The sequence below is a fragment of the Alligator mississippiensis genome, chromosome 1 (assembly GCF_030867095.1).
Source record: "Alligator mississippiensis isolate rAllMis1 chromosome 1, rAllMis1, whole genome shotgun sequence".
Lineage (NCBI taxonomy): Eukaryota > Metazoa > Chordata > Crocodylia > Alligatoridae > Alligator > Alligator mississippiensis.
The window spans coordinates 476,288,557-476,432,115 of NC_081824.1; the positions used below are offsets into that span (position 1 = coordinate 476,288,557).

Genomic DNA, 143,559 nt, shown 5'->3' on the forward strand with positions numbered 1-143,559 from the left:
TCTTTGGCTGAAAATGCAGAAGTGCAATGTTTATTTCTTTAGTCCTTAGATTTAGAAGGAATCCCAGGAAAGCTTGCAGTGGCTCACAATAATAGAAACCCCCCCCACTAAACATACAGAATAACCTTATGCACAAAGAGAACTAGGAAACATTCATCTTGGTGTAGTAACATCTTGTTTAGCAGGAGCCTGTAAACGGTATAAATGTCATTCTTCAGAATCTCTCTCAAATAGCTTTAACCACTGAGTAGCTGTGCATGTTTATGGTCAGACACTTAAGTTTCACGTTCCCCTAAAATGGAAACTGTCTTTCATGAAGTAGAATTGAAAATTGTTTTTCCCTGAAATGGAAACCAAAAGCACTCTGCTAAAAAAAAGAAAAGAAAAAGGCGGACAGTTGCCAAATAGTCGTCTGGCAAAATACTTCAAGTCTTTTCTAGAACTCACTGTCAATATTCACATATGGTAGGTACCTCAAAGAGCCACAGTAAACTGGGGAAACAGCTGAACACGACACTTGGAGAATTATTGGTAATTATGCTGTAGAAAAGCGTGATATTACTGTTGGTCTTGTTAGGTTTGCTATTAGGAAGAAAATGCTCTCCAATTCTCTTGCAACAATCATGAAAACTAAAACTGAGTTATCGGCTACATCAACTGTGCTATAATCCTCTCTCACCACCAGCGACCTGCACCAGGATCCTGTCTTCCTTATCAAAGCTAAATGAAACCATGCAGAAATGGCATGGGTTTCACTTTAGCAGATTCAAACACCAAACTAGGGAAACTGGGACAGTTTCCTGATCTGACCCTGTTAATAAAAAGACCCAGTTTTTCTCTAGTGAGTTGAACTGTTTCAGTTGAGGTGCCCAACTTGCGACCTCTTCAAGAAGCCATGAACCTGTTGGGCTCTTAGCAACTAACTGCCCAGCTGCCTGGTCACTGCTGAAAACCTCTGCGGAGAGCAGGAGCCGGCTACTTGGCTAACAGAAGAGTTCAGAAAACTCGACTGATTGCATGGGATTTGCTCCACGTGAACATCAACCTACATGTCCTTTCTGTTAGAGCAGGTCAAATGGCACCTTTAAATCAACTCTGCTCCATTCAAAATGAGACGATTTCCACACCTGCAGAGGATTAGATGCACAGGATGGGCTCAGTGAGCTCTTGTCTTCCCCTAACTTGGCAGCTCTCAGCATTAAAAAGGTATTGTGACTTCCTGAGGCTGCAGTGCAAGACATACAACTTGGAAGAACCCTCCACTTCCCTTAATTCTTGGCTTCGCCTGTGTCCAGGTAGTGAACCAAGTCCTCTCAGTTTCTGATTTCCACTTCTTTCCTCTCAGTGTAGACTGAGCCTCCCTTAGCATCAATAATATCTCCTGTCTCTGCTGGGCTTACCTCAAAGTAGTTGCCTTGACACAACCAGGTGTACTACTATGAACACTTGAAAAAGGAAGTGGTCTCATATCAGGCTCTGTTGGCTCCTAATGCCTGCTATGAATTGCTTGTCTTTCTAGCCTAGCGCAGGGGCTGGCAACCTTTTTCAAGCTATGGGCCAGAAGAACCGATTCCAGCCCAGCATTGGCCAGTTGGTGTCAGTGGCATGGGGGCTTTCCCGGCACCTCTACCCCGCTACGCAGCTGGGCGCTGCACCTGCACCACTGCCGCTTTTCCTAGCTCCCCACTCCCTGGCTGCAGTGCCAGGGGAGCTGCACCAGCGCTGGCAGCTGGCAGCTGCTTGTGATGCTGCTGCTGCCGCTTCCCTCTATGAATCCAGCCTGTGGGCTCTCCACCGCTGACCCCTGGCCTAGTGCATTCCTCTGAAGATAGTTTGGAGTGGATAGTGTCACAGGATGACCGGTCCCAGGGGCTGGAAAGAGACCTTGTTAGGTTATTGGTGGGGACGGGAGATGTTTGTTGTGTTGGGCAGAGGAAGAGGCAGACTTCTGGGCTGGTGGTCAACATCTACGTTGGGAAAGCCCCCGTTAATGGTGAGTCAGAAGCACACAGAGATAAGGAAGGCTGCCTTTTTCAGAACAACAGGAGAATCCTATTTTTAGTGGACTTGGATGCCTAAGTGACTCTGTGGAAGTCCCAGAAAATCAGTAACGCTTTTTAGGAAACAGTTAGAATCAGGTTTGGACGGGTCCTTAGAGGTTCAGGAAACAACCTTTCCCAATTTCCAGCTTTTGGCCTGGCCCCAACAGCACTCCTTTAAAGTGACAGCCTCAGATCCAGACATCAAGGGAGGCACAGGGATTTCTGATGATTCACGACTGTGCTCGGTAGCGCCAGGAGAAAAGTAAGAAGCAAACTGTGACGGGCTAGCTGGCAGTGACTCAGCCCAGGGGGTTTGCCAGGGTAAAAGATGATTGCAGGACTTGGGATTCCCTTTCCTCACCAATCTGGTGATGATTTTGCCCAGAGGTTTTGAAGGGGCAGAAGATGATTGGAGGACTTGAGATTCCCTTTCCTCACCAATCAGGCCCCAGAGACTCACCCGCCACGTCCCCTGATTGGCCCCTTGAGTCCCCTGGAGGAGGATAAAAGGGGCAGCACAGCTGACTCAGGAGAGACCAGCGAGGGACCACGAGGAAAGAGTTCAAGGAGCTGGGCCAGCGGGGTGGGAGCAGTGGAAAGGGTCCATCGTGTTTTCTCCCCCTCCAGGTACCTAGGCCCGATATTTCTTGTCATTTGACTTTTTGTATTTCGTGCCTTTTATATTTCCCCAACCAGCATTGTTTGTTTTGCTGTTGGTGTTTTATAATTTGTTAACCCTGTCTTTCGTCAACTGGATGAGTATGTCTAAGATTGTAAGTGTCTAACCTTTGTTGAATCCTGCCCCCTCGGGGCATGTAGTGTCCCCTATACCCCTGGTTTATCCTGGTTATGGTCCCAGTACTGTTCTCTCATTAAAAGACATATGGTTAAGTCCCCATTGGTGGTCTGACTCTGCTCTATAGGGGGAGGAGAGTCCCTACACCCCCACAGCGCTTGTGCACCTGCTCTGATCCCCTCAATTGGAGAGGGGGTACCTCTTGGAGTACCGCCTGGGTTACAATTTCATGGTTTTTCTCTGAAAACTGGGGATAATAAAGAGATTAACTTCGCAAAGTAGTTTTCAATGTGAAGGTGACAAGCTTTTATTTATTAATTTGCCAGGGAACAGGGCAGCCCTGGCAGGTGAAACATCTGCCCTCTATAAATAGGACATACAAGCTTTAATGAGCAGGACTCCATTCTCTACATGCAGCCAGACCCTAAGGGCATCCTGGGCAGACTTCTAAACAACTCTTCATTATTAGTCTTGATATATATTCTCACTGTTCATTCATTCATTTGTTCAGTTTATATGTCACCCCTCAGGCCCAGATTATAGCAGGGGCAGGCAATTATTTTGGGTGGAGGACCGCTTACTGAGTTCTGGCAAGCCATCAAGGGCAGCATGACAGGCAGCCAGGGACAGATAAATATTAATTTTCTAAATTTGGGGGGGGCCCTGCGGGCTGCATAGAATGGCCTGGCAGGCCACAACTGGCCCGTGGGCTGCATTTTGCCCACCCCTGGATTATAGCTTTGAGGACAGCCACAAAAGGGCAGACTGTTTTTAACACTACGGATTCCTATTGGAAATCTCTAGGTTTATTGTGTGAATCATGTTTGCACACCCAACAGTGCTAACATTGCATTGCTCCCTGTGGCACCCTTGAAAGAATCACTGATTTCAGATCTTACAGACCCAAACCAACACCATGGGTTGTACCTCAAAAGTTATTGGGAGCCAGTGTCCTGGGTATCAGCCAGCTGTGACCAAAGCAGAACTGTACCCTACACCTTTGCTCCCAGGAGGGGGAGTGGAGGGTGGACCAGGAATGGCTGCAGCTTCATCCTGATATGCCCTGCAGGTCCTCCTCGGACACAGTAGAGGTGCTGTGGCACCCACTGAGAACCACTGATATAGTCATTGCACTAAATCATTAAGGAGTGATTGCAGGAAGCTTTTTGATTTGATGGGACAATTTCTCTTCGTTGATCGTGTTGGCCCCCAGAGGTGTTCCAGGAGTAACTACTCCCCCTGGGTTGTAAAGAGTTAAGCAGAGGGGTGGGGCCACTCCAAACCCAGGAAAGCCAGACCTAGATAGCTACAAGGCTACTTGGAGGGCTAGCAGGAAGGGAAAAGGGAAAGAGGAGCTGCAAGTTAGAGGCCATTTTGCCTGGAGCCCTCTGAAAGGATTTGGAGGGCGGCGTTGCTCCCTGATACGCTCCATGCACCCTTGAAAGAGGCCTGGGGAGACTGTGACCGACTACTGCTAAAGAGCGAGTGACATTTAAAAGGCGGCAGAAGGTAGTGAGGGAGGTCAGGGTGACTGCGAAAGTCCTTGCAACAAACCAAGAAAATAATCTTAGTAACAACATTCTGGATAGACGTGATGGGTGCAAAGCTTCCAGAGATGAAGCCAGAAAACAGGAGACTGCTGCAGTGACAACATGAACTCATGAGTGCTTGGACCAGTTTTGGCTGTACAGACAGGGACAGAAGACCAGATACTATTCACATGAAAGAAAAAATAGTATCAACAGTGGGTCCCAGGAGAGGGTCAAGTCAAAGATGACACAGGCCAGAGGCTGGAGTGACAAGGAAAGTGTAAGTGGTGTCTGTAGTGAAAAAGAAGAGTCTGGGAGGGGAGATTGGGAGCTCAGTTTTGGCCAGCATAAGTTCAAGCTGACATCAGAAAGGAACATCAGAAGCCCTTCTTTACTTACACATATGAATACAGAGAAGGGGAGACCCACCCCATCTCTGTCCCTGGCTGACCCAGGGTTGCAGGAGCCTCAGATGGGCTTCTATCCTGCTCCAGCTAGGGCTGTGGGGAGTGGGAGCGGAGCTCAAGTGGGGACAGCAGTAGCAGTGGTAGCATGTGGGCTCCCCTGCCTTGCTGGTCCCACCAGAAGTTCCCCACCAGTTGGGGAGCAGGCATAGGGAGGGGAAACCCACCCATTGCCATTGGTGTCTACAGTGCAGCCTGGCTCCCTTTGCAGCTGTTCCCTGCAGCCCCAGCTGGAGCAGGCAGAAGCAGCAATGGCACATGGGTCTCCCATTCCTGTGCCCCAAAGCATAAGTGAGAGTGGCATGGGAGGGGGCTGGAGGTCCTGCTGAGCACACAGGGGAAGAGAGGGGACACTGAGGGTCGGGGATGGGGAGAGTCTTACCTGATCTGGGAACTTTAAAAAATCCCCGGATGCTGCTTATGGTGTGGGGGGAAGGCCAGGAGCAGGGGGTGCAGCCACCCCCGACGTGCCAGTTTTTACTTTGGACCCCCCCCGCCCCGCTTTAAAAAACTCCTGGACCCACCTATGATGGAAGCCAATAAAGGGCAGAATTTTAAGACGTGTAAGATGTAACCGCCAGCATCAACACATACCAAGGGATCAAGGGGTCTAAGACTGCAGTATAGGCCTTGAGATGGGCCAAGAAGAGGTCATGGGAGTTGCTACTTTAGTAACAGACAACAGCTGCAGTGCAGTGCAAAGAACAGCAGCAGGATGGGCAGTCATGGGAGTGAGTCCAGAGAGTTGTTGCAGACAACACCTTCAGCTTTGCCATGAAGTTTTCCAACCTTACACTATCTTTCATACAGCAAATGAAGCTGTGAATTAGCTCGGGATGCAACACATAGTAACAGGTTTTCAGAAATTGCCTCATAGGTAGGGACAGAACTGATACCCAGTATGATGCATCTTTCCAAGCCAGAAAAGCGACGCATGCTGTCAAGAACAATGCCATTTCTCATCATGTCTTCTGCTGTTGTGAAAGATGCCTCCAGCCTGAAATGCCTCATTTTGTTTCTCATTAAGGATGGCAGAATTTCTAATAGCTTTCCTTCTCTCTCACTGTACAGCATCAAATAGCAATGTCTTTCCCTGAGAACCATTTTTTAAATATTGGAGACACTTACCAACCCCGTAATGTGCTATTTGCCTCTGACTCAAATGATACTTTATGCTGTAAGAACCTGGCAAGCAGTGGCCACATTCTGCTTCATCTAACAACTCTCTCAATTGTTGACAAGGGATATTTAGCTGTGAATCTTCTTCATCTGTTTTGCCATGATATTGTATATCTGTGTTGCATTCCGGACCCCTTTAACGAATAACATTGCGAAGAACCAGGGGAGATGGGATTAAACATCTTCCTCCCACTTAAGAACTAATCATCATCAAAGATGTGGCAGGCGAGACCCCTGGGGAGCTGACCCAAGGCTGCTCTCAGTAGCCTGGCCGTGCAACCCAGGAGGCGGTGGCGAGGTTTGAAGGAGACCCAGACGTGTGACGCTCGGGCAGAGAGGCACGGGAAGCTACAATGGGCAATCATAGCAACACAGGACTGTGTAATAACAAGTTGTGGTTATACCAACTCCATTATATCCTGGCTCTGGTTCTTACCAGCCAAGACTTCTACAGAGCACTCTGCAAAAACCCATAACTAAAAGGGGGAAACTGGGTCATCATCCCTGGGCACTGACTGGGGGGCAGGGGTACAAAAATAGGAGCTTCTAGCCCTGCTGCTGCCAGGGCACAAAACTGCCCAGTTATGTCTCTACAGAAACCAAGGCTGAACAAGTATATAACCAAATCTAAGCATAGGAGTAGGTCCATTAGGATGAGCAAAAGTTTAACAGTATGCATAGATCTGTGCCAGGGTTGGAAATGGCATAAATATGTTTATATTATTCATGGTGAAAGGGGCTGCATGTTAAACTAAACTGGAGAACATATAAACCTGACAGTGAGTGGTCATAGTAATACAGGGCCATGTAACAGCAAGCCATAGATGCATCAACCCCATCACATGATGGCTATAGTCAGGGATTCCTTACTAGAGTCAGGCGTTCCTGGGAAAACTAAGGCTGAACCTTCTGCTTTAGCCCCTAGGCTCTAAGAGGCTACTAGTTTGAAGTTTGTCTGTCCTCCACAGGGGCAAGTCTCCCAAATGGGGCAAAGGGGATAGTTGATTTACAGCAGAATAATTGACACAACCCTGGAAGAGTGGGAGGGTGAATCTGGCCCCAAATATTTCAAGACACATGGTCAAGAAGAGCTTTCTAAAGTGTCTATACTGGCCTAAAACATGAAAACTACCCTCCCAGCTGTGACATCTTCTCAAGTGTTGATTCTGCTCTCCTGGAGATAGCAGGAGTACAAACTAGAAATGTGGATGGGGACCAGAGGTTTTTAACACCATCTCATCTCCCCCTCATTAGTATGGAACTACATTGCTGCTGAACTATGAGCCTGCCAGCTCATACTGGAAAGAAGGTGTCAGAGAAGTAAAGGCTTCCTACAAGTTTGGGTAAGATTTCTGGCTATCGAGTTCTCCCCAGTCTTAATCCCTTTCATGTGTATTACTGTATTTTTCCTGAATCCAGGATGACCTTGAATTGAAGATGATGCCCCAATCATTAGGTTCTATACATGGAAAGCTGTGTGACAAGCAAGCTGTGTGGGGAGATTAAACAGTTTGCCCCTTCTTGTGCCTGCCCCCTTGCCACTTCTCCCCCTGCCTGTCCCCCTCTCCTCTCCCTACCAAGCTTTGCCCACCCATCTCCCTCCTCATCAGCCTTTGCTCTCCTCCTGCCTCTGCCCCGCAGTTCCCTCTTCCCCCCAGCCTTTGTTTCCCACCCCTCTCCTTACCCTTGCTTCGAGCTGGCAGAGTCCATGCCTATTCTAGCCTGGGATATTGAGCACAGCCACAGTCTAGCCCTGAAAGCAGCTGTATGGGCTGCATGCCAGTACTACGTGGCTGGGCTGTAGCCATGTTCAGTGCCCCAGGTGGAAGTATGGAAGGAGCCTGCCAGTAAGGAGCAAGGGTAAGGGGAGGGGGACGTGTGTGGAAGCAGAAATTAAATGCAGGATGGAAATGTGGGCGAAGAGACTGCAGGGGGCAGGTAGCAGGGTACAGAGACAGATGTGGTGGGGCAGGAAGCAGCTGCAGGTGCACCTATAGCCCTGACCCTGAGAAGGAGCTGGAGCTGGTGCTGGAGCTGCAGCAGTCACTTGGCCCCCCACAACCCTCATACTTGGTTCCAAGACAAGGGGCTTTTTTCATGCTAAATGGAGAATAAAAACTCAGAATTGAGGAGATAAAGTATCTAAAGAAGTTTGGAGGGACATCTGTAATGCTTACATCACCAATTCTCTCAGGGGCTGATTCTCACAAATGTAGAGAATTTCCTCCATTTCTCACAGAAACACATTCCTTAACTTCTCAATGATCTTCAGGGTCACAATTGTTTTCCCTTTTCCTGGCAGGTGATACATAAACAGCTTCCTGGTTTTGCGGGGGTCCATGGTCACTAACTCATATTGTTTAAGAGTCAGAAGGTTGAAAAACTCACAGGAAAGGTGGTCACTTAAAAAGGACCTAAAACTCAGCAAGCCAATCACAAGTGCATCCAGTAATTTTTTGATGACTTTGTGGGATATGAGATAACTATTGCGATACATTATTTGCAACATAACGTATCCACTATCACTAGTGTCAAGCGCATCAGGGCAGTTGGCACGATTCTCTCGGAGGCGCTGCTGGGGGGCACGTCTCTTAGCAGGGTTTTTCAAACACTTAAGATTGAACCTCTGCTTTGGTTACTTCTTTTGTTGACATCAGTCTGTGGCCGTACGGATGGATGTAATGGAACGGATCAAACAAGAATCTATCCAGCAGCCTTTGGGGCTAGTCTTCTCCTCGTCTTCTTCACGTATCCCACCTGAGAGAGTTGACGATAGGGATTCAGCAGAGTCTGAGGATTATACAAATCTGACTGGACCATGACAGGAGTTGGAGTCCTGCACTGCCCTGCTCGTGCAGCATCCTCACCCCTCTGTACTTCTCTGCTAGGATACCACTGTGTCGTGGAAACACGCAGCGTACTTTTGGGTTAGGTCAGCAGGAGCTTTTATTCAAAAGAAACTACAGCTGTAGGGGGGACCCCAAAGTGACATGGATTTCCCAAGCACTTGGAAGGGGTTCCCCCCCAAGAGCAAAATCAGGAGGCTTATATACTTTTTAACAGTCGCTTACAACTCACGTGATCATATAGTGAAATTAGCATGAAAAGCGGCTATGATATTACTTCATTGCTTCTTTGCTGTAATCAGGATGGGAACTTATGGGGGAGGCGAGGTTAGTTCACAAACCTCCTTCTTGCACCTGGAAATCAGAGTTGTACATCCTTTTTGCTATCTTCAAGGCGGCGGTGAGTGAAGCAGTTGCAGAGGAGTTACAAATAAAAACACTTTCCCTTATCTGTTCTACTGTACAGAACCAGCAATTCTCCACAAAGCGGTTATGTCATCTTATAACTCAAATGATCAAAGTTTAAGGCATTTATTTTTTTCTGATTCTAGTCCCCACTTTGAGACTATTTAGTCTCACTTTAGCCTTAAACTTCCATTCTCATGAGCCCCTCTATTTCATCATGCAGCCTTTCATGTTTTCTTTCAATCTGCTCACACTTTTGTAACACCACGATTCTAGACTCTGCCGTGGGTTTTCTTGCCTTGCTAAAGCTTCTCCTGCTGGCTTTCACGCAGCAGAGGATCAGTTGCACTAGGACATAAAACATTGTCAGAACCATCAAGACAAACAATATTCCATACAGGATTTTCTGGCCAAGGGCCCCGAAATCTGGGAGCCAGGAGGTTAGCCAAGACCACATTACTTCTAGACCCCAGTCAGTATTTTTTGAGGCCACTTGATGTAGGACCCTTAACTGATTTCGGATTTTGCAAATGTCGGTTTCTATTCGCATGTCCTGATTGACATAGACACAACAGGTGGAGTTTACTAAGGCACATTCTCCTCCCTGGGATACCAATAGGTAATCTAGGGCAATGCGGTGTTGTATAGTTACTTGTGAGATCTGGGAGATCTCTTGTTGCAGAGCCTGAATTGCATCTGCAGTGGCATTTCCCATAGCTTCCATTGTGGCTGAAATGTTAATTATGGCTAGTTCCAATTCTCCTACTCCAAGCCACGGTATGAAGGCTCTCACAAATTGATGGCACCCTGTGTTTCCGGTAGCTAAGGGGTTAACCGCCCTTTTCATGTGATGGTTGAAATTTTTTACTTGTTCCAGATACATTGCACTATGCATTTCGAAACCAGGGATAACATGTTCACGAGCGCATGCCCCCACTCAATTCCAGGGCAAGATTTTATGAGCCCTGTTTCCTCAGAGCCAGTAAAGGCCCGGGGCAGAAAGGGTACTCAAATCTGGACAGGTGTTGTGCCATATCCAGCACTTTTGATTGATATGCATTGTATAGGACAGACCACGTTCAGCTGCTATCCTGCTGGACTGAGATATATTACAAGAAGTAAAATTGGAGTGAATGTCAAATTCTGATCTGTTTGCAATGAGAGTAACATGAGGTTCCTTAGAAAAGTTGTAGACCATGAATCCTGTACAATTGAGAGAGGGTACTTTACCCAACAGGATTCCACTGGTGCTACTAGGGCTATAATCTAGAGTAGTTAGGCAATGAGGGTAGTGTCCTACAGGTGTGGCTTTATTATAAGCTCCGGTGTTGTTGGGTCTGTAACAGAAAGGCACCTCTACTCTTGGGGAGATTATCCAGTTAGCAGGGGCGGCCCTCCGTTCCTTAGGAGCGGACCGATGGGCTGCTAACGAGTAGTGTCTAACGAAGCCACTGTTAATTTTTCCCCATTGCTGGAGGTATATTGGTACTCCGATCATTGGGATTCCTTGGTGTAGGTGCACTGGGCTGTGAGAGCATATCCAGCAGTCACTTTTATTTCCAGCTTGAGCCACCATAAGGGAGATACTAAGATACCCAGGTGTGATGTATCAGGATACCAGTGCCATTTTTAGAGACAGGAGGGACAAAGAATTTCAACAACAAACATAACCAGCGCCAGTAAGAAAAAGAAGACTACCAGCCAAACCCAGGATGGCAGCCAAAGTCTTTCTTCGTCCTCTGGGCTCAAGTTACCTAAAGGACTGAGAACGTCGGCTCTTGGTCTTGATCGAGGTGGTGATCTTCTGAGTGGGAGCATTCACTTTCTTCGAGGCTGGAGATGATATCTTTGTTCTTCAACTGATGAATCCGGCTGGGCTGAGGTGTTGGGTTCAGGGGAGAGGTTACTAGCACTTGCACCCTGATGCTCCTCACTTGCCTGAGTGAGGTCCTGAGGGTCTTTGTCCTTGGCCTCAGGGAAAGGTCCCAACCTGGGTTGGCATTTAGCTGCTTCGGGGTCCAATGGAGGTGATACCTTCTTGCAGTGTGAGGCGTGAGTCCACATTTGGTGACCTTGGCAACGAACAGCAGAATTAGTGGTCAGAAGTACCTGGAAAGGTCCCTTCCATCTGGGTTGAAGTGCGTTTTTCCATTGATAGACCTTTACGTAGACCCAATCTCCTGCTTTGAGGTTGTGACAGGGAACATCCGGTGGTTGAGGTAAGGCTTCTTGGACCTGGGCTGCAGCCTGATGTTGAACCGGTTGTTGCTGATGTGGGAGTCCCAGGAGAGCAGGGTTCGAACAAAGGTCAAGGATATCCTCTGCTGGCTCCCGCGGTGGGGGTGCCCTGGGCAATGCTGGATACATCAGAGCGGTGGCCGGCGTGTAATTTGAGGGAGCAGCCAATTTCTCCCGAACAGCTTTTAACTGCTGTTTTAATTTTTCTTGAGTCTTTTAGACTTCTAGTTTGCGATTCTGTCGCCTTTTGGACATTTCATCATACCAATAGAAGTACGTGTCCCACTGGTTTTGTGGTGTTTTGGATCCATGGGACTCTAAAGCCCCTCTTAAGTGCACTATTTTATCCTGATCAAATGTTCCTTCCTGTGGAAAATGCTTCACGGGATCATCCCTAGTATCCCAGTTCCACTTATCCAGGTACTTGCGAGCCTCGGGAGAATAGTGTGTGTACATGAAGTACTCCGGAGTCCCCTTAGGGGGGACAGGAACTTGTTTAGACTGACTTGTTCCCATTTTCAGTCACACAGGGAGACGTAGGAGAGGCTTATTTAGGATGTCCGGGCTGCTCAGTGCCTTGCCCCGCAGTTTTTCACCGCCCAGACAAAAGGCTTCTGACCCGACACCGGCTCATTAAATGGAAATGGGGAGGGAAACACAAGAGGGATCCTTTCACTCCTGCTCTCGGCAGAAGCTACTGGGACAAGGGCTTTGGAAAAGACAAAATCACTCAGACGCCCTGTCCACTGGGTCACGAGGTTCCAGCTGGGCCCTTGCTTTCGATGCCACCTTTGTAGGCAGAATCGGGGCGGCTAGACCCAGCCGTAGTCCCAGACCTGGTCAGTGGCTCATTTTTCTACATACACAGACACACAGTCATTCAATAGCCAGATAGAAAAAGACCAAATCACTGGGAAGCCCTGTCCACTGGGTCACGAGGTTCCAGTTGGGCCGCCTTGCTTTCCAAACTGCCCTGTCAGGCAGAATTGGGGCGGCTGAACCCAACCGTAGTCTCAGATCTGGTCAGTGGCTCATATTTCTAAATACACACACACGCGCATTCATTCAGTCAGCCAGACCTCCTCCCCCACACCGCCTGAGTTAATTAACTGCAAGCCCGATGTGCTGTTGGATGAAGGTGCTTCAAACACTTTCTCCCTGAATAAAACGTACGTTACCAGACACAAAATTGGATCCTTTACCAGACAGAAAAGTTTAGCCGGCAGTAAGGTTCAGACTGACCTGGGTCTTGTCATTACCCCTGGTGACACGTTGGCATGACGATCTTGTCTTTTCTTCTCTCTTAGGTGTCTGGTGAGACTTGAGACCCCAAGCATTCTGCTTCTGCCTTTTATGTTCAGCTTCACAGCTCAACAGGTAATGGAAGTGAAATGGCTCATCCTGGCCAGCCAAGTAAGGCAGCGATGCTGCAGAAGCAAGATGGGTGTGAACTGCTTCCCTGGGCATGCTGGCCTTGGGGAAAACCACCAGATCCCTCCTGGCTGGGAGGAGAGCATCTAACAAGTTGGCAGTGTCCCAGTAGAAGCTCCCGGGGGTGCCTCCATCTGCAAGCCCACTTTTCACCCGTTGCAGCCAAGCCCTTGGCCACTGGGCGAGGCTCCACTGTTCGCCGTGACACTGGATGCTTGAATGTAGCTGGGCCACCTGAGTGGCAGTGCCGAGGTGAGTCGGGCGGGGGCCTGTGACAAGGTTACATAAGAGTGAGGAGGCAATCTCAACATAAGGACTACCAAGCCCCTCTGTTGGAGTGCGCGGGCCCAAGGCAAGGACACAAGAGAAGAGACTGCAGAAAACTACAAGGAGTGAGAAGCCACTTACATGCTCAGACAGGCAGAGGCAGAAAGGCTGTCATCCCGTGGACCCATCCCGGCAGATAGGGCAGGGGAGGACGCAGGGAGAGGACGACAGGGGTGGGCAGGGAGGGGAGGAGTGCAGGGCTTCTCCTCCTCAGGGTGAAGCAGCACGGGAGCAGCCAGGCGAGCTGGAACCTGCGGGAGAAGGGCAGAGTCAGGGCACGCTCAGTGTGGGGTCCTTCTGCTCACCCCCGGGAACAACCACGGGGTAAAGGAGCGTCTCCCAAGCAGGGAGCAGGACGTGGCTCTCACACATGGCTCAGTGGGGCTTTCTGTCCCAGTGGGCCTGGCCTGGGCCAGAAGCTCTGATTCCCGGGATGAACCCCTGCCAACAGGGTCCTGAGGCCCAGAGGTGGGCAATGAGGGGCCAACCCAGGAGATAGCTGGTCCATGCAGGGCACTAGGGCCCTGGCAGAGAGGTGGGATGGGTCATCCTGAGCGGCCTGGAGGCGGGGGGCCCCCGATCATCATGTGGGCTGGTGGAGGGGCAGCCCCTCAGGCCTGGGTCTGGTTGGGGTGCAGGGGAGAAACTCACCTCCTTGCTGCCCCCGACCTTCTCCTCCTCCCCTCTGCCACATTGTCAGCCCTGCAGGTGGGAGGCAGAGACCCTGGTCACCTCCCATTCACCCCAAGCCCCCAGGCTCCGGCCACTGCCACCACCCCATGCCCAGGCCTCCCCCCAGGAGCTGCTCTTCCCTTTGCTGAGCACTGTGGGGACAATGCACATGTGTGGGCTCAGGGAGACTGACGGCGCCATCCCACAAAACAACCCTTCCCCAAGGAGAGACTCTGTGCAGAAGCAGGGCCGGGCCCTGGGCTTCAGCCCTGAGCCCTGCCAGGAACAGCCTGGTGCCCCCCAGCCCCACACCTACCGGGACAGGAGGACTGCTGCGTCCTGCTCCTGTTGGGCCAGGCAGGCCCTTAGTGCCTTCAGCTCCAGCTGCAGGAAACGGGACCGTGTGGGTTAGAGAGGCCTCACGCCACTGCCCGTCTGTCTGCGCACAGAGCCACCTCTTGCCCCATCTGTCCCTCTGGCCCTGCATTTGCCATTCATCCCACAGCCCAGCCCCAGGCACCTCCGTGCAGCCATCAGCCAGCGCACTTGGTCTCCTCACAGCCCCCAGCCCCACTGGGACCCGTTCACCTGCTGCTGGCTGTAACTGCCGCAGGGTATGTCCTCCTGGAGAAAGAAAGAGCATCTGGGGTGATGGGCTCCATTGGGCAGCAAGGTCCCATCTCCCCGTGATACAGGGTTGGTGGCCCCTCGAGCCCCGGGGCCGGGCAGGGCTCCTAGAGCTGGGCCCAGGGATCCCAGGAGTTGGTTGTTACCCCCTGTCCCAGGTGAGTCCCCACCTCCCAGCTCCAGGTCCCCCCAGACACTTGTATTCGGGAAAGACTGTCCCTGCGATTGGGGGATGAGTCCATAACCCTACCTTAGTCTTGGAGGGCCCCTGGAGTTGGTGGGAGACAGAGACTGTCCCCCAGGGTCCCATGTGCTGCATGGGGCTGGAAGGGGCACGGGGCACCTGGGGAGAGACCCCCACCCTCAAAGCTTCCCATCCCACTCCCTGGGCAGGGGAAAGACTCATGGCCGTGGGGGGGTGCGGCCACGTCTGGCCCCTCACCTCGCTTGCCACCCGCATGGCTCCCGGCCCTGCGGGGAGACAAGGGGCCGCCCGTCAGCTGGGCCCACGCCGCTGCAGCACGCAGGGCGACCAGCCCCTCCAGGGCACAACGCGTGGGGGCACCTCCTTGGAGTCCTGCGTGCCACATGGGCAGGGCCTTCCTCCACGGGGGTCGGGTGGGAGTCCGTCCGGGGAGCAGGACCTTGTCCCCTCCCCATGCAACCACGCAAGTCCCTCCACCGCTTACGCCAGTCCCAAACTCACCGGGTGCAGGGTCCCTCCTCTCCTGCACTTGTCCAACGGAGGGGACAGATGGGGACCCCTTAATGGGGGGCAGTTTTCTTTTGGCCCACCCGTCTGTGCCCAGGCAGGCATCTGGTGCTGAGAGGACATGAGGGCTGAGCGTCAGGCTGGGTGGCACTGAGCACCACTTTTAGGATGGGGATCCCAGAGCCCGTATGAGCGCCACCTTGCAAGGGAGCAGAGGGCAGCAAGGCCATTGCCAGGAGGAAGGCTCCCAGGGCTGGGGCATGGGCAGGGGCTGCAGGGCCAGGACCTGGCCCAGCGTGAGGAGCCCATGGGGGCCAGTCCTGTTCCCCTTCCCCAGGGAACTTGCTGGTGAAGAGCAGGGGGTGACAGCTGGGGGGGAGGGGGTGGCACAGGGCGGGGGCTGTCCAGATTGCACCTTGGACAGCGTGGGCTTAGCCTGCTAGCCAAACCCTGCCGGGAGGGGAAGCCACACAGCCCTGTGGACTCTCGTGCTGCCCAGCCCTTCTTGCTCCCATGGCAGGGCACGTGCCCAGGTCTCACCCAGGTTGCTGGAGCGCAGGCGCACGGCGTGCAGCTTCTCCCGCCGGAGCATCTGCAAAGAAACAGCCCTGAGCTGAAGGAGGGAAAGAGGAGCCGGACTGCTGAGACCAGGGATGAGGCATGGGGCCGAGTGCTGGGCTCTTGCCCAACCTCAGCCCCCGCTCACAGCTTGTCACATCTCCCAAAAGTTCCCTTTTGAGAAACTACCTAAAGAACTAACAAACTACCCAACAAACTGCTAAAGTAAGGAACTAACTAACCAACAGAGATAAGGCACGAGGACGAGGAAGGGCAAATGGCGCGGGCGAAGGGTGGGAGAGCACTGGGAGGAGCCGGTACCTGAGAGTGAGGCTGGGCATTGTGATGTCACTGGGCACAACAGTTCTTTTGCCATGGCAACCAGGGGTCTCCCTCCAACCCGGGCAAGGTGCTGAGTGCGGGGGCTGCGGGCGCCTTTGGTCTGGCCTGGCCTGGCCTGGCCTGGGGGTGCTCCCGCCCAGATGACTTGAGCCCCTTAACTCTTTGGGCGCATTGTCTGTCCTTGTCCGTGTGGCCCAAGCAGTGACCGCCCTGGCTGGAGGGTCACAGCAGTGAGCGCCCTGGTGCAGGGGGTCCCGGTAAAACAGTAGCCCCCTCTGATCACTGCCTGGTGGGGTGGGGCTGGGAACACAGAGCCCAGCTCGGCCTCAGCCCCATCTGCAAAGCCAGAGTTACAATGGCCTCCGAACCCTCCACCCCTGCTTCTGTCGGAGAGAAATAGCTCCCATTCCTCTTGCCCCTGCTCAGATACAGCTCAGCTCCCCAGCACAGTGCGGTCACTAGTAGTGGACTTTCCTGATGGTCCTCTTGCCCCACACTCACCCCCGCCACCAGCAAGGGGACGTGGTGAACTCGTGCAGCTCAGGGGGACACTCCCTGGGCTGTTACTCCACATGGGGAAGGGGGAGCAGGGATGGGCATGCTGATAGTTGTGGCACAACCGAATCGCCAGCAGGACACTTGTGGGCTCCTCACAGGAGCCCCAGTGCCAGGGATGGGCCCAAGGATAGTGCTTGCTCTATGGCATGGGTCCCAGGGATGAGGCACTCACTCAGACCTCCATGCCTGTGGGGTCTGTCCACGAGTCACCATTCGGCTGAGACGGGGTGGGTGGCAAACAGATTGATCTTTATTAGGAACAGGATTCAGCAACTCACAAGCTCACAGCTTGCAGGGAGAACTACAACTACCCACCAGCACAAACTGCACCTGCAGGGCATCACGGGGAGAGACTGGGTCATCCCACTGCTGGCCCCTTCAAGGGACCTCCCATGTACCACATCCCCGTCCTTTACTCGGGCAGCTCCCTCTTAGCGACTTGGATGTTCATCAGGCGCTACTTCAACTGGTGTGGAAGAAATCAAACCTCGCGTTGTGGTTGTATTAGACTTGGCAGAGCCATCTAGGTTTATTTAAAACTATACCAGTGATCACAGGGAGAGTTCTCAAAGGAACTCTGACCTCTACAAATTTACAAGCGTATTTATACTTTAGACAGCGAGGAAACATGCAGGGTTCAGACAAAGCAACCTGGGGAGAAACAGAAAGATGGTGATCATTCGTTTGTCACACGTAAGCAGTTTACTTATTTAGAAAAAAACACTATGTTTTGGGAACAGTTCTCAGCTTCTGGTTCGGCGGAAAGGAGGAGGTTAACATCTGCACACAGACAAAACAGGGCATGAAGGTTTCTCCTTATCTTAGAACATGTTAAAACACATAGCATCAACATCGGCACCTTTTTTCTTCTCTTTCTCTCTCTTCTTAGTCAAGTAAGAGGCCTGGTGAAACTTATTTCCACTTTCCCCGCTTTTGGGCCTTTTTGGCCCAACATATTAGATATTTATAGCCAAGAGCTTTTTAACTTCTAATTTTTCTTTCTTTTTACCTTTTCATTATTTTAACATACGTATCACAGAAGTCGTCCAATTAAGGGAGAAAGCAATCATGGGCACCCCTGTCATTGTACTAGGAGGCAAGTGGGGACATGCCCAATATTTAGAAACATTTAAATCCTTTCCATATTGATATGACAGTTGAAGACAAGCATTTTGGTGAGCATGCCAGTGTGGGAGTGATCTTTTTGACCTGTTTTGAAGTCTAGTCTGATTTACAAAGTTTCTTTTAGCTGCTGAGTCTTTAAGTTCATATAAGAGGATCCAAAAGGAAAGACTGAGACGTACCCAAGTCACGACTAACCAACCCCACCTCGGGAACCAGGAACTAGGCAGAGGCCTTTTTCCTTTCCCGAAGGGCATAGTGGTGTCGTTGGGGTACATTTTCTTCGTTCTGTAGTGGTAAATCCTCTTCGCTTTGTAGTGGCAAATCCTCTTCGCCAGTAGGCGCTTGGCTCACTACTGGTCTTGAGCTCTCTTGTTGGCAGGCGCTAGGCTCACTACCGGTCTGTGGAGGCTGATTACAAGGTTGATATGGAGGAGACTCTAAGTCTAGCAGGGCTGATGTTTTCTTAGTGTGTGAAGCATGGATCCACGGTTGGAGTCCTTGACACTTTATTGCAGTGTTGGCTGTCAGGAGTCCCTGGAATGGGCCTTTCCAGCGGGGTCCCACCGATGACTTCCGTTGATGGACTTTTACATGAACCCAGTCAGCAGGCAGGATGGACTGGCACGGCTCATCTGGTTCCTTGGGGAGAGTTACTTGTACCTGTGAATGAAAAGCCTTAACACACTTCCTTAGTGCCGCACAGTAGTCTAGAATAGTATCATCAAGTAAATGTATATTGCAAAAGTGGGAGGCAACAGGTGGTGAGGCAGGGAGCCTCATGGGTCTTCCCATCAGGATTTCATGTGGGGTAAGTCTGGTGTTTCGACTGACAGTAGATCTCATTCTCATAAGGGCTATGGGACGTGCATCTGGCCATTTCAAGTGAGTCTCAGCACAAATTTTGGCCAGTTAATTTTTTTAAATGCCATTTTGGCGTTCCACTTGGCCCGAGGCCTGTGGATGGTACGGGCAATGAAAGTTCTGCTGGATTTGCAGGACTTGGCAGACTTCTTTCATTATCTGCCCAGTAAAATGAGTTCCTCTATCGGAGTTTATGGAGAAAGGAATACCAAACCTTGGAATAAAGTCTCTGAGCAACTTTTTGCTCACAGTGATGGTTTCAGCTTTTGCACATGGGTAGGCTTCTACCCATCCAGAGAACATAAATACAATAACAAGACCATATTCATAAGAACAACATTGCTGCATTTGAATAAAATCTATTTGTAAATTTACAAACGGCCCCCAAAGTGGGGGATGTGCTGCCTTTTTAGGTTTTCCCACATTATGGGCTTGACAAATAGGGCAGGTATAACAGTATTGTTGAGCCACAGATGAACAAGTTGGAGCAAACCAATCAAGCTTAACAGCTTCTATCATCCCCCCTTTGCTCACGTGTGCTATGCCGTGGTGCATGCGAGCAAGATAGGGAAGAAGGACCGTTGGGGCAACCAGGCGGCCGTCCGGGGAGCGCCACAAATGGTCAGGGTGTAACAAACACCCAGCCAGTCTCCACATATATTTTTCTGGTTCTGGAGCCTGATCTTGGAGGAGGGCAACGTCATGAAGACTTGCCAATGGAGACTGGTTAAATGAGATAGACAAAAACACAGGTGTAGCCTGAGGAGTGGAAATAGCCACAGCTTTGGCAGCAGAGTCTGCCAGAGCATTTTTACATGTAACATTATCATAAGGTTTGTGGTGAGCTTGGCATTTAATAATAGCAACAGCAGAAGGTAACTGTAAAGCATTGAACAAGGCCTTTACATATGGCCCGTTACTAATTTTGGCACTTCTTGACACGAGGAAGCCTCGTTGCTTCCAAAGTTGACGATAATCCTGTACAATACCAAAGGCATAGCCAGAATCAGTGTAAATATTAACAGAGGTACCAGAGGCTAGGGTGCAAGCCCTGGTAAGCGCCACAAGCTCAACAACTTGAGCTGAATACACATTGGGCAAGTGATGGCTTTCTATAACATCATATTGGGAACATACTGCATATCCTGCAACAAGAGAACCTTTTGAGTTTCTTTGACATGACCCATCAACATAAAATACTAGATTTGGGTTTTGCAAGGGGGTGTCCTTTAGATCAGTGCGGGGCATTGTTAGGTGGGCAGTAACAACAATACAATCGTGGGGTTCACCATCTAAAGGAGTAGGCAACAGGGAGGCAGGGTTTAAAACAGGGCATCTAGTTAAAGTAATATTTCCAGCAGAAAGAAGCAAACTGTCATACTTAGTCAATCTAGCATTTGAAAGGTGTTGAGTTTTACTTTTTAGTAAAAGGGCTGCTACAGCATGTGGGACAGCAACAGTAAGGGGAGAACCTAATACAGGGGTACAGGACAGTTCAACAGTAATAGCAGCTGCAGCTACAGCACGAAGACATGGAGGAAGTCCGGCTGCAACTGGGTCAAGAGCAGAGCTATAATAAGCAATGAGACGGTGCTTGTCTCCATGTGCACAGCAAGTGCAAATCCGTCTTTTTCATGATAAAAAAGAATAAATGGTTTAGTATAATCAGGAAGGCCTAGGGCAGGAGCTTGCGACAGAGCTTGTTTAATAGAGGCAAAAGCGGCTTCGGCTTTTGAAGTCCAGGGCAAAGGCTCAGAGGTATTAACAAGAGTCAGGTTTTGCAGTGGCTTGACTATAGAGGCATAGCACAAATATCATGACCCAAATAGTGGACATGAGGGAGACAAAGTTATAGCTTTTCTTTAGATGCCTTATGGCCTTTTAGGGCAAGAAGGTGAGAAGAGTTAAAGAATCAGCTTTAGGGGGTTTAGGTTGTAGCCGCGTTGGTCTAAGGATATAGGCAGACAAGGTTCTGCGGTAAACTGCGGCGGGTGAATAACTACCCCTCCAGTACGATCAGGCCGGGGACGAAAGGGACACTGACCCAAATGAAGATGGTATAGCAAAATGAAGTTTTACTTACAACTTGCACAGGAAGACAGAAAACTCTTTAACAACTGTTTGGGATGTTACAGTCGGAAAGCGATTGCAATAACGACAACAACAACAACAATAGCTGCCACACGAGAGCTCACTCTGTTCGGGTATCGAGTATACATTCGACCTAGGGGACGTGGGATCCTGGAAAGGGTGATCAGGCCTCTCCAACTGTCGTGTGGACCCCCCCAAGCTCTGGAGTTGTGTCCCTTTTATAAACTAGTGAGCCAACTAGAATGTGCTGCTGATTTTCAGTCAGGAGCCTGTGACTGCCGGCCTTGCAGTCACACGCTTCATGTAGCCTCTGGTTGGCTGAGGCCATCTGATCACGCGCCTGTCAGCACTGCGATCATGAGGTTTTCACACTCCAAGCATAACTTGCTCTCATGCTTTACATTGGTGTGGCATGTGGACTGGCGTTTGGTCACCTTTTTATTCAGACATGCCCCCTTGACCAAATGCCAGATTAAACACCCTCGAGTTCTAGTTCTTCTTCATTTACATTAGGCAGTTGGGTATACACGAAGGTCGAAAGCGTCATTACTCGACGTTTAACTGCATTCAAAATACAACAACCAATACAAACACACAGCAAAATGCCTAATAAGGGTATTAGCAGGGTTAACAGCGGAGCGATTATATGCATGGCTAGTGAAGAGAAGTCCCAACCAAATCCTGAAAAAAGGTCTGCAAGCCAGCCTTTGCTGATACTAGCTATGGCATTAGCGCCTTTAGCCGCTTTTCGAATTAACTCGAGTTGGGACATTAAAGGAACTGTAATATTCGGGATAGATATGCAGCAATATTCGGTGGATAAGTTTAGATACTTGCATACTCCTCCATTATGCACTAACATGGCGTCTAAAGCAAGCCTATTTTGTAGGGTCATTAGTGATGTTTCTTGTAACTGCCTATTCATTAAGGTCAAGGCTTCGTTAGTGGCATTGAACCCTACTTCTACCTCTTTAGCTAGGCGGACAACGGCTTCACGGGCTTTCATTATTCCCACCCACCATACGAACAGGCCTTCTACTTGCCATTCGATTCGTTTCGCCACCCGCTCACCATAAGTCATTTTCGACCAGATGGTTGTAGTGCGCCTCTGTCTAGAATCAGAATGCCGAACCCATGGGGTGTACGGGTTGGAGGTATTGGCGGCGAGAGGTGGGCACAGTTCCACGCTCGCTATAAAACAAGCGCCGTCGAAATCAACGGGTAAAGCCGTATATAATAACCCGTCATCACACGCCCACATAAGACCGCGGGGTATGTTAGTTGGCAAATTATGTCTTCTACACCACAATGCTTGTACCCTGGGTGCGCAGTAAGGATGGGACAAATTACGGTTTTCAAAATAGCGTACTTCCGCTTGTCTAAGGGGGAAAAATGCACTTAACAGTGGGTGATTACCATGAAATTCTGTCAGATTTACTCCTTTGTTAAGATCCCATCCCCCTTTCCGCATCGGGGTACTATTGAGAAACAAGAACCACGAAGGTGAGTATTGCCGTGCTGACCATGGCAAGGTTTGGACCCGATCGTCGTCTGTGCCCCACTTTCGCGCCCCCCATGGAATGTGATGACAGTCAATTGGTTCTACTTTATGACTCCCTAGTCCCCAACTCCTACAGTTTAAGCTTGTGATATTTTTCTTTGTTACAGGACCTGTTGGCCAGTAGTACGCCGCCATTTTTTCCCCTCTTGTGATTGTGTGGTCGGGAAAAGACACTACCTGACAACCTGGGCAAGATATGAGGCCATTGGTTCTACAGATAAAGGTCCCACACAATGGCCCTTGTACCTCGCAGAACCATCAGGTGATGTCAAGGGGAGCGACATATGTAGTTAACACATTCCCGTTGATTGCACTTGGTTTTGGTATACAAGTCGTCACACCCTCGGGATGGGGTCCAGTCGCGTTGGCCCAGATTTCTATTAGCTGCAACACGGAGTTTCGCTGCAGAGGATCATCGGGGTCACTTGTCTCTGTAGCCGCTTTGGTCGTGAAAACGAGTAGACTGATGATGAAGAGGTCGCCTCGTGACATGTTGTCACCACCGGAGAAAGCTAAAAAACCCCAAAACTCATGATCTGTCAGTGATGCATTATAAATTGTATTATACACGGGAAGGGTGTGCCCTGTCGGCTTAGCCAATTATGATGGGCTAAGACGATGCGTGTGGGTGTGACTGCTTCGAGGGAAACAAAATAAGTATTAGGGTAATCTCCGGCCCTAATTATAACACCCTGTGCTGGGGACGGATGTTTAGAGGTGGCTGTAGGGACGGTTAGCCACACTGCTTCGTGAGGAGAATAACATGGCTTCCAAGGTGGGCGTGGTGCTGGGGTGCGTTCTTCCCATAGCGTCTTTGTAGCATTCATTGAGATCAGTACCTCGGTGTTATGTTTGGTCCAATTTTTATATGACCCATTTCCTTTTAATCTTAACTGCTCCTTATACAGTCCTATATGACGTTCCACAACGCCACTGGACTGTGGATGATAGGGCAAGTGGTGATGCCACTGAATGTTATGTTCTGCCGCAAGTCGCTCTATAGCTTTTGAGTTAAAAGGTGGTCCTCCATCAGTGTGTATAACATGGGGCACTTGCCAATGAGCAAAAGCGAGCTGCAAGCATCCCTGAACTGTGGAAGCGGTAGTTTTCCTTGCTGGGAGGACCAGAAGTTGGTGAGTTTCCAAGTCCACGATCGCTAGTCCTTTGTTCGGTGGTCTTGATCCCGGGAGCGGTCCAAGCAGATCCACTTGCCACACCTTTCCCGGTGTGAAGTGTGCGGGGTCAAAGACACCCTGCGTGTGTTTGTAATGTGTTGGTTTCTCCTTAGCGCAAGCTGGGCATGCTTGGGTTATCTCCTTCCATCGCTGCAAACTTGGTCCTTTATCACTGTGTTGCTTCCAGCAAGTCCGTGCCCTTTCGGCACCTGGGTGCCCCCAGAAATCATGGAGCCATTTCAGCAATGGCTGATCATCTGCCACATTTGTCAGGTTTAATTGCAATATGCCTATTTCACTTGGTGGTCCTTGATGGGCTAATAGGCAGTCGATGATGGCATGTACGGGATCCGTATCGGGTCGGTGAGAGCGTGTATGTTTAACTAAGGGTGGTGTGGAGAACCGTTGCAAAGTATCTTTAATGTCTTCCCAGATGGGTTGATGCTCCATTGCTTGTGCTGCTCCGGTGACGATTCGATATATGCACTCTGAGTCCATGGCGATGGCAGGAACCGGAAGCGTTCCATCGTGATGGTCTCGAGCGTGTGTGAGTGCTAGATGGAATCCCCGTAATTCAGCTGCTTGTACCGACTCATCTGAGGAGGATGAGCGGAGATCGGCGTTCTTACAGGGGTCACAGTAAAAGCCATACACGCTGCCATTGCGGGATGTACCGTCAGAGGCTATCCAGGCTAGTGATGTAGTCCCATATAGCCGAGGTATACTGAGTTTTTCATCCTCATCGTCGGGGGGCAGTTCCCCGTCGATGACTTGCCACGCTGACCAATAGTATTGAAACCGCAGAACGGTCGTGCTCCAAATCTTTTGTGTTCCTTGATACTCAGGGTGACTCTGGCCAGGGTTGAGTAAGGCCAGCATAGAACCTCCTGGTGCAACAAGGGTACCTGGAGACATCGACAGATGTTCTGCCAATTGGGTCGCAAGCATAACTTTTGCTAGACAACCATACCGATGTCGGTTGGCCTGTAGTGTGCGGTGACCGGTGAATGCAGGCTGCTCCGTCACCGGGTCCTTGGCTGTGAACCAGATGTGTTCGCTGGTAAAGCCCGCATGAATTATTAACGGGGTGCTAGCAGGTGGTGCGATCAAGCGTGTGTTCTTAACTTCGTTGAGAACCGCTTCTAAGGCCCGTTGATCTCGGTCATTCCAAGGTTCCCTTCGCTGGGTTTTTTTCCGAATTTGTTGTTGCAATCATTGTACGACTTTTAAGTGTGGTGGCGTTATGTAATGACGGAACCAATTTAGTTGGCCTAAAAGGCCCTGGAAGTCCGGTTGAGTTATGGGTCGGGACTCAAGTTTAGGTGTGGAGTTGTGTGCCGTCCCCCATTGGTACTGACCTGCGAATCGTGTCCCTAAAAAGATGATATCTGAGGACGGTTCCTTCATAGATTTGGTCGTATTTATTGTCCATCCCTCATTGCTTAAGTGGTCTTTTAACTTCTCGGCGGTGTTGTGGACCGTCGCACAGTGATCTCCCATGATGGCAATGTTGTCAACGTAGGACCAGATTTTTACGTCCTCGGCCCATGGATGGAAATGTGTGAAGTGCTTAAGGGTGTTGTTCATCGCCACTGTCACTAATGCCGCTGCGTTACGGTAACCTTGAGGGCAAACTTCCCATTTATACATTTCGCCGCTTATACACATATTAAGGACCCCTTGTGGATCATTTATGGGGATTGAATAAAACATATCTTTTAAATCTAAAGTGATGGCCCACCATTCTCCGCCTCTTTGTGTCTCGATTATACCATTTAAGACTTCAGTTATTGTTTGGGCCGCGGGCATTTGGAGTGGTTTACACCGGCGGTTCACATGCCGGTAGTCTACCACCAACCGGGCTTCGGTTAGTTTCCCCAGCTTGGGAATACCCCATCCCGCCGAAAGATAGGTAGATGATCTTATCGGGTTGATGCAACCTCGTTGGTTTAAGTCGTGTAGTAGGGCCTGGACTTGATTCTTAAGTGTAGAGCGCGTTGGAATCGGTTGATAGCGCCATGGGGCCGGGTTTGTTAAAGTGGGCTGATGTTTATCCTCTTGGGTGACGGACAGCGGCAGTACGAGGAGAATCTGGTTTTTGAGATGTAAAGCTTTTATCTCCGGGATTCCTAGAATATTGATGCCCCCTTGGACCCCGTGTAAAACTCTAGTACCAATCTTGAACTTTACTAAGGTTGTAGTAGCCGTAGCGTTTAAACCCTGTACAAAGATAGTTCTTGATGTTTTAATATGTGGGACTTCGGGCTTTATTACATTTACTTGGGCTCTCGTGTCGAGTAAAAAGCGTGTCGGTGTTGCATCGGAGCCTCCGGGTGTGCTAACGTTGAGGGTGACATATGGGCGTTCATCATTGAAGGGTCGGCCGTCGGTTCCTGGTTTGGCTGCCGCTACTCGTTTTTTCCCTTATCGTACTCTTGTGGTCTTGGCCTAAGGCCTAGACGAAGTGCTAGTATTTTCTGCCCTTCATCCCCTAATCTGCGGAGTTGGTCCTTTTCTAGACCACTTTTGCTTAACAAAAACCTGAACCTAGTGTGTTCTTCGGGGGTACGATTTGGTGGTGGTCCATGCGGTGGGTAGTTAGTTCGAGGTTTATTAGGTGGGGATCCCCAGGGTTCTGCCGCCCATGCTTCCGATGGTGGGGCAGATGTGGTTTCTGTCTTGTGTGCCGTAGTGAGTTTTCCTAAACTGCTTAGGACGTTCCCTATTGGGCCTCCCACCAATGGATGTAGCAGCAAGCGAAACATGGGTGTGTTATTACCCCCGTAAATTTCCACGCAGGCCTCTACTGCTGACGTGGACATGGGGACAGCGCCAGGGTCGTGACACCAACGATGAGGCCAATAATTATTCGCCTGATAAGGAGTTAAATTCAACGGGTACCTCCCGGGGTCCCAATTTAAATAGCTTGCTCCCGCTATGGCATACAAAAGTTGTGTGGCTGTGGGGTTACCCGGTGGACCCGCATGCCAGGCATGGGCTTGGGCCATCAATGCTGGGATCGTGGCAGCACACAAAGGAATTGGCCAGGCTCGGTTGCGCAGTATCTTGGTTGTATCACTGCACGCTCCGCCACTCCACGCGGGTTGGCGCATGAGTGCCATGCATTCCTCGAGGTCTACCAGATCCGCCCCGTGTTCTAGTATCAGGCGCCCTTGCCATATTACCGGTGTTTCACCCGGATTTATCCGGGTTTCTTTCATTAGTTCCTGAAGCTCCCCCCTAGTGCGGGTGCGAAAGGTGGTGAGTGTGCTGGTTGCTGTGCCATCAGTGACAGTTTTGATCAGCGCTACAGGGTTTACCTGTAGAGCAGGTGCGCTTGCCTCCGCAGGGAGGGCAGGGTATAGGCGCAGGGTGCTGTACGGGGGTGGTCCCTCAGGCGGGGTTGTTGGAGTCTCCTCTGCCACTCCCGTTTCTGTGATTTCACTCGCCCCTCCCGCTTCAGTGCGCAGGCCCTCCCCTAGGGGGTTTTCACTCACTGCACCTGCGTTGGGATTTCGCGCCTCGGACGCTTTAGCCACTCCTTCTTTTTCTTCAGCGGCGCCATCTTGGAGTGGCGTTTTGGATTGTGTGGCGCTCTGATCTGCAGCCGTCCTAGCCAGTGTCTCCACCATGCTGGCTTGGTTCGCCGCGTGTTGCAACAGGGTGGTCACCGTGCGAAATAAAACATTAATTATCTTGCCCTTATTCCACTTCTTTGCTCCCCATTTCGTAGCCTCCCGCCCGTTGGTTTCAAGGCTCTCCCGGAGTCCTGTCAGGATCTCATTTTCAGTGCCTCCGGGGCTGAGGTTAGGGCACCTGAATTTGTCAGGAGATGTGTTGCAGCCGCCACCCTCTTTTAGATATTTAATACATTTGGCATACTCTTTTGCAGGGGTACGATTGCTTGTGTCGGTGGATTTGACCCGATTGAGTTGTACCTCTGCGGCCGTATCGGGTGGTCGGTATAGGACCGCGGGGCTAGCGAGGAGACACCCCAGGGCTGCGTGAGTGAGGCCGGTAACGACCCGCTCTTTGAGTGGCCCCCCGGTGTTTTCAGTCGGGCGGATCGAAACATGGCCGCCGATCCTCCCATCTTGCTGGGCCTGATGGTACGCCACATGGGCCCATAAGTCATCGGAATTTGTGGTTGGGGGCCTGTGGTGATTTCGCCACGGGCAATGCCGGACTGATTGGTCAGTGCACTCCTCATTCTCCCTTTTCCCCGGAGATCCTGTCCGTGACGCCATGTGGTAAACTGCGGCGGGTGAATAACCACCCCTCCAGTACGATCAGGCCGGGGACGAAAGGGACACTGACCCAAATGAAGATGGTATAGCAAAATGAAGTTTTACTTACAACTTGCGCAGGGAGACAGAAAACTCTTTAACAACTGTTTGCGATGTTACAGTCGGAAAGCGATTGCAATAACGACAACAACAACAACAACTGCCACACGAGAGCTCACTCTGTTCGGGTATCGAGTATACATTCGACCTAGGGGACGTGGGATCCTGGAAAGGGTGATCAGGCCTCTCCGACTGTCGTGTGGACCCCCCCAAGCTCTGGAGTTGTGTCCCTTTTATAAACTAGTGAGCCAATTAGAATGTGCTGCTGATTTTCAGTCAGGAGCCTGTGACTGCCGGCCTTGCAGTCACACGCTTCATGTAGCCTCTGGTTGGCTGAGGCCATCTGATCACGCGCCTGTCAGCACTGTTGTTGCACAAACTGCCAGTTTCGTGCCCCTGGAGGCTTGTCCAATTTACCTCAAGGAGAGAGTCACACACTCAGGCTGGGTCCAACTCGAGTTTATTGTTTGTGCAAACAGGTTGACAGTGGAGCTCAATGCTCAAAGCAAAGTCGACCCCGAGCCGTGCCCGAGGTTTCATTTTTATAGCTAACCTGAACAAAAGATTCCAACGTGATTGGTTACATTTTTCTGCAAAGTTTAGTACACGTGTAGTCCTAAAACGCAACTGCAGCAACAGGCCTGCCGCCTGCGTTCTGAACTGTGGGCCCCTTAGTAACCCCGTGTCTTGGTGTAACTCTAGGGCAATGAGCGAGTACGATGTTTACAAAATGTATGTGCAAAACAAGCATTAATCTGTGTTCTAACAAGAAGCTTTGAACCTTATCTCAAAGCGAGCGTTGCCTGGACTGTTTCTTATTATGACACTGCTTATCTACTGCAGGAGGAAAGAAGAAACATCTCACAGTTCAGCTGTGAGGCCCTGTATAGGGAAAAGAAAAGGGATCATGAGACATTTTTACTACACTACCCTTTGGTATTCCAATCCGTGCTTTCGGTTTAGCATCATTGCTTCCTCCAGCTGCATCTCAGCATCCGACGAAGCAAGCTGCTGCTTACGAAAGCTGATGCATCCCTGGTTTAGTGAATCTAGGAAGGGCAGATCCGCACTGCAAATCTCCCCTGAATCCAGGCTAGCGCGGCCAGTTCCTCTCCCTGCCCGGATCCTTAAAGAAGCAGGCTGAAGGTGTCACAACCCATTGTTCATATGCCTATAGTACAGTGGAAAATCCCATAGTTTGATAGAGAGGGCACAGTCTGTCAATCATTTTGTAAGTAGGTCATGTAAGTAGGTCACGAGTGGAAAACTCCAGAGCCCAGTGACTATATATTAATGACCTAGAAAAAGTGCCCGCCAATCTTATGTAAATTCGTACCCCACTATTGGACTGTTCTAAATCATTCCTACCTGGCGGACAGCAATTGGCTTGCTAGCCGTAGAAGAGGTTGAAGCAGTTTCCGCCCAAGTTGGAGAACTCCACACACACCTCGTGGAGAGATCTGAGCACGCTGTGGAGCCTAGCAAACTCCGCGTGTGTCTTAGAGAAGAACTTAGTGGCCTGGTCAACCACTAAGGACTCCCCGTCACCGACCCAAGGGGGCCTAGCACACACCCACCCGAGACGTAAGACGACTGCCGGCCTGAACACCCCGAACACTTCTGCAGACCGACCAAAGAAACTTTGTAATTTCTGCCCGACTCAAGTTTAGTTTACAACTGTAATTGAAGCAAGCTTCTGACCTGCGCTGTACGAGCAGTGTAAGTAAACAATCTTTTTGCTTAACCAAAACGTGTCAGTACCTGATTCCTCTCCAAGCGTCACAAGTACCCGCCCACCGACTAGGGCTCCTAAGGCCCCGAACCCCGCGCTGTGGCTCTCGGCGGCGACAAAAGGCAGGCCCTTAGGCCTGCAGGCCAGAGTGAAACCTGATGCCACGGCATATCAGAGTACGGTGGATGCTCATACTCTGGTTACCTGACGAAGCTGCGCCTTAGAAATGGGTGCTGTTGATTACTTAATATGTGCATTGTGTTTTTAAAAGACATTCAGAAACGTATCGTGTTTTCCAGCAGGGCTGTCCAGTTGTTCAGAAGCACCTCTTACACCTCATCTCCGTAGACCTCATACTTTTATTTATACCATAGACTTTTTGTAGCTTTTTTGTTTTTTTCCCTATTTCTGAATTGGGCCTTGACTTTTGGGGAGACCAGATTTTTCTGTCTCGATTTGTGCTCAGCAGATAAGAGGGTGGTCAGCGCTTCTCTATAGGATACAGGAAGGTGCGACTTTTTTGAACGTATAACAAGGTGTTCCCTTTGACGTCACGCAGTATTAATACCAGCCCCGCAATGCTATACTGGCAACTATAGGCAAGTCAGTCTCACCTCCATCCTTGGCAAAGTCTTTGAAAAAATTATCAAGGCTCACATTTGTGAGAGCCCAGCAGGAAAAATTCTGCTGAGGGGAAACCAGCACGGGTTCGTGGCAGGCAGATCGTGCCTGACTAATCTAGTCTCTTTTTATGACCAGGTTACGAAACGCCTGGACTCAGGAGGAGGGGTTGACATCGTTTACTTAGACTTCAGGAAGGCCTTCGATACGGTATCCCACCCCATACTGGTGAACAAGTTAAGAGGCTGTGACTTGGATGACTGCACGGTCCGGTGGGTGGCGAGTTGGCTAGAGGGTCGCACCCAGAGAGTCATGGTGGATGGGTCGGTTTCGACCTGGAAGGGTGTGGGCAGTGGGGTCCCGCAGGGCTCGGTCCTAGGACCGATACTCTTTAACCTCTTCATCGGCGACTTGGATGAGGGAGTGAAGTGTACTCTGTCCAAGTTTGTGGATGACACAAAGCTATGGGGAGAAGTAGACACGCCGGAGGGCAGGGAACAGCTGCAAGCAGACCTGGACAGGTTGGACAAGTGGGCAGAAAACAACAGGATGCAGTTCAACAAGGAGAAATGCAAAGTGCTGCACCTATGGAGGAAAAATGTCCAGCACACCTACTGCCTAGGGAATGACCTGCTGGGTGGCACGGAAGCAGAAAGGGATCTCGGAGTCCTAGTGGACTCCAGGATGATCGTGAGCCGGCAGTGTGATGAAGCCATCAGAAAAGCTAACGGCACTTTATCGTGCATCAGCAGATGCATGACGAACAGACCCAAGGAGGTGATACTTCCCCTCTATTGGGCGCTGGTCAGACCGCAGTTGGAGTACTGCGTGCAGTTTTGGGCGCCGCACTTCAAGAGGGATGTGGATAACCTGGAGAGCGTCCAGAGAAGGGCCACTCGTATGGTTAAGGGCTTGCAGACCAAGCCCTACGAGGAGAGACTAGAGAACCTGGACCTTTTCAGCCTCCGCAAGAGAAGGTTGAGAGGCGACCTTGCGGCTGCCTATAAGGTCATCACGGGGGCACAGAAGGGAATTGGTGAGGTTTTATTCACCAAGGCGCCTCCGGGGGTTACAAGAAACAATGTCCACAAGCTAGCAGAGAGCAGATTTAGACTGGACATTAGGAAGAACTTCACAGTTCGAGTGGCCAAGGTCTGGAACGGGCTCCCAAGGGAGGTGGTGCTCTCCCCTACCCTGGGGGTCTTCAAGAAGAGGTTGGATAGGCATCTAGCTGGGGTCATCTAGACCCAGCACTCTTTCCTGCCTGTGCAGGGGGTCGGACTTGATGATCTATTGAGGTCCCTTGCGACCCTAACTTCTATGAATCTGTGAATTGTTGTTATTTTTGTTGCTGTGGTTGTGACGTTTGCTGGCAGGTCCTGAACTGACGAGTTCCGCGAACCTTCAAGGCCCCCAAAAGCCAGTTTCTGAACTGGTGTTATCGCTGACAGCGCTGGGCATTTCACGGGCCCCGCTTACCGTGCTGGCAGTGCCGCGGTATTTGCAGCGTACAGGGAGACTGACAGCCTCCCGTCCCGTTGAAGACTTCTGACTGTCAGTTCCAGCTGTGTATTTAACGCGCACTGCGTTGACACCGCCTTCCAGTAAGCGCAGGGTCCCTGCGTGGGGTCGGTCCCCTGCTCGTGTCGCGCGTGCTCCTGGAGGAAGTAGGGCCGGGCAGAGGAGAGGGCGGGCGGCCAGAGGCACATCCCCTCGCCAGGGGAGGGTTCAAGTCAGGGTGTCGTCATCACGTTGGGGCGTTGCACTGCCTTCACGCAGATCCTGCGTGTCTCTGTCTCGGTCTCGGTCTCGTCTTCTCTCCTCACGCAGCCAGCCAGGAGGCGAGAGGCAGGGAAGCGCTGAGGGGGCAGGAATCTTTGGGATACACGAGCGAGGGAGACGCCAGTGCCGAGGGCGGTGTTGCGAGAGGGATTTCTCCCCAGGTTGCTGGGCCCAGAGGCTGCTCGTGACAGCCGAGAGGAAAGGGGCCTTTTCCAAAGGGGAGCAGCAGCTCCGTTGGGACGGCGGGGTGCGAGCACGCTGAGAACGCCTCAAATGAGGCAAAGCAGAGGCTCTGCGCCCCAAGCTGGAAAGGAGCTGCCACCTTCAAGTCGTTCTCGGCTCGTGCCTGCACAGCCGTTAAGCGTGTTTGCTCAGCGTTCACTCTGTGCGATTAAGTGCATTTTCACGCAACAGGGATGGCCACTGACACACAATTAAGCGTGTGCACAGAAACAGTGAAGCGCAATCACGTGCAAGCCTGTTCTAGTTGTTAGCTGTGAGCTAGCTGAGAACAACTAAGACGAAGCAAAGGAGAGGCGCCGCAGCCGAAACCGGAAAGGAAGGTTTTGCTCTGTTTCAGTCGTCCGCAGCTCCTTCACAGGCAACAATTAAGGGTGTTCCTGTTAAACTACCGGTGGGTGGGTTCGCGCTCAGTGATTAACAGGTGTTCAATCACAACTGCAGACACTCACACTCTCACAGGCAACAATTAAGGGTGTTCGCGTTCAAATACTGGTGGGTGGGCTTACACTCAGTGATTAACGGGTGTTCAAGCACAACTGAAGCACAATCACAGTCTCACAGGCAACAATTAAGGGTGTTCCCGTTCAAATACCAGTGGGTGGGCTCACACTCAGCGATTAATGGGTGTTCAAGCACAACTGAAGCACAATCACACTCTTCCAGGAAACAATTAAGGGTGTTTCTGTTCAAATACAACCGGGTGGGTTCACACTCAGTGATTAACGGGTGTTCAAGCGCAACTGAAGCACAATCACAGTCTCACAGGCAACAATTAAGGGTGTTCCAGTTCAAATACCGGTGGGTGGGCTCACACTCAGTGATTAACGGGTGTTCAAGCACAACTGAAGCACAATCACAGTCTCACAGGCAACAATTAAGGGTGTTCCAGTTCAAATACCAGTGGGTGGGCTTACACTCAGTGATCAACGGGTGTTCAAGCACATCTGAAACACAATCACAGTCTCACAGGCAACAATTAAGGGTGTTCCTGTTCAAATACCGGTGCGTAGACTCACCCTCAGTGATCAACGGGTGTTCAAGCACAACTGAAACACAATCACACTCTCACAGGCAACAATTAAGGGTGTTCCTGTTCAAATACAACCCGGTGGGCTCACACTCAGTGATTAACAGTGTTCAAGCACAACTGAAGTACATTCCCGCTCTGCCACTAAGCACGGTGGCACCGACCAGTGAAGCGCATTGCCCCTCGGGGATTAGAGCCTGTTCCCCCTCAGGGATCAGCAGCTGCCCTTTTGATCCCCGCCCCTTTGACAAGGGCTCCCAGTGTACCCGTCTCTGCTCAGAGGCTTGCTGCTGCTGCTGCTGTTGCTGTGCTGCTCCTGGCGGGGAGAGCAGGGCTGTAGGAACGCCCCGCGAGATGCTGTCGTCATTGCGCTCGCTCAGGCTTTGAGCAAATCATCTCTCCTCTCATGGCCAGTGAGGAGGGGCGAGAGGCAGGGCAGTGTTGAGAGCGCATGAATGGGGGGGCCATTGGGCTACGTGGGGGTTTGGGGGGTGGTGCTTTGGACCTGTTGGGCACGAGATATTGCGGAAGGACTTTTCCGTGTGGGTTTCTGGTGCCAGAAGCTGCAGGTGACGACTGTGAGCGGAGGGGCCTCCGTGGCAGCTTGCGGTGTGTTTGGGGGGGCTGCCCATGGAGGCCCCAAGGTTTCCGAGGGGCTCACGGTATCGCTTCTCGGCCTTTTGGCTAAGATCAAGTGTAGGAACACATCACGGGCCACCACCAGTACACGGACCCCACCAGAAGAACAGCCACCGGACCGGACACAGAGGGGCCGCCTGAACCGCCCCCCTCTGCAACAGACAGACCTTGGTTCAAGAGGACTCATCAACAACGGACGACGACCCAGCGCCACCCGAAGAGGACCCCCGCGATAGACTATATCTAGACTGAGACACTTCATCTTCGGACCACTTTTTCCACCACTGCGGAGCATTGTCTCGGGTATGTGTGTTTCTATCCTCTTTCTCTCTCAGCGTCGCAAACCTCCCCCTCCCTCCCCTTCCCCACTCCCCTCTCCCCTTACCCTCGGGCTTAGTTGGCTAACTTTGTATCGCATGTAACCTAGTTGCGTTCCCAACCTCACCCCCATCCTTCTATTGTTAGTCCCTCGCCCGGGCGTTCTGTATTTCCCTATCGGCTTTGTCATCTTTTTTTTTTTTTTGGATTTACCATCCTTACCATCTACTAATAAAAGTCAATCTGGTCTCTTGGTGACGCTCCTGCTGCGGCGGCGGCAGAAGCGAAGCAGCGGCAGTTGGGCCGAGCCTCCCAGCCCCAGGAGGAAAATGGAGATCGAGTAGCAACAGCAGTGGTGCTGCGAAGCAGATGAGAGCAGAGCAGCAGGCGACGGTGGAGCAGATCGAGAGAGGAGCCATGGAGCCTCAAACGGAGATGGTGTGGGAGAATGGCGAGCTGATCGAAAGGGAGCAGAGCATGTGGACGACGGTGGTGGCGGGACGGAAGCAGAAGCAGGACGAGAGCAGCTGGAAGGAGCGAGAGCTGGCGGCAGATGAGAAAGGGAATCACCGGGAGCAGGCGACGATAGGTGGAGGAGAGACATCGGAGGAGAAGAGGAGAGCGGCTGAGTCAGAGGATGAGCAGCAGGAGCCATGGTGGAGCAAGGAAGACCCCCAAAGGCAAGTGAAACTACGAGCAAAAGTTTTTCTACTGAAGGAGGGCTTTGAAGGAGCAACTCGGCTCACGAGGACTGAGTTTATGGAAAAAGTGTTGTTTAGAGACATTGGCTTAAACCCGCGGGATCTGAGTGTTGTGATCGCGCATGAAAATTATAAAGTGTGGGGGTTAACTTTTTGGAACAGGAAAGCTTATGAGAAGTTTTGGGAAAGGCAAGGGAAGCTAACGAAAGAAGGTAAATTAAAAGGGCTACGGTTCGAAACAGGAGAGAGAGAGAGAGAGCGAGTCCTCTTTTTGAGAATGTTTAATGATAAGTTGGAAAAAGAGGACGTGGAGAGATGGGTGGAGAGACAAGTACAGAGTGTGATGTGGGTGGAGAGAGTACTGGATAAGTATAAGATCTGGACAGGGTCCTGGAGAGCGAGAGTGAGACTAATGGAGGACCCCCATTTCGGAGGGGTAAAGCATATCGCTCCCAACTTTTACATAGGGCCCCACAGGGGCTATGTGAGTTATTTTGGGCAGCCACGGCTGTGTAGTAGATGTGGGAAAGGGGGGCACATTGCAGCGTTTTGCTCACTAACCAGGTGCTTTAAATGTGGGGAGATGGGACACAGGGCAAGTGAGTGCAAAAAACAAATAAAATGTATCACATGTGGGGAAGAGGGGCACACATATAGGGCGTGTCCCTACTCCTATGCGAATAGGGCGAAAAACCAGGAGGAAAGAAGGGAGGAGGAAAAAGAAGCACAAGAGAGCGAGATGGAGGCAGACAACGAGTCAGCAATGTCTGCTAGTGAGGTCTCGGAGAGCCGGGAAGAATCGGTGTGTGAGGAAACAGAGGCAGGGGAAGGTTTGGAATTGGAGACAGGGTTAGAAATGTTGAAGGAGCTGGACAGATCGACAACTTCCACGATGGAAATCGTGGTGGAAAGAGAGCCTGAGGGCGGGAGAGAAGAGGGAAAACGGGCAGGGTCACAACCAGCCACAAAGGGTGATGTGGCATGCTCAGACGGGAGCCAGGATATCCCGCTGGGGCAGGCAGCGTGTGGGACAGAGAAAAAGCTAAAGAGAGAAAAGAAAGGGGAGAAGGGAGGAAAAGGGAGGAAGAGATGGGAAGAAGAAGAAAGGGGTGGGAGACAAAGGAGCGGGGACGAAACACCCAAGAGAACCCGCAATGGAGGAATGAAGCCCGGAAGGGAGGGGGAAGGGAGCGAGGGAGCGGAGGGTTATTTGAGCCCAGCCGCGATCGCTAACCTGGCTCACATGACCGGCATGAGGGAGACGGGGTCACTGGGTGACAAGGCAGGACGGGACGGGAAAGGGGAAGTAAGGGAAAGGTCACCACGGGTAAGGAAATGAGGAAAACACTAAGGATAATATCGTGGAATGTGAGGAGTCTATTGAGGAAGCAGCGATGGGAGGACATTAAGAAGATTTTAGAAACAACAGACGCAGAAGTGCTGTGTGTGCAGGAGTGTGGGATAGGGTGGGGAAGAGAGTGGAGCTGGTTGAGAAAGCGGTGGCGGTGGGGACCTTCTTGGTGGGCGGGAGCTGGAGGGAACAAAAACCTGGGGGTGGGAATTTTGATTAGGGAAGGACGGATGCCGCTACAAGTTAAAAGCGTGCAAGTGCTGGTGGAGGGACGGGTACAGAAGATGGTGCTGGAATGGGAAGGGCAGATAGTCACAATCTGGAACGTGTATGCACCGGCGGTGAAAGCAGAGAGGATGGTTTTGTTTAAAAAACTGGGGGTGTGTTGTGGGGGAGGAGGGCACCGAATCATAGTGGGCAATTTTAACTGTATCATAGAAAAAGGGGATAGGGTAGGGGAAGAACGTGAGGGAGAACTGGATGGAACAGGGAAATTGCTAGGGAAATGGGCACGGGAAGAAGGGCTAAAAGATATTTGGAAGGGTGAAACTGCTTGGACAAGGATAGAGCCAGGGGGGAGGAAAAGATCGAGGATAGATTTTGTGTTTGTGTCAGAAGGATTGAGAGTGCAAAAGAAGGAGGTAAGGGAAGCGGGAATTTCAGACCACAACATATTAAGAGTGGAGATAGGACAAGGGGAGGGCGGAGCACAGGGGAAGGGAGTATGGAAGTTGAATCTGAAGGACCTAGAAGAGGGGAAGGTATGTAGGGAGTTTGTGGCAGAATACAAGGGATGGAGAACGTTGAAAAGATATTTTGAAACCAGGTGGGAGTGGTGGCTAATGGTGAAGGAAAGGATCAAAGAGTGGTTTAAAAAGCAAGGGGGGAAACGGGCAAAGCAGCGACAGCACAGTTTGTTACGGAAGCAGCAAAGAGTACAAGGATTAGTAAAGGAAGCAGAAGCAGGAAAAGAAGTAAAAGAGGAACTGGGGACGGCCCGAAAGGAGGTGGAAGAGTGGTTTGAACAAAGAGGAAGGGAGAGAATATTTCTGGCACGAGCACCATGGGTAGAGGAAGGAGAGGAGTGGAGTGGATATTTTGCAAAGAGGGTTCGGAACGGGAAGAAAGAAATGAGGGAGATAATGACGCAAGGGGGGCAGGTAGTAAAGGAGCAGAAGGAGATTTTAAAAGAGGTAACAAGGTTCTATAGGGACCTGTACAGTAAAGGGGAGGCGGAAGAAGAAGAAAGGAGGGTAGAAGAGGAAGAAATGCAGCAATTAAAGGAAGAGGAAAGGGACGATTTGGGAAGAGAGGTGACAGTAGAAGAAATAGAAGGGTGTCTGAAAGGAATGAAGACGAATAAAGTCCCAGGGGTGGATGGGATACCGGGGGAATTTTACAGAAAATTTTGGGGGTGGTTGGGAACAGACGTCAAGGAGGTATTTAAAGAGATGATGGAAAGGGGAAAGGTAGGGCAAGGGTTTGCAGAAGGGGTGATAGTATTATTATATAAGAAGGGGGAGAAAAAGAGTTTGAAAAATTGGAGGCCAATCACGTTATTAAACGTGGACTACAAACTGTACACGAGAATGCTGGCGGAAAGAATGAAGGGGGTATTGGCACAGGTGATAGGGGAAGAACAGATGTGCGCGGTGGAAGGGAGAAAGATAACACAAACACACTGGGTGGTGAGGGACATAATAGAGTATGTGAGGGATAGGAACTGGAATATGGTGGTGGGAAACCTGGATTTGGAGAAAGCGTACGATAGGGTGAGGCACGAGTATCTGTTCACGGTGCTGGAAAAGATGGGGTTCCCGGGAAACTACATAGGATGGGTGAGGGAAGTGTATCGGGGGGCTTTCAGCAGGGTGCTGTTAAAAGGACACTTGGGAGAGGAGATTAAAATAGAGGTAGGGGTAAGGCAGGGGTGCCCTTTGTCACCAGGGCTTTTCGTGTGTGGGATAGAGGCGGTAGGAAGGAAGATAAGACGGGACGACCAAATTCAAGGGATAAAGATACCAGGAGGAGGAGAAGTGAAAGCGCTGCTATATATGGATGACGTAACATTCCTGGCGAGGGACAGGAGGTCAGTGAGGAGGGCGCTGGAACATATGGAAGAGTACGGAAGGGTAGCCGGAGCAAGATTAAATAAAGGGAAAAGTAAGATATGGGGCATAGGGAACTGGGAGGGTCTGGAGGAATATGGGTTGCAGGTGGTAGAGGGAGGGCTAAAAATATTAGGGATAAGCTTTGAGAAAGATGGAAAAGGGGAAACAGCGTGGGGAGAAGTGTGGGGGCAGGTTAGAAAGGTGTTGGGGATATGGGGAGGGAGAGGGTTGTCAAAGACAGGGAAGGTAAAATTAATCAAGTCAGTGATCTTACCGATCCTGCTATTTGTAGGGTGGGTATACCCCCCATCGTGGAGGCAAGCGAGGAGGATACAGAGGGAATTGTGTGTGTTTTTCTGGGGAAGTAAGGGAGAAAAGGTAGCACGTAGGGAGATTTATAAAGCGGGGGAGCTAGGGGGATGGGGTTTTCCAGAGGTGGAAACGTTCGTATATGGGCACGGGGTGGCAGCATTAGTCAGGGAAGCACGGAAAAGGGAAGAAATAGCGGGGAAATGGGCAAAGTACTGGGGAGGCAGAGTTTTGAGGGCATGGGGGGTATTTGGTGAAAGGTGGACAGGGATATGGGCAGGGAAACCATCACAGCATGTGGATAGGCTGGCGGCATTCGTCAGGGCAAAAGGTTTGGCCAAATTGGGGCTGGAAGGACTACAGAAAGCTAGGATGATTTTCAACACAATTAGGGAGAAAGATGTGTTGACAGACGTGGGGGATTTGGCATGGGAGCAGGTGAGAGAGGTGTGGAAGGGAATAGAAGACGCAAGGTGGAAAGGGACTCATAGAGACATAGCGTGGTGCATAGTGAGGCGGGTGTTATCAGTCAGGGAAGTACTACACCGATGGGGGCTGGTGAGATCGGCGGAGTGCCCACGGGAGTGCTGTACACAGGAAGAAACGGTGCATCACGTCTTTTGGGAGTGCACGTTCGCGAGAAGGGTGTGGGGAAGAGTAGGGAAATTTCTAAGGGCAATAGGGTGGGCACAGGGGGTGTCATATGAAAGCGCAGTGTACGGACTGGTAAAACAAGGAGAGAGGCAATGGGAAGTACGGGTGGTCTTGATGGGGATGAGGGTGGCATTATGGAAAACGAGATGTTTGTTAGTAGGGAAAGGGGTATACTTCACACAAAGGGAATGCACACAGCTAGGGTACTACGAGATTAAAGACTACATAAAGGGACAAGGAGAAAAGGGCAAGATGAGTAGGGCATGGCAAGGCGTTCGGTGGCAGGAATTATTTCAGCCGGCCGGGATAGGTTAAGGACAGGGAAAAGAAAAGAAGAAGAGAGAAAGAAGGGAAAGGAAAGCGTCGGGAAATAGGGCAAGGAAAAGCGTCAGGAATTAGGGAAAAGAGGGGAAAGGTGGAAATGAAACATTGGGAAAACAGTGGTAATGAGATAAAACTAAGGTGAATTGTGTGTGACAAATAAAGAACGATGGAAACAAGTTAAATGCAAATAAAATGGAGGAAAATACAAGACTATGTGAAAAGACTGTGTACAATGTGGAAATGTATTGTAAATGTTTGAAGTGTCCCAAGAACCTGTATGAGAAAAGAGCAAAAATGTATTGTCATGGAGTGAATTAATGGTTATGTATAAAAAGGATTCAGTGATACAACGGTGGAGAAATTGTGATTGGAAAGGGGACGGGTGTCCCCTACGATTGTGTTATGTATGATATTGTTTTTCTGTGAAATATTGTCAAAAGGAGATGGCGTAGAGAGACGATTAAACATTTTGATATTAAAAAAAAATCAAAAAAAAAAAATCTGTTCTTATCAGTTTAATCGCTGAAAAAAGACGGAGAAACACTTACTTTCGCCCCGCGCCCGGCCTGGTATTGCACTATTTCCAGGACCGGCGCCAACCCAGTCCGGCAGACTGCCGGAACTGTAGAGACAAAAAGTGAGTTGACTAGCAGCTTGCTTTCCTTTCTCCTGCTGCAGCGAGGGTTCTCGTCAGTCATGACGGGCTAGAGAAGGCGGTGCCGCCAGTACGTCCGAAAGGGTATCCGGTTGCGCAAGCGACCGTGCTTCCCAGGTTAGTAGCCAAAGGGTGTTCTGGCTCGCCGGACCCCGATAAAGCGAAAACCCCAGCTCGGGCTAGTAGCCGAAGACCTTGGGTCCCCCTCGGTCGGTAGGCGAACGCCAGGGTTCGGAGGACGGAACGTGGAGCAACACCCCCAGGTCTCAAGGACGCCCTGATCCACTGACGAGAACGCTCGAGGCACGGAGACCCCAGCTAGGGCGGAACGGCGACTGCGGATCCCGGAGGACCCTCCCAGGAGGGTAGACCAGCAAACCCGAGCCGGCGAAGAACCCCGACGCACCCCCCCCCCCCACGATGTCGGGACCCCGACAGGCGGCGGCGGACCCCCGACCATCGATCGAACCCCGGAGGCAGAGAGACCCTCAAAGCCCGGAACCCCGGCTGACGAGAGCCGCCTCCCGGCGGAGGACCCCGGAGCCCGAGGACGCCCCCCGGACAACGACGGAACATCCCGAGCGACAGCGGAGCCCTCCGGACCCCCACGGCGCCTCGGTGACGACGGCGGGCCCTGAACGGCGACGACCCCCGGACCCCGGGGGCCCCGAGGATGCCCCCCCGAGGGTCTCCCCACGCTGGTGGAGGAGCCCCGAACCCCCCCGACACCGGACCCCCCCACGGACGACCCAGGGGAAGGAGCAGACGTGACGGCGCTCACGTTCCTCCCCTTCCCTCTTCCGGACAAGCTGTTCTGCCCGACCTGCCACCCGCCGAGACAGTACAGGTCGCACGGCGACATGAACAAGCACCTACGGCGCTTCCACCAGCTGCGCCTAGCTTTTTACTGCTCCCTCTGCGGCACCGAATACGAGGCCTTGAAGCTCCTCAAGAATCACCAGAAGGTATGCCAAGGCCACGGAGCAGAGAGGAGACCCGGCACGCTGGTGAGGTCCGCCGCCCCGGCCCGGCGCACCCAGGCCGCGGCGCGGAGACCCGCTAGACCGGCCACTCCACCGACAACCCCACCGGACCAGACCTCCGAGGACCACCCTACGGAGAGACCTGCCCCAACGACGCCACCGTGCAGGCCTCTGCCCAGGGACCCCCGACCGAACGCGACACCCCGACCGGACAGCCCTCCACCAGGACCCCCGGGGCCACCCGAGGCCCCCGCCCCGCCGAGGATTCCGGAGCCGCCGGGAGGAACCGAGCCGCTGGGTGCCCTCTGGCCCCCGAGCGTGCCGGAATCTCCCAGTGCGGAGCCCTCCCCACAGCAGAGGATGCCCTCTCCATGGCAGACCCTCTGGCTGGAGGAGCTCTCCCAGGCCACCACCTTCGAGGCTTTCGAGGCCTCGGTGGCCCGGCTCACACAGGAGCTCTCGGCGGCCGCCCGGCCCGGCCAACCCCGAGGAAACAACAACAGACCGGCGACGCGACGAGACCACAGGCCCCAACCGCAGAGGCGACCCAGGCGCCAGCGCTACGACCCAGCGGCAGCCTCCCGGATCCAGAAGCTGTACCGGGCCAACCGTCCCAAGGCGGTGAGAGAGATCCTGGAGGGACCCTCGGCCTTCTGCCAGGTCCCCCGGGAGGCTCTTTTCAGATATTTCAGCAGGGTCTTCAACCCTCCAACGGATGCCGCCACCCCACGCCCTGCGACCGTCGAAGCGCTGACCCCCGTGCCCCCGGCAGAGGGGTTCGAGGATGCCTTCACGCCGCAGGAGGTGGAAGCCCGCCTGAAGAGGACCAGGGACACCGCCCCCGGCAAGGACGGGATCAGGTACGGTCTCCTTAAAAAACGTGACCCGGGCTGCCTTGTTCTTTCTGTTCTCTTCAACAGGTGCAGAGAGTTCCGGCGCACGCCCGCCGCCTGGAAGAGGGCCATGACGGTCCTCATCCACAAGAAGGGAGACCCAAACGACCCGGGCAACTGGAGACCCATCGCCCTGTGCTCCACCGTCGCGAAACTCTACGCCGGCTGCCTGGCGGGCCGCATCGCCGACTGGGCGGTGACCGACGGAGCCGTCAGCCGAAGCCAGAAGGGCTTCATGTCCACGGAGGGCTGCTACGAGCACAATTTCACCCTCCAGATGGCCCTGGACAACGCCCGGAGGACCAGGAAGCAGTGCGCGGTGGCGTGGCTGGACATTTCCAACGCCTTCGGGTCCATGCCCCACCGCCACATCTTCGACACCCTCCGCAAGCTGGGCCTGCCGGACGGCGTTACCAACCTGGTGCGCGAACTCTACCACGGCTGCACCACAACCGTCCGCGCCACCGACGGGGAGACCGCAGAGATCCCCATCCGGTCGGGAGTGAGACAGGGCTGCCCCCTCAGCCCCATCATCTTCAACCTGGCCATGGAACCACTCCGAGCCGTGGCAGGCGGCCCCGGCGGGCTCGACCTCTACGGCGAGAAGCTGAGCGTCCTGGCCTACGCCGACGACCTCGTGCTCCTCGCCCCCGACGCCACCCAGCTGCAGCAGATCCTGGACGTGACGTCCGAGGCGGCCAGGTGGATGGGCCTGCATTTTAACGTCGCCAAGTGCGCTTCCCTGAACGTTGACGGGAAGCAGAAGAGCCGCGTCCTGGACTCCACCCTCACGATCCAGGGCCAGGCGATACAGCACCTGCGTGACTGAGAGGCCTACTGCCACCTGGGGACGCCCACCGGCCACCGGGCCAGGCAGACGCCGGAGGAAACCATCAACGGCATCGTGCAGGACGCACGCAAACTGGACTCGTCCCTGCTGGCCCCCTGGCAGATCGACGCGGTGAACACTTTCCTCATCCCCCGCGTCGCATTCGTCCTGAGAGGCTCGGCGGTCCGCAAGACCCCACTCAAGAAGGCGGACACCGAGATCCGACGGCTGCTCAAAAAGTGGCTGCACCTACCGCTGAGGGCCAGCAACGAGGTCCTGCACATCCCCTACCGGCAGGGGGGTGCCAACATGCCCCGCATGGGAGACCTCGGCGACATTGCCGTGGTCACCCACGCCTTCCGCCTCCTGACCTGCCCGGACGCGACGGTAAGTATCATCGCCGCCAGCGCCCTGGAGGAGACCGCCCGCAAGAGGATCGGGAGGCAACCCACCGGACGTGACTTGGCCACCTTCCTGAGCGGCTCGCTGGAGGGCGAGTTCGGCCGAGACGGCGGGGACTTTGCCTCGCTGTGGAGCCGAGCCCGCAACACCACGCGCCGCCTCGGGAAGCGCATCGGCTGCGCCTGGACTTGGACCGAGGAGCGCCGGGAGCTGGCAGTCTCCCTGCAGCCAGCCCCGCACGCCGACTCCGTGACCGTGACACCTCGCACGAGGACCTTCCTGGACAGGTTCCTGAAGGACGCCGTCCGCAACAATTACGCCGGTGACCTGACCCAGAGGGGACCGGACCGAGAGGGGACCGCCTGAACCGCCCCCCTCTGCAACAGACGGACCTTCGCTTCAAGAGGACTCATCAACAACGGACGACGACCCAGCGCCACCCGAAGAGGACCCCCGCGATAGACTATATCTAGACTGAGACAATTCATCTTCGGACCACTTCTCCCACCATTGCGGACCATTGTCACGGGTATGTGTGTTTCTATCCTCTTTCTCTCTCAGCGTCGCAAAACCCCCCCCTCCCTCCCCATCCCCACTCCCCTCTCCCCTCACCCCCGGGCTTAGTTGGCTAACTTTGTATCGCATGTAACCTAGTTGCGTTCCCAACCTCACGCCCATCCTTTTTATTGTTAGTCCCTCGCCCGGGCGTTCTGTATTTCCCTATCGGCTTTGTCTTCTTTTTTTGGATCCATCCTTACCATCTACTAATAAAAGTCAATCTGTTCGTATCAGTTTAATATCTGATATGTCCTCGATGTGAGGACTTTATATTAAATGGATTTTTGGAACTGGGAGATGGAGTCGGAGCTTGCTCCATCCACTCCACGCATGGGTCTGGTATTACAGTGCCTCCAGGAACGGTACACCTCCCCTCGGGGAGAACTTGCTGCTGTCAAAAAGTAGATCTCGTCGCTTCTTCAGAGACATCTGGAGGGGGCTGGTGCCAGGCAGGGACCCCCGGCAGTCTGGCAGGCAGGCTACTACTCGCCTGAAGCCTTCAAGATGGCGGGGTGGCTGGCTGCCCGGAGGAAAGCGGTCCCTCTGCCTGCACCTGCATGGAGAGCGCGGTCAGCAGCGTGCAGCTGAGGGGGTTGTCAGGGGCAGCCTGCTTGGTGACCCCCTGCGAACAGCTCTGTTACAGCGGAAATCCTCTGTCGCAGCAGAAATTGTGGGCTTTAGGATGCCAGAAAGCCATGGATGTTGTCGTCACACTGTTATGAAGCAAAACGAACCAAACTGAACACAGGCGGTACGGTACGGTACGGTACGGTACGGTACGGTACAGTATGTCTCAGAGGTCAGATGCGAGCCAGAACTGAAAGCTGGAAGGCCTGGGAAGAGCCAGAGGCCGCCACAACACCAAGACGAGGCTTCTGGAGCACGATGCGCTACACACCAACTACGTGGTGAGCGCATGCATCATTTTGTCGTCGCGTGGCCTTGGAGCAGGGGGAGATGGACGGTGCGGTGGGAGGAGCGCCCCCCGTGGGCAGGAGAGACGCACAAACCCCGTCTGCTGGTCAAAGGCTCATATTCAAGACTGCCCCCTACAACAGCTTGCCTGGCGCCTCGTGGCTGGTGGCCATACGCAAAAGCATTGTTCTCGTGGTTGGGTGTGAACTAGCTGTGAACAACTGAGAGGCTCCACACCCAGAATTAAAAAGGCTTGGCTCCATTTAAATTGTCCTCGACTCCTTCACAGGCAACAATTTAGGGTGTTTGAAAGACTGCCTGCCAGCGCAGGCTTTTTGTTGCTCCCCTGGAGCAGGCGCAGGCGCAGGCAGTCTTCCACGGGGTGTCTGGCCCTTTTTTAAAGGAGCAGCGTGTCTGAAGCGCGCCTGCACGCTGCACTGCCGAGGGCCCTGCACAGCACGTGACGGCGAGTTCTGTCTTTTGGAAGGCGTGTTAAAATGGGCCACGTCTGGCCGTAGTGGGACCGGTCTCGGCTCGTTCGCGCAGCAGGCCAGGCCAGGCCAGGCCAGGCCAGGCCAGCAGCTTCAGGGCAAACAGGGCAAGCGGCTTCTGAAGGAGCAGCGTGTCTGTGTTGTAGTGCTCCTGTTCAGGTACAATTAGCGGGGTTCCCACTCGGTGATTAAGGGCGTTCAACCACAACTGAAGCTCCTGCTATCGCAGCGCCTCCAGGAGCGGCGCACCTCTGTGTCAAAAAGCAGAACTCACCGTTTCCCAGGGAGCTGCTTGGGGGGTGGGGCTTGTGCTGCGCAGGGCCCTCGGCAGTCCAGCGGGCAGGCGGACTTCAGACACGCTGCTCCTTCCAACACGTCACTCCTTTAAAAAAGGGCAAGACACCCTGTTTAATCGCTGAAAACACGGAGAACCACTTCTTTTTTCCCCCGCGCTTGGCCTGCTATTGCACTTTCTCCAGGACCAGCGCCAACCCAGGCCGGCAGACTGCCGGAATAACTGCAGCAAAAAGTGAGCTGAGTAGCAGCTTGCTTTTCCTTCCTCCGCTGCAGCAAGGGGTCTCGTCAGTCATGACGGGCTAGGGAAGGCGGTGCCGCCAGTACTTCCGAACGAGCGCCGGTTGCACAAGCATCCGTGCCGCTCAGGTGAGTAGCCGAAGGGTCTCACGGTTCGCCGGACCCGATAACGTGAAAACCCCGGCTTGGGCTAGTAGCCGAAGACCTTGGGTCCCCCCGCAGTCGGACTAGCCGAACGCCAGGGCTCAGAGGACGGAACGTGGGTCAACACCCCCAGGTCCCAAGGACGCCCCGATCCACTGGCAAGAACGTTTGAGGCACGTCAGGAGACCCCAGTTAGGGTGGACCGCCGACTACGGATCTCGGAGGACCCTCCCAGGAGGGGGGACCAGTGAACCCGAGACGGCGACGAACCCTGACGCACCCCCCACGATGTCGGGACCCCGACAATCGACCAACCCCCGGAGGCAGAGAGACTCTCGGAGCCCGGAACCCCGCCTGATGACACCCGCCTCCCCGGCAGAGGACCCCCTGGACGACAGCGGAGCACCCCGAGTGATAACAGACCCCTCTGGACCCTCACGGCCCCTTGGTGACGACAGCGGGCCCTGAATGGCAATGACCCCAGGACCCCAGCGGTCCCTTGGATGCCTCCCCCGAGGGTCTGCCCACGCTGGTGGAGGAGCCCCGAACCCCCCCGACAGCGGATTCCCCCACGGACGACCCGGGCAAAGGTCACTGGTCGGTGCCACCGTGCTTAGTGGCAGAGTGGGAATGTACTTCAGTTGTGCTTGAACACTGTTAATCACTGAGTGTGAGCCCACCCAGTTGTATTTGAACAGGAACACCCTTAACTGTTGCCTGTGAGAGTGTGACTGTGCTTCAGTTGTGCTTGAACACCCGTTAATCACTGAGTGTGAGCCCACGCACCGGTATTTGAACGGGAACACCCTTAATTGTTGCCTGTGAGAGTGTGAATGTTTGCAGTTGTGCTTGAACACCCGTTAATCACTCAATGTGAGCCCACCCACCGGTATTTGAAGGGGAACACCCTTAATTGTTGCCTGTGAGACTGTGATTGTGCTTCAGTTGTGCTTGAACACCCGTTAATCACTGAGTGTGAACCCACCCAGTTGTATTTGAACAGAAACACCCTCAATTGTTGCCTGTGAGAGTGTGATTGTGCTTCAGTTGTGCTTGAACACCCATTAATCACTGAGTGTGAGCCCAACCACTGGTATTTGAACGGGAACACCCTTAATTGTTGCCTGTGAGGCTGTGATTGTGCTTCAGTTGTGCTTGAACACCCGTTAATCACTGAGTGTGAGCCCAACCACTGGTATTTGAACGGGAACACCCTTAATTGTTGCCTGTGAGGCTGTGATTGTGCTTCAGTTGTGCTTGAACACCCGTTAATCACTGAGTGTGAGCCCACCCACCGGTATTTGAACGGGAACACCCTTAATTGTTGCCTGTGAGAGTGTGAGTATCTGCAGTTGTGATTGAACCCCCGTTAATCACTGAGCGCAAACCCACCCACTGGTAGTGGAACAGGAACACCCTTAATTGTTGCCTGTGAGAGTGTGATTGTGCTTCAGTTGTGCTTGAACACCCGTTAATCACTGAGTGCGAACCCACCCACCGGTAGTGGAACAGGAACACCCTTAATTGTTGCCTGTGAGAGTGTGAGTGTCTGCAGTTGTGATTGAACACCTGTTAATCACTGAGCGCGAACCCACCCACCGGTAGTGGAACAGGAATACCCTTAATTGTTGCCTGTGAAGGAGCTGTGGACGACTGAAACAGAGCAAAATCTTCCTTTCCGGTTTCGGCTGCGGCGCCTCTCCTTTGCTTCGTCTTAGTTGTTCTCAGCTAGCTCACAGCTAACAACTAGAACAGGCTTGCATGTGATTGCGCTTCACTGTTTCTGTGCACACGCTTAATTGTGTGTAAGTGGACATCCCTGTTGCGTGAAAATGCACTTAATCGCACAGAGCGAACGCTGAGCGAACACGCTTAACGGCTGTGCAGGCACGAGCCGAGATTGACTTGAAAGTGGCAGCTCCTTTCCAGCTTGGGGCGCGGAGCCTCATTTGAGGCGCTTTGCATCATTTGAGGCGTTCTCAGCGTGCTCGCACCCCGCCGTCCCAACGGAGCTGCTGTTCCCCTTTGGAAAAGGCCCCTTTCCTCTCGGCTGTCACGAGCAGCCTCTGGGCCCAGCAACCTGGGGAGAAATCCCTCTCGCAACACCGCCGTCAGCACTGGCGTCTCCCTCGCTCGTGTATCCCAAGGATTCCTGCCCCCTCAACGCTTCCTTGCCTCTCGCCTCCTGGCTGGCTGCGTGAGGAGAGGAGACGAGACCGAGACCGAGACAGAGACAGAGACACGCAGGATCTGCGTGAAGGCAGTGCAACGCCCCAACGTGATGACGACATCCTGACTTGAACCCTCCCCTGGCGAGGGGACGTGCCTCTGGCCGCCTGCCCTCTCCTCTGCCCGGCCCTACTTCCTCCAGGAGCACGCGCGACACGAGCAGGGGACCGACCCCACCCAGGGACCCTGCGCTTACTGGAAGGCGGTGTCAACGCAGTGCGCGTTAAATACACAGCTGGAACTGACAGTCAGAAGTCTTCAACGGGATGGGAGGCTGTCAGTCTCCCTGTATGCTGCAAATACCGCGGCACTGCCTGCACGGTAAGCAGGGCCCATGAAATGCCCAGCGCTGTCAGCGATAACACCAGTTCAGAAACTGACTTTTGGGGGCCTCGAAGGTTCACGGAACTCGCCAGTTCAGGACCTGCCAGCAAACGTCACAACCACAGCAACAAAAATAACAACAATTCACAGATTCATAGAAGTTAGGGTCGCAAGGGACCTCAATAGATCATCAAGTCCGACCCCCTGCACAGGCAGGAAAGAGTGCTGGGTCTAGATGACCCCAGCTAGATGCATATCCAACCTCTTCTTGAAGACCCCCAGGGTAGGGGAGAGCACCACCTCCCTTGGGAGCCCGTTCCAGACCTTGGCCACTCGAACTGTGAAGAAGTTCTTTCTAATGTGCAGTCTAAATCTGCTCTCTGCTAGCTTGTGGCCATTGTTTCTTGTAACCCCCGGGGGCGCCTTGGTGAGTAAAGCCTCACCAATTCCCTTCTGTGCCCCCGTGATGACCTTATAGGCAGCCGCAAGGTCACCTCTCAACCTTCTCTTGCGGAGGCTGAAAAGGTCCAGGTTCTCTAGTCTCCCCTCATAGGGCTTGGCCTGCAGGCCCTTAACCATACGAGTGGCCCTTCTCTGGACCCTCTCCAGGTTATCCGCATCCCTCTTGAAGTCCGGCGCCCAAAACTGCACGCAGTACTCCAACTGCGGTCTGACCAGCGCCCGATAGAGGGGAAGTATCACCTCCTTGGATCTGCTCGTCATGCATCTGCTGATGCACGATAAAGTGCCGTTAGCTTTTCTGATGGCTTCGTCAGACTGCCGGCTCATGTTCATCTTGGAGTCCACTAGGACTCCGAGATCCCTTTCTGCTTCCATGCCACCCAGCAGGTCATTCCCTAGGCTGTAGGTGTGCTGGACATTTTTCCTCCCTAGGTGCAGCACTTTGCATTTCTCCTTGTTGAACTGCATCCTGTTGTTTTCTGTCCATTTGTCCAGCCTGTCCAGGTCTGCCTGCAGCTGTTCCCTGCCCTCCGGCATGTCCACTTCTCCCCAGAGCTTTGTGTCATCTGCAAACTTGGACAGAGTACACTTCACTCCCTCGTCCAAGTCGCTGATGAAGAGGTTAAAGAGTATCGGTCCTAGGACCGAGCCCTGCGGGACCCCACTGCCCACACCCTTCCAGGTCGAAACCGACCCATCCACCACGACTCTCTGGGTGCAACCCTCTAGCCAACCCGCCACCCACCGGACCATGCAGTCATCCAAGTCACAGCCTCTTAACTTGTTCACCAGTATGGGGTGGGATACCGTATCGAAGGCCTTCCTGAAGTCTAAGTAAACGACGTCAACCCCTGCTCCTGCGTCCAGGTGTTTTGTAACCTGGTCATAAAAAGAGACTAGATTAGTCAGGCACGATCTGCTTGCCATGAACCCGTGCTGGTTTCCCCTCAGCAGAATTTGTCCTGTCGGGCTCTCGCAAATGTGAGCCTTGATAATTTTTGCAAAGACTTTGCCGAGGATGGAGGTGAGACTGACTGGCCTATAGTTGCCAGTATAGTATTGCGGGGCTGGTAATATTAATACTGCGTGACGTCAAAGCGAACACCTTGTTATACGTTCAAAAAAGTCGCACTTTCCTGTATCCTATAGAGAAGCGCTGACCACCCTCTTATCTGCTGAGCACAAATCGTGACAGAAAAATCTGGTCTCCCCAAAAGTCAAGGCCCAATTCAGAAATAGGGAAAAAACCAAAAAAGCTACAAAAAGCCTATGGTATAAATAAAAGTACGAGGTCTGCGGAGATGAGGTGTAAGAGGTGCTTCTGAACAACTGGACAGCCCTGCTGGAAAACGCAATACGTTTCTGAAAGTCTTTTAAAAACACAATGCACATATTAAGTAATCAACAGCAACCATTTCTAAGGCGCAGCTTCGTCAGGTAACCAGAGTATGAGCATCCACCGTACTCTGATATGCCGTGGCATCAGGTTTCACTCTGGCCTGCAGACCTAAGGGCCTGGCTTCGGCCTGCTCCTTTAAGGATCCGAGCAGGGAGAGGAACTGGCCGCGCTAGCCTGGATTCAGGGAAGATTTGCAGTGCGGATCTGCCCTTCCTAGAGTCACTAAACCAGGGATGCATCAGCTTTCGCAAGCAGCAGCTTGCTTCCTCGGATGCTGAGATGCAGCTGGAGGAAGCAATGATGCTAAACCGAAAGCAGGGACTGGAATACCAAAGGGGAGGGAAGGGGAAGGACAAAGAAAGGGGGGCCGCGAGCCCCGCTGACTGACACCTGCAGGGTACCGCAGGCCCTGCCGGCACCTGCTTTTTCCTCCCCTCCCATTCTCATCACCACTCGAGACAGAAGTGCTGCTTCCGGCACTCCCGTCTGACCAGCCGATGAACAGGGCCTCTGATGAAAAACAATTCCCCAATTTTCAGTTAAAAAAACACTAACCTTGAATCCACATTTTCCCATTATGTTTAAAATGAAACCCCACTCACTCTCTCTCTCTCTCTCTCTCTCTCTCCCTCTCTCTCTCCCTCTATATATAAAAATATAAAAACTGGGGATTTTTTTATAATTGGAGAAAACCTGGATCCCTGCTGATGAAGTGAGCTAGCTTACAAAAGCTCACGTGCCTTTGATTTACTTCGTCTGCAAGGAGTCTGTTTCACTCACAGCCGTTATAGTCTTTGCCCGTGGCCACCGGGCTCCTGGGACGGGGTACTCACCCAGACCTCCATGCCCCTGGGCTTCTGTCCTTGAGCCAGCGTTCAGCACAGACGGGTGGGATGGGAGACAGCTTTATCTTTATTAGGAACAAGATTCAGCAATGCACGCGCTCACAGCTTGCGGGGAGAACAACAACAACCCACCACCCGCACACTGCACCTACTGGGCATCGGGGGGAAGGACTGGAGCGTGCCACCGCAGGCCCCTTCCAGGCACACGCTGTGGACCGCATCCCCCTTCTGCACTCTGGGAGCTCCCTCTCCCGTAGTTGAAAGTCCCTCAGCGGCTACTTTAACTGGGAACATTTCAGGACCGCGGAGCTAGAGGTTGCTAGCACTTGGCTCACCAAAGGGGTCTGGATCCCATTACATAATCCTTGTACTTCACAGGCAACCTCACCTCCCATTCGCTCTTAGTTTCCGTGGTGCCATCAGGTGTCTCCATGGGTACTGGTGGATCCTCTGAAACGTAACGAAACTCTTGCTCTTGGTGATCTGGTTTTACTTCCGACGCTTGTTCTGCTGCCGTCTCCTGGGGCGCGTCAACTTGTTCTGCTGCTGCTACTGAGGACTGATCTTTCCTTAAGTGTCTTCTGTTTCTCCTGTAGACATTACTGCTGGGAGTTTTTACCACATAGGAACGCGGTTCATCTGCGACCATGTGGATTCCTGGAACGTCCCCAAAAGCACTCGCGGTTCTTCTGTGGGAATACTTCGCTAGGCGACTCGACACCAAAGGGAAGGCGACTGAAGTGGTACGCAGCTCGGCTGATTCCTTGTCCGGTTTGACTTGCCCGTAGACGTCCTCTTCATCAAGAACGGTGAACAGCTTTTTACCTGACGAGCTCTTTTGCACATCCTCTACAGCGGGAATAGAACAGTGCTGCCTCGATACTACCTCGTTGAGGTCTTGCGGGTATAAACCAAGCGGTAGCGAACCACCCTTCTTTTGTGCCATCACAAGGCTATTGACCCAGGGTGCGTGGGCTTAGTCACCTTCGTAAGGACCCTCACAGCTTCCAGCATTTTGAGGGCAGTCTTCTACGTGCCTCGGGTTGCACAGGGAATTGATCTACACCCGTGCACCGCTGGTGGTACTGCCGGGTCGACACAGATGTGGTAGGTACCGGGAAATTGGCCCACCCCTTCGAAAACGTCCGGACATAGTTTGAGAAGGTCCGCCTTGGTTGCGGGTATTGTCGGGGCCATTCCGTGGACTCGTCTGATGAGGTCTGACGTGGTGCATGCCACCCTACCAGGTCTTGGTGTGTCACTATTGTCGGTTAGGTAGAAAGGTACATCAGATTCATTAGCACCAGATTTGCAGCCTGCAGTGCCTGCACCTTTTGGTTTCATGCGTGCACCGCCAAATGCGACTAATGTAACATGAGTTTGAGCCTTGCAGTTTTCCCTGCAAAGCCTTTGCTACAGCTACTGGAATAGCGTTTGCCTCTGCTCCAGTATCTAACTTCAAACAAGCTGGCAAGCCAGCGGTCATCACTGGGCTATACCAGGGGAGTAGGTTGTAGCCGTGCTGGTCTAAGGACATAAGCAGACAAGGTTCCTTGGGTGAATTTGATATCTTGTATTAGACCAACCCAAATAGTTGGAGAATAGTTATTAAGCAAGCTTTCAGGTTCAAAAACCCTTCGTCAGGCTAAGGAGGTTTCAGCACTTGGTGTGTGCTCTTCCTGGATGGGATGAAAAGTCAAGAAGCCAGGGGCTGGGCTGGGCTGGGGAGTCAGTGGCCAGGCAGACTGTAACGTATCAAAACTCCTGTGCTATACCTGCGCTATACCAGGCACTCTGCTTATCAACGGTCGGTGAGTGCTGCTTGGCAGACACTGCGCCCATATAGAGAGTACTGACTCCTTTTGCAGATTTTGGAGCCTCTCCCTTTGATTTGCACATTTCTGCAAAGTGGTTTGCTCCAGAGCATTTGTAACAGGTTTCTCCAAAAGCTGGGCAGGATCTAGGCTTGCGTGTGCTTCCGCATCGTTTGCAAACTTTGCCCTTTGCAGCTTGATGGCCCTCCTGTGGAGCAAACTGCACCAGTGGTTTGCTTTGCTTTTGCAAAGTGCTATGGCAGCTTTCCTTCTGCTCAACTGTATGCAAGCTTGCTTCTGTAGAGAGCCTTTGGTCTGCCTACTCCGACAGGTCACTTCTGACACCATACAGTGTTGGCCTTGGCCACGGGGTCCCTGGGACGGGGTACTCACTCAGACCTCCACGCCCCTGGGCTTCTGTCCTCGAGTCAGCGTTCAGCAGAGCGACTGGTGGGACGGCAAACAGCTTCATCTTTATTAGCAACAGGATTCAGCAACACACGCTCACAGCTTGCGGGGGGAGAACAACAACCTCCACCACCCGCACACCGCACCCACCGGGCATCGGGGGAAGGACTGGAGCGTGCCACCGCAGGCCCCTTCCAGGCGCACGCCATGTACCGCAGCCATCCGCAGCATCCTCTGGCCCCGTGAGCCTGCACGACACCCCTCCCGCAACGTCTCCTGCCCAGCGAGTGCAAGGCACCGCGGTGCCCCTGCCCACCCAGGCAGTCCAGAGGCATGCCCAGATTCACTGCCCCATCTCTCGCTGGCTGCCAACCAGAGACAGAGGCGCCAGATTTGCAAGGAAGCCTCAGCCCCAAGATGGCAGCGTCTCACATCAACCCTCTCCAGTCCAGCGGGGCCCTGCTCCCAGCGACAGCGCTCTTAGCGGCACACAGGCACGCTGGGAGTCCTTCCCCAGGGGCAGGGTTCAAAGGGGCAGCTGCTAGTAAGCTCTAATCCCTGAGGAGGAAGGGAAGGCGCGTCACACGTCTATGCGAATGTGCTTAAACGCTGCGTGTAAACGCGTTTCAACGCTCTTAAATCGCTGAGTGTGAACGCACCTAATTGCATTTGAACACGCCTCATCATTGAGCGTGAACACGCGTTAACTGCTGCCTGTGAACGAGCTGAGGATTGAACCAGAGCAAAACCTTTCCAGTTTGGCGTGTGGGGGCCTCTCCTCTGCTTCATCTCGGTTGCTCTCAGCGAGCTCACGCCTAACAACAGTTAGACCGCTCGCTGCTGCACGTGAACAGGCTTCGCTGTTTGTGTGCACACATTTCGTTGTGTGTCCACGTGCTTCGCTGTTGCGTGTGAACGTACTTCATCACGCAGGGTGAACGAGCTTCGTCACCGAGCGTGAACACGCTTCAACGCTGCGCAGGAACAATCCGAGAACAACTCGAATGCAGCGACACCTTTCCAGTTTGGGGCGCAGAGCCTGTGCTTTGCCTCGTTTGAATCGTTCCAGCGTGCTCGCACCCGACCGTCAGACGAGAGCCCCGCTCCCTCGGCTGTCACAAGCAGCCTCCGGCCCCAGGGAAAAATCCCTTCGGCAACACCGCCCCATGGGGCCCACAGCACTGGCATCTGCCTTGCTCATGTTCCCGTCCCCTCACCGCCTCCCTGCCTCTCTCGCCTCCGCGCTGGCTGTTGGAGCACAGGAAGCGGAGACGAGACGCTCTCGGCAGGAAGGCGGAGAACGCCCCAGCGTGATGACAACTCCTGACTTGAACCCTGCCCCGGCACTGCTCTCCTCCGGACCGCAGCGCGTGGCTTCTGCCCGGCCCTGCTTCGTCCAGGGAGACGGACAGACCGTCAGGAGCCCTCCGTGGGATAAGAGGCTGTCAGCATGCCCGCTGCAAGCACCGCGGCACTGCTAGCGCCATAAGCCATGCCCAGCACGGTCGGTGATAACGCCAGTCCGGAAACTGCCTCCTGGGAGCCTTGAAGACGTGTGGAGCTTGTCAGTTCAGGGGCTGCTGCTAACCAATGCAACAGCCGCAGCAGCAATGCAATGACACAACTAGCGATGGTTGTGGGGCTGGCAATACTAAATACCATGTAACGTCAACGGGAACGCTTTGTCACATGCTCGGAGAAGTCGCACGTTACGGTGTCCTAAATAGCAGTGCTGACCCGCCCTGTGGTTTTCCGACAGAAAAACATGCGATCTCCCCAAAAGTCTAGACCCACTTCACACGTATTGGGGGAGGGAAAAGCCATGAGAAGCTTATCATATAATAGAAAAAATCAGCTCTAAGGACATGTGCTGTAAGAGATACTTTGCAAATGTAAATCATGGAACTCACCAGGCTGCGTAGATGAAAACAGGATACTTTCCCCGCAGTCATCTTAACGGGTACGCTTGTTTTACCGTCAGGATCAACCTAGGAGATGTTTTGAAAAAGGAGTAAGAAAAGGAAAACTCAACGAGAACTAAAATGAATATAGGGACAGCACATAAGGAGAGTAAACCACAGAAAGCCAACCAGTTACGGGCATCCGACTGGCGGCCTGTGGGCTGCGTGCAGCTCCCAAACTCCCAGTCCCGAGTCTGCTTGCCCCATCGCTTCGCTGCTGCTGCTGCCACCAAAATCCCCTTCCCTAGCCCAGCACCTGCTTCCTGCGTGCCCACTTCCCCCCGCCACCCCTTGTGCACTAGGGCCAAGGCAGGGCGGCACAGTCCTGGTGCAAGGGAGTCTGTGGCTGGGGAGGTCCTGCAGACCCCTTTCAGCTCGTGCAGGAGGCGGCTCTGGTGGGCATGCAGCCCCTACAGCATGCGGATAGGGGGGCTGCAGCCCCAGCCACTCAGAAATTGGACGGCTCTGTTGTCAAACAAGACGTTTCAGGAAGCAGCGGTTCTAAACAGAGAGCAGTTACTGGAAAACAAAGGGTAGGGAAGGGAGGAAAAAGAAAGGGGTATGAAGCGAGCTCGCTTACAAAAGCTTACGCACCTCTGATTGACTTAGTCAATGAAAGGGTCACGAACAAACTTTAAAACTGGATCAACAAGCTTTTAAAGTGGATTGTCTTTTAATGGAGGAAAACGTGGGCAAAGGTGGTTTTTCCCTTTCAGGCTGGCAGAGGTCCAGGGATGCTGGGGGACTATGTGTTAATATGAATCTGGAGAGGGTCTGGGTCAGAAGTACAATAAACCAGTTTAATCTAAATCAGTTCAGTCTAATACTACATCCATCCAGGCTTATCTTAAACCCGTTTCGGCAATTTTGAAAGTGGCTTATGTGCACCACCCTTCTGTTGTGTTCCAGATCTGAACCTGTTTCCAATCTCTCAGAGCAGCTTGTGTGTAATTTCTGTCCCAAGCCTAACAGAGGAGTCAAGAATTTAACAGCTAACGACACTACTTGCTTGAAGAACATACCAAATTCATCCAGCAAATGTACTTGTGCAAAGCATGTGCACGTAACAATATACGTTTATATTTCATGCCTTTGAATGGATACGTTCCTTAGGGAACACGTGCGCATTTGATTTTTCAGCAATGAAGTTCTTCAAAACTAAGATGGGAGCCAGGTTGTTCCCTCCAGTGTGTGCAAAGTGGAGGATGAATGCCCCGATCTCTCTGCCAGGGGCCACAGAAGGGTAAATCTAGTATTAAGTAACATGAGCATCAACCACTCTTCAGCCAACTGACTAGCAAACAAGGAAGCTGCTCAGACGTAACCCACTTGTTTCTCCAAATCAGTTCAATTTGTTGCCGTTTACCTGCGGGGAACAGGCTAGAGAGTCATCCTTCCTCCATGCATGAACTGCCCAGGAGCTCATCCACTGGGAAAAGACAGGGAGACACACACTACTCCTGCCATGCCTCAAGGGGAATTCCCTTTGGCTAAAAACAGACCCAGGACTCTTCCTCCCCCTCTTGGCTCCCTCAAGAGTCTTTCACTTGGGGATCCTACAGGTAAAGTACCCCACTCCCTACCATAAGTACCTGTGACCTGAGATAACAGGACTCCTGGGACAACTGTGACTAATCCATGCTAATTTTCATTCAAGCCTCATGTTTAAATGACTTCTCCCTCCCTCCCCTTTTGATAGGAGTTAAAGCCCAGTGATAAAGCCCTTGTTTGCTTTCTGCCTTAGGTACTTACTAGTGCTCCTCTCTCACTGCACCTTTGCGGAGTCTGGAGCGTTAGCTAACAGAAGAGGTTCTGCAGACTAAACAAAGTGTAGGATTTTCCATGCAGCATGTGTGCACACGCACACACATGCACACACACACGCACACGCAAGCTTGTTAGGTTTTCCAGCATAGCTCCAGCAGAATGACACTGTCAAAAAGTGGGATGCAAGGAAGGGGGAGGAAATGCAGAGAATTACACGGTCTGTGGATTCCACAAGCTCAAAATGCATGATATTACTTCACTATAATTGAGCCGGTATTGTTCCAAGGACTAACTTAGGAAAAACAGGTGCAAAGGAAAGACCGATTCCTAAAGTGAACTGAAATTATTTCCTCCTCCGTAAGTTAACAGAAATAAAAGGAAAGAAGAAATGCTTTTCAACTGCAGTTTTGACTGTAGCATAACAAACCTCACAGGTGGCCGTGATGTTTTAGCCTAGAGAGAGTGAGGACTATTTTTACAAAGAACGATGTTATGTCTGAAATATAACTGCTTCATAGATTCACAGATGTTAGGGTCGGAAGGGACCTCAATAGATCATCGAGTCCTACCCCCTGCATAGGCAGGAAAGAGTGCTGGGTTTAGATGACCCCAGCTAGATACTCATCTAACCTCCTCTTGAAGACCCCCAGGGTAGGGGAGAGCACCACCTCCCTTGGGAGCCCGTTCCAGACCTTGGCCACTCGAACTGTGAAGAAGTTCTTCCTAATGTCCAATCTAAATCTGCTCTCTGCTAGCTTGTGGCCATTGTTTCTTGTAACCCCCAGGGGCGCCTTGGTGAATAAATACTCACCAATTCCCTTCTGTGCCCCCGTGATGAACTTAAAGGCAGCCACAAGGTCACCTCTCAACCTTCTCTTGTGGAGGCTGAAAAGGTCCAGTTTCTCTAGTCTCTCCTCGTAGGGCTTGGTCTGCAGGCCCTTGACCATACGAGTTGCCCTTCTCTGGACCCTCTCCAGGTTATCCGCATCCTTCTTGAAGTGCGGCGCCCAGAATTGCACACAGTACTCCAACTGCGGTCTGACCAGCGCCCGATAGAGGGGAAGTATCACCTCCCTGGACCTATTTGTCATGCATCTGCTGATGCACGATGAAGTGCCATTGGCTTTTCTGATGGCTTCGTCACACTGCCGGCTCATGTTCATCTTGGAGTCCACTAGGACTCCAAGATCCCTTTCCACCTCTGTGCCACCCAGCAGGTCATTCCCTAGGCAGTAGGTGTGCTGGACATTTTTCCTCCCTAGGTGCAGCACTTTGCATTTCTCCTTGTTGAACTGCATCCTGTTGTTTTCTGCCCACTTGTCCAACCTATCCAGGTCTGCCTGCAGCTGTTCCCTGCCCTCCGGCATGTCCACTTCTCCCCATAGCTTTGTGATTCATCATTGCTGCAGATAAAGACTGCTCTTTGTGATGCCCCTACTATAGCACTGCTATATGTCAAAATGGTGAAATATGCCCCCCAAATGTAATGAGAATATTTACATACTGTATTAGCAGGGGTGCAATACCTCAGCTTTGCATAACGTTTCAGAAAGTTTTAACCTCTACAAACTAAAAGAAACAGACATAAGGACAGTTCTTAAAAAGCCACTCCTGTGCCCCTAGCTCTGGCACAAACTCTTCTAGTTTCTATGCAATGCTCTGTGCAAGCACGTGGACTGTAACGTTTACATCATTACATACTCTACCCAGGGTCGCAGATGTGTATGTATAACACAGTACCTTCCTCAATCTGCATATCCCGCACAGACAGAACGAAGTAAACAGCCCATTTGTCAAAAGTACATAAAATATGGTATTGATAGTTCTTTGCTTTAATGTCAAAAGCTACTGAAAGAGGAAAAGTGCTCTTTACCAGACAAGCTTTCTTTTTGCAGAGATCACATCCACTACTCCTTCCTTGGAAGAAATCTGGGCAGGGTGGCACACTGGAGACGAACTGGTTCAATGACGCAGCAGCTTTCCTTCTTGGGATGCAACCAAGGCACTTACAGAAAGCAAGGGCTCTAAATAAAAGAGAATTTAAATATAAAGGTTAAACTGAGGTACATTGAAAGGCTCAGTAGAGAGAAACAAGGTGAACAGGGGCAGCAAACAGGGCAAAGGAGACAAGGGAAGAGGAGCCAGGCACCTGACCCGAACCCCTGGAAGGAAAGTGAGCTGGGGCTGCGTGTACGTCTGGGCACGTGCTCTAAGGAGCTGGGAGTGCTGCAAGCTGGGGGACTGCTACCTCTGTCTGACAAAAGTCTTAACAAGGCCCAGGAGGGGAGAAAAGGAGACTCTGCGTGACCAGGGGCAGCAAACGGGGCAGTTTGCAAACAGTTCATAAGTCAGTTTGCAGGTTTCAATGTGACGGTGACGGGTGTGCACACTGCACAGTACAGTCTTTGTAACAAGACTAAGAGCGGTGTAACTGTAAAAGTGTGGTTTGGACTGTCAAGCGAACCATAGCAGTCACAAGGCAGGCTGTCAGAGCAGTGCCTCCCAAACTTTTCCTCAGCACGATCCATTTATGGCCCCATTCCTCAGCATGACCCCTCCCTCCCCACCCATAGCCCCCCACCCCTGCCACCCCATCCCGCTGATGTTTCAAGCCCATTTGGGGTTGTGACCTACAGTTTGGGAACCACTGTGTTAGAGGTACACTTATATAGATATTTATTTATATATAGAAATATGTTTTTTAAAGTTAGTTCACAGGTCAGTTTGCCCCCCGTTCTTTAAAGGGGAGCCTTTAATGTAAGTTCTTTCTTTAATTGAGAGTACCTAATCTACATCTATTTAGTGTAAGTCGCTAAAACACAGCAATTAGACCAGTTCTTGTGCTCCTTGCTTAACTGGAGTCCAGAGTGAGAGGGAAGTTGGAGGCGGCGTTTGCTAGGTAATTTATCTGGAAGCTCTCCCTCACCTTCCTTCACTGTAAGCTTGGAGAGAGGAAGCGGGTTAGCAGGGGAAAGGGAAGCTTTTGGGACCAAGGAGCAGCACAGAGGCCAGTTTACAAGGGAGTTTGCTAGGAAAGGTCTGCTTGGAAAGAGGGGCGAGCAGAGAGAGGGAGCGGATTAAGAAACCCAGCGACACGCCTGGAAGACATCAAAATCCCCGAGCCACTGCCACTGCCAGCTCTCTCTGGGCTCCTACCTGTGAGGTGTCCACCCAGGCAGGAGCGCTCACCATCTACCCCACGGGGTTTGCCGCTGGCAGGTTCCTTTCAGTGACAGCGAGATGGGGGAGCCTGTGATGTGAGCCGCGCGTTCAGGTGGTGCCCCTCAGGAAGCAGGCGAGAGAGCTACAGGAGGAGGTGGCGAGGCTCCAAAGCATCCTCCACCATGACAACTTCATCAATTTGATGCTTGAGGATACTTCTACTGTGGTGACAAGACTGCCAAGGGCGGCACTAGAGAAGGAAGAGGACTTGAACGCCAAGGAAGGCAGAAGCTGAAAGCTTGTGACCTCTTGCAGCAAGGAGAAATATTCACGCCCACCTGCAGCGGTTTGCCTGGAGAAGAGACGTGAAGCCCCAGCAGCAGAGGAGGAGCATGTTCCATCGGTGGCAGAGGCCAGGCCAAGCCTTTCCAAGAGAGGGAGGGTCGAGACCACTGCCACCAAGAGGAAGTGAAGGGTGGGGGTGGTTGGAGACTCCCTCCTCTAGGGGAAGGAGGCATCCGTCTGCCAGCCTGACCAGCTAGCGGATTTACCAATCAGGCCACGGTTCTCATGGGGGATTTCAATCCCCGACATCTGCTGGGAAGGCAATACAGCAGCGCACAGGCACACCAGGAAAGTGCTGGAGAGTGCTGGGGACAACCTCCTGGTGCAAGCGGTGCAGAGGCCAGCTAGAGGCCATGCTCTTCCTGACCTCCTGCTGACAAACTGAGAAGAATTGGTGGGGACTCAATCAGTGAATGGCACCGTGGGCAGCACCAACCACGAGATGACTGAGTTCAGGATCAGGAGGCAGACAGGCAGCAGGGTACGAGCCCCGCCCTTCAGAAAAGCAGACTTCCCTTCACTCAGGAAGTGCTGATGGGCGGGCTCCCCTGGGAGGCCAATCGGAAAGTAAAAGGAGTCCAGGAGAGCTGGCTGTATTTTAAAGAAACCTGACGGAGGGCACAAATAAACCATCTCAATGCGCAGAAAGACTACCAAGAATGGCAGATGACCAGGTCGGCTTAGCAGGGAACTCTCAGCACGCTAAAACACAAAAAGGCAGCGTGCAAGAAGTAGAAAGTTGGACCAACGACTAGGAAGGAGCATAACAGTACTGCTTGGCATGCAGGGACGAAATCAGGAGGGCCAAAGCACACCTGGAGTTGCACCTCATGAGGGGCTTGGACTAGACGACCTCCTGAGGTCCCTTCCAACCCTCATTTTCTCTCATTCGGTGAACTCTTCCACTGCAGTTTCATCCACCAGTTTTGTTCAAATGAAAGAAAAGACTAGAGACAAATTGTTTCCTGTTACAAAAGCTGCACTGGCTTGTCCCCCTTTTTTTATCTGTTTACTTCTTCAAACAGTTGAAGATAGCACTCGCCTATGGATTATGGGTTTATAATTGCCAGGACCACCATTCAGCCCTGTTTTAAAAGTAAGGTATAGTTTACAACCCTCTGTTATAATAGGTGATTTTAATGAGACTGTATTTTTCTTAGGAGAGAGGCAAGAGTTTCTTAGGGTGATATTTTTTACTGGATCCACTGTGTAGTTAAGATCAAGTTAGACAAGCTTTTAAATGCAAGACAAGCTCAGTCATTTCATTCTTTACAGCTCCTGAATGAATGCTATGTGGTACTAGTGATTTAATTGTCTTTAATATACCACTTTATTCTAGCACTTGATCTCCTGGCACCAAAATCTCCAAACACATCTCCTCCATATTATCTAAAAGGAGTAACAGAAACCTCGACATCCTTTGGGATGAGAACTGATGAGCAGAAGTTGTTTTATTTCTTTTTATTCCTCTCTCTTCCTTAATTGCCCCCTATAGTCCCAGGTAGTCCAGCAGACCTAATAAGTCTCTCACAGACTTTGTGTTTCTCATTTTTTTCAGACTGGACATATACAGTAACCACAACCTTCAATTCACAGTTAAAAAGTTAAATAGTTTAACAGATATTTTTCACATCAGAAAATATCCATAATTTTGAAGCAGCTCCTTGGACACTTCAAAAGGTTGATTAAAATATTACTTTGCATAACCATAATACTCCAGACTTGTCAGAACTGCACTGAGGACAGCTAGAATCCCTTGAAAGAGCTAATAACTCAGTGCATTGTCTCACCAGCCCAAACCCCTCATTAGCTGCATCCTTGGGCTGCTGCTGCCACTGCCACTGGGGGCTGGAAGCTGCACCAAGCTCTTCCCAGTGTGGCTCTGTTTGGGTATGGCAGGCGGCAGTGCTGGGAGTGGGGGCTATGGCAAATTATGGGGTGGCTGTAGCTCCCCCACCCATAGCTACCGCTTTCACTGCTGCTGCTGCTGCCGCCACTGTCCTTCTCACCTGGCCTGAGCGCAGCCCCAGCCCAGCCCAGCCCAGCCCCCGGCGGCAGCCTGCCCTCACCCCGTGCACAGATCCGGGGGACACAAGCCCACCCTGGGGACGCGTGCAGGAGTGAGAGCCACCCCTTCCCTCCCTGCCACCCTCGGACGAGCTGCGGCTCCGTCTCACGTCCTGCCCCACTTCAGCTGGGCAGTGCCTGCCCCTGCCCCAGCCCCACTCCCTCTCTCACTGCGGGGGACCTCAATCTGCGCCCCCATGCCTCTTTCCTTCCCAACACCCCTTCACCCCCACAGACTTACCAGCCAAATGCCGTTCTCCAAGCTGCCAGGCTGCATATTGGCAATTGGATCAGTATCATCCAATATGGATGGTCTACAATCAGCCATCGGTATCGGCCCAAAACATCTTTATCGGTGCATCTTACTGCTAGTACATCATCAAGAATACATGTACAGTTTTGAAAATATCAATCATGACAGAGCACAATTTCAGAACTCTATAATTAACAAAGGTTGATAAAATAGTCTTGCACGTTAATGCCAAAACCTTGGTGAAGCTATTCATTAAGAGCACAGCACAACAGGGATTTAGGAGGTTACACTCAAACCTAATGTACGCTTGGTATCACCAAAAGGACAACTTAATCCCATCCACTATTAAACTGGTCAACTGACATATCTGGAGGGGGAAAAAGTTAAAATACAAGATTATTTTTTGTTCTTATTTGAAAATGAGCAGTCTCTCAGCTAATACATCCTGATTTTTTTGAACTGTTACTTGAAAGCAAAAGTACTAATTAATAGCTGATTATGAAAAATCTTTATGAGGAAAATTTGGAGAAAGAGCAGCACAAGAACTACAACTTTGACAAATAGGATGTTAACATGCAAGCCAAGCATCTGTTTAATTCGCATTTTTACTTGAAAGGTTATAAGAAAAGTTCCTACACATCAAAGAGCTACTCAGCACAGCTCACAAAGACATTCTCAAGGACCCAGAGGGACGGCCCTCCATCTTCAGGTCCCTCTGTGCAAAAATGAAGTTTCTTTCCTACCTATGGGGACGTTTTACCATCTTGTAACATCTACACTTTTCCCAGAGCCTAACGAAGGGACTTGGATCCCGAAAGCCTGCAGAAAAGGACAGTTTTCTTGCCATTTTCCAGTTGGTCTAATAAAAGGTATCATTTTGGAACCCAGAGTTCTAGTTTTTTGTATATAAGAAAAGTTAGCATCTTTGCAGTCATATATGAAAGCCCAGAGGTACAATAAGAGAGCTTGTGATTTGCACCACTTAGCAGCACTGTGAGCAAACATATAAATTAGAGGTGCACTGATACCTTGGTCTGATATCGGATCGGTACCAGTAGAAAGAAAACTGGCTGTATCGGATATTGGTCCGATGGGGCTGATAATTTGGCTGATAAATGCCTGTGCTGTGCGCAGTCACAGCATAGCACTCAGGAAGCAAGGAGCACATCTGGCAGCGTGGAGAGCTGCCTTCAGCTGGTAAGTCCGGTGTGGTGGAAGGGGAGGGAAGCAGCATGTGGGGGGCAGATCAAGGCTCCCGCTGGTGATGGAGGGGGCAGGGGCAGGCGCTGTCCAGGCAGGGTGGAGAGGGGGAGCTCCAGCTTGTGGTGGGGGGAGGTGGATCCCACTGCTGCTTGCACTCTGGGAGGGCACGGGCGGGGGGGTGCCCCTTGGATCTGTGCATGGCAGGGTGGGCTGCAGCCGGGGCTGCGTGGAGCTCTTCTCGGTGGAGGCTGGGCTCGGAGAGGGCGCCGGTGGCATTGGGAGGATGCTGCATCCACCCCAAATTTCACCACCGCTGTGCTCCCAGTGCCACCACTGCCAGCAGCCCAATGCAGCCCCAGGTTTTCCTGGTGCGTGGGTGGAGGTGGGGTGTTCAGCCAAGGCTGCACTGAGTGACTGGCAGAGGTGGCGCTGCAAGCAGAGCCCTGGCAAAATTTGGGCTGGATGCAGCATCCTCCCAGCACTGCCAGCACCCACTACAAGCCTAGCCCCTGCCGAGAAGAGCCCCACGCGGTCCTGGCTGCAGCCTGCCCCGTCCCACACAGATCCAGGGGGGCACATGTCCCCCCAGTGCCTTCCCGGGTTGCAAGCAGCAGTGACAGCCAGCCGGCCCCTCATCACGAGTTGTGGCTCCGTCCCCTCCACCCCGCCTGGGCAGCACCTCCCTCTGCCTCCTCCCTTACCACAGGCGGTGTTGATCTGCACCCCCGCCACACCCCTTCTCCTTCCCCTTCCCCTTCCACCAGACTGGACTTAACCAGCTGGAGGTAGCTGTATCGGAAACCAGATCGGTATCAGCCAATATGCCTCCTTAAATATCAGCTATCGATATCAGCCCCAAAAATCTCTATCAGTACACCCCTAATATAAATTCATAACTTAAAAAAATATTTTAAAGGTATTATTTGGTTATTGTCCCAAAGTTCATTAAGTTTTTAATAAACATAAGAGTATCTTACTACTCAGAAAGAGCTTAACTAATTTCCTTTTTCTCTAAAAGCTGTAAAATGATCAGCAATTAATAAAAAAGCACAGCTTTCTGGGCAAAGTCTTCAAAAGCCAGAACAACACTGCATGTTGTAGTACAGTTTGATTGAGTGTGTCAGGAACTCAGCTAAAATGTCTTTAATTAATCCAAAAGCCAAGAACAGATATATAGTGACTAAAAAGTGTACCCCCGGGGGGTGGGAGCAGCTGGATGTGGAGCAGGTGGGGGTGGCGAGCGGTCAGACGTGGCGGGGGGTGGCGAGGGCCAGACAGAGCAGGGGCACGGTGAGTGGCAGAGCAGCGGCAGTGCAGCTTCTGTGGGCCCTGCTCTCCCTCCACCCTGGCCCTGCTCCTGTGAGGCAGCAGGTGTGCTACATCTGCGCCCGCCCCTGTACATTCCCTGGGACCTTTCAAATTACCTCCAGGGGTAGGCATACCCCAGGCTGACAACACCTGCTTTAAGCAAATGCTCTAAAACACTGACAAAGAACGTTTTGCGTTTGAAAGCTTGTCTAACTTAATTCCAACCATTCAGTTGGTCCAATAAAAGTGATCACACCCAAAAATCCTTGCCTCTTGCATACTTCCTGGATCATCACAGGTAGAACATAACTCTACACAAACGGGTGCTCAAACCACGGGGTGCTCAAACATTGCTCTAAACAAAGGCATGCCAGGGCCCCATCCATCTGTGCAGAGGGAGGCAGGGGGCACGCCAGCCCCAAGACAGCGCAGAAAGGGGGCTTTGTCAGCCTCAACCCGAGCCCAAGGGGCTTGACAAGGCCCCACTACAGCGGCAGGTTGGGGGCATGCCCGTCCCCACGGCAGTCCCATGGAAGGAAGAATGGCCAGGCCCAAAACCAGCCATGCAGGGGAAGAAGGCAAAGCTCCAGAAGAAGAAGTGCAAAGTCCTGAACTTAGGACAGAACAGTCTCATGCACCGCTACAGGCGTGGGACCAACTGGCTAAGCAGCAGCTCCACAGAAAAGGACCTGGGGGTTACAGCGGACAATAAGCTGAATAGGTGCCAACAGTGTGTGCTTGTTGCCAAGAAGGCTAACAGCATACTGGGCTGCATTAGTAGGAGTGTTGTCAGCACTGAGGGAAGTCATTATTCCCCACTTTTCTGCACTGGTGAGGTTACATGTGGAGTACTGTGCTCAGTTTTGTGCCCCCTACTACAGAAGGGATGTGAACAAGTGGGAGATCAGGAAAAACTTTCTGACTAAGAGACTGGTGAAGTGCTGGGACGGCTTATCTAGAGGGTGGTGGACTCTTGGAGGATTTTAAGGCCCGGCTCAACAAATCTCTGGCAAGATCAAATTAAGGATGGTCCTGCTTTTAGCAAGGGGTTGGACTAGATGAGTTACTGGAACCCCTTTCAACCCTAGTTTTCTCTGATTTATTAGAAACATTTGGAAAAATAGCAGTGTAAGAAACAAAGTTGGCGATGTAGCATCCATGGGCATCTACACGCAAACAGCAGCTACGTCCCCATTGCAACACGCTCCCCTGGTATAGCGCGCCACTACGGTGAAGTAGCGGCTAAAAATAATCATGTGCCACACACACAGCACAGTAAAGTTGCCATAGTGACACATGTGGATGCGCCCTGTATCTTGTTAGAATTTGATTGAGCGTGTCAGTAATTCAGTTCAAATGTCTTTATTAAATCCAAAAGCCAATAGCAGAGATACAATTACTTTAAACAAATGCTCTAAAATAGTGACAAAAAGCTTTTCAGCTCAGCTCTGGTGGTGCAGTGGGTTAGCATGTGGTACTTATAAAGCAGGACTGGGAAATGATGCCAAGGTTGTGAGTTCTGGTCTCCTCTACAGCATTGGACTTTTAGTTGGGATGCTGAAGCAAGCATGTGTGTGCCCTTGGCTCCTGTTCAGTGGTAAGGAGCCAGCAGCAGCAATAAGGTGAGCTGGGCCAGGTGTAGGGAAGTGGGAAGGGGTTTTCTCCCATCCCTATTTAGTTGAAGGGAGAGCAGGAGGAGTCTGAACTGCGCATCAGCATCGTTGGCTTCAGACCATGTTCAGGTGAGTGCACAGAAGTGAGTCTTAAGAGAAAGTTAAAGCATTGTGGGTGAGGACACATGGAGGTCAAGGGGAAAGGGACCTGGTGATGGGGATCTGCTACAGACCACCACATCAAGGAGCAGAGCTAGACTGGGAATGCTTGCGGCAGCTCTCAGAGGCCGTACAGTCTAGGGACATGGTTGTCATGGGGGACCTAAACTACCCTGACATCTGCTGGGAAAAGCAGTCAGCCAAATCCAACCGCTCACCTAACGCAGGAAGTATACGGTCCCACTGGACTTGGTGTTGGCTATGGGGGATGAGCTGGTAGGGGAGCTACAGATTCATGGTCACCTTGGGGACAGTGACCACCACTCACTCAATCAAATTCATCATACAGCGCAGAGTGGGTAAGATAATAATAGGATGGAGGTGCTTGACTTTAGGAAGGCTAACTTCAGTGTGCTCAGTTTAACCAGCGATGCACTGCAGGAGGGGAGTATTGGCGAGATGGGAGTCCAGGAAGGGTGGTCGTTCCTAAAGGAAGTGATCCTTCAGGCACAGAGGGAGATGATCCCAGTGCGAGGGAAAGGGGAGAAAGGGGCCAAAAAACTTCCTTGGCTAAACACAAACATCCAGAAGAGCCTAAGGGCAAAAAAAAAAAAGACATATAGGTGGTGAAAGCAGGAGGAAGCTACCAAGGAGGAGTGTATCTACTTGCCCCCACTTGCAGGGTGGCAGTTAGAAAAGCCAAAGCAACTACAGAGCTGAGGCTGGCAACACAAATTAAAGACAACAAGAAGTCTATTGTCAGGTATGTAGGGAGCAAAACGAAGGCGCAGGGCAGCACAGGACCCCTACTGAAGAAACACGAGCAATTAGTGACAGACAGGGGGGACAAGGCTGAGCTATTCAATGAGTTTTTTGCCTCAGTGTCCTTGAACAAGGGTCAAGATCAGTCTCCTAACAGGTTCTTAGATGGGATCAGAGGGATACCAGCCTACCAACTGTCGGCGCTGACGTGGTGCAGAGTCACTTGGATGGACTGGGTGTGTTTAAGTTAGCAGGCCCAGATGCGCTGCATCCGCGAGTACTGAAGGCATTTGCCGGTGTCATTGCAGAACCATTGGCACGGCTGTTTGAGCACTCGTGGCACTCGGGTCAGGTCCCAGAGGACTGGAAAAGGGCCAACGTGGTCCCCATTTTCAAGAAGGGGAGGAAAGAGGATACAAGTCATTATAGGCCAGTCAGCCTCACCTCCATCCTTGGAAAAGTCTTTGAAAAGATTATTAAGGATCAAATCTGTGGGAGTCCAGCGGGAAAAATAATGCAGCAGGGCAACCAGCATTGATCCGTAGCAGGTGGATCATGCCTGACTAATCTGGTTTCATTTTATAACCAGGTCACAAAATGCTGATGCAGAAGTAGAGGTGGATGTTGTTTTTTTGGATTTTAGGAAGATCTTCGATTCCGTATCTCATCCCATTCTCTTAAATAAATTAAGAGGCTATGACTTAGATGTTTACACGGTCTGGTGGGTGGCAAATTGGCTTGCGGGTCGCACCCAGAGAGTGGTAGTAGATGGGTCGGTATCGACCTGGAAGCATCTGGGTAGTGGGTTCCCACCGGGCTCAGTCCTCAGACCTGTACTCTTCAGTGTCTTCATCAGTGACATGGATGTGGGCATGAAGTGTCCTCTGTGCAAGTATGCAGATGATACTAAATTGTGGGGTGAAGTAAGCACTCTGGAGGGTAGGGAATGACTGCAGGCAGACCTGGACAGGATGGAAAAGTGGGCTGAACACAACAGGACGCAGTACAATGACAAATGCAGAGTACTGCACCTAGGACGTAAAAATATCCAGCGCACCTACTGGCTAGGAAATGACCCTCTCAGCAGCGCAGAAGCGGAAAGGGATCTCGGAGTCCTAGTGGACTCCAAGATGAGCATGAGTCGTCAGTGTGACGAATCATCAGCAAAGCTAACTGCACTTAATCGTGCATCAGCAGATGCATGACAACTAGAACCAAGGAGGTGACACTTCCCCTCTATGCGGCACTGGTCAGACTCCAGATGGAGTACTGCGTCCAGTTTTGGGCGCCATACTTGAAGAAGGATGTGGACAGCTTCAAGAGGGTCCAGAGGAGAGCCACTTGTACGGTTAAGGGTTTACAGGCTAAGCCCTATGAGGGGCGACTAAGGGATCTGGACCTCTTCAGCCTCCACAAGAGAAGGCTGAGAGGTGATCTTGTGGCCAACTACAAATTCATTGGGGGGGCGCAGCAAGGAACCAGAGATGCTCTGTTCACCAGGATGCCTCTTGGGGTAACAAGGAACAATGGTCACAAACTGACAGAGAGCAGATTTAGGCTAGACATAAGGAAAACTTTCTTCACGGTAAGGGTGGCCAAAATTTGGAATGGGCTTCCAGGAGAGGTGGTGCTCTCCCCTACCTTAGGAGTCTTTAGGAGAAGGCTGGATAGGCATCTGGCTGGGGTCATCTGACCCCAGCGCTCTTTCCTGCCTAGGCAGCGGGTCGGACTCAATGATCTGTTGAGGTCCCTTCCAACCCTAGTATCTATGAATCTATTAATTTATGAATCTTGTGTTTGAAAGCTTATCTAACTTAATTCCAACCATGCAGTTGGTCCAATAAAAGTCACCACACCCAAAAAAGCCCTGCCTTTTGCATACTTCCTGGATCATCACAGCTAAAACACCACTCTTAATTCTGTCTGGTGAGACGGATGGGCAGTGCCCAATCCACATGCAAGCAGTACGCAGTCAGTGGTTCCAGTCTGGGGCCCAAGGAGTTCATGACAGGGCCCCATCCAGCTGTCCAGAGGGGGCTAGGGCACAGCCCAGTCCTGATCCAGCATGAACAGGGATTTTTGGCCAGCCCCAATCGAAGCCCATGGAGGGAGGAAAGGTAGGGGCATGACAAGAAACCAATCCAAAGGCAATGGGGGGGAGGGGGTGCCTCACCGAAGGAAAGAGTTTAGACAGGTGAGAAACCGCCAAATTTCCCAACTGTGGGGAGCCCAATGGGGCAGATATCATAGCTCCACAGGCTGCAATTGGCCCATGGACCAGAGGTTGAGCACCCGTGCTCTAACACTATCAGCAAAACACTATAACAATATTTATTATGCTTGCCAGCATTGAATCCGAACACTTACAGCTGGGCTGGCAGGAAGATCCTAGCTATCCCATGCTGCCTGACTCCCAGGGAAGCTCACTAGCAAAGAATCCACCTCTCCCACCTCTTCCCCTCCACCCCCAATCTCTCCCACTGTCATCTTCCGAGCTAGCCCACACACATCTAGCTTGTCATTCCCCAGACACACAACCTTCATTCCAGCCTGCCTGCAAGTCACTGCTTGGGTGACTGGAGGCAGCAGGCACACGTGTGTCTCTGCACACACATCCCCATGGCCTGCATGCACCCAGGCAGGGTCCTGGGAGTAGCACCAATGGCTGGATGCAGGTAAGTGTATGATCAGTGGGGGTTGGAGGTCCAGGACTTGGGGACTGTGTGTGTGTGGGCAGGGGGGATGGGTACCTGCCAGATATGGGGGAAGATAGCCGGGCGTCAAGGCTGCATCAGGGCAGGGGGGACGGGAGGGGTAGGCGCCTGCCCCTTCAGCAAGAGAAGGAGGCATCGGGGGGAGCTGCATAGGTGGGCTGGTGGCACTTGGGCTGGTGCTCATACTTGTATGGGCAGAGCAACTGGGAGACGCTGCTGGGGGGACGCGCTGGAGGGACCATGACCAGGCTGCCTAGTGAGGCATGGCAGCCCCAGACCAGGGCGGGGGGGGGCCGCCACAGGCCTCCCCTCCTCCCTCCAGCCTGTGCTGGGGCTGGACTCTCTCCGCTGAAATCCGCACGAACTGCGGGACTTCGGCCCGAATGGCACAGGGGCAGCTGGGGGCTGCCTTTAGCAGGGCTGGGGGAAGGCAGGTGGGGACTGGCCACTGATCTTCATAAATAGGTCCTGGTACAAAAAATGTTGAGAACCACTGTCCTAGACCTCCCATCCCTTTAACGGGTATTTATTTCCTTGCCATTGTACACCCACCTTTTCTCTTACATTAGCATATCACTTCATCCTGCCAACTGAAGCATTTGGATTGTCTGTCTGGCTGCCTCTCTCAAGTCATACTTTCCTGAAACTGTCCTGCTTGAACCTGAGATGATAAAATAACACACTACCTATTACTTTACAGTTCTTAATTCCTAGATGTTTCATTTTTTTAAAAGTTACAGTAATCAAATAGTCAAATAAGTTAAGAGCTATGATGCTATGCAATTGCCAGGTCAAGGTTAAGTGCAGTTTTAGTAAAAAGAAAACCCTTCTTTCTCTAAATCAGATTTGCTTAGTATATAAGGGAACAGGTGCAAGAAATGGGGTGGTTTTTTTCATCCCAGACCTACACACTGCTCCTGAATTTAAAAGCCAAACTGACCTCTTGCCTATTTCTACATCATGGCAGGTGGTAAAAGAAGATATTCTTGCAGAATCGTTTTTCAGATTTTGTTCTGTTCAATCACTTCCCCAAAGTCCCCCCTCCCTGTGTTTTTCCTTTTTGGTCCAAATCCTCCAACCAAGAGAGAAAGAGAACGGTCCCAAGGCTTAAAAGTGTAATTTATCAGCATGAAGCTCATGTGTGTTTGCACAACAACCAGTGCAATCAGTGGGCTAATGTGGCCTACACACAGTACCAAAATAAAACTAACCTGTAAAAACTCCAGTATCCCATGCTGTATCTATTAAGTCTCATTTCCTTTGTTTGGTTTACTCTAGCTAAGCAAATGAAGTCATAATACTAGACTGATTAGCGGCTTTAAAGGTAAGACCTGCCTTAGCTTTGCTGTATATTTGTAAAACTAGTTTCACACCCCACTTCTGCAAATGATTATGCAAACATTTAGCCTCATGCGCTAATAGTCTTACCGAGTTTAACAGCTCATTTGTCGAAAACTATGCACACACAGACTTGGCCTTCGAATACAAATGGAGCTTTTTCAGACTATATCTTTTCAGGATAAGAACTAACAAACAGGCCATAGTGACAAATGCAGTTGCGTCGACATAAACGGGAATTTTCATTTCATTTACACACACCCTAAGTCTTTATTTGCATTTGTACAGCATCTGCTACAACAGAACTTTAGTCAGGATTGTCACCTCTCCTCATCGAAGGACGTACAAATAATTAACACAGTAATCAACTATCATGGTTATCTAGTATACAGAATATGTAACAGGGCACTGGGATGTGCCTGACCCTTTAGGAGAGCAAGCAGCCTGAGAGGCTGCTTTTAGGGGGCAGGGGGGAGCTAATGAGGGACTCACCTGGCTGGAAGAGGGCTCAGGCTGGAGCTACATGAGCCCCGAGTCTGCACCAGTCTCTTCGTTTCCCCCCAGCTACTGCACAGTGCAGAACTCCTGGCTCCGGGTCCCTGAAGGGAACTGGATTTTGGCTAAACAACTCTACAGGTCTGGAAACAGAGGCAAGTTTCTTGGACTGAGGAAGACTGGGTTTACAGGCAAGTGGTCTTTATGTTACACCTCTAAAGACTGAGGTGTCTGCCAGACGGCGGTGATGTTTCTTATTGATTTATGTTTAGCCTTGAACCCTGGGGGTGCAGACTCAAGGCTTGCTTAGAGAGCCAGTATCCCAGGAGCCCTCACACTGAGGGTGGGACCCAGGGAGGGGTCCCAGAACTGAAAAAAGGCTGAGACCCAGATCACGAGGTCCAAGAGGCCCAGAGCCACCTGTGTCCAGGGCTGGGCGGTGGAGGGGTCTGGGAGCTCAAGGGGGCAGAGTGCATAAGAAGGAAAATCAAAGGGAGAACATCTCTGAGGCTTAGGGCGTGGAGTAGGGGAGGAAAAGGAACCACACCGTTTGCCCTTAAGGCTAGGTCCCTGTAGGGCACCTGTAGTCAGGCCGAGAGGAACCTACCAAGGTTGGATGTCTGGATAGTGGCCAATGGGGCCTCAGACCCAGGGGAAACTTACTGGATTCGGGCTCACTCTAAGGCCTGCTAGCAGCCTCCTTGAATCAACCTGTAATATTAAGAGCAAGGCACGGCTGGTGAACAATGAAGAGAGAGTGACATTAGAGCTGGAGCCAGGCAGGAGCAGCAAGGCCGCTAGGGGTGTCATGGCAGCCCCTGTGGCTGTGAGCCTGTCACAGAGTACTTCTAGTTTTTCCTTTGAAAGGAAAATATAAAGTAGTGATAAAATTATGATCGCATAATCTGTGATTCCATGACTCGTTTCTTTAAAATTGGTTTAATGGACCACCGATAGTACAGTGCAGCCCCAACACAGCAGGCCAGACTGCCAGTGGCCAATACATTCACGGGCTGGATCCAGGTGTTCCTGCTCTGGCACGTGGGTGGGCACCATCTGGCCAGGTGGGGGACAAACTGGCTTCAACACAGCCCTGATGGGGAAAGGAGCTTGACCCATCCTTGTCAAGAGGGAAAGAAGGCTAGCCAGGTGACCCCATAGGGAGGGAAAGAGTGCGTGGCCTGGCCCAACCCGGCCCTGCAGGAAAGGAAGGGGACACGGTCCAACCCTGAACCCGAAGTGGGGGAACGTGGCCCAGGCCCACGGGGGAAAGAGGCATAGCTTGGCTCAGACCAGCCATGCAGGTACTGGGGCTTGGGGATTTGGCAGGGGAAGTGGTGGGGAGGCTGTGTTCATGGCCACCACTCGCTTGCTGCCAATTCCCCAGACCCATGGGGAGCCCCACAAGCCAGATGTGATGGCTCCATGGGGCTGCATTTGGCCCAGGGGATGGAAATTGAGCAACCCTTGTCTCGTAGATGCATAATACGTCAATTTGTATTTGCTTACAGAGATAATTAATAAAACATAAATATCAATGAAATGTTAGTTAAAATCTCAAAAGATTAAAAAATACCTGTCAGCATTTTCATTTTTACACTCTGCCTTGTATGGATAGCCATTTTAATAATATAACATTAGGTATCGTTTTCAAAAGATCCTGCCTGTTGGAAAATATGCATAAGTGGAGCAGCTGTAAATGCTTCACAACAAGTCGTAGCGCTGAAAGAAGAAGAAAAAAAAGTTAATTTCTCAATTAGTGAATGAGTTCACATTTTGGACTCTAAAAATACCCACGGTTAGTTCTGTAGACAATACATTTAGAAATCCTTTCCAAGAGTTACAGAAGTTCCATGTCCAATACAAATCACCATTTCCAAAGATACTAACAGAGCCACCAAACAGTCTTCAAAGCAACCTTGAAAACAGCACAAGAAAAGCTGGAAAGCAGGGTTTGATGCTTTTCCACCACAAATCATACTAGCCTATCTTCAAAAAGGCCAAAAGGTTCCCAAACAGTTATGACTTTTATTCCCTACCAGCCTTTACTAGACCTGAACTAGCAGCTTAAACGTCAAAACTTTTCATTCTATTTTTAATCTGTCGTTTTTTATTTTTTTAAATCTATTTTTAATCTTTCTTGTTTCCCCAAGAAAAGCCATTTAAGGATCCGATCCAATTGACACTGAGATGAATGGGAGTCTTTTCACTGACTTTACAGAGTACTGAATCAAGCCCAAAGCGTTCGTAGTGGATGATTTCCTCTTTGGAACCCCGCCCCCCACTCCGCAAGGGAAATCACCTATCAGTTATGATACCACATACCAATGTAAGAGCAGAGACTCGCCAAAACAAAAGCAAAACACCCAACCTCCATCAATCAGTGTTAAAACAGAAACACGTTTCTAAGTGTGTAAATCAGGAAGAAGAAGGGCTTTTTTCAGCATTGAGGAAATCGGGACTGTTAGTCTTAACTTTACACAGAAGAGCAATTTTAAAACTATCCCATACTAAATCCCAAGATTAATGTAAAAAGATGAAACTATCTCACCAGAGGAAAGAGTTTAGACAGGTGAGAAACAGAACCTAGTATTCATGGAAGGGTAATTATTGGTTTGGCTAGGCACTTTTGCTCCTATTTGCTCTAATATAATTTCCCAACCTTAAAATACATTGTACCTTCTCTTTGGGTGTGCATCATACAGTATTTCATGACACTACTTTACCCATTTAAAGGTAAAAATCCCAGTGATACAACATTCAAATTGGAAGATTTAAAATTATAGCAAAAACTAGAATAAATATCCCCCACCACAACTCTGCCTAGATAAGTCTTTTGGTTTCTATTGAACAAAAGAAGACTGATACATATAATTCTTCCTACACGTTCAGGTTAACAGGAACAGAATGATTCATATACACTACGGTACTAAAATGACTGCCTTACTGGACTCATTTTTGGCAACTAAACCTATTACTTATGTTCACTTGGAAATTTTAAAAGCCTTGGTGGGGTGATATAGTTGGGGGTAGTCCTGCTTCAAGCAGGGCATTAGACTAGGTGACCTCCTGAGGTCCCTTCCAACCCTAATTTTCAATAATTCTGTTTAGCTTTGAAGCATGGGAAGTTTCATTCAAGAAGTGAGAGTTTCTAGTCAAGATTTTTCCCCTCCCCCAAAATGCAGGAGCATGTGAAATCAGATTTTACTGTCAGTATTTTTAAAGCATAATTACAACTGCTATTGCTAAATGAATAGATCCTATTAGAAAGGGAAGCCAAGCAACTTCCTATGTCAGGGAGCAGATATGTAGTAAATTAACTGGAATCAAAGTGGTTCCATAACTTCATCAAGCACTTTCTCCTTTCTTTTCCTATGGGCATGCATGACCATGCAAAGGGTGTGGGAAATAAAGTTTCAGGCCTCACCTAGCCAGATATTGTGCCTATTTAAATAAAATTGGTTTTAAAGTTATCAACACAAGCTACACCAAGAAAACCACCTGTGAATTGGTGTGCACTACTTAAACTGACCAGATTGAGTAAACCAGAGTTAAACTGGTTCAACTTTTTGTGTAAGCAAAGCCAGAGGCATAATAACCAGGAGCGTCAGTGCCCGGGGGAGACAGCGCCGAGCGCTGGAGCGGGAGGTGAGGAGCGTCGAGCGCTGGAGACTCCCTGAAAACCAGCAGTTTGTTCAGTAACGAACTAACTGCAACTTTAGGCCTTTAGGCCTACGCTGAATGAAACAAGGAGACAATTTCAGTCCTACTTAATGTCTTCACTGGAGCATGTCTGAAATCAGTCCCCATTAACAGGCATGAAAAATATACCCAGTTGCTATTGAAGATGCCGTAGAGAAAGCGATCATCGTGGCTTCCTGTACCTAGCACGGGGGTTTCTCAGCCTGTTTCGGCTCCAGGCGCCCGTCTGCAACTGGCCTGAGTTTTGTGCCACCTGCTTTTCACAACTAATTTCACTCAGTTTTTCATTATGAAAAATAGTAGACTGACTCCCACCCCTACTCACTCACTCGGTGTGTGAGCCCATGCAGCCACGTACATGCATGCACATGTGTGTGTGTGTGTGTATGTACATGCATGCACACACATCTGCATGTGTAGGTGTATACACACAGTGCACCTGTAGCACATAGGGTACAGCGTGCCTGCAGGTGCATACTGCGTGTGTGCATGCAGGTGTGCGCAAACAGGCAGAAGTGTATGTGCACTGCCAACGCACTCTTTCCATGTATGTATACTGACATGCACACGTATGTGTATACGTGTAAAGTGTATATGTGCATATCTACACCCCAACCCCCCGTACAAACACCCGTGGGCAACCCCTCGCAGCCGAGGACGACCCTCTCTCAGCCGGGCCGCGTGTCTGCGCGGGGGCGGGGGCAGCTCTGGAGTGCGGACCGGACACACCGGGCTGCTCCTGCCCCCCCCCCCTCCCGCTCCTGCGGCTGTGCAGAGACCCGGCCTCCATCGTGTCGGTGCCGCGGGGTGTCGGAGCGGGCCTGAGGCGGCCTCGACACGCTGCCTCCGCCTCAGCTACAGCAATGGCAGAGTCTTTGCAGTACCTGCCTTGTACGGTAGTATTCAGTCTTGGTGACACGAGTAAAATGTACAGTGTGTTATAACGAGTCTAGTTGCACAAAGAGGGATCTGACTTGCTGTGGCAGGATGACATGTTTTTCCTCTGTTTCCTTCTCCTGTTCCATAATTTTGGTTTGACAGCTCTAGGCTTCAGACTGCAGTTATTAAATTAATTTTAACAAAGACTTTCAAAGACTGTCTCTAGCAGTCTAGGAAAAGAGACACTGAAGAAATATCCTCATTAGGAGAGGGAAAGCATCTAGTTAAATTTTTCATAATTGCATTCATAATTGTATATCTAACCTTCAAGGGTGACAATTTTAAACACTCCTAAGGGAGTTAACGTGAAACGTTAGCTTTTCTCTCCTTATGTGAAATGTTCGGTGATTTGTACCATGCTGTCGATAGTAGTCTGAGTCCTATCTCTCCAGAAACAAAAAGTTACTATCGTCCTCTGTCCTTATCAGGGGAACATGCAATGGGAAAAGCATATAGAGACCCACATACTTTTGCTAATAAGGACCCACTATCCCCCTCTTCCTCCTTAGTGGTACATAGGCATGAGATGTTTCCATCCCAGGTCCACTGTGATGGGTGTCCAGGACCTTTGTGCCACTGCCTTGTCTCCCATTATAGGAAACATCAATGCTGCAAGTAATAATATCTTTTCTGAGCTAGGCTGCTCTTGCAATCAAATCTACTCACCACTGCCCTGCCTTTGCCAGTCCTCACATGTGATGCCTCCTTGGAAGTTACTAGAAGGGGCTTGGGTTTGTATCTGACTGGTCGGTGCAAAGCCCTGTCTAAACTGGGCGGATCATATTTTGCTCTCCTTACCCTTCACCTTCAGCCCCGATCCACCTGGTTCAGACCCACAATGTTTGGCCTTTCTTATTGAAATGCCTGCGTGCAGAGAGACCGGCTGCTTTGGTGCTAGGTGGATAATGGGGACAGCTCACTGAGTTAAGCTTGACCCACCCATTTTCTGGTGTTGATGATACTAATAATAGGAATAATGGGAACTATAACAGCAACTGCTTGCACTTTACACCCAGCTGAGGATCTCAAAGCGCACTTCCCACAAGGTTAGGTTAACACTCCATGAAGTAAGGGGTATGACGCCGCTTTTAACAAAGGGTATATTGAGACCCATAGTGACTAGATGACATGCCCAAGGCCACAAGGCTGGTCAGTGGCTGAGCTTCGTGCCAGTTCTGTGCCTCGTGCGCTCATGCTTGACCTGCCTTTCCCACTGCAAGATAGCAGTGTGGCATGAAAAGGATGTTTAGTCCGTCAGAGCGGTCCAGAGGCCTGCTCCCTTCCCCCGTCCCCTGGCTAATCAGCTCCTTCATCCTGAACCGCAGCCCCCACGCAGCAATCCTGCTGAAGGATATTAGAAAGGGTAAATGGCAAAATCCCCCTTCGGTTCCCACATCATGCTGATGAAATGATGCTGTTTTTGAACTTTCCTTCTGGAAGCTGGGTATTGATCCTGGAAGTAAGAGAAGGGATGTTTTAAATGAAAGTGAGCTCTTCAAGCTAACCTTTTTAGGTTGTGAGACCCCAGGCAGTACCTTAAAAGATATTTAAATAGGTCCCCATGGAGCTGTGCGACTTTGCTTGCATGGAGTGGACCAGATTCCTCTCCCAGATACACACACGGGCTTGGCTACAGCAATTTAGCCCCGCTGCTTTGGAGGCATGCAATAGCTTTGCCAGGACCTCGCGTTTCCCCTGCTCCAAGACCTCTAAAATCCCCGGCGACCTCCTCATGTGCCAGCAGTAGCTCCTGCCTCATTACGGCGCCTTACAGGTCCATGAGCAGGGAAATGATGGAAGAGAGGAGTGGCTTCTACCCTTTTTCTGCCTCACTTCCCACTGCAGAAATGTACTTAATTATTGAGCATGAAACCACATCACCCACAGGCATACACTTAGCTATGCAAATTTTGCCCTGAGACTGAATGCCCATATAATAATTCATAATTATCTGCACTGCTTGATCTAGAGACGCACAGGACAAAGGAGGTATCATTAGCTGAATCAGCCCCTGGCTATCGTGAGGGACGCGTGAGCCTAAACGCGGCATCAGTCTCATTTACAAGCTTGCCCCGAGGGGCAGCCCTCCCATGATCAGTGGCAAATCTCTGAACTGCCATCTTGGTGCATGCAATTATTTCCCCAGCTTCTCTGTTGTCCTCTCCTCAGCTGCTTGATTCTGCATGGGTCTCTTTGCAAGTGTGCAGTCATAAATAAGCCACCTCTGCCTTCCCCTGCTTTCCAGCTGGGGCAGCATCTGCTGCAAGTTACGGCGCCTCCACGCCCGTCCCCTCCGTCAGCAGGGTCCCACAGCTCACAGGAAGAGCTGAGTTACCTACAGACTTGAGCTCTTCCTCCCCTAGTTGCAAGCCTCATGCTCTAGATGAGCATTTTCCTCATATCACAAGACTGGATTTGCTGAAGGGCAAGCAGCAGCAGAATTATCCCTGTGCATCACAGATGGCGACGGCAGGCAGGGGGCAATGAGGAGTACAGGTGCGGACCGCTGAACCAGAAATGCCTGTTGCATTGGTGCTCTCCATCGTGCGTCTTCAAGCAGAGCCCTCTTCTCCCGGGAAGGGGACTGATGTCCCAGAGATGCTTGGATTTCTTGCCGCACGACTCTGCCGGACGGGACAGATGAGGTGAGCCATATAGTACACACATGGGGTTCCCAAATCCGCTCTGTTGGGCATCAGAGTCCATCTCCTCCACATTCAAGAGCAAGTCGCTCTCCCCACCAGGCTCCCTGGCCAGACCAGCAACACCAGAGTATCAAGAGGAACTGCATCTGGGAGCAGGACATCACAAGCACCTGCCAGGATTACCTGCGGTCCTCTTGCCCCCGCGGCACCAGGACAAGCGCACGATGGTCTTGGATAACTCCAGGAACTGCTTTTGTGTATTGCCAAAGCACTGGGGATGGAAGTGGCTGTGATCCCGGGGAAGCTCTGACAAGCTGTTCAGCATCCCATAGCAAGGATTGCCCTCTCCATAATGTGGAATCAGAAAAAATATATGCCTTAAACTTTGATTATTTTAGTTATAAGATGACATAACCGCTTTGTGTAGAATTGCTGGCTCGGTACAGTAGAACAGATAAGGGCAAGTGTTTGTTCTTTGTAACTCTTCTGCAAATGCTTCGCTCACCGCGGCCTTAAAGGTAGAAAAAAAAAAAAAAAGTATGTACAAAGTAGATTTCCAGGTGCAAGAAGGAGGTTTGTGAACTAACCCTATCTCCCCCATAATTCCCATCCTGATAACAGCAAAGAAATAATAAAGTAATATTATAGCCGCTTTTCATGCTAATTTCACTATATGATCACGTGAGTTGTAAGCGACTGTTAAAAAGTATATAAGCCTCCTGATTTTGCTCTTGGGGGGGGACCCCTTCCAAGTGCTTGGGAAATCCATGTCACTTTGGAACTCCCCCTACAGCTGTAGTTTCTTTTAAATAAAAGCTTCTGCTGACCTGACCCAAAAGTACTCTGTGTGTGTTTCCACGACAATAAGCAAAGGCTGGCTTGAGTCGGGTGAAGTAAAGTGCATCAAGACACAGTATCAACACCATTAATGGGCAGGGAGTCCTGTCCTCCCAGCTTCTTAGTCTTGCTGGTGTTGAAGTCGAGCAAGAGCCCCCAGAACAGTGAGCTGAAATAGCATAACCGGGGCCGGGGGGGCAAAGCTCATTTATCTGTGTATGAGATGTATTTGCTGCCCTCCTTAAGAACAGCTCAAAGCAGCTTACAGTAAAACCAGATAAAAATAAAGACAGATTAAAATAATAGGTAACAGAACAACCTCCCAAACTCACACTCCCTGGAGAGTTACTTCCCAGGGCTGTGGTGGACGAGGTTTCAAACCAGGGGAAGCATCTTCCCCTCCTGGCATTTTCTAATTACAGGGAAGAGGAGGGGCCTTCATCCCACCCTAGACCTGGGGCAACCCCGGGAATACAGGCACCACCTTGCATTCGGGCAGGAAATGCTTCCCTTCGCCATACCACGGCTCCCAGCCTGAAGGACACGTTTCTCTTATAATCTCTTCAGACCGCTGGAAATACCGGAGGGGTCAGCTCAGTGACCCAGCCCGCCCTTCGCCCTGCAGATAGTCTGCAGCACCGGGTAGTGTCCAGGCGTGTAACTCCACGTGCATGTGGCTGCGTCCCCCAACAGAGAAGTGTGGTAGGACTCAAATCTTGTGCCGTGTCTAGCCCTAGGGTTCAACTCCTGAATCAACTGATTACTCTTCTCATCCCCTTCCTGAAGCTTCAATCAGCATGAAGAGAGGAAGACACAGCATAGCCTGGGTGTAGCTTCACAGCCGTGTGTGTGTGTGTATATGTGTGTGTGAATATATATTCACGCATATGTGCATATGTGCATGCACATATATATATTCATATGTATATGCATGTGTGCATGCATGCACACACACACACATATATATATATAGTGTGCATGCACGCACACACACACATGCACATATAAATATATAAGCATAGAGATATTCTTTCTATATCTGCATTTTATACACATGCAAAACACTACTCATAATAGGTCTGAATAGGTTCAACAAATGCAACAAAATGGCTTAGGCTGGGAGGAAAAACCCAGTATGTTGTTTTCCAGCGTTCAGGCTCTGCTGTCTAAACACTGGTACGAGTGCTTACCATTAAACTCATATATTGCCCCACTGATTTGAATGGGACTGCTCACAGGCTTAGATATATAAGCCTGAGATGGCAGAATTGGGATCTTAGGATGGAAATATATGGGATTACTAGCAGTTGCTAGTTGTATCCCAGTTGTATCACTTAGCTACAGCAAATAAAGTCATTTTTAGTGTGTAGGTAAATGGAAAGCTCAAATCATTTCATTCTGGGAGATGAAAATGAATACTGTGGGTTTGACCTCTCCTTTCCGCCTGAGAGAATGAATTGCTGTTTCATTTATAATGAATTACAACACAACGTAGGAAACACGCGTGTGGTTTTAAACTCCACGTTAACGTGATTTGTGTAATTCATATCACGGCGATTGGCATATGACTAATGGCGCTGTATTAAAGTAATCTTGAAGCAAGTGAGATGAACGTAACTCTTGCACCAGTGATTAGCGTCCAGGCATGTACAATGCAAGTGATCCTCCCTATCCTGTGCCTCTCTCCTTCATGAGAAATTTGCCCTCTGATTTTTACATCTGATTATAATGTATAGGTAATTACAATGCCTGGGTAATAATAATCTGCTGCTAGCTGTTTTGTGCAGGTTTCATAGTGTACCCAAGCATCGAGGCTCTCATAAGCATGAATGTTTTCATAATAAATCTTCTTGCCTGTATTCATGTTGAACTACACGTTTCATGGAGGAAATGATAATAATTGGTAAACACTTCTAATTCAAGTAGTGTGCAAGTTAACAAGGAACTGTCTCTTGGTACTTGGCTCTGAGCAATTATAATTCATCTTAATAATTCTAAGGTCACTAACTTCAGCAGGGTGCCAACATTTAAAGGGCTTTCAGCATGTAGTTTAAGCGCAGGGGATGACACCCGCTGTGTTGCCTCACTTTAATATTTATGCAGATATGACCTCTGTAGAAAAAAGATGAACCAATATCCTACCGGTATAAAAGCCACGTCTGCGATTTTATTTTCTCATAAGTGAATGGATATTGTTATTATGCAGTTACAAGCATTCTGGCTTTCTTTTGTATTGCAAGACAACATGATCAGTCAGAAAAATGCTTTTCCCCCCCAGCGATGTGCTAACACTTCTGTCACGTTCTTGCTAGAAATACGTTATTTAACGAATCGAGCCATGCTGTCCTTGAACAGAACATCCTCGACACGCGCAGGGATCAGACAAATTCCAGCAGAGATTTTTTTTTCCTTTGCTGAGATTTTTTATTTTTACATTTTCACCAAGGCAGCGGAGGGAGCGGATAGAAGAAGGCTTACCCAAGGAAGCGCTGCGCTGGGCGGCCACGCCAGGCAGTGGGAATCCTTTTCAAGTTTTTGTTTAACCCAAGGTGTTTTTCATTATTTAGGGAATGCAAAGCAGAAAATTAAGACAGAGCATCTCAGCATCCTGGTGAGCAGCTTAGCACTGTGCAATTAATGTCTATTGATCGTGATGAAATGAGGAGTGAGAAGGAGGGAGGGTGAGAGGAACATCAGGAAAGCAGGACGAGATCTGCATTGAAAAAGTTGGCAAGGAAACCTGGTTACCAAGAAGTCATACTTGCTTTAATCGTTTGGATCTGCCGCCATATAAAAGCTATGAACAGCTGAAAGAGAAGCTGCTTTTTGCAATTGAAGAGACCGAAGGATTTGGTCAAGAGTAGAAGGGGCTTCTGGGCAAAGAGGAGATCTTGCATTAGTAAAAGGCCCAGCCAACTAAAATTGCACACGTGATTGTATATAAGCTTTTGTTCTGTACAGTGATCTTTCTGGAACTCTAAAGTAGAAATGTTCGCCGTTCTTCCACAGAGATATGCAAAACAGTTCAGCCTTTTCTACTTTATTTATTGCCCCTTCAAAAAACCAGGAAAAAAATCAAGTTTTGAAAGTGGACAAGAGACTTTATTTAAACTATATATATATATATATATATTAAAAATATATTGAATATATATACTGGTGGGCTCTAGTTTTATAGAGCTTTAAGTGTATGAAACATTTATTTCTAAGCGAGGGGCACGACAAGTCTCTCACTGGGGTTGTAGAGCGGCAGCAGCAAGGCGCCAGACTGCCATGCGTAGATCCTGAGGTGGTGCACAGTCACTTGGAAGAACTGGATGCCTTTAAGTCGGCAGGCCCGGATGGGCTCCATCCGAGGGTGCTGAAGGCACTGGCCGACGTCATTGCAGAGCCACTGGCGGGAATATTCGAACGCTCGTGGCGCACGGGCCAAGTCCCGGAGGACTGGAAAAGGGCTAACGTGGTCCCCATTTTCAAAAAGGGGAGGAAGGAGGACCCGGGCAACTATAGGCCGGTCAGTCTCACCTCCATCCTTGGTAAAGTATTTGAAAAAATTATCAAGGCTCACATTTGTGAGAGCCCTGCAGGACAAATTATGCTGAGGGGAAACCAGCATGGGTTTGTGGCGGGCAGATCGTGCCTGACCAACCTAGTCTCTTTCTATGACCAGGTTACGAAACGCCTAGACACAGGAGGAGGGGTGGATGTCGTATACCTGGACTTCAGGAAGGCCTTCGATACGGTATCCCACCCCATACTGGTGAACAAGCTAAGAGGCTGTGATGTGGATGACTGCACAGTCCGGTGGGTGGCGAATTGGCTAGAGGGTCGCACCCAGAGAGTTGTGGTGGATGGGTCGGTCTCGACCTGGAAGGGTGTGGGCAGTGGGGTCCCGCAGGGTTCGGTCCTTGGACCGATACTCTTTAACATCTTCATCAGCGACTTGGATGAGGGAGTGAAGTGTACTCTGTCCAAGTTTGCAGATGACACAAAGCTATGGGGAGAACTGTACACGCCGGAGGGCAGGGAACAGCTGCAGGCAGACCTGGATAGGCTGGACAAGTGGGCAGAAAACAACAGGATGCAGTTCAACAAGGAGAAATGCAAAGTGCTGCACCTAGGGAGGAAAAATGTCCAGCACACCTACAGCCTAGGGAATGACCTGCTGGGTGGCACAGAGGTGGAAAGGGATCTTGGAGTCCTAGTGGACTCCAAGATGAACATGAGCCGGCAGTGTGACGAAGCCATCAGAAAAGCCAATGGCACTTTATCGTGCATCAGCAGATGCATGACAAATAGGTCCAGGGAGGTGATACTTCCCCTCTATCGGGCGCTGGTCAGACCGCAGTTGGAGTACTGCGTGCAATTCTGGGCGCCACACTTCAAGAAGGATGCGGATAACCTGGAGAGGGTACAGCGAAGAGCAACTCGTATGGTCAAGGGCCTGCAGACCAAGCCCTACGAGGAGAGACTAGAGAAACTGGACCTTTTCAGCCTCCTCAAGAGAAGGTTGAGAGGCGACCTTGTGGCTGCCTATAAGTTCATCACGGGGGCACAGAAGGGAATTGGTGAGGATTTATTCACCAAGGCGCCCCCGGGGGGTTGCAAGAAACAATGGCCACAAGCTAGCAGAGAGCAGATTTAGACTGGACATTAGGAAGAACTTCTTCCCAGTTTGAGTGGCCAAGGTCTGGAACGGGCTCCCAAGGGAGGTGGTGCTCTCCCCTACCCTGGGGGTCTTCAAGAGGAGGTTAGATGAGTATCTAGCTGGGGTCATCTAGACCCAGCACTCTTTCCTGCTTATGCAGGGGGTCGGACTTGATGATCTATTGAGGTCCCTTCCGACCCTAACATCTATGAATCTATGAGATGGAAAGGGAAAGCTAGCAGGAGAGGAGGAGTTTGTGTGGCCTTGCAAAACGTGTCGAGGGCACGTTGCTGTTCTGTTCTTTGTTGCAAACCTCCCCGTTTCACTCCTGACCCAAAAAAGTCTGTCCCAATTCAGCAATACTAAGCCCGTTGGGGAGCAGCAAATGAATCCAGCATCTCCTTGTGTGGAAGTGTCCCTCCGGTAGGACAGTCTATTTTCCTTTCAAGCCCGGCCTCTATGGCTTCAGAGGAAGCATCAGAGCAGCTTTGCTAAGGACAGTGAAGAGGGCAAAAAATGTTTCTGATGAGATTGCTAATTATACAGACTTTAAACATGAGCTGACACCAGCTTTATTGCTTTTACTACCCTGGGCACATGCTGGCTCCTGCAGGAATACACGACGTGTGCCATGCCGGCCATCGCTTGCCAGCGTCTAGAAAGTTGGGTGAGAAATGGCAGGTTTTGTCTGTCCTTATGTATGTAGCTGAAGTGCCAGCGAATGCCTTTTCTCAGGTGGCATCAGCAATGCAGCCTCTTCCCATTTTGCCCTCTCCGGTTCGTTCTGCACGACGGTTGCAGTGGGTCTCATCCGTGCCGCGTGCGGCGCGTGGCGCGCTTTTCCCGTGGCGCCTTTGCAGCAGTTGCAGATCCCACAGCCAAGGAGCAGCAGGCGCGTCGAGGTTCAGATTTGACTATCCAATACAAACAACACATTGCCCTTTCACTAGACCTCTGGAGCCCCTTCTAGTCATTAATAGTTACCTCTGCCCACTTACGTTCATGTTGAAAACGTTCCCATTTTGCTTGAGTCCTGACTGAGGTTAACCCGCACGAGTTCTCCATGCAGCGTTGTATCTACAGGCTAGAGAGATGGGGGATCTGCTGTTTGCTGTAAAGACGCATGTTTTCCTTTTGAATAATCCTCTTGTAGGAAGTTAGCATTATGCTGACACTAACAAATGCCAGTCTGCTTTTAGGCTGGAAAAAAGTAAGTGGTGCAAAAGGGAATAGGCACTGAACCGCTATTAGGGCTGCTAATTAGCCATTATTGGATTCCATTAATCTCCTGAGTTGACTAAAAGAGTTACGGTTGCTGAAGCCCGTTTGTGTTGAGCTGGAACGGAGGTTTAACAAAGCCCGTGGGCCCAAGATACCTGCAAAAAGCAGGTTCCCTGGACCCACTTCAATTTGCATTTTGTGGTAGAGAGAGTTAAGGAAAGATACTTATGAGACAAATATCTTGAGAGCAAATGCTATCAAAGAGCGGTGTGCGCTAGCATGCATTTCAGCACAGATCTCCCAAGCCAGTAATAGCTAGATGTGAAGCAGAAGAGTTCACGCTGCTGTATGGAGTTTACAGCGGGCAAAATACGAAGCCAAATTACACTAACACACCCCTTTTTTGGTTTCAAAAGAGAACCAGAAATCAGGGATACTTTCCACGCACCCCAGACTGGAAAGCCTCCCCACACCAGGACCCCCAACCCCTACCAGATCCAGCCTCCTCCATCCGAACCATCTGCTCTTTCCTATGGCCCTTGAGGAGGACGAAGATGAGCTTCTCGCCTGGGCAGCAGGAAGGGTCAGCGTTCAGTTTGACCGCGTTGTCCAGATTTTAAAATGACTCCAGGCACAGACGGGTTGACTGTGGGCTGGATCACTGTCACAGAAGAGTCAAGTCCTCATCCCATGCCAGGTCCACCCCCCTTTATGCATAAACCCCTTGACTGAAAAAAAAATCAGGTCTTTAATTGCATTTAATGACGTTCTAACGTTCGTGGTCATGCCATTACTTTTCCAGAGGGGAAGGAAAAGCCTCTCCTCCAGCGCCGTGTCCTGAGTCTGCTGGCAGCCTCACACAGCAGCTCTGAAGGGTGAAGTCCCCCTCCCCAAAGAGCCTCATTGTGATGTTTACTCATTTACATGCCAGCATAATTAACTAGTTCATTGCTGCCCATTTATCAAACGGGATGGGGAACTGTGTTGGGCTGGGAGGAATTGGGACTTGCTGGAGAAGGGATTATGCAGAGGGAACGGAGGAGAGATGCCAAGAAAGAAGAGTGGGAGAGAGAAAGGAAAGTAGGGAACGAGGGAAACCCAGGAGTAGGCTTGGCGGTAGCTATGAAGGTGAGTGGATAGTGTCATGGGCTGGTTAACAGCTTCATTGCTACACATGCTGCCCTTGACCTTTTTCCTTGAGAACGTGAGGGATCGAAGGGATTGCTATCGTCAATGAGGTCTTGCCCTGCAGCCCATCACTAAAAATGGAAATTTGCCTTCTGCAAAATTAAGCTTGGCCCCCCCCAGCCTGGTACGAGGAGTCCCGGGCTGCACTGCACGACTACTCCTGCTGCCACTAGGATTTTTGCTATGATGTGTATATTGAGTGAAATGCTTCATGCAGTAAAGGTTATTTTCAAGGAAATTTAAGATGTACCGTTTACTTGGTGGGAGAGGAAGCAATACCGCCTTTGGCACTACTGTCCCTTCAGACCATAATTCAAAGGTCTTGGCTACAGAACCCATGTACGTTAATGTAGTCGAGTATTATACAGAATTAATATTTAAGTATTAGAAATCACTAGCTCTTCTGTAGTGCATGGCTTGCTTACTAGAATGATAATACACTTGTTAAATCTTTTAAATGGCTTAACGCTATTCAATAAATGTGCACATTGCTAATTAAAGCAACATTACCACGAGAGGTGATCAGATTACACATATTTCTTCAACAATTGCCTCTTGTAAATTGAATAGAAGAAAGGTGGTATTTTCCTGTAAGACTGATTTGAGTTTGAAAATGTCAATAGATGCAAAAAGCCACCCCAGAGCCTTACTCGATAAAATGCAAGTAGAGAAGTAATGACATGGTCAATAGTAACTGCCATCACCCATAGAGAAATCAGATTGCCAGGCCTAGATCTATAAAACTCTTGCCAAAGTAGAACCTCATTTACACATACAGATCTTCATAGCCTTTGCGAAGAAAAGCATATGTGACAGCTGAGAGGTTTCAGTTTGCCAAAGATCTTTCACTCTGAATACAGTAAATGTCACATCTGTTTATTTATGGTTAAATTTTGCTAACTATCTGTAGAAATATTTGGATTTTTCCTATAGTGATGGAGATGTTTTAAAAGCAAGAGAATCCAGACTGTAATGCAGCTGCAGCACAAAACCATATGGGCGCTAAAGGGAGGAAAGATGCATCACAAAATTACTTGAAGTAAACATAAACCACATGTAATCCTCAGAAGGATATGAGACAGAATACATAAATGCCTGGATATTGCTATGAAAGGATGCAATCAGGCAGTAAGTTATTGCACATGCCGAAAATAATCACACTTGCATAGCGCTTTACATTTTCCAAATGCCAAACTGCAAGCATTATCTAATTTATCCAGGAAAGCTGAATGATTTCAGCAACCAAAGTGGGGATGTAGCAATGTTTAGATCCTGCTTTGGAAAACTATGCAGGTGATAACTACGCGTCCCACTTGTTTCACAGCGTCCCAGGAACTTCGTTTGGGCCACCTGAAAAGCCTTGGGTTTTCTTTTAATCCATTAACATCTTTGGCTTTGTTACAGCTTCTTTACAAGGTGTTTCTACTTGATTTATTGGCATCCTGGGAATATGTCCATCAGGAGCAAGCGGTCCCGTGGCATGAACAGTCAATATAACGAGCACTGTCAGGAGTGGCTGGAAGACTCTGTGTACTTTTGTCTGACTTTCTGGCCGGCCTTAAATCTTACAACGGGGAAGAACATTTTTTAAAACAAGTCTCATCTGAGATTAACAGCAATTACTTGTACACTGTGTTGTTTTACATACCCTTTATACTTTTTATTTTATTTTTAAAATAAAAAGTAGAATTGTACTGAGGATTAGCTTTCCAAAAATGCATCACAGGGAGCCAACTACTGATTCACATGATTTACATTGGCAGTATCTAGCTTTGCATATGTAATATAAGGAATTAGACATCTGTTAGGGTTTTTGTAACTATGCATGGTATAAACTCTTCCATTGGGTAATTCAGATACAAATGGTGTTGAGGCCCAAGTGCAAACCTGAATTTGTAGATGGTAATATAGATCTCGGTCTCAGATATGAAAAAGATCGGGGCGACTGGCGGCGGGAGGAATAAAACATTTCCTATCAACTCTGAATGTGTTTCTCTTCCTACAGATGACATGGAAGCCATTCCTGTCAAACAGTTTGTTAAACATATCAGTGAACTGTATTCAAATAACCAGCATGGATTCTCAGAAGACCTCGAGGTACGTTCCCTTATCTTTTAATGAAGTAGCCTTTTCCTGCCACAGCTGAACATGTTGTGTACACCTAGCAAGGGACAATGTCAGACCGATATGAGGCCGCTGTGAAAACAGCAAGTCTGCTTCTGCACCCTATCAGATGAAGTATTTCCAGCCGAGAGCACCACGTTTTAAGGCTGTTCATATACCAAGTGCTGGTGAGACCTCATCTGGAAGAGACCTTCCTGGCTTTCAGAAAGGGGAAAGCTGCAGCGCGAGCAAAGGTTGCAGACTGGCCCCCCGCGTGAAATGTCACACGTGGCTCTTTGTCATCGATCACTCTTGGGCCGCTTCCCAAAGCTCCCGTCCATTAGTTCTTTGAATTACTATTATCGGTTGCTTACTAGGAAACATCCCCATTGCCATCGCTGGGATTTTTGTCCAAATAACACCTGAACGAGGTGCTTAGTCCACGGTATTTATATCATGCAAAGGTTTTAAGAGCTGCCGCTTGCGGAGGGTCTAGGCTGAATCCCAATCTCTGTTGCCCCCTTGCAAATCTGTTGCAAGTCCTCCAACGTGGGAGTAAGACCAAGATTCAGCCCCTTAGTGCTATAGGAAGGTCCAGTGAGCTACACAAGGCACTTCTGCGCTACGAAGAAACAAGTTTGAGAAGTTTAATGTGCAAATGGCATTGCTCTGGTAATCCTTCCACATGCTGAAGAAGTCTAGTGCGTGGGTGGCCTCGATGATGTCCGTGAAATTACTGAGTTGAGCAAATGCTCTTCGGCATGAGGAAGAGTTGCAAACTCTGTCCCAAATCTAGTGATCCTGTAGTTAACACGATCTCTAACATTTTCAGGAGCAACTTTCTGCTAGTTCACACCTGGGCGTTGGACACATTAGTGTGGATGAGATGGTTTCAACTAGGAAGGCTGGTAAATAGCAGGCAGCTGTGGTGGCGTTTCAGTGGAGGGCCAAAGACCACTCATATTCTTCAATATACGGCTGTTTTAAAAAAGTAATATAGGTACATGAGTTATAAAGGCAGACGTCTTTACACACATAACAGTGCAACATAACTGGTGGGCTAATATCTAAAGCCGCTTTGCTTAATGGAATAAAGACAAGACTGTATGCAGGTATTGTCTTTAATGGTCCCATTAAAAACCATTTACTGCTGTTTGGTTACTGTCTGTCTGAGTGGCTGCATTGCCTGATGCCCAAAAACTATTGTGTAAGTCATAAACATTTTGTATTCATGAGGATAGCAAATGTGTGAGGTGTTAAAGTGATTTAGTTCAATTGACTGCTGGCTGGATGACTGAGCAGGAATATTGAGGCATTTAACAATGTTGATGGTATTCAGGACAAACATTTATCCTCCAGAGGGTAGAATTTGATCAGGATGATCAAATGCGACTCAGTCTTCTCAATTATGTATGAACTGAGACCCCAGTGCTATTCATCACAGCTGGTTTGGACACCATGCAATTATTCCAAATAATCAGCTACACATCTGTAAACTTGGTCTGACTTAAAGCAGGCTTTGCTTCAGCTGCCTCAAAATCATTGCTATTAACAAATGTTGGACATCTTCCGCCCATAGCTTTCAGCAGAGGGAAATACAGCTCTAATAGCCTTTTTCTTCCCTTCATGCTACGGCTGCTCTCTGTGACTGCCGCTCCGTGATAGCTTGTCAGGAGAGATTGCTTTAGCCAATTAGTCCTGTTCTCGGGAGTTCACCAGCTCTGATGAAGGGAAGCGGCCTTTTATAACTACTGCACAGCGAGCAGATCCTGCTCTTTCCGCCAGTGTAAGACTCGGCGTAACTCCTCGAAGCCACCGTGGTTACTCCCATTTTAGTTCGGTGCAAACAAGGCCCGAATTTGGTCCTTAGGTTTTTTTTTTAAAAAACAAATAAAAAAGAAATCTCCTCCTCTGAGAAGAGGCTGCGACTAGAACGATTGCTGCCTTGAGAAGAAGATACATATATATATATATATATATATATATATATATATATATATATATACACACACATAGACACGTATACATATGCATATAGACACATATACCTACACATATATACATACACACATATATGAGGAATGGCCCCTTCCTACAATGGCTTATATTCCCTTTGGTGGCACGTGCATGGATAGGATTCTCCTCTCCCTTGTACCAGCATCACCTCAATGGACTCCCAAAGACATCTGTGGTGTAACAAGGACCGAGACCAGGACCGGGATGGATGCATTAAGACCATGGGGTGACATTTCCACAGCACCTAAGCGTGGGAGAAATGGGTGTCCATTTTTTTTTCCAAAGGAGCCTGAGATGACCGCCGTGCCACAAGCTCGCTCTCCAGCTGCAGTGAAGATGTAGTTTCTGTGCGACTGAAAGGCAGAGCAGCTCACGCTCATTCAGGCCTTTGGTCACTTTTGAGAGGCAGACTGATGCTCTTAAGTCACTTAGCCAAAAGTATCGTCTGTCCATATAAAGTTCAGTCGCGTGAGAGAAAATAGGAGCCTAGCTGCTGAAAGGGAGCATATTCTTCTCTTCCCCTGGGGGACTTCGAACCATAAGACAGACAGCATCCAAAAAGTAGCTGTAAAGTTTCCGTAGCAGTCAGCTCTGTGAAAGAAGCTGAAAGGGAGATGAGTGTGTTAGGAACAAATGCAATTTGCCCTGAGCAAAAGGCATATATTCTCTTGGTTTGCTTCTCTCTTCTTTCCTGTGTTTTTGGAAGCCTGCCTTGAGTTTTACGGGGAGTTTCATTGTCAGAGGATTCTTTTGGAAGCAAATACTCAAAACCACTTCCCTCTCTCCCTTTTAAAGGCAGAGGTAGAGTTAAATATTTTCTGAATGTGCTAAGGAAGCATTTTATGTGACAGAGAAAAGGTCTCTAAACTCGCAGCTCTTTCTATGGAAGGTAGATCCAAAATGCATCCATATTCCCATCAGGGTGTCATGCTGCCAGAAGACCGCTTTATCTTCCAGTTCACTAGTCTTTCTTATACACACAGAATAGTTAAGGATGCCCCTGAGCACAAAGGATGCCCCTGAGCACAATGAATTTAGGACTTTTGATAGCGGAGGAAGCGTTAAGTCTGAGTGGCGCAGGGTCGTGCCTTGTCGCATGTTGTCGGTCTTAGGGGGCACAGGAGGCGAGAGCCCCCCCTGTGATGATGCTAGATGCGAGGGCATCTGTATTGCAGCATAGACAGAAACCCTGCGTTGTTGAGCTGGAAAGTGTAATGCCGGGGAGCGGTTATTTTAAATTGAACAAGTAGAATTTGAAGGTAACAGTACTCAAGGGAGACCCATTTACTTGTGCTTCCTACTGCTAATGGTTCATCTGATGGTCCCACCTTCACACTTCAGTCCAGGTGAGGTCCCTGCCCCTCGGACCTTAACGTCTCATGGGAAGCAAGCCGTGGGAGGAAGAGTTACAAGGAGGATGGGAGTGACGGGAATGAAATGAGTGTGCATGGAGTGACGCTGCTGTGTCTCGGGATGTGTCAGTGCAGGGCAGCTCCTTGCAGAGATATCTGCTCACACGTCTGTGTATGCTAGAGGTGTCAACCCCCCCGTGCAGTGCATGGAGCTGGTACACGGACACGTGCCACATGGGGTGTCCCCTGGGCTGGCCCGGCCCTGTGCATTGGTTCCAGCACAGCCCGCTCAGGCCCACAGACTGGCCCAGTGACCCTCACCAGCTTGTGGGGTGGGATGGGTTTGACACCCCTGGTGTACACACCCCTTGGGTCCCAAAACCAGTATAGCTGGCTCAGCATAGCAGTTCGCCTGGCCCAACTAGCCCTGCTGAGGCTGCACTCACGGCCACGCTGCTCCTGGGTCTGGCGCGAGCTCACGGCATGCTGTAGTCCCCTGCCCCTAGCCATCCACGAACGGCGTGGCCAGCCCTTCCAGCAGTGCTCATTGCCAGAGGAAACGACGTTCAAACTGAAGCCGACATGGGAAGCAAAGGACAATGTGGCCTTCGGCATTGTGCGTGCCCCGTGCTGTTGACTGTGGGCCAGCAAAGGCTCTGCCCTCCAGTTGTAATCATTGTTAAAATGGCCTGTCCCTGGCTTTGTGCAGTGCTAGAGTAGCCTGTTCAGTTTGCTTTCCCCTTCCCTGTGTGTCGCATGCCCCCAGCTCTCCCCTTCACCTCGTGTTGCTAAAGGATTGATGCCCACACAAGACTCTCCCAATACTCTGTGCCGTTCCTGTGCAAGGTCCTTGCAAGCCGCCGGGTCTGTAGCAGTGTGTCCTCGGAGCATTTCCCTTGGGCCAGCAGGAGCATGGGCAAGGACTACCAAACGTTGGCTCAGGAGATTGTCATGATTGATGGCATGGGGTGAAAAAGATCTTTGTCACGAACAAATTTGCTGTCTTACTGCCGGACGACCCCGACATAATTTCCCGACGCGCCTCCTGAACTAGCTTCCTTTGCACCTTCAGAAAAAGGTCTTCTGAGCACGCCACCTCGACCACCCCCTTGAAGGAGGGGCGTCCACAGAAGCGAAGCCAACAGGCTGCTTGCTGAGCCAGCCACTTCTAGCTCATTAGCTCATATTACCAGACATGTAGCGGTTTGATTTTACACTTTTAAGTTTAGTGAAAATTCTTTGAAGTTTATCAAACTAATCTGTAACTGGCTTCAGGAAGGCAATGAAAATGGGTCATTAAACTTGGGTGTATCAAATCCCAATTAGCATTAGCACGGACAATATAATTAACAGCTAAATTAGCCATAATAGCTTGGAATATAACATTTCTTGCAGTAACTAAAGGTCGATTGAAACCGTGTACTTTGGGTTCTCAAGTGGTCAATGAGGAGTTGAAAAGGACAAAATGAGAGGATGTGCCTGTTCATCTTCAGAGAGTAACGTGCTCAGTGTAAAGGACACTGGCTCGTTAGCTAGTCTGCAATTAAAGTCAGCGAAAGAAATGACGTGGTCTAGACGCCTCCTTCCGCAGCGACCCACCGACAGCTGTTCCAGATAAAACCTGAAATTCTCGCGCTGGATGCGAACCCGGTCGTTGGTCTTTGCCCGGGTCACAACATCAGGAGGGACCTGGCCTCGTGCTGGCGTTCTCCAGCCAAAACAAAGGCAAAAATATGGGTTAAAACCTGCAGAGCAGGATCTACCTAAGACGTAGCGACAGCACGGGGTGAAAACAGACTGGAGTTTACGTTCACCTCTTCCCGTGACTCCTACCTGTTCCTGCCCCCCCGACCAGCCTGACACCCACCTTTCTTCCCTGAGAAACGTAGCTGCTACTTTGCCTTCTCTACCCGCCAGGCATCCTGGAGGAAGTTGGCCATCTAAGGGAGCCTATGGAAAACCACTTAGCAATAACTCATTATTTGCCTTATAGGGCTGGTTGATTGTCTGATCCCTTTGCCGTGGTATTTTCTGAGACCGGGAGCTCTTCGAGGCAGGGGTCAGGTCTAGTTTTATGTGTGAAGACCATCTCGTACCTTGTGAACGTTACCACGATGCAGACGCCTTACCCACCCCTCCAGTGTCACTGAAGCCAGCTTAGGAAGACCTGGTGCCTGGACAGTGGTTTCCAGCATAGTGGAAATCATCTAGTACATCTAGAAAACTCCTCTAGTTCATCATTTCCAGAAGCCCTGTGGGGTGGCCTGCATCAAATAGTGAAGGATGCTTGGATCCACACCATGTTCATCCCTTTAGCTGACCCTGCTAGGGCCAAGTAGGCCAATGCTTTTCCTAAGGCTTAACCCAAACTTCCCTTGTTGCAGTTGAAGCCTGTTACTTGCCCTGTTTCCAGCTGACACGGGCTGCAACTAAGGGTGGAGGACTTTGTTTTTTTGAACATTTTGACAGTTTTTGAGGATACTAGAATTCCCTTGGAAATATAGTAGGGTTGTAGTGTTATTGCAGCTGTAATGGTGCGGGAAAGGCATGAGAGACTCTTCTTTTGTGATGTCTTTTATTGGACCAACCGTATAGTTGGGAGAGATGTTGGCCAAGTTTTCCGGTATGAAGTGCCTTGCCTGTTGGGTTCAAAAGAGACTTTTCCAAAGCATCAGCTCTTGCTGTGTCAGACCTCTTATTCCAGGGCCACATTTTTTTCTCCCCTGTCATTTTATGTCTAATCTCACCTGCTATTCACTTTTTATCGGCCAGCCAGGAAAATTGAGAACGCAGTCAACATCCACTTAAAAAGGTTCATTAAAATGACTAACTGCACATAACTGTTCCTTTATGGAAAAATCCTATAGAATTTAATAGAAAGTGATACATTGACCCCGTAGTATTTAAGCCATTTTAGAGAATTCCTTTGCAAGGATGTAATTTTCTATTAAATTTGATGTTCTTTGGAGTATTCTCCAAAAAGCTCTTATTGGATTTGCCTATATTCAGCTGTAGGAGTTTGCCATCAATATTTGAACATGCATAGCCATTCCAAAAAGTTTTGTAATGAACATAAACTTTTTAAAAATTTGATGAGCACCCTCTAATCGTGTAGGAATAGAAAGTTTTGTACTTAAAAAACAAAAAACAAAAATGCAAGCAGTTTCCCATTCGTGGCTTAGACTGAGCTAATGTTGCTTGTGGTTTAATCCGTGCTCCAAAGCGGAGTGTTTTCCGTGGCCCGTTGGAGCTGGCAGGCGGTGTTAAACCAAGTGCTGAAATTAAGGTGAAAAATGTTTTGCTTTTCCCTGGTAGAAATGGGATTCTGTTAATTTAGGCCAGCGAAGGGTTTTGTCTCGTTCATCTTTGTCATAGTTCAGCTCATCTCCTTTGCCTCCAGTGTCTTCCTCCCTTTCAAAGAGAGAGGAAGAGGCAACTGTTCGCTAGGGAATGCCCTGTGAATATAAAAGCCACAAACTGTACTTGGTTTTGGTATACTTTGCACTTTTTAAATGTAAATGCGGTGAAAAATATCAAAATTGCTATGCAATTCCTTTGTGAAATGTCTGCATAATGCCGAACTCTGTTACATCTGCTGTTTGTATAGCATTTCTCTTGATAATTTTCTCTGTCACTTAGCTCTTGATCTTTGTAGCAGCTGTGTTCTGCTAATGACTTCCCTTATTAGGCAGGCTCTATACTGTTATTTTTGAAGCCTACAGTACAAAGTAATTTGGCACTTCCCTTCCCTAGCTGTGAGGAAATCTAGGTTATAAAATGTGACTTCTTGAACCCGCTAAATAGCTTCTCCTACAAATGTTTAAACAAGCCCACATCAGTGTATTTTCAAGAAGTGGTTCCAGTGTAATGGAATAATAGTAGTGTTCATGCTAACGATGAAGAAGTTAAGTAGACGTAAGAAGGATATTTTAAAAGGGGCATTGTCGGTGGGCTTACCGGTTAAAATAGCTCCCTGGATGAATAGAGGATGTGTTTGACTAGTTAAGGCCGCAAGACGTGCTCAGAAATTCGGTAGGTCTTTAGATAAATCTGGTTGCAGGTCAGTTGTTGGGATCCCCATGCTGTGGGGAGAAGACGTCCCGCTCTGGCGTTTTCCCGGCCGCGTGTTGATACGGTTTGTTACCCATCTTGGAGTATGCCAGGATCGGAAAGCCAGTGGGAGCTGCCCACCTATCCTATTTAGACACCCTTGTAGAAGTCACTGGGCACCTGTCTGCCTCGTTAGATGCTTAAACACCTCTGCAACTCCACCCCTGAGGAGATGTCCCTGCTGCACATGAAAAAAATTGCATTTTTCTTCCAAAATCTGGAAATCTTTTGCTCTTCAGGTGTCAGGTGGGCATCAGGCACTGTCCGTCTCCCCCACAGATCTATTTCATTCATATGGTATGGAAACACCAATGCCACAAATAGGTGCAGAGGCCAGCTGGTCCAGATGTTGGCTGGAAAACCACACATGAGAACCATTTCCATAACACACCATTGGCGCACACTCCTTTCTTCCCACCAGAAAGTGTTGCACTGTAGGTAGGGGAGTCCTGTCCGAGCACGCGCCAACAGTGGAGGTTATCGTAGAGCAAACCTGCTATCATAGGGCACGTCTACACGAGACACTTACTGCCCATTGGCCTCATAACACTGCGCAGTAGCGTGTCACTGCACAAACCGTGCTAATAGCCCACTGCGCAGTGTTATTAGGCTAATGCGCAGTAAGCGTCACTAAATAACCGCGCACCGGTGCTAATGCTCAGTAACTTTCGGTATTGCGCATTTAGTTAGTACTTTATTAAGGAAGTATTAAACTAAATGCACATTAATGAATGTGTAAACACGCCCATAGAGAAGTAAGACTGGAAGGAACCTCAAGAGATCATCTAGTCCAACCAGGGATCAAACTTGTGACCTTGGTGTGCTGCTGAGCTACGCGGCCACTCCTTGTAGGAGGGAACAACACCCACAAGAAGCAGCGGTGCCACTTTGCACTGAAATCTCTTCCAAAAAAGCCAACATTTTCTGCGGTGGGCGGGGGAAGGAGAAGAAGAGCCCACATTGTGTGTTACATAGACTTTCTGCTGCCCTTCTCCGAAGCGTGACCTTCACCCATCACGGAGACTCGGTTCTGTAATCGAAGCCTGGGAGTCCGCTAATGTCCCAGGTTTAATTAGCTGGGAACCTACTGGCAGATTAAAAAAATAAATCAGACAATTAAAGTGTTGATGTTTAAGCCTGTTTTCAGGGAGCTGTTGTAAAACGGAGACAAACTGCCTGTTCTTGCTCTGATGTCTTTTCTGTCTGAATAATTTTATTAATAGGAAGTGCAGCGCTGTACGGCCGACATGAGCATCACGGCAGAACATTCCAACCACCCCGATAACAAGCACAAGAACAGATACATCAACATTTTAGCATGTGAGTAAGCACTTGTAGTAAAGATAGCACAACCATAGCGAGAGGCGCTCGCTTCAGATGGGACCAGACCCTGAGCGGGGAACCAGGTTGTTTGAAATGACTTAGGCCAGAGAAGGGCAGCCACTAACGTTTGCCAGCGTGGTCATGAAATCCTCCCCAACCAGGTTGTCCAAAGTTTTTAAGTTGTGCGTTTCGCTCATCCCCGTACGAAAATGTCGGCGCTTTGACGTCGGGTAGGGTGAGGGCAGTGCACAAAGGTAGCCGTCCTGTGTAAAGCCACGGAGCTGGGTAATTAGGATCGAATCACTGTCAGCACCGTGTGCGCTCATCTGGGGGAAGGTGACTTTGAGGAGGGGCATGGAGGGGCAGAGTGTTTTATTGATCCATGAGCTTCCTTCCTACTTCCAAATATGCTACGTCTGGCATCCGGTGGAGAACGTGACCGGGACAGACGGCAGCATACACAGTGCAGCGCAGGTGTCCTTTTGAGAACCGCTAACCTGAAGGCCATTTCAAGAGTAGGACAGGCCGTGGGAAGCAGAATAAGGCTATCCGTAATCTTCTCTGACGAGGAACTGAGGCAGGATCCTAGCATTTTGAGCCAGCACCAAGGTTGCAATGTAAACCCGCTCTCAGGTCCAGCAAGTGCAGGAGCAGCAAGCCCGGCATGATTTTACTTGAATTATAGTGACTCATCTGTGCCAGGTGCACACCATGGCAGGGATGTGAGCCTGGGTCCTGGGAGACATAGTTCAATTCCTTGCTCCTTGGTGGTTCTTGTGCAGCCGTGAGCGAGTTGAGGGTCCCTGCGCCTGGCTCCTGCGGTGCGTGGCATGGGCTAAGGGTGCCGGCCGGCTGCACAGGACGGGGTGCAGGGATTGCAGCGTACAAAAATAGGAGGGATTACCCCTCCTCAAACAAGCGTGAGATGGTCCAAACAGCGCCTTAATGAGATCCTCCTTCCCCTAGAAACACCTTCTGCTCCCAGCTTTTGAAAGGGACCTGTCGCATTAAAGAAATCACATGCTTTAAAAAATAAATGAATCCGTGCAAAGCCTGAGAATGTGTTCCCGCAACCCCAGGGCAGGCTCCTCCACTTCCCCTTCACTCCAGTTTCTTCAGGGTGTTTGTAAAGGGCATGACTCCCTCCCAGAAATGTGCTGGAAATAGGGTGTTTTAACTGCCTTGTTATGCGTTTTCTTCTTAGTGCGCTTCTGCTGTGTGTTCTCCCCACAGATGATCACAGTAGGGTGAAGCTAAGGCCTTTACCGGGAAAAGACTCTAAGCACAGCGACTACATTAATGCTAATTATGTTGATGTAAGTTGTTTGAATGTTTTTTTTCCACCTCTTCTCTTCTTGTGAATCCTTTCATACAAGGGGAATATAACTGGTTATTGCTTCTGAAGTGTTTGTGTTTTGCAAGTCCCTGGCATGTCTGCTGCCAGCTCCTCAAATATTCAGAATGGGAAAGGCACCTTTCTTTGTTACTGTTAAATTATTAACATGTCTGCCGTGATATTGCTTTCATCTGACTTTGCATTATGCTTTTCTTTGAAGGGTTACAACAAAGCAAAAGCCTACATAGCCACCCAGGGACCCTTAAAGTCGACATTTGAAGATTTCTGGAGGATGATTTGGGAGCAAAATCCCGGAATTATTGTCATGATCACAAACCTTGTGGAAAAGGGAAGGGTAAGGGAGCATCTTCACAGCTACTTAATATAGTGAATTAAGAACTATATCTGGTGCTGTCTGCAGAGGCAGCATTTTTTTAAATGCTCAACTAGCGTGTTCATGGCTGTACAGCCTGAAAAGCGCACAGTAGAGCTGTCCCTTCCTTTTTATTTGTCCACCTTTTCTAATAAACGGTAGACTTGGGTGGTTTTAAAACCCAAGCGCGCCAACCCCTGACCCAGCACCCTCTCCCTTTCTTTAGAGGAAATGCGATCAGTACTGGCCCACCGAGAACAGCGAGGAGTATGGCAACATTATCATCACGCTGAAGAGCACAAAAGTCCATGCCTGCTACACCGTCCGCCGCTTCACGGTCCGAAACGCCAAGATGAAGAAGGCAAGCGAGCCCGTTTTGTTCGCGGTCACTTGTCGTGGGGCTTGTTGCGTGGGGGCAGCGTGCCGTGTGTGCCTTCAGGCCTGGCGTGCTGTCTGTACCGCTGTGGAGAAGCCTGGACCATTGCATCCCTGATGAAAGGCTGTATCCGCAGTTCTTTGCGCCGAAAGCGAGGAGCTGCACGGTGCTCCCCGGTCCCCGTAGCTGGTTGCTGTGACCCGCGACCTCCCCAGTATGTTCTCGCCTTGCCCAGCTGGAGGCAGGGGGAGAAGACCTGGAAAAGACTCTAAGCCCAGCAACTATATTAATGTTAATTAAGTTGTTAGAATGGGTTTTTTCTCTTCTCTTATTGTGAATCCTTTCATCCTTTTCATACCTTAATCCTAACCCTTTTGGGCCTTCCCAAGAAGCAGGTGTTTATCATGCGTCTCTGCCGTGTGGCCACACTTCCCTTTCCTAACGCGTCCCTTCCTGTTGCGTGCGCTCTTTGCCCAGGGTCAGAAAGGCAACCCCAAGGGGCGGCAGAACGAGAGGACGGTCATCCAGTACCACTACACCCAGTGGCCCGACATGGGCGTGCCGGAGTACGCGCTGCCGGTGCTGACCTTCGTGAGGAGATCCTCCGCAGCCAGGACCCCGGAGATGGGGCCCGTGGTCGTGCACTGCAGGTACGGCGAGGCGCGCTGTGCTTCACTGGCGCGTGTAAGACACACCTCGTACGCAGCACGCTGTGGCTGGAGAACCATCGGTGCCGGCGCAATACGTGGTTAGCTTGCAAATGGGTGTGGAACAAAATGTGCCGCCATGGAGAGGGTCTGTGCAAAGCTCACGGCCCCCTTAAGCCCCTGGCTTGGCGGTGGGGCAGAGGCCTTGTGCCAGGCTCCAGCCCAGGGTGGGTTTCACATGCCGACAGGCAGTGGCAAGTGACATACGTGACCTCAGGTAACGGCCGTTTTGCAGTAGATGCACATCAACAGCTTCCTAAAGCTGCAGCAGTAACAAGCAGAAGACAGTAACAGGCCTCTTGGGCAACTGGTCGCACGTTGCAGCTAATGATTAAACTGAGACGCAGCTGAAACGGTTCACCCATGGGCTGGCGGATATCAGTGTTGTAAAGAGTTATCGGCAAACCGCCTCTTAACCCATAACCTGGGAACAGAAAGCAGTAGGATTAATTCCTATGAAGACTGGCTCCTCATTGCCGAATGTGGGGGAGCCTTTCATCGAAGCATGGACCTTACCCGTGTTGACCGTAGGGATCGTGTAGTCTGGGTTAGCATTGGTCACTGAATGCCACCTGCGTTTGCTGGGGGCAGAGACTACGGGTACGTCCACCCAAGGGATGGAGGGTGGGAGCGCGGCACGTAGGCACACACTTGTGTCACTGCGATCTCAGGAGCAAGGGGACTGCAGCAATTCGGATGGGGCAGAGGGGGCTTCACCGCTGACTTCACTGCTAGCACAGCGCGCGCCCCACTCACACTTTCATTTTGCTGCAAGATAGAAAGATGCAAAGAAAGAAGCCAGCTAGCTGAGGAGAGAAAGGGAAATAAACTCTGGGGAGAATTGTCATTAGAAGTGGTGGACGCAAGCACGCGTTGGGTCAGAATTAATATCCTAAAATGTCCAAGAAACCGTTTGGTTTCAGGACTTGAAGAAGCAAAAGTAATTGTGATGGACAGGAGTATTTGAGCTGAAGGATTTCTCCTTTGCCATTGTGAGCCCTGAATTTGGTAGAGTTGACTCATCCCGGTCTCTTCTCGTGTCTCGTGCAGCGCCTGTGTGGGCAGGACTGGCACCTACATTGTGATGCTGCAGCAGATAAAAGACAAAAGCACAGTCAATGTCCTGGGCTTTCTGAAACACATCAGGACCCAGCGCAACTACCTCGTCCAGACAGAGGTAAAGATCGGGGAGATGCTGGATTTCAGGCTGCGTTCGTTTTTATGGGGTAATCAAAAGGGAAATGGATTTTTCAGTTATTTCTCTGTACAAATTAAATAAATCACCAGGCCTCTGGGGTGCTGGAACGTCTCTTTCCAAGATCAGAAGCTTGCAACGCCTCTCTCGACTACCTCCGTTGTTTGTCGTATACTCGGGAACGTGGATGCTGGTTTTGGCAGCGTGTTTTGAAAAGGAGGTTGTAACCCTTTCCTCTGTATGCTGCAAACCTTCATTAACGGCTGCACCCTGCTTCACTGACCTTGCTCTGAAACTGCTTGCTGTTGCTTTTCTAGGAGCAGTACATTTTTATTCATGATGCCTTGTTGGAAGCCATCCTTGGGAAGGAAACGGAAGTGTCTGCAAATCAGCTGCATAGTTACGTTAACAGCATCCTCATACCTGGAATAGGAGGCAAGACACGACTAGAGAAACAGTTCAAGGTACAGGAGCTCCCAGAGTCGCCAGGAGCGTTTTAGTCACTCTGCTTTGGGAGTGTCTTTACTGTTGTATCTCGTAAGTAAAACTAGAGCCAAACCACTGGGTCAGCACTGCCAAGCATGGAGGATTTAGCCTGAACAACCGTAGGTGCATTGCTGTAAATCTGGGTTAAGTCTATGGAGTCAGACTGGTGGGACGTTAAGAGTCAGGCACTGAAAGCAGCTTGAACCAACCCATGAATCTGAGCACTCCTGAAATCTGATTAGCTTTTAATGTAGATCATCATCATGCCTCGAACCCAGCTCCAGTGAAAGCTAGCAGAATGGGGGCCGTTAGCATAATGTAAAACCTCGGCGCGGTCGGTGTAGGATAAACACGTCTTCCGCTACTCAGGAAATAGTCTTGTCGCTAATAGTTGTCGCACCTGCTCCTTTCCAGTAATAAACCACAGAATAACATTCGTTGTGGCAAAAGAAACTGTTTTGCCTATTTCTCCCATTTTAGCATTAAAAGCTTCCTGGCATTTGAGGGTTTTTTTATTATTATTTTTTTTTTACGAGCGTGTTTAAAATTATTTTGTACGACTGTGTCTCGTGGGAAGACTGTGCAGTCTGCTTTTCCAGCACAGCTCGCTCGGTCATACACCAGCTAAGGACCCGGAAGTGTTAAACAAATTACACCAGGTGCCAAACAACCCAGAAAATGAATAGGCCATTTTCTGAATTCACGTCTGAGAATCTCTGCATTGCTGCAGCATTCATGACATTCCAGATGCTTAAGCACCGAATTAAACAAGAAAAAAAATTGCAGTTGGAGAAGAAATTCAGCGCACAAATTTTTCTTCTTTTTCTCTCTTTTTTTTTGGAAAAATCCAAGTCCTAAACATGAGTCTCGTAGAGAAATCTTCCTGGCAGAAAGTTCAAAAGAAACCCCCCCTGTGTCTTAGCAGCCTAAGTCCCAGTTCTCAAACTGACTTGAGACATGAAGGGCACAATGCGTGTCCCCTTTGTGTACCAGAACAGTGATTTGTCTCCCTGCGTAAGTGGCATTTTGGGGACTTTGGCATAGGTTGCAATGATACTATCCCTGCAGTGCAGACACATAAGCGCACACATGAAGACTGAGCATGCGCCATCACCTACTCGCTGGCCAGACATGTATGCGTGCCCTTCGTGAACATGCAAATATATCCAAGGCCAGCTCCATGCATCCATTTTATTCGTTGACTTTTAAGGGAAAGGTTCAGTGACTTGCTTTCAAAAGGAGCACTGGAGAGGGGACTGGATAATACCTAACCTGTGGCCGGGTGATTAGAGAGTTGTTCTGGGCAGTGAGAGAGATGCCGGTTCAATCCCCTCTGGGTGAAGGGGGCCTAGAGCCCTAAACCTTGGCTTCCTGGGTGAGGCCCCAGTGCCTAACACCTAAGTCGCTCAGTCTTGAGCAAGAATCAGCTTTGGAGGGAAGTTCATTTTCACTGGATGCCAAAGCTGAAATCTGCAGAGACCTGACTGTCCAATGAACATATTTTATGATCGCTGTTGCCATCCCCCATACTTTAAACAAAATTAGCAATGCAATTTGTTCTTCTAGTGATGCGTCTTTCTAGGAGTTAGGAAAAACCTTGCCTCTCGGTTCGGAGAGCCATGACGACTCAGTCAAACCAATTACCGCTTATTTTCTTTCAGCTGGTTACACAATGTAATGCAAAATATGTGGAATGCTTCAGTGCTCAGAAAGACTGCAACAAAGAGAAGAACAGGAACTCATCAGTCGTGCCGTGTAAGATCACATCTTCAGTTTGATTACTGCTTAGCAGAAGTTTTTGTGTTGGGTTTTGCCTGCGTTATGCATGAAGGAGCCTGGCTGCTAGTGAGGAGGGGTGTTGCCTTTTTGTTTGGCCGACGCTAGCTTGTCTTTTAAAATGATTTTGCTGAAACGGAGCAAAAGGGCCCGGTGACAGGGTCAGCCAGACCCCTTGTCCAAACACGGTGTTGAGCAGGTTTTTTATCGATGAAACATCCAACATTGGATTACCACATTTTCTTGCATAAAACACACACCTTTTCCCCCCCAGAAAAGAGCTGCTGGAAATTGGGAGTACATATGTTATGCAAGTGAGTACAGCTAGAGCCGTTTCTGGTGCTTCCCAGGCAAAAAGCTAATGGAAAGTTGGCATGGGGTCCCATACGACAGCAGGCTCAGCTCCCCAGCTGCTGCAGCGTAGCTACTTCCTATAAGGAAAGAGCTATTTATTTTTTTTCATTCGGCCTTTCGAATACAAGGTGCGTCTCTTATTCTGGAGCATGTTGTATGCAAGGCGATACAGTCTTAGAGCTGTACATGCAGAGGAGGTTTTGCCATGTGGTTGAAGATGCTTGTTTTGCAGCGTCGCTGCTGTAATTAAATCACCACATGTGGATGGCTCCATTGACCTGGATAGCGCGTGAAGCCTAAACTCAAAAAAACCAGGGACATTGGGAGTCTGACTGCATCTCCTCCCTCTAAAGGAAGCTAGATGTGTTGAGGGAGACGTGTACGTTCTCGGGTGGCTAATCAAGAGGATTGCTTCAGCTGTGGAAACAGCTGCTAGCTCACCCCGAAGTCAAAGAAATGGTAGTAGGTAATGCTGCAGAAGGATGGAGAAGCAGAATAAATCAGATGGTTTTGTGCACAATTGGAGGCGAATGGAAGACAATAGCTGAGAATTATCTCAAATCCCGTCATCACTGCATATACTGTTATTTGGTAATTCAGCCTGCTGTGAAAATCTTGGCTATAGTAAAATTTGATTCCTGAAATTACTTTGTCCTTGTGGGAATATTGTGCAGTGTTTCTTTTCTATTCGGCTTTTGCTGGCAGTGCTTTATCATGGTTAAAATGCCGGCCAGCTCCTGGGGGAGACGGGAGTTGTGCCGTGTCCGATTTGTTAGAAACATCTGAGAAATTCCTGCTTTCTGTATTCTGCCGCGACCACGCTTTGATCCTTTTTTATCTTACAGCTGAGCGTGCGCGAGTGGGCCTCGCACCCTTGCCTGGAATGAAGGGAACCGACTACATTAATGCCTCTTACATCATGGTGAGGAAGCCAACCCTTAATTACAAAGTCAAATTACAAAGTTGAGAGGTGCTAAATACCAGATTCCTATCATTGTCTTCATTTTGTATATGGTGGCTCAGCATAAAGGAAGAGGTTTCAACACGTTTCCATAACGTAAAGCCATTAACTGTCTTTTATTAAAGTTCATTGTCTAAAATACTTAAGTTACGCACGGCATTTTTGTGGAATTAGTGTTTTCAGTGCCGGTTCTCAAATAAATGTTGGCGTTAACGGTAAACAAAACCAGCGGGGAGACTGCAGAGCGGATATGAAGTTTGAAAGACGATGGTTTGTGTAGAAATATTAGCAATAACCCTTGAAGTAAATTAGGTAGGGCGTTTTCAGGTCTAGGCAAAGCAACGTTGTCCGTTTCTGTAACAGAAAGATATTGCCTTTGGTGTATTCGGTTCAATAACCACGTGTTTTTGCCTTTGCTGTGTAAGGGTTACTACAGGAGCAACGAGTTCATCATCACCCAGCACCCTCTGCCCCACACAACTAAGGACTTCTGGCGAATGATCTGGGATCACAATGCGCAGATCATTGTCATGCTGCCAGACAACCAGAGCTTGGTAAGTTGAGCACAGAGCCAGGTACGCTACACGGGCATCACTCCGCACAGCAGGGGACAAGAAGCGTGCACCTGGTTGCATGCCCTGGCTGCGTTTCAGTGGCAAATGCAGCTCATTTCCAGCCAGGTGCTTCAACTTGAGCTCGTGCTGCCCCCTTGTTACGGTAAAATGTGCCGCTAGGAACGGGGTGCGCTCCTTTCTGCGCTGTCCAAATCTCCCGTACCCTCCCGCGCAGGTAAAGGATGCTCTGCAAGCTAACGAACTGGAGCAAACCGTACAGCTCACTGGAAACAGGGCAGGGTCTGCGATATGTTTCTGAGGATTGTTTGATTGAAAGGATAGGACACGGCTGAGTTATTAGTTTGCCGGGGGCTAAGGTTAAGGACATGAAGCAGAGCAAAAATGTGTAACAGGGACAATCGTGTCGTTCTTAGTTTGCTTGCAGGACTGAAGGTTAAGGACCTTCAAGATAATAAATACATTATGTGGAATCAGAAAAAATATTTGCCTTAAACTTTGATTATTTTAGTTATAAGATGACATAACCGCTTTGTGTAGAATTGCTGGCTCGGTACAGTAGAACAGATAAGGGCAAGTGTTTGTTCTTTGTAACTCTTCCGCAAATGCTTCGCTCACCGCAGCCTTGAAGGTAGAAAAAAAAAAAAGTATGTACAAAGTAGATTTCCAGGTGCAAGAAGGAGGTTTGTGAACTAACCCTACCTCCCCCATAATTCCCATCCTGATAAGAGCAAAGAAATAATGAAGTAATATTATAGCCGCTTTTCATGCTAATTTCACTATATGATCACGTGAGTTGTAAGCGACTGTTAAAAAGTATATAAGCCTCCTGATTTTGCTCTTGGGGGGGGGACCCCTTCCAAGTGCTTGGGAAATCCACGTCACTTTGGAACTTCCCCTACAGCTGTAGTTTCTTTTGAATAAAAGCTTCTGCTGACCTGACCCAAAAGTACTCTGTGTGTGTTTCCACGACAATTCCTGGTGCCGTGACTCGGATCCAGAACACAGGCTGAGGAAGGAGGACCGCAGGCTACCCCCCACCGAACCCTGAGGCGCCAAACTTGAGAGGTAAGAGACCTAATTCAAAATCTCTATTGGGGTTTCGGAGGAGGACTGCCTGTAGGCTCCCAACTTGGCCGTGGTAACTGGATCTGAACCTTGTTAAAACAGGTCAGTCTGAACCTTACTGCCGGCTAAAATTTTCTGTCTGGTAAAGGATCCCATTTTGTGTCTGGTAACGTACGTTTTGGGGAGAAACTGTTTGAGGCACCTTCATCCAACAGCACATCGGGCTTGTAGTTAATTAACTAAGGCGGTGTGGGGTAGGAGGTCTGGCTGACTGAATAAATGTGCATGTGTGTGTGTATTTAGAAATATGAGCCACTGACCAGGACTGAGACTACGGTTGGGCTCAGCCGCCCCAATTCTGCCTGACAGGGCAGTTTTGAAAGCAAGGGGGCCCAACTGGAACCTCGTGACCCAGTGGACAGGGCTTATTGAATGAATGTGTGTGTGTATTTAGAAATATGAGCCACTGACCAGGACTGAGACTACGGTTGGGCTCAGCCGCCCCAATTCTGCCTGACAGGGCAGTTTTGAAAGCAAGGGGACCCAACTGGAAGCTCGTGACCCAGTGGACAGGGCGTCTGAGTGATTTTGTCTTTTCCAAACCCCTCGTCCCAGTAGCTTCTGCCGAGAGCAGGAGTGAAAGGATCCCTCTAGTGTTTCCCTCCCCATTTCCATTTTATGAGCTGGTGTCGGGTCAGAAGCCTTTTGTCTGGGCAGTGAAAAACTGCGGGGCAAGGCACTGAGCGGCCCGGACATCCTAAATAAGCCTCTCCTACGTCTCCCTGTGTGACTGAAAATGGGAACAAGTCAGTCTAAACAGGTTCCTGTCCCCCCTAAGGGGACTCCGGCGTACTTTATGTACACACGCTATTCTCCCGAGACTTGCAAGTACCTGGATAAGTGGAACTGGGATACTAGGGATGATCCTGTGAAACATTTTCCACAGGAAGGAACATTTGATCAGGATAAAATAGTGCACTTGAGAGGGGCGTTAGAGTCCCGTGGATCCAAAACACCACAAAACCAGTGGGACGCGTTCTTTTATTGGTATGATGAAATGTCCAAAAGGCGGACAGAATCTCAAACTAGGAGCCTAAAAGACTCTCAAGAAAAATTAAAACAGCAGTTAAAAGCTGTTCGGGAGAAATTGGCTGCTCCCCCAAATTACACGCTGGCCACCGCTCCGATGTATCCAGCATTGCCCGGGGCGCCCATACCACCAGAGCCAGCAGAGGATATCCTTGACCTTTGTTCGAACCCTGCTCTCCTGGGACTCCCACATCAGCAACAACTGGTTCAACATCAGGCTGCAGCCCAGGCTAGTGACCCATTAGCTGAAGCTGCTTCAGTAAATCTATCCACGGAGCTTAATAGTCCGGACTCATCCACCATATCTGCCACTCAATCATCACCAGTGTGGCAATTTACTCCTGGGTCACAACCCACCACAGGTGTATTTAGAAGAATGGGAATAGGCATGGAAAGATCTCCCATCAATCTGAGATCCCGAACTGCACAAGTTTACCCCCTAAGACAAATGCCAGGCATTGGCACCTATGGATAAAATACAGTAACTGTGCATGCACTCTGGACTCCAGGTGATCTCTACAATTTAACTCAAAAGTTCCCAAAAATCAGGGAAGACCCAGAAAAATTTCAGGAAGAATTGCAGACTGTTATAAATTGTTATAATCCAACATGGGCTGACATTAATCAGCTCATGCGATCCATTTTGCCCAAGGAAACTATGCTACGTCTGTACGCTGCCTGTACTTGGCCAGATCAAAACCCAGGGATTGGCCAAGACTTTATTGACAAGAGAAATGCTTTGGTTCAGGCAGTTCTCACAATTTGCCCAAAAAAGGCAGACTGGACCAAAATAAATACCTGTAAACAAAACAAAAATGAACACCCTAGTGACTATTTAGAACGCCTCAAACAGGCATTTGAACGATACTCAGGAATGGATAACCCAGTCGGAAATGCTAAACAAGCAATAGTGGCAGCATTCATCCAGGGACTTAACCCTAAAATTGCTGAGAAAATTCAAACAGTAATTATTGGCTGGGAAACTAAAGATTTGACTGAAGTCCTTGCTGCGGCTAACCATTTTCATAACAAATTGGAACGGTCTAAAGACAGTGCCGAGTTTAAGTTAATGGCCTTACAGATTTCTCAGTTGCAGGGTCCAGGTAGAGGAAGGGGACGAGGACGGGGAAGGGGAGGCCTGGGTAGATTCAGGGGAAGAGATAGATCCTTGAGCCCACAAAACCCAGGCTATGGGAACCAATGTCATTATTGCAAGCAAGGACATTGGAAATCAGAATGCCCCAACCGCCCCGGCCAAGGACCCAGACCCCAGCCCCCACCTCCACTTCCTGTCAATTTTCCCAGTGTTGAATAGGACAGCCTGAGGGACAGTGACATCATTGCTCCTTTGCTTGCTACTGACCAATCTGGTCCGTTTGTTGAATGCCTTATTTCTGGTAAACCTGTCTCCTGTCTTGTCGACACCGGAGCGTCCTACTCCACGATAAAGGCTGCTGAGTTTCCTTTTCTACCTTATTCTCCTGAAACTGTAAATGCTGTCGGTATAGGCGGACAACCTATCCCACATCCTGTCTCTGAACCTGTCTCCATCTCTATTGGCCCTTTGTCTGAAAATCATGCCTTTCTTCTTAGCCCCTGTGCACCTGTCAACCTTCTTAGTAAGGATTTGCTGTGTAAACTGGGATGCGTGATTTATTGTAGCCCAGATGGTGTTTACCTTGAGGTACCGGAACATAGGGAAACCGAGCTTGTGGCTTTGCTAACCCAGGAGTACTCTGATCCTGACACTTCCTTCTTGCAAGAGGAACTGTTGGCACGAGTACCTCCACAGCTGTGGTCCACCCATGCGAATGAAGTGGGGCACATGCTGAGTGCTGAACCAGTGCGTATCATCCTGAACCCTGCCAAGCCACTTCCTCGTGTCCCACAGTACCCCATCTCAAAGGAAGGGATCAAGCCTGTCGTTTCCTCACTCCTTGAGCAAGGGATTATTGTCCCAATACGCTCCCCTTGCAACACACCTATCCTACCTGTCAAAAAACCTGGTAAAGATACGTATCGCTTTGTGCAAGATCTTCGAGCTGTAAATGCCGCTGTGTTACCCGCTTTCCCCGTGGTCCCTAACCCTGCCACTATTCTTTCCTGTATCCCTTCAGATGCTACATATTTCACAGTAGTGGATCTTTGTTCTGCTTTTTTCTCTATCCCCGTTCATAAGGATAGCCAGTATCTGTTTGCATTTACTTATCAGGGATTTCAATATACCTGGACAAGACTCCCTCAGGGATATACAGAGTCCCCAACCCTGTTTTCCCAGATCCTAAAAAAAGATTTGGATCCTATCACGTTCAAAGGGGGGTCCACCCTTGTTCAGTACGTTGATGATCTATTGTTAGCCTCCCCCACTTTGGAGGCCTGTAAGCAAGATACTTTGACACTCCTCACAGCTTTAGCTCAGAAAGGCCACAAGGCTTCAAAATCTAAATTGCAGCTCTGCAAGTCTAAGGTACATTATTTAGGGCATGATATCTCAGCAGGAGAACAACACCTTTCCCCTAGTAGAGTTGAAGCTATCCTCAACATTCCTAAACCTATAACTAAAAAACAGATGAGGGGATTCTTAGGTGCAACGGGTTATTGTAGACAGTGGATTCTGGGTTATGCTGCTTTTGCAAAACCCTTGCAAGCATTCACTCATGATACCACCCTGGAACCCCTCCCTTGGACTCCTGAAGCCAAACAAGCATTTGTGGCCCTTAAGCAAGCCCTCACTCTTGCTCCCGCTCTTGGACTTCCTAATTATAAGAAACCCTTTACCTTGTTCTGCTTTAGGAGTACTCACTCAGCTGCATGGTGAAAAGCATCGCCCAATTGCATATCACAGCTCTGCCCTTGATCCCGTAGCTGCGGGACTTCCTCCTTGCCTCCGTTCAGTTGCAGCTGCTGCCTTGTTGGTTGAAAAGGCAGATTCTCTAGTTTTGGGACACTCTTTAACCGTTGCAGTTCCACATGCTGCGATGGCCCTTCTGCTCAAGAGCAAAACTCAGCACATTTCCAATTCCTGTCTTACTAAATATGAGAAACTTCTACTGTCAGCTGCAAATGTAACCTTAAATCGCTGTTCAATTCTGAATCCTGCGTCACTTCTGCCTATTGCCTCTGATGGTGAGCCTCATGATTGCCTGTCTATCACAACTCAATTGTTAACCCCTCGAACTGACCGCAAGGACATTCCTATCCCGAACTCTGACCTTGTTTTGTTTGTTGATGGTTCCTGTCTTAGAAATGATGCAGGCAAATTAGTTGCGGGATATGCAGTATGCACTCAGTATGCTGTTTTGGAAGCCTATTCTTTACCCCAAGCTCGTTCTGCTCAAGTTGCTGAACTCATTGCTTTAACACGTGCTTGCATTCTTGCAAAAAATCAAACCACAACCATTTATACTGACTCTAAGTATGCTTTTGGTGTTGTTCATGATTTTGGACAAATCTGGAAACAAAGAGGGTTCCTCACTTCATCAGGGACCCAAATCAGTCATGGTTGTTATGTAAAAGCGCTCTTAGAAGCTGTTCAATTGCCTCTTGCTATTGCTATTGTTAAATGTAAAGCTCATGAGAAACCCTTTGATGATGTCACACGAGGAAATGATCTGGCAGACCATTCTGCCAGAAATGCGGCCCTTTCTGGCCCACAGGCTCCTAACTCTGTTCTTGTTTGTTTTTCAGCAGACCAGTCTCCTTTGGCTAGCCTTTCAAGTCTGGCCCTTCTTCAAAATCAGGCCCCAAAAAAGGAAATAAATGACTGGCTGCGTGCAGGATGTTCACTGCACCCCGACTCTCTCTGGCGCTCCCCGGACGGCCGCCTGGTGGCGCCTAGAGAGCTTTTGCCACATCTTGCTCGTTTAACCCACTCTGTGGCCCATACGAGCAAAGGAGGAATGATTGCTACAGTACAAAGAAATTGGTTTGCCCCAAATTTTCCTTCCATGGCACAACAGTACTGTAGCTCCTGTCCCATCTGCTTAGCTCACAACATTGGGCAACGGGTAAAAACGACACCCGCAGCCCATCCCCCTCCATGGGGACCGTTTGTAAATCTGCAAATTGATTTTGTGCAGCTACCTAAGTGCTGTTCTTATGAATACATTCTTGTTATTAGTGATGTGTTCTCTGGATGGGTGGAAGCCTACCCATGCGTACGTGCTGATTCCATCACTGTAGCAAAGAAATTGCTCAAAGAATTCATCCCTAGATTTGGATTGCCCCTCACAATAGATAGTGACCGTGGCACCCATTTCACAGGACAGATAGTAAAAAACATCTGCCAAGCACTCAACATACAGCAACACCTACACTGTAGTTATCATCCACAGTCAAGTGGTGCTGTAGAACGTAAAAACTCTGATTTAAAAACGCGCATTTCGAAGATTTGTGCTGAAACAGGCCTCAAATGGCCTGATGCACTGCCCATTGCTCTTATGCACATTAGAAACACTGTTAACAGAAAACATGGCCTAACCCCTTATGAAATACTCATGGCATGACCCATGAGGATGCCAGCTACACCACCTGTTACCCCTCACCAAACAGACCTACAATTAACTGATGAAACTGTACTAAATTATTGCAAGGCATTAATGAAGTATGCCAGGTCTGTTCATTCACAGGTCCAAGAAGCCTTACCTCAACCACCGGATGTTGCCTGTCACAACCTCAAAGCAGGAGATTGGATCTACGTAAAGGTCTATCAACGGAAAAACGCACTTCAACCCAGATGGAAAGGACCTTTCCAGGTACTTCTGACTACTAATTCTGCTGTTCGTTGCCAAGGTCACCAAACGTGGACTCACGCCTCGCACTGCAAGAAGGTATCACCTCCATTGGACCCCGAAGCAGCTGTATTCCAACCAAGGTTGGGATCTTTCCCTGAGGCCAAGGACAAAGACCCTCAGGACCTCACTCAGGCAAGTGAGGAGCATCAGGGTGCAAGTGCTAATAACCTCTCCCCTGCACCCAACACCTCAGCCCAGCCAGATTCATCAGTTGAAGAACGAAGATATCATCTTCGGCCTCGAAGAAAGTGAATGCTCCCATTCAGAAGATCACCACCTCGATCAAGACCAAGAGCCGACATTATCAGTCCTTTAGGTAACTTGAGCCCAGAGGACGAAGAAAGACTTTGGCTGCCATCCTGGGTTTGGCTGGTAGTGTTCTTTTTCTTACTGGTGCTGGTTATGTTTGTTGTTGAAATGCTTTGTCCCTCCTGTCTCTAAAAATGGCACTGATATCCTTATATATCACACTTGGGTATCTCAGTATCACCCAAGGGGGGTGGGAGAAAAATTTGTATTTGCAGATCTCCCGTACGGTGGCTCAAGCTGGAAATAAAAGGGACTGCTGGATATGCTGTCACAGCCCAGCGCACCTACACCAAGGAATCCCAATGATCGGAGTACCAATATACCTCCAGCAATGGGGAACAATAAATGGCGGCTTCGTTAGACACTACTCGTTAGCTGCCCATCGGTCCACTCCTAAGGAATGGAGGGCCGCCCCTGCTAACTGGATAATCTCCCCAAGAGTAGAGGCGCCTTTCTGTTACAGATCCAACAACACCGGAGCTTATAATAAAGCCACACCTGTAGGACACTACCCTCATTGCCTAACTACTCTAGATTATAGCCCTAGTAGCACCAGTGGAATCCTGGTGGGTAAAGTACCCTCTCTCAATTGTACAGGATTCATGGTCTACAACTTTTCTAAGTGTGCGGGCCGGGAGCGGTCCGAGGCTTTCGGGGGCGCACGGCGGGCTGTGGCCAGCAGCCCTGGCACGCGAGTTGGGGAATTCGGCAGGACAGACTAGAATTAGGCACGGACTCGTAGCGGTTGAACAAAGAAAACTTTACTTACACCGTAGATGGTCGCGGTGCAGGCAGGAAAACTTGCTTGCGTTGCAGTTACAGATGAACACACGTGGAGTTCGCTAGGCTCCACGAAGGCACACAAACGGAGTTTGCTAGGCTCCGCTAAACAAACGCAAACAAGACCCGCAGAAAACTCGAGCCTCTTGTTAACAAACCGGACAGAGCTCTGGATACACACACACGGAGTTTGCTAGGCTCCGTGGAACGAGCGCACAGGGCAGGGGTACATCGAGTGATCATGCAGCGATGGGGAGAGGCTAGAGGTTGATCAGGCCCCTATATCCTCCTCTAAGGCACACGCGGAGTTTGTTAGGCTCCACAGCGCGCTTAGAGTTCTTCACGAGATGGATGTGAAGTCCTCCAACTTGGGCAGAAGCTGCTCAAGCCTCTTATACGGCTAGCAAACCAATCGCTAGCCGCCATGTGGGAATAATTTAGAAACAGCCAATAGTGGGAAACAAATTTGCATACGCCTGGTGGGAACATTTTTGCACCAGGGTTTTCTCTATGCAACTGAGAATTGCACCGTGCAAAGAAAGCTCCATGTGGCAGGAAATAATTCTGCAGTGCCGAAGCGCACACACAATCATTGGGTCTTGACGCTAAGGAACCTCATGTTGCTCTCATTGCAAACAGATCAGAATTTTACATTCACTCCAATTTTACTTCTTGTAATATATCTCGGTCCAGCAGGATAGCAGCCGAACGTGGTCCGCCCTATACGATGCATATCAATCGGAAGTGCCGGATATGGCACAACACCTGTCCAGATTTGAGTACCCTTTCTGCCCCAGGCCTTTACTGGCTCTGCAGAAACAGGGCTCATAAAATCTTGCCCTGGAATTGGGTGGGGGCATGCACTCGTGGTCGTGTTATCCCTGGTTTCGAAATGCATAGTGCAATGTATCTGGAACAAGTAAAAAATTTCAAGCATCACATGAAAAGGACGGTTAACCCCTTAGCTACCAGAAACACAGAGTGCCATCAATTTGTGAGAGCCTTCATACCGTGACTTGGAGTAAGAGAATTGGAACTAGCCATAATTAACATTTCAGCCACAATGGAAGCTATGGGAAATGCCACTGCGGATGCAATTCAGGCTCTGCAACAAGAGATCTCCCAGATCTCACAAGTAACTATACAACACTGCATTGCCCTAGATTACCTATTGGTATCCCAGGGAGGAGTATGTGCCTTAGTAAACTCCACCTGTTGTGTCTATGTCAATCAGGACATGCGAATAGAAACTGACATTCGCAAAATCCGAAATCAGTTAAGGGTCCTACATCAAGTGGCCTCAGAAAATACTGACTGGGGTCTAGAAGAAATGTGGTCTTGGCTAACCTCCTGGCTTCGGGGCCCTTGGCAAGAAAATCCTGTATGGAATATTGTTTGTCTTGATAGTTCTGACAATGTTTTATGTCCTAGTGCAACTGATCCTCTGTTGCGTGAAAGCCAGCAGGAGAAGCTTTAGCAAGGCAAGAAAACCCACGGCAGAGTCTAGAATCGTGGTGTTACAAAAGTGTGAGCAGATTAAAACAAAACATGAAAGGCTGCATGATGAAATAGAGGGGCTCATGAGAATAAAAGTTTAAGACTAAAGTGAGACTAAATAGTCTCAAAGGGGGGACTGTGGTATCAGAAAAAATATATGCCTTAAACTTTGATTATTTTAGTTATAAGATGACATAACCGGTTTGTGGAGAATTGGTGGCTCTGTACAGTAGAACAGATAAGGGAAAGTGTTTGTTTTTTGTAACTCCTCTGCAACTGCTTCGCTCACCGCCGCCTTGAAGATAGCAAAAAGGATGTACAACTCTGATTTGCAGGTGCAAGAAGGAGGTTTGTGAACTAACCTTGCCTCCCCCATAAGTTCCCATCCTGATTACAGCAAAGAAGCAATGAAGTAATGTCACAGCCGCTTTTCATGCTAATTTCACTATATGATCACGTGAGTTGTAAGCAACTGTTAAAAAGTATATAAGCCTCCTGATTTTGCTCTTGGGGGGGAACCCCTTCCAAGTGCTTGGGAAATCCATGTCACTTTGGGGTCCCCCCTACAGCTGTAGTTTCTTTTGAATAAAAGCTTCTGCTGACCTGACCCAAAAGTACTCTGCGTGTTTCCACAACGCTGATCACCTGAGCCACCCTCTCCATGAACAAGAACTCCCGTTCACGCTGAAGCCACGGAGCGCCTGAGTGGGACCGAAGGAAGGGGACTTAGTCTTATCAGTATTGAGGCCAACCCATTGAACCGTACTGCTGAGGCCAGCCCATTAAATCGTACTACTGAGGAATGAAACCATATTTAGGTGATTGGCTTCTCGGAATTGTAGGATTGTAAGTATAATATAGTAATCACTTTTCTGGTTCAAATTATAGACTTAGTTGTAATTGTAATTGTTTTAAAGAAGTGCATTCAGAGTACTGTTCCTCGTACATATAGTTATCGTGTTTTTGATATTTATGGTATTTCTTAAAATAAAATTGTGTTGTATAAATGAAGTGTGAAATCATTGTGAAATCGTGCAATTAGCTGACAATTTCCCCAGCCAGTGCATCAAACTAATCAGTAAGTTGTGTGGGATCTTCTCTATTCCATAACCCACTAGAGACAGGCTGCAAACAGCTTAAATGACCCACTGGGTGAAAACCTGACCCCTCATTGCATGTGGTGTCAGATAAAGATGTTTCAAAACGTGGTGTCTTGTGTAACGTGTGTCTGCCTGCTGGGGCTCCCAACGTGTCGGTGTTTTCAGAATGGGAGGGGGGAAGGGAGCAGAAGGAGTTGAGTCTTGGGGTTTTTCAGCCCCCCTTTACAGGCCGGGGCCAGTAAATTACAGGCCCCCCAAAGTGGGGGGCTCCAGTTCCCCCACTCCACCCCTCAGCACCAGCTGCAGAGCCCCAAGACAAGTTCCCTCCGCTGCCTTTCCCTCTCCCATGCTGAAACAGCCAACACCGCACAGAGCCTGGCCCTTGCTGTAGGAACCCGCTTGCAGGCTCCCAGCCCGTGGCTAGATCGCCACCCCCCTGGGCCAACGGTGAATTTCTGTTTGGTCTCGGGTACCACAGTAACTCAGAATGCTTTGCAAACATCGTTCTGAGTTACAGCTGGGAGCTCCACTTCTCTCTGCACCCTTAGGGCACGTCCACACATGCAGGCACGTGTGCTTGCAGCAGCTCAAATAGGAGCGGCACCTATCTGAGCCAAGGCTTTCTGCCTCAGCACGCATACCTGGACATGCCCTTTGGTGTGGGGCAAGTTGTGCCACTTGGGGCAAAATAACTGCCCAGCTCCTCCCGGATCTGCAGCCCGGGGGGGGGTAGAGCATGGGGCCAGCAGCTGTTTGCAGGAGGTGGGTGGGACAGGGGGTGGGGTGGGCATAGGGGCATCTTGCGAGGGGGTAGGTGTGGGTGGATTGTGGGGGGACTGTGGGTGAGTGGGGACTGTGTGAGGGGGCTGCTCAGGAAGGGTGGATCCTCTGCCCCCCAACAGGGCACACCCCCCCCCATGGACTGCTGCCCCCAGGACCACAGCCTTCCCCCCCTGCTAGGCCCACATGCCCCCCCGCACAGCCCACTGGGAGCAGTAATGAACACTGGGGCACTCGGGACCTCCTGGCACATCCCCCCTTGCGGCACACAGCAGCGCGGCTCGGCACCGGCGGCTTCTCTGCCACATCACCTGGGCCCATTCACAGAGACCGCCTGTCATGCAGCACCAGGTCCTGTGTGCACGGGCACCACGCACCATCGGGCGGGGCCTGTTTCGTGCATGCAGGACCCATCCCGGCTCAACACGCGGTCCCCATGAGTGGCACAGGGTCTCGAGTGACAGCGCGAGTGACCCAGAGCCACCTGAAAGCGCCCAGTGCCAGACTAAACTGGGCCAGGCACACACAATGGGCCAGAAGCAGTGACAGGTGCCTGGCAGCCAAGGTCCAGTTGCATTGCCTCCCATCTGCATCCTGTGCCCCTCTGCCACACCAGCTAGACAACAGGCGGGCGATGCCCTGCTGCCACCTACCCAGCCGGCGCAGAAAGGCACGGGATGTGGGCATGGCAGCGCTGGGAGTGGGGTCTATGCCCTGCTACTGCTTGCCCCCTTCTGCCCAGAGCAAGCTGCACTTGCATTGTGCCCCTGCCCCCACCCATCCTGGCTGGGCAAGAGGCAGCAGGGCATATCCCCCATTCCCAGCATCCCAGGCTGCTGCCCTCCTCCCCGTGTCCCAAGGCCCCCTCCCCAGCTGGGCAAAAGTCAGAGGAACCTGCAAATACAAAGGAGTACAGGACATGGAAGCCCAGTTTCCAGTGTTTTTGAATATTAAGTTCCTTTTCATATCACAAGAGAGCCCGTTTCCTTGGGCAAAGAACCTTGCCCGATAGGTAAGAGCAGAGAAAGGTCCGTAGGCACGTCTGCTCTGCAGGAGCTCCCTCCTGAGCAAAGCGCATTGTGTAGTCGGGAACGCCACCGTTTCTTTCAGCAGGTAAAAGCGCTGTCTTTTATCAGACCTACTAAATACCCATTTCAAACAGCAAAAATCGATGTCTTCCATATTTCAGGGCTGTTAGCTGTAGATGGAATACTAAATATGAATACTTCATTGCAAATACCAAACCAAGTTACTCCTGTAGGTAGGACACCACCACTAACAACATTCAAGAACCAGGCATAGACCCCAAAATACCTGCTTCTAGTTCTGCTCTTTCATCCCTACTGCTTCCATTATGTTTGTGACTTTTTCCCTCAATTTATTTTTCATTAACTACCTCTCTGAATGATCCTCCTCTTGTTCCTCTGTACCTTCCACAGACACACCATCACCTCCTCCTTCCTCCGCCTCTGCTCCCAAGATTGATAAGTGCACCATGACACCCGCTCGCTCTGCACCTTACTCCCAGCAGAACGGAGACGCCCGTATCATCCGGAGCAGAGTGAACAACAACAAAGGCGCCGTGTACAAAAGTATCCTGGTAAGTGATGTGGAATAGCTGTCTAAATTTATTACTGAATGCGTTTTCACTCTGGGTGACAATTCCTATGTAAATTCCCTGCTGCTCTGATTCACACCAAAACAAAGCTTTTAAATATTAGGGGCCACCTCATGCCCTTGATTCTTAGGAGAATCAACACTGGCATAGTAGTAGCACATTGCACCTCCCAAACTTTTCCCTGGGCTTTCAGCTGGATAGTAGCCACCACTTTTCCTCAATCATTGACTAAGGTACCAAGAATCAAGGGGAAGAAATAGATTCGAAGCTCCTGAAGCAACTCTCGGAGACCATAAAAGCTAAAGAGGCGGTAGTCATGGGGGACCTAAACTACCCGGACATCTGCTGGGAGTCACAGACAACAAAGTCCCACCGCTCACACAGGTTTCTAACCTGTGTACAGGACCTCCACCTGACATAGGAGGTACACGGTCCCACTAGGGGGAATGCCATACTGGATCTGGTATTGGCAACGGGGGATGACATGATAGGGGACCTCCAGATCGGTAGCCATCTGGGAGACAGTGATCACCTAATAATAGAATTCACCATAAGACGTCAAGTGGGTAAGGTAACTAGTAGGGTGAAAGTGCTAGACTTTAGGAAAGCTGATCTCAATACACTCAGGTGACTAGTCAAGGACGCACTGCAGAGTAGGAGTTTTGATGGGATGGGAGCCCAAGAAGGGTGGCTGTGCCTTAAGGAAACAATCCTTCGGGCACAAAGCAAGACGATCCCCGTGCAAGGTAAAAGAGGGAAAGGGGCCAGGAGGCTTCCCTGGCTGACCAGAGAAATCCAGGGCAGCCTAAGGGCCAAAAGGGGAGCACATAAAAAGTGGAAACAGGGTGAGATCACCAAAGATGAATATACCTCCTCTGCTCGTGCTTGTAGGGAGGCAGTTAGACGGGCCAAAGCTACCATGGAGCTGAGGATGGCAACCCAAGTAAAAGACAACAAGAAATTGTTTTTTAGATATATAGGGAGTAAAAGGAAGGCCCAGGGAGGAATAGGACCGCTGCTAAATGGGCAGAAACAATTGGTGATGGACAGCGGGGACAAGGCTGAACTCCTCAACGAGTTCTTTGCCTTTGTGTTCCTAAGTGAGGGGCACGACAAGTCTCTCACTGGGGTTGTGGAGAGGCAGCAGCAAGGCACCAGACTTCCATGCGTAGATCCTGAGGTGGTGCAGAGTCATTTGGAAGAACTGGATGCCTTTAAGTCGGCAGGCCCATATGGGCTCCATCCAAGGGTGCTGAAGGCACTGGCCGACATCATTGCAGAGCCGCTGGCGGGAATATTTGAAAGCTCGTGGCGCACGGGCCAAGTCCCGGAGGACTGGAAAAGGGCCAACATGGTCCTCATTTTCAAAAAGGGGAGGAAGGAGGACCCGGGCAACTATAGGCCAGTCAGTCTCACCTCCATCCTTGGCAAAGTCTTTGAAAAAATTATCAAGGCTCACATTTGTGAGAGCCCGACAGGGCAAATTATGCTGAGGGGAAACCAGCACGGGTTCGTGGCGGGCAGATCGTGCCTGACCAATCTAGTCTCTTTTTATGACCAGGTTACGAAACGCCTGGACACGGGAGGAGGGGTGGATGTTGTATACTTAGACTTCAGGAAGGCCTTCAATACAGTATCCCACCCCATACTGGTGAACAAGTTAAGAGGCTGTGACTTGGATGACTGCACGGTCCGGTGGGTGGTGAGTTGGCTAGAGGGCCACACCCAGAGAGTCGTGGTAGATGGGTCGGTTTCGACCTGGAAGGGTGTGGGCAGTGGGGTCCCGCAGGGCTCGGTCCTTGGACCGATACTCTTTAATGTCTTCATCAGCGACTTGGACGAGGGAGTGAAGTGTACTCTGTCCAAGTTTGCAGATGACACAAAGCTATGGGGAGAAGTGGACACACCGGAGGGCAGGGAACAGCTGCAGGCAGACCTGGACAGGTTGGACAAGTGGGCAGAAAACAACAGGATGCAGTTCAACAAGGAGAAATACAAAGTGCTGCACCTAGGGAGGAAAAATGTCCAGCACACCTACAGCCTAGGGAATGACCTGCTGGGTGGCACAGAGGCGGAAAGGGATCTTGGAGTCCACTAGGACTCCAAGATGAACAGTGTGATGAAGCCATCAAAAAAGCCAATGGCACTTTATCGTGCATCAGCAGATGCATGATGAATAGGTCCAAGGAGGTGATACTTCCCCTCTATCAGGCACTGGTCAGACCACAGTTGGAGTACTGCGTGCAATTCTGGGTGCCGCACTTCAAGAAGGATGCGGATAACCTGGAGAGGGTCCAGAGAAGGGCCACTCGTATGGTTAAGGGCCTGCAGACCAAGCCCTACGAGGAGAGACTAGAGAAACTGGATCTTTTCAGCCTCCGCAAGAGAAGGTTGAGAGGCGACCTTGTGGCTGCCTATAAGTTCATCATGGGGGCACAGAAGGGAATTGGTGAGGATTTATTCACCAAGGCGCCCCCGGGGGTTACAAGAAACAATGGCCACAAGCTAGCAGAGAGCAGATTTAGACTGGACATTAGGAAGAACTTCTTCCCAGTTCGAGTGGCCAAGGTCTGGAACGGGCTCCCAAGGGAGGTGGTGCTCTCCCCTACCCTGGGGGTCTTCAAGAGGAGGTTAGATGAGCATCTAGCTGGGGTCATCTAGACCCAGCACTCTTTCCTGCTTAGGCAGGGGGTCGGACTCGATGATCTATTGAGGTCCCTTCCGACCCTAACATCTATGAATCTATGAATCTATAAGAAACCATGCACGCCGCTTGTACGAATGGGTGTGTGCGCACAGATAGGCAGGCAGATACACTGAAGAACAGCTTGGGGGCAAGTCACCAAAAGATGCTGTATAGCAATAGATAGTATGTAGTTATACAAGGATCCCAAAGGGCAGACACTTCTAAATATCATAGTGTATTTTGCTTCATTTTCTCTTATAGAAAAGTAGAGCTGGAAGAGACCTCAGGAGACCATCTAATCTAACCCCCTGCTGAAGGCTGGATGATTCCTGAATAAACCTTTCCTTTCAAATTATGTCTGACCTATTCTTAATCCTGCACAAACCAACCTCCCACACAACTACTATTCCCAATGCCCAATACATCAAGGATACCCGTAACCCGCTACAGTTAAAGCAAGGAGGCAAAGGCCCCATCCCAAATGTGGGGCTTGGTAGGACCCCAAGCACAGAAGCAAAACCCAGGAACTTGTAGGTTTTTTTCATTCTAGCAAGAACATGAGCACATCCGAGTCCAAATCCCCAGCCCTAGCTGCAGCCAACAGACAGTGTTCCCAGTGCGTTTGCTGTCCTTCCCTGTCCTGTGTTCTCTGCAGCTTTGCTCAGGAAGCTCTTTATTCCTGCATCCAAATCATCTGAACAGCAGAGGAGCCAGGACAGATCCCTGTAGGAGTCCACTCAAAGCCTCCTGCCCTTCCCACCTGGATCCATGCAGAATGACCTTTGCTTGTGGCTGTTGAGCTAGTTGTCTATCTGCTTTGGAGTCATTTGCTTTTCTCCATGTTTCTCCCAGTTGTTTGTGAGAAGGATGTGTGGGAAACCGTTAAGAGATAAACCCTGGGCCAGATGCATAGTGATGCAGCTGCTGCTTGTGCCATCTCACTGGCACAAGGTAGATTTAGGCGAGAAAAGCCTTGATGGCATAAGACCACCCCAGTGGCTTCTGGGACTCCGCTACGTGTGAGTGATCACATGGGAATGAAAGATTTCTGAGAGACAAAATAAAAGGACATTCATAGTGGTCTTTTTTACACCAGGGACAAGCAAAATCTAGTGACGCAGCTTGGTAGAGTAAAATACACACAGAAACCGTCACCCTTTGCTAGGATGTGCTGTGCACGAGGCTGTTTCCATCTCTGTAATTTCCATTCGTGCACTGTCTGCACCTCACCCATGAGACACCAAACCAACATGCTAGATAGATACACTGAAAACAAATGTCAAGCAACAAAGAAGGAAAATCATTCATTGCAAAATGCTTTTTCCAGCTAACCTGCCAAGACAGGACTATGGATGTTATTTCAAAAATCATGACCGAGTACAACCTGGACCTGGAGGAAGCAGAAAACTATGAGCTTGTGCAGGTCATCTCAGAGCACAAAGCTAAGAGAGCAAAACTTTTTGCTGGTTAAAATATCCTCCTCATGTTTGCAGAAGAACATGCCTATGAATCCATTTTAGAAATAGTGCATTGCTTCATCTCATAGCCAGGTGGAGGAGACCTCCCTCTTGATTACCTGGAGGAGTCAGCACACCTCCATTCCCCTTTGGGATGGCATGGGTGCAGGTGGGGAAGACTGACAATTAGAGATCCAGCACTGACGTGTCCAGCTGTCTGAAGTCAGGGCCAAATGAAACAGAAGAAAGAACTGGGAGCATCACCCGTACACTGACCGGTGCCCAGAAAGCCACAGGGACGACACAGGCCAGATCCACTCCCTGAAATCCATCCTGCTTGAAAAAATCTACACCCTCTGCACCAGGACTTTGGGATGACTTGTGTCATCTCAGCATCGCAGTATTAATTCTGGTGCAGCACAGTACAGCCTCCCTCTCCTCCAGAATTGGCTGAAAGCCATTTTTTGTCCTAATATGTCCAGTCCCCTAGTGAGTTATTACATCCTTGCCTTCAACAAATTCCTGGAGAAGACTGAAGTTTCCTAGATGTTTGAAATGGGCACAGCTCCTTTCTTGCCCATGCAGGTGAACTGAGTCACAGGGCTATACCCCTCTTCACGCTGTGTGCCTGAACAGCATGGCCACAGCCACAGTGCTGCAGTTTTGGGTGGGGCTGTGCTCCAGCTTGGCATGTTTGGAGCCATGAACAGGTCAGGTATGCCCACTGGGACATACTATAAGTCATGACATGTTGCTTGAGAAAAAACTCATTGGAGAGGTGGGAGGAGAACGAGGACCCTCCCCTAATGTATAGTTTAAGATAACGGGAAGGCTGCTCATGCAGGGAGTGGGAGACCCAGTGCCTAGCCCCATCTTTCTGACAATCTCTCAGTCATCTGTTTCAGGACTTCACCACCTGAGAGTTAGGAAGTATTTCCTCATTTCCAGATTAAAATTTCCCCTGCTGGAAAGTAAGACCATTACTATACCTGCTATAATCACAGAAAACTAGAGATCCTCTTTACAAGAAACAACCCTTTTTGAAGATTTCTAGCACCGCCTCCATTGTCTCAGGATTACATAATCCAGGTCTTGCAACTTTTCCCGTCTAGGAAAATATTAGACCTTTCCTCGTTGTTGCTCTTCTCTGGACTCTTTCCAATGCATCTGTTTGTCATGAAGTATGATGCCTCGATTTGGCCCCAGTTCTCCAGCTAAGGCCTCCCCAATGCTGAACATCATTGAAAAACGGCTCCCCTACTTTGCATACAACATGCATATTAACACAGCCCCACACGCTCTTGTTCTTGTTTGGGTTTTGTAACAATATTACAGGGATGACTCAGATTTAGCTTGTGCTCTACTCCTGTAACTACTATATTATTCTTCAGTAATTTAAGACCATGTTTCCAATGGGTCAAGGTCATTGAGAATCCTCAACCTATCTTCCAGATCATCTGCTGTCCAACATCGCTTGGCATCATCTGCAGATTTCCTAAGTGTCAGCTCAGTTCCTTGAGACCTCTAGGACACATTTTATGCAGACTGAGATAAGAAGTCATTAAACACATGACCTTTTCCATATTGTGCAATTTTAGTTTCCTTTCCCCAATCAGTAATGGACCTACACTTCCTTTGGTCCTTGACATCTAACTTCACAGGATGCTTGTGTGTCTCGTACTAGCTGTATTGCAGTGGCTTGGCCTGCCTGGATTTTTCCTTTATTGCCATCTGTAGTATTGTAGTTATGTTTCTACATTTTGAGAGATTCCTTGTTAAGTTTCAAGTCACAAAAGCATTTGCTGTTTAGCCAAGTCAGTCCGTTGATGCGATTCTTAACCTTCCTTCCACAGGGATGGCATATCCTAGTGCCCTTAATATTCCCTCGAAGGTACAACCAAATTCCCCAATTCCTTTTTCCTTTCAACTTACGTTCCATGGGATCCTGGCCACCAGTTGTTTGAGGTTTTGCATGCCCCTGCTAATCTTTACTATTTATTTGTACTCTTGTCATGCCAAAAGCCATACTTATGGTCAAAGACCCTACTGGGGAAAGCACTGTATCAATCCAGAGCATTACCCACAGAACAGCTTCACCTTCACAGAGGGCTACTGGATTGTAGGCATTGTACTTGCAGTGTCTGGCAAGCCCTAAGCCTGCTGGGTATCTTGAGTGGCAGGAGGAGAGTCTACCATCAATCCCTGACCATTGCGAGGTCAAACTATCATCACCATCAAATCAGCAGCAGTATCAGGCCCTGCCCTGGGTTTACCGGCCCTCTTTCAGAGCCAGTGAAGAGAGGGAGGATGCAAAGCGAGGGGAGAAAGCCAGGCTGAGCAGGCTTCTTTCTGCTCACCTCTGGCACCCAGCAACCCAACGCCCCAGTGTGCCCCTCCCCACACACACACCTCTCCAGAAAACAGCTGTCTCCCATTGCTAGCAGACAGGGACCTGTGAGCTCCGGAAGCAGCAATCTCCTCTGCTGCCAAAAGGCAAAGTCCAACCCCTGTTCTTGGTGTGTGATGAGGTAAAGGGGTTGTCTCAGCTGAATGGAAAAGAATTTGCCTAGACCTTTTTGTTGAATAAAGAACCCAACATGTGCAAGCTGTAGAAAACTGCATATGGAAATGATGCATTAAGGAAGCAAGTCAAATGATTACCTTTCAACCTAAATGTACAGCCTTGTGTGTATACATCGTGCTACTGTCTGTAGTCAATGATCTCCGAGCCAGAAAACTGTTTCATTTAGCGCACAGGTAAGTTTGGTGTTCTCAGACTTCCAGAAGCATGACTTTGGATGGTCCAACATCTTCTCATACTTTTGCTGGTGGGAAAGGAGATGTTATAACTAGTAAAAACCCAATTAAAGAACCTCATTTAGACTTCCAAGTGGCATGTGCCCAACCAGCATGCACCTTTGAACGCTCCCCAATTTTTGCTTGCAGTGCTACTATCCAGAGTAAATCACTCAACGCTTCTTTGCTTTTCTCTTTCTGCAGAGCTAGTCTTCCCAGAAAGAGCCAATGTATTTTATGGAATGAGCAGCAAATGTCGTGCAGCCCTCATATTAAGAAAAAAGCCACGTTTCAGTTTGGAGAATGGCCTGATTAACACAAAACACACACAAAAAAAAGAGGCGGCACCTACCTAGCCTGTTCAGAGGAGTCAGACTCAGACCAGTTTTCAGACGAGGAACTGGTGTAAATAACACCATCAGGCTGGGGGACACTGGGAACCTGTGGGGGGTTGGGGTGCAGGCATGGGAGGGATGGGGTCAGGTGGCAATGGGGAGCAGAAGGGAATGTCATTTCTGTTCATGGGGGGTGGTGGGCAGGCACTAGGAGTGGGAGGATAGGGCGAAAATAGGAGAGAGGTTTGTTTGAACGTGGGGATAGAGGTAGAGTTTTGCAACTGCAAAGAAGCAGACACTCTGGTGTGGGAAGGGGTATATACCCTTCCCCCTGCCCCCCACCCCTGCCGCTGCCCCTCACTCCCAACCAGCAGCCCCTTTTCCACCCCTACATGCCTCCTCGTACTCCTCCCTCTAGACCTGCAGCTCCCTCCTTCCCCTGGTGCCCCGTGCGGTGGGCCAGGACGGGGTGAGAAACATTTCCTGAGCCACCCGGGTCTCTGTCCCTGGCCTCTGCTCACCCCCGTCCCCGTGCCCAACAGCCTCATCCCGGTCCACCCCTTTAAACAAGCACAGAAAGCACGAGGCCCCAGGCTACAACACAGCCGTGACACAGGGCCCACACTCTGCCCTTTTAGAAGGCAAGCTTCTTTCTCCATTTACTGGGCCTCCCCACAACCAGTACGTAGGAGGACCTCGAGTCCCCCTTTATCCTACCAGAAGCACAAAAGGCAGCCAAGCATCTCCAGTTAGCTTCCTCTGAGAGCTTCTTCCCCCTCGGCTGTTGCCACAGAAGTAACTCTCTAGTCCCAGCCAGAGGTTTATACATGCCAGGGCCCTGCCTTCTTCCAGTCACCTGCCCGGGTGCCGTGCAGGCTCATTCCCTTGTTAGCCTGCTGCCACAGGAAACCGCACTGTGGGGTTTCTGCCTGGCTGCTAGGGCCCTCTCCCTAGGCAGCTTCTGCCCTTCAAGGAGAAGGCACCTCAGTGCCCTGTGACAGGGACCATCCCCACTGGTCTATGCCAGGCGCTGTGGGATTCCCAAATCCCAGGTCACTCGGGATACGGCCTGGACTACTCCTGGCTCCATCATCATTTGATCCCACATGGATAAGGACCATGGGCTAGTTGTCGGAGGGCTGGATGAGGCCAGCAATTCTTGCCCTGACATCCCTGACCCTGGCCCCAGGCAGGCAACAGACCTCACGTGCTGTGGGATCCGGACCAGACGGGCCCCGCTGTTTCTCTCAGCAGGGAGTCACCCACAATGGTGATGGGGCATCTCTTCTGCTTACCTAGCCAGCCCTCAGCTCGCTCAGTGATGGCGGCAGGCCCTCCACTGCATTTTCCCCCACCGCACACTCCTCCAGTGCAGCCAGGGCCTCATCTTTGTCCCCCACCTGCACCGGGGCAGCTGTCTCCGAGTGGGACTTCTGGAAATCCCAGCTGCAGCTGGAAGCTGAGGAGCGCAGCATCAAGCACAAGCTGGAGCTGATGCAGATGGAGATGGTGGAGAAGGAGGCCCTGCACCAGCACAAGGAGACCCAGTGCCAGCGCGAGCATGAAGCCCAAGAGGCCAGGCTCAAGTGCGAACATGACTTCTTAGGAGTCCAGCACAGCTCGGTAGCCCTCCCGGTGGTGTGAGCCCCCGGATTTGTGCCCTGGATGAGAGGAGGCTGCCCTGTCACCTGGGACCAGCACTGGGCACGGGGTGCGCCCAGCACCAGAGATAATTGCCGCTGCTGCCTGTCCCAGGCAGCACCTGCAGCCTCCCTTCTGCAATCCCTCCTGGGTCATACTGCCCACTAGACAGCCGGCAGGCTAGCTCCTCCTGCTTGTTTGTTCCCCAAGCTCCTGGTGTTGGCGTACAGGCAGCTGAGGCCCCAGCTGACCCCCTCGATGACCTGAGACGCTGTGGGAGAACCGCTCCAATTGCATTTTGAGAAACAGTTGTGTTCGTGTCCTGCACAAAGGAGCTTTTCCTGCGTGCAAGTCCCCGGGCACGCTCCACTTGAACTTTCCTCGATTCAAGAGATTTGGGAAAGAGTGCCACGTAACATAGTGACTAGAAAATGTCAGTAGGTCATGTTCTGCAAAACCTCTCTTCAAGGCACCGTTATTTGGGATGTCAATTAGTGCCATATGGAACGTGTCGGGGCATCGGTGGCATCCGCTCCAAATGGATCTGCAAACAGCTTCAGCTCATCGCTGCGTTCCCTGAAATCCGCACATCTTTGTTTGAATTCATCCAGCAGACGGCCGACCAGTGCAGAATACGTGTCACGGGTCACAGTCTCAGCACGTCTTGTTAATAGTATTGTGAAATGGGTGGCATTCTTCTTATTCAACTGTTTCTGAAACAATTCCAGCTTACGAATGAACGATTGGATGTGTTCATACAGTCTGTTGACAAATTGATCCTTCCCTCATAGTTTTAGATTCAAATCTGCAAGATACTTGGTGATGTCAGCTAGGATGCCAAGTCATTCAGCCATGCATCATTGTCCATGAAGCCAGCATCTTTTCCTTTGTCTGTCATGAAGGTTTTAATTTCATCAAGCAGTGACGAGTATTTGGCTAGCGTGGCTAGCGTGGCTGCCCTGCTGAGCCAACGGACTTGGCAGAAGTAAATAACGTCATCATGGTCCGATCCTATCTCGCAAGAAATGCTTGGGATGTCTATGACTAAGCCCCTTTGACCTGATGGAACTGACTGTAGAAACCATTTTTCCCATCACGTCTCATCCCCAGGGCCTTTGCACACAGCTGTTCCTGGTGAAGGACGCAGGGATGTGTGATGACATCCTGAGGCGCAGACTTGACCACTAAACTGACAGATCCATCGTGCTTGCCTGTCATCGCAGGGGCGCCATCCGTTGTTAGACCACAGAGTTTGTCCTCTGGAAGACTGAACTCCAACAAGACACGTTTGCCTTCATTGAAAATGTCCTGTCCTGCCGTTTTGCCTTTCGTTGGACACAAGTCGAGCAGTTCCTCAACAACATGCAATGGTTTGGTTACTCCCCGTGCAAAGGTTGCAGTTGAGCTGTATCACTCACCTCTGTGCTTTCGCCAACCCCCAAGCTGTAAAACTGACAGGCACCGAGTCTTTTCATCAGTGAATCTTCAATGTTTGATGCCATGTCGTCTACTCTTCTAGCAACCGTCTGATGGGAAAGGCTGATATTCTCCACCATTGACTGTTTATCAGGGAATACCTCAGATGTGAATATGCCCAAGCAATCTTTCACAAATTCTCCATCAGACAGTGGTTTCCCTCTCTTAGCTATTGCCTCAGATATCAAGAAACGGATCTTGGTCTCTGCCTCAGACTTCTGCCTCGCAGCTCTGAAAAAAGACGACTTCCCGTTCATGCTCTGTGTTAGAGAGTTCATCCGATCAAGTCTGATCTGACCCACCAGGCTCTCACGTTTCTTTGCAGGTTTTGCAGAATAATGCTGCTTCACGTTGCACTCCTTGCAGACACCTACTTTCTCTTGGCAAATCAGACACAGGATGTTCCCGTTTTGTTCAATAACAAAAAAATCAGTGGTCCAACTATCTTTGGAAACTTGACATTCAGCAGCAATTTTTCGTTTCCTCTCATTCACCATTTCTTGAGCGTAGCGTAGGCCCTGTAGCTAAGAGCCAAAATTAATTTTAGTCATAGAAAAACTAGTTTGGCAGAGACAGGTGAAGTTAAAAACAACTCACCAGTTCAAGATCACCATTTGATTACTATATAATAATATTGTGGTATCAATATGGACCCTCACCCATCATGTATACTCATAATGTGGAAGGTACAGCCCGACATGTGCAGGTGCTGCCATCATATGCAACCTCAAATGCCGACAGGGAGTCAGGGCAGGACTAGGACCTTTGTCTCCTGGTGCCAGTCCCGGTGTCTCTGTCTCATGGCTGGGGCAGCCCAGCCATTACTGGGTTTGGGTCCCATATGGGCAGCGCTGTCAGCTAGCACCACAGCCAGCCAGTTGTTATAACCCAAGACAAACACCCCTTTACACCCTGTGTCCTGGGCCAGAGAGACCCTGCCTGTGCAGCCCTCCTGCAAGGTTCACGGGAGCTGCTGGTTTATTTCATAGAGTTTATTTCATAGACATTTGGGCTGGAAGGGACCCCGCAGGATCACCGAGTCCAGCCCCCTGCCCCAGGGGCAGGAAGTCAGCAGGGATCATAGGATCCCAGCAAGATAAACACCCAAATGTGTCTTGAAGGCATTCAAAGTGGGTGCTTGAACCGCCTCCGGCGGCAGTCTGTTCCAAACCTTGGGGGCTTGGACAGTGAAGAAGTTCTTTCTTATGTCCAGCCAGAATCGGTCGCAGCGGAGTTTGGGACCGTTCGATCTTGTCATCCCTTGGCGCGCTCTGGTGAACAGATGTCCCCCCGGATCCTGATGAGCACCCCTGATAAATTTATAAGTGGCCACCAGATCACCCCTGACCCTGCGCTTTTCCAGGCTGAAGTCCCATGGCTCTCAGCCTCTCATCACAAGGTCTGTTTTCCTGACCTCTGATCATGCACGTGGCTCTCCTCTGCACCCTCTCAAACTTCTCCACATCCTTTTTGAATTGTGGTGCCCAAAGCTGGATGCAGTACTCCAGCTGCGGCCTCACCAAGGCCAAGTACAAGCGGAGAATGACGTCCCGGGGTTTGCTAGAGAAGCATCTGTGGATGCAAGCCAGCGTTTTGCTCACTTTACTAGCCGCAGCATCACACTGAAGGCTCATTTTCATCTTGTGGTCAACCGTGACCCCCAAGTCCCTTTCATCTGTAGTGCTAACCAGCGTACCATTACCGAGCCTATAAGCGTGCTGCAGGTTTTTCTGCATCCTATAAGTGTGCCGCGTCCTATAAGCATGCCCCTCACCCGCACGGCCCTGCTCACAATGGTGACCACACACACAGCCCCAGCGCTGCGAGCCCAGAGCGCGGGATCTGGCAGCAAGCCAGGACACGTGTCACAGGATCCCGCCTGACAAGGACCCCCGACCCTGCCCTGCCGACTGCCTGCGCCAGATGCCGCGCCACGTTCCCACTGAGCCTGGCAGGTCCCAGGAGGCGACCCGGATGCCAGGGGCAAAGGGGCGGAGCCAAAGGAGACGTAGCAGGCACTTGATGAGCTGCATGGCGGCCCGTGGGCCGTATGTTGGACAAGCCTGGGTTAAAGGGTCTTGCCCCTCCGCTCACAATCAGACCGACTCCATATTTGGGCTCACAAAGAAATTTGACCCCATGGTCAGATTGGTATGGGCTGGGGGGGCGAGGGGGCTGCCTCCCTCTGTGGGGGCATGGAGATCTACCCGAGATCTCTCGAGTGACTATTAACAACATTTTGCAGAAGCAGGACGTTGGCTGCCACGTTCCCCATGTGTTACCTGTGGCAGGTTAGGGCCTTAAGGCTTGTGTGGTGTCAGGGTTGGGGGTAGTTTTACTAAGAGGTTGCATTATGGATCTGCATAGGGTGGCTCAGATAAGGACGATTCGCCGCAGGCAGGGGGTTGGACTAGGTCACCTCTGGAGGTCCCTCCTGGCCCGAGTTCTGTTCTGCGAAATCCAGGCAGGGTCGCTACGCGTTCTGCCAGACTGTGCCAAACTGGACAGGTTTAAAATGCGACCTGAGGAAGGGCACTTGGGCTAAGAAAAGACTGTCCAAAACCCCAAGGCTGAAACGATTCAATCTTCGCAGATTAGGCTGAACCAATAAGCACGTGAACAGACGTTCATTTTGATTCTGGAAATGCAGCCGTATGTCTGCAGTGCTCAGGCCAGAAACCGGGGGAAGCTACAGCATGTTTCCCTGCCTGGCTGGAGCAGACAGCCTGCACAAGGCTAGCCCTCTCACCCTGGGGGGTAGGGGAGTGCAGGGGGGGTTGAGTTTGAATTTGGAGGGGACCTGGGACAGAAGTTCAGTAAACCTATTTCACCTAAATAAATTAAGTCTCATATTACATTCATCCAGGTTTATCTTAAACCAGTTTTGGCCATTTTGAAAGCAGTTTATGTACACTGAACTGCTGTTGTGTTACAGATCTGAACTGGTTTCCAATCACTTATACCGGTTTATGTGCAACTTGTCCTTAGCCTTGATGACCAAAGGCTTGTCCAACACATCTGTCAACTATACACTGGTCAAACAAAAGACATCACAGAAATCCTTGACTTTTTAAAATGAAACTTTGGGTTTTAAAAATTCGGGAGGAGGTGTACATGTCAGGTAGAGTCTCTAGCATAATAACTGCATGGCGTGGACTCGAAACAATAGCCTTACAAATGCCAGCTGTGAACACACGAAGCATACAATATGGGATAGGTTTTTACCCCTGTAACAGAATGGGCCTTCAGCTCTAGACAGACACGGTTCTGTGGGTGGATGTGATATCTTAAGCTATCAATTTAGTTGTTCTAATAAAAGATATGACTTCCACCCAAACAACCGTGTCTGCCTGCGGCCTTAGATCAACAAGGTTACAGCCAACAACCCTTCAAATCTAGTTTCTCAACTTGGGCCAACTTATAGCAAGTTTGACTACTTTATTTACCCAGGTAACTGTCTCGGACAGCCGGAACCGACTTGAGGTGATATACAAATTGCTCGGTCGTTTGGGCGGGCTGGTGAATGGAGAGGCAGACAAAGCGTATTGGTTGCAAAAAACCTTACGCCGCTAGTAGCCGCGACGCAGGTGGTCCGGTCGCTTAAACAACTCCACTAGTTGCTCCAGCTGGCAAGGCTCAGGCCAGCGAATCCATCCACAAATTAAGCCGGCAGGGAAAGGGTACGTCGAAGGATTGCGCTCGGCGACGGGGAGAAGAATCGATAGGTGATCAGGCTATCGATCAGCTCAGCCGCAAGTCAGATATCTTTAGAGGCACTCTGCAGCGTGCTCAAAGTTCTCCGACTTGGGCAGAAGTCGCACAACATTTTACACGGCTAACAAGCCAATCGCTAGCCACCACGTAGGAATAATTTAGAACTGGCCAATAGTGGGACACAAATTTGCATGCAAATGGCGGGAACTCTCTTGCATCAGGGTCTTCTGTTGCAGCAGAAAACTTTTGCTGTGCAAGAGACTCTCATGTGGCGGGAAAATTCCATCGTGTCGAGGCACCAAAATCATTGGGTTGCGACGTGCCCCCTTTCTACGGCACAACTGGAATTTTAGACACATGAGCACGTTATAAGGAATTTTTGTTTCAGGATTCACTGACCTGACAGAGCTTAAGCAACCAACATATATATATATAAACAAACAATTTTACAAACCGGTCTTTTTAACAAACTATAAAATACAATAACTTAAACATATAACAACAACTATTAGTCATCATCTGATTGGAGAACATCTGTTTGGGACTCCCCTCGTTTATTAGTCAGTGGAATATGGCTCATAACGAAGTACTCGTCGCGAAACGTCCGTCTTCTCCCACAGCAGACAATGCCAATTAAAATACTTCCAAGTATTAGAAGGATAATTCCACCCACTACACTAGCGATGATGGTATCCCACTTGCATTCCTGTATTATTGTTAGGGTGAATGCTGATGCTAAACCCGTAACGCTATTAGTTAAAGGATACCATGAAACCGTGGGTGATCGTGTGGTAGTGATGGTGGAGAGATCTAATACATGAATAGTTTTTTGATCGCTTCCTTGACCAAGGGAATTTGTCACCCCACAAATGTAAGTCCTGCCATGATTGTAGGTTAGTGAGCTATTGAAATGCAGGGTATTGTTTACAACCAGTAAGCCTTTAGGCCATCGTCCATCTATTCTGGCCCAGGTAAACTTTACAGGCGGCGGGTTAGAATTAGCATTGCACTTAAGTTGAACATTTCTTTGTCCAACAAGCCAATTTCTATTATAGCCAGTTATTGACACTTCAGGAGCATATTGGATGTCTAGTACGTGAGAATACCTTATTTCCCTGTCCAAAGCTGGGTGTTTCACGATACAAGTTATACGCCTTCCCCTCGCAAATTTAGTGGGAATGATCTTATATCAGCTTATAACTGTTACCGTTCTATTTGGAAAGGAAATAAAACTATTCTCGATTTTACCAAAATCTCTTTCCCAACTTATATTTGCAGCGGGTTTCCCAGTGGCTGCTGTACAGATAGCTGCCACTGTCCAATTTTTACCATCTGTTAAGGGAGTTGGTTCCTTTGTAAAGCTCACAGTGGGTTCGACAATTACAGTTATAGTTGTTAATGACTCTGCATTTCCTAATGGGAACGTGCATTTATATGTTCCTTCATCATAGAAACTCACATTATTTAGGTTGATTGTTATATCATTGAACAAAGAGGTTTTAAATGACACTCTTTCAGGGTATTCTTTTTTAACAGAAAACCCATATTCAGGATGACGCACAACAATAGTTTGCGCACTTTTATCATGCAATTTTTCCCACGAAATTTGTATTATGGTTTCATTTGTGTCAGTTATACACTTTAATGTGACATTCTTCCCCCAAACCGCTGTTACGTGTGGATCAACGACAGGTCTAACTAACACACTGCAGCAGAAATGAGAGAGGAGCAGCATCAGAGCGAATTTTGACCCAACAGACATTTGCTGCCTCGGTGTCTCCTTCATAGCCGTCACTCCGTTGACTCGAAGGAACCGCATTTGGGTGCTCGATGGATCTCACAATAGAGCAGCTGTAGATTACTGCTTTGTTGAAGTCGGGCCTGTAAAAAAAGAAACAACAACAGAACAAAACAAAAGAGAATCGTAATTGAATTTACTATAAGGATACTAGGTGAACGTCGGAACGACGAGTCATCCAGTTGTGATGAACGATAATAGGGGGACGATCGGGCTTTTCCTCTAATTGGACAGAATAGGTATTAGGATATTGTCCCGACCGTTGAACTGTTCCCTTGTGAACTTGCGGATGAGATTGGTGGGGGTGCGGTACTGAGATCCATACTAACTCATCTGGTTGGAACTTAGGTTCCCAAGGTAGGGGTTTCTGGACATTAGCTTCGTCCCATAACGGTTTTGCAGTGTTCAGTGAGATGAGAACATCATGATTGAATTTAGTGCAGTTTTTAAATGTCCCTCCCCCTCTGAGGCAAAGATGTTCGTTGTACAGGCCTATATGTCTTTCTGCAATGCCATTGGACCACGGGTGGTACGGCAGATGGCGATGCCATGTTACATTGTGAAGACGAGCAAATCTGTCTAGAGCGTTAGAGTTAAAAGGGGGTCCCCCATCAGACTGAATCTCACGAGGAGGTTGCCAGGTGGCAAATACAGCAGTTAAAGCAGAAATAACAGCAGTGGCATTGCTTTTTCGTAAGGGGATAACTTGTAACTGTCTTGTTCCCAAGTCGACAACAACTAATCCTTTATTTGGCGGCTTAGACCCTGGGAGGGGTCCTAGCAGATCTACCTGCCAGACTTTTCCTGCCTGGAACTGCGAAGAGTCGAAAGCTCCGAGCTGATGTTTGGTTCAATGACACTTCTCCTTAGCACATATCTCACAGGCCTGAGCTACCTTTTCCCAATCGCGCCGAACTCCATACGAGGCCGGCTCCGTAATGGTTCGGCACCAATGCTGATGGCAAGCTCGTGGTCCTGGGTAACCCCAATTTTCATGAAGCCACACGAGGAACGGATTTACTTCAGGACCGGAGGTAGATGTGATAGGCAAAACTACGTCGGTCCGGAGTGGGTCTTCTAAGAGCTTATCAATGACCTCATGTACTGGATCAGTATCCGGACGGTGGGACTTAGTGTGCCTAACCAACGGGAGTCGTGCAAATTTGCTTAATGTTTTCCAGATATCTTGCCAACCATCCAAATTTTCGGTGGGAAAGGCTGTACCGGTAAGAATTTTATAAATGTACTGCGAATCAATTGCGATGATTGGAACTGGGAGCATATCGTCATGATGTGTCAGACAATGTTCTAGTACCTTGAGGAATCCTAACTCACATTTTTGGGCCGAATTGTCATCTGGGTAGGCTTGAAATATTTCCTTATCGTGACAAGCCTTGCAATAGTACCCATAGCCTCCGCCATGTCAGGAGGTTCCATCTGAGGCCATCCATGCCGGGGCAGAGGTTCCATACAGTGTAGGGACCTTTTCCTCATCTTCTGGGCTAGGATTGGGTATCGTATCTTCCATCTTCCAGCAGTGCCAGTTGTAATGGTGGGTAAGCACCAATGTATTCCACGTTTTAGGCTCCCCCTGAAAATGCGGGTTGACTTTTTCTGCATTCAGCAAGGGTAACAACGTGGCACCGGGAGCGCGTAGTGTCCCATACCCCCTTGCTAATGGCTCCACTAATTGTTCGGCTAGGAGAATTTTTCCTATAGCTCCATATCGATGTTGTGCTGCTTGAAGCGTTTTATGGGCAGTGTATACTAGCTCATCGCGAGGGTTGTGCACGACAGCCCACGCGTGGTTCGGGGTGAACCCAAGGGTTACGGTTAATGACTCACCCAGATCGATGGTGTGGAGCTGTGTGTTTTTAACCGTGGCTAGCAGGCGAAGCAGGTTCCGCTGATCTCCTTCCATCCAGGGCGTGGTTTTTCGGGATTTGTCACTGATCTGTCGCTGCAACTTAGTGAGAAGCGCCAGATGACTGGGTTCAACATAATGCCGGTACCAATTTAAATGACCCAAAAGCTGTTGAAAATGCCTCTTAGTAACAGGAAGGAATGTTTTTAATGGATCGATGTTAGGACCATCATGTGAGATTCTGTGGCGGATGGAACCAATATATCGGGTGCTGAGGAACGTGATGTCATCTACAGGATGTAGGCATGACTTTTCCTCGTTGATCGTCCATCCCTCACTTTGAAGGTGAGCGACTAGTTGGTTGGCTATACTAGTAACTACGGAACTATCACGACCCATGATAGCAATGTCATCGACATAACTCCAGATTCTTAATTCCTCCTCTGGGGGAAGAGAATGCGAGGCTTGAAAATTCTTTAGGGTATTATTCATGGCACCGGTAGCTAGTGACGGAGCATTGCGATATCCCTGTGGGCAAACCGTCCATCTGTACATAGTGCCATCAATACACATATTTAGTATTCCTTCAGGGTCAGTTGTCGGGATGGAAAAGAAAATATTTTTTAAGTCCAGTGTGACTCCGACCCACCTACTTTGCTGGAATTGTGCCATCTCGAACATGCATTGTGGCAGAGTAGAAGGGTTAGGTTGTTGAAGTACTTGACATCTTTTGTTAACCTCTCTATAGTCGACGACTAGCCGGGCTTTGTTGGGCTTTCCAGGTTTCGCGACTCCCCATCCTGGTGACAGGTGGGTGCCGGCAGTTACGGTTTTAATACAACCTCGTTGCTCGAGTCGCCGCAGGAGGTCAATAAGAGACTTTTTTAGGGGACCCTTGGTTGGGATTGGTCAATATCGCCAGGAGGAGGTGTTACAAAGTGTTGGTCGATGCCAATCGTGTTCTGGGATAATAATGGGTAAGGCTTGTAGCACTTGTTCTTTAAGGTCAAGTGCTTTTATCCCTGGGATTCCTAGAATGTTGATGCCCCCTAGGACAGCCCCTAGGGGGTATCGGTGGCCTTGGACCAAAAATTTGACCTTCGTTGTGACGGCGATAGCGTTAAGCCCTTGTACCTTGATCGTTTTGGTGGTCTTCTGGTGAGGTATCGTTGAGGTAATCACATTGACATGAGCTCCAGTATCGAGAAGGAAGAATACTTGTTGTTGGTCATCTGGATCAGTAGGGTTGTAAACAGTAAGTTCGGCATAAAGACGAGGGTCAGTGGGGTCAGGTTTGAGTTGGAGAAGGCCGCCGGCAGAGCCGACAGCCATTATTCGTTTTTTTGGTGGGTCCTCGAATTTGAATCCTAATGCTTCGGCTAGACGACGTTGGGTCCTTTTTCCCAAAATGCGCAACTGATACTTTGTAAGTCCGGAACGGGCAAGAAGAAACCCGAACATTTTTTTCCTTCACGGTTCTTGGAGGTGACCGCCATGGCTCTCGCTGGGGGGTAAACTCTTGACGTCTTGGTGTTGGTGTTTCAACTGGGTATGCTGAAGATCGGTCTCTTATATCATCAGAAGTTTCTTCACTTTGTTTCATGAGCGCCTGCAGTCGTGGGAGATGGCCTAAGAGATTTCTCACTGGCTGACCCGCCATTGGGTTTAAAAAGCGTCGGAGCGTAACAGCATTTTCTCCTCCATACACCTCTACACAGGTGTCTATAGCTTCCAGGGGCGTTGGGATTGCCCCGGGGTCCGACAGGTGGCGATGAGCCCATCTTTCTTTGCGTTGGGCTGCTGTTAGCCCCATTGGACTCGCTCTCGGGCTCCATGAAAGGTATGATACTCCGATTATGGCTAGGAGGAGTTGCTCCGCAGTGGCCTTCTGCAGGCGACCCTCATGCCAGGTCTGGAATTTGTGGGTTACCTGTCCCACTACAAGCGCCGGGAGTGGGGTGGGCCAGTGTGCACTGTCTGTGACCACATTCAGATCAGTAGCACGCCCTCCGCTCCACGCCGCTTGTCAGGTCAGGGCACTTGCTTCTTCCCTGTCTAAAGTGTCAGATCCAAACTCCACTATTAATCATCCCAACCACATGGCCAAAGTTTCTTCTGGTTTTATTTTAGATTCTCTGCAAAGTTCCTGAATTTCTGGTTGGGTGCGTGTGCGAGAGGTAACAGTGGTACGTGTAGTACCTTCTTCATCTGCAACACGCTTCATCACAGCTATCGGGTGAGCTGTGGCAGAGAGAGAGTTAAATTCTTCAGGCGGGAGAGTTGGATATATCCCTCCTCCCGACCCCAGCCCCAGAACAGCCAGGGACCCCCCTTCTCAGCGCCTCCTGGATGCTTAATGTTACCTTTTACACGTGGCTATTCACTAATTATCGTGCATTTACATATTGCTAATTAACGTTCATGTTGCTTACTATTCTAATTATTTCTCATTCTAGCGGTGCATGATTATGACGTTAATAAGATGATTTTTAAAATTATTAACATGACATAAATGAAATTATTTTTAAAATCCGTTGGGTGTTCACAACGCGCTCTGCACATCCAGCTTCTAAAACAGTTGCGTGGGCGCTAGAAACCCTGGGCTGGGCATCAGCTAATCGCTATTATTGTGGTACTGCTACATCATAATTATTCTTTATATAGTAGTGTAATTCCTGTGACTGGCTATATAGTATTCCTGTTTTTGAAAGCCGGTGTGTTTTCTGCTGCACTCGATGGAGGTGAACAACTTCTTTTCTTTTCCCCTCCCCTTTTCTTCAGTTAACTCTGAGTCTGGGTCACCCGCTGCAATTCGCCCTCCGTGCATTTCTTGGTTGTGTTGGGGGTGAGATTTTGGGGAGGTAAAAATCCTTTTAAAAATAAATAAATCTCAGGCTGCATTTTTGGGGGGCTGGGGAGAAGCCCAAAGCTGCCTGCGGGGCCCCGGCTCCTCCATCCTGCCTACCAGCATGAAGTTGGTTACTTATTCCCAGTTCCTTTTTCAAAGCAAATGTAGACCCAATCAAAGCTTGTTATTAATGAATTACACATTTTTAAATAGAGAGAATTTCATTGCATATTTGCTAATTAATATGCAAAATAATATTCTTCATCAAGGACAGAGCCCTAAATAAAGGTCAGATTACGATGGGATTATGGGGCAAAATACTTCTTGGGCCACCCCAGACTGCCTGTTGGCGCCACAGGGGACTGTCCCGAAGCACCTTGACCACAGCATTGCCCGGCCCAAAGTGCAGCTTGGCCGTGCTGGCTGCCAGCTGACACCCCCAGCCCCTGTACTAATATATGGGCATGAGTTAGGAACTAGTTTTTGGGCTGGGATTATAGCCAGAAATTCTTCTTGGGCCACCCTATGACAGACCTGTGTGCCATCGGGGACTCTGCTGGACGTCTCTCACCCGTCTTGCCCGACCCAAAACGCGGCTTGCCTGTGATAGACTGCGAACCGACAGCGTGCCAGCTTCTGTGCTGAGTATATGGACCCAAATAAGGACCTGGATTTCGGGCTCGGAAATCCTTCTTGGGCCAGCCCACGCCATGCCTCTGTGGCACATGGGACTCTCCTGGTTATCTCTGCAGAGTCCTGCCCGTCCCAGGAAACAGTTTGGCTGTGCCAGGCTGCCAGCTGATAGTCCGCCCAGACGCCACTAACTTCAGGCACCTGAATAAAGAACTGGGATTTGGGCTGCGATCAGAGATGAAAATCCTTGTTGGGCCACCCCACGCTGTCACTCTGTGGTACCAGTGGACTCCCCTGGACATCCCTGACCACAGCTTGCCCTGGTTTGGCCCTGCCAGGATGCCAACGGACAGCTCCCCCCAGCCACGGTACTAAATATGTGGGTTTGAGTAAGGAAGTGGCTCTTGGGCTGGGATTATGGTTGGAAATCTGTTTTGGGCCACTTCACAGCATGTCCCTGTTGCACCAGGGGACTCTCCTGGTCATCTCTGACCAGTCATAGTATCATAGTACTTGGGGGTGGAAGGGACCTAAACAGCTCATCAGGTCCGACTCCCTCCCTCAGGCAGGAATGAGTGCCAGGATCATGTCACCCCAGCCAAATATCTGCCCAGCCTCCTCTTGAAGACGCCCAAGGTAGGAGAGCACCACCTCCCTTGGGAGCCCATTGCAGAGCCTGGCAGCCCTAAGTGTAAAGTAATGTTTCTTGATGTCCAGCCTGAACCTTTTCTCTAATTTGAGGGTGTTATTCCTAGTAACCCTGGGTGGTGCTTGGGGGGAACAGAGCTTCCCCCAGTTCTCTCTGGTCCCCCCTGGGGAGTTTGTAAAACACTATCAGATATCCTCTCAGCCTTCTCCTGTGGAGGCTGAATAGGTTCAGGCCATCTACTCTCTCTTGGTAGGCCCTGCCCTATGAAAAGTAGAGATGCTGGGGATTGAACCCAGGACCTCATACATGCAAAGCAAGCACTCTACCACTGAGCTACATCCCTTTTTCCTCTTGCTTGACTGAAGACATTGTTTGGCTGTGCCAGGCGATGAACTGACATCCCTCACAAATACTGTCCTAAGTATATAGGCTTGAATAAGGAACTGGGTTTGGGGCTGGGTTGACGACAGGAAATCCTCTTTGGACCACCCCACACCATGCCTCTGGCACTGGATACTATCCCACACCCCCCAACCAGAGTCTTGCTTGGCCCAAAGTGCAGTTTTTGCGCGCCAAGCTGCCAACTGCCAGCCCCCCATGCCCACTGTACTAAGTACATGGACCCGAATAAGGACCTGGTTTTGGACTGGGGTTATGGCTGCAAATACTGTTTGGGCCAGTTCCCCCATCCCCACTGTACCAAGTAGACAGGCTCAAAGAAGGAATTTCTTGCGGGCTGGGATTAGAGATGGAAATCCTTCTTGGGCCACCCCACACCATGCCTCTATGGCACCAGGGGACTCTCCCGGACACCACTGACCAGTCTGGCCTGGACCAGAGCGTGGTTTCTTCATGCCAGGCTGCCAACTAACAGCTCCCGATTCCCATGGTACTAAGTATACATGCTTGACTAAGGACCTGGCATTTGGGCTGAGATTACAGACTGAATTGATGACCAGTGTCTTGCCTGGCCCAGATGGTGTGGGCTGGCCCAAAATGGATTTCCAGCCATGATCCCAGCTGTTACCAGATTTGCCTGTCACTTTGGGGTGTGCTCATTTATTAGGGGTACATTTCTAGGGTCTTTGCAATTCTATCAATGTGCTGCTCGTGTTACCTGTGTTTCTGTACGGAGCTGTATCTCTCCCTTCTGCAAGTGCTCACCCCCGATGGAGCTATCTTGCAGGACTCTGTTTCAGTGGGGCTGGGTTCCTCCAGCCACTAAATCAGTCAGATGTGCGCGTGCACACACACACACACACACACCAGCCACTAAATCAGTCAAATGCACACACACACACTTTCTCTCTAACATGACACGCCTGACCCGGCCAGGTTGATCAGCATGTACAGGCTGACACCTTCATGTGCCAGGAATCAGTTCATTAAGGTAACACTACACTGCAGTCAGACACCAGCACTCAGTGAACAGAATCCCTCTGAATGCGGCTGGGTGTCCGGCTGACACCCTCACGGGCCAGCTTTCAGTTCATTAGGGCACGCCTGAGCCAAAGTGGGCCAATCAGCCTATACAAGCTGATCCCCTTATGTGTCTCAAACTCAGCACGTCCCAATCTTTTGCCCTAACTGTCCTAGTAGTGCTAGCCTCTTGAGGAGCGGACCCCACAGTATTTCTGGGCTTCACAAGGATCTTTGGCTTAGGTAAAAGAAGCGTTGCT

General features: G+C 49.9%; 1 protein-coding gene, 2 long non-coding RNA genes and 1 other non-coding gene across 4 annotated transcripts; 2 read left to right on the forward strand and 2 right to left on the reverse strand.

Annotated features, from left to right (window-relative positions):
* Positions 1-17,225: 17,225 nt before the first annotated feature.
* On the reverse strand, positions 17,226-71,673 carry LOC132248773 (uncharacterized). The gene is made up of 4 exons (XR_009460154.1): positions 71,449-71,673; positions 59,184-59,334; positions 55,493-55,570; positions 17,226-18,526 (listed from the first exon to the last, which is right to left on the reverse strand). It is a non-coding gene; the product is annotated as an uncharacterized LOC132248773 (long non-coding RNA).
* Positions 44,206-44,390, forward strand: LOC132247849 (U2 spliceosomal RNA). Its single transcript, XR_009459274.1, has one exon. It is a non-coding gene; the product is annotated as a U2 spliceosomal RNA (small nuclear RNA).
* An 800-nt stretch (positions 71,674-72,473) lies between the features above and the next one.
* Positions 72,474-77,095, reverse strand: LOC132248775 (uncharacterized). The gene is made up of 2 exons (XR_009460155.1): positions 77,063-77,095; positions 72,474-74,451 (listed from the first exon to the last, which is right to left on the reverse strand). It is a non-coding gene; the product is annotated as an uncharacterized LOC132248775 (long non-coding RNA).
* Positions 77,096-89,359: 12,264 nt separating this feature from the next.
* On the forward strand, positions 89,360-106,973 carry LOC132249475 (receptor-type tyrosine-protein phosphatase gamma-like). The gene is made up of 12 exons (XM_059724689.1): positions 89,360-89,414; positions 89,915-90,006; positions 98,714-98,810; positions 100,047-100,129; positions 100,370-100,504; positions 100,749-100,883; positions 101,376-101,548; positions 102,656-102,782; positions 103,118-103,264; positions 104,948-105,041; positions 106,262-106,338; positions 106,803-106,973. Exons 1-12 carry the CDS (start codon positions 89,360-89,362, stop codon positions 106,938-106,940), a joined length of 1,353 nt encoding a protein of 450 aa, XP_059580672.1. The 3' UTR covers positions 106,941-106,973.
* The last annotated feature ends 36,586 nt before the right edge of the window (positions 106,974-143,559 follow it).

Excerpts from the sequence above, each read along its gene's own strand:
- LOC132249475 (XM_059724689.1), top strand. The coding sequence starts at position 89,360 with ATGTCCATCAGGAGCAAGCGGTCCCGTGGCATGAACAGTCAATATAAC. Across the intron at positions 89,415-89,914 it reads CAGTCAATATAACGAGCACT|ATGACATGGAAGCCATTCCT; the intron begins GTCAGGAGTGGC and ends CTCTTCCTACAG. Across the intron at positions 103,265-104,947 it reads GACTAGAGAAACAGTTCAAG|CTGGTTACACAATGTAATGC; the intron begins GTACAGGAGCTC and ends ATTTTCTTTCAG.